A 144179-nucleotide genomic window follows, 5' to 3' on the forward strand; every position below is an offset into this window, starting at 1 on the left:
AGTATTCTAGATCATTTGTATATTGGACTCTAACCTGCTGTACTGGCTAGGATATATTCTATGAGTAAATGACAAAGCAGTAAGCCACTCTGGATAAGAGAGTCTGCTAAATACCAGAAATGCAAATGCAAATGACCCCTAAGGAAAGGGGGTTGAGGGTCAGAACACCAGGCCATTTTGATAGCTAGGCCATTTATGGCTTTGTGGTTCAACCTCAAAGCACCAGTGGGTCCTCTGCAATTACATCACTTTCAAAATTTTGGCCTTGGTCTGAGTGTGTACACTCAGGATCACCATACTTCATAAACAATACTTTTAAAAGAATCCTTGTCATTGTGTCTGCTTTTTGATCCAGGATAGAAAAAGCTTGTATAAACTTACTGAAAACATTAGTAATTACAGGGACATTCTCTCTACCATCAGTTCGCACGTTCAAGTAGAGTGAAATTTATAGCAACCCCCTCAGAGGTCTGGCAGCTAAAAAAATTCTGCATGGGTTGATGAAGCATTTTAGTCAGGACACAACAATGGCATTTCTTTATCCACTGTTCAACCTTCCTGTACATCCCTACCCAAAAACACCTATGTCTGAGTAATTGCAATGTTCTCTCTATTCCTTGATGAGCCATAGACACATATATACTCTCAATGACCTGCATTTTCAAACAGTCCTATACCATGAACTGAAGCCACTCTCCATGTCTCACATCATATACTACTTGGTACACTAATCCATCATGCTCTTTATTGTTTCCCCAGTGCTTTAACAGCAACAGTACAGGTTTAGACAACCCTTGGCTCTGTCTGCCGTGTGGTTTCTTCCCTTTATCCCAAAAGAATCTGAACATGCTTAACACTGCATCTTGCTGCTGGAAAGCAACTAACTCATCCTTGGAATATCTTGGCAAGGTGTGTGTATTTACCTGAACTAAACTGACAGTAGAAAGGTTTCAGTCACCTGAATTTTTCTAATCATAACCCTAACGCACACTTCTCTAATCCTACAATAACCCACTCTGTTCTAAGGGTTGTGCAAATTATAAATAGCTATACAGTTGTCATATTTACCATCCTCAGGGACAACCTCGGGCTCCCCTGCTAAAGGGTACATAGAAAAGGAATGTGATGCATTATTACACTGTCCTGGATAGTACCAGACTTCAAAGTCGAATGCTGCTAGTTGCACAACCCACTGCTGTTCGATTACTCCTAACTTGGCAGTGTTAAGGCATAATAGGTTGTTGTTTGTAATCACTGAGGGGTTAGCACAAACAGGTAACTCCTACATTTTCTGTTATTGTCCATTTGAAGGCAAGAAGATCCAATTTCATACTAATATAATACTTAGCATTCTTCTCAGCATTCCTTAATCTCTGGCTTGTATAGGCTTTGACTCTCCTCATGACTGCTCGTATCAGTCTCAACTATAGTGAAATCAGCAAAACCGAGAACAGGCGCACTGATCAACTTGTCAAAAGAGTCTGACACTGAGTACTCCACAAGTTCACCAGCATTTCATTCACTCTTGCTGGGGGCCAGCCTTTAAACAAAGATTTACCAAGTCAGGTAGTGGGCCTGCTCTCTTTGAAAACTCTTTAACAAATCTTCGATAATAGCTACAGAAAACCCAAAATGATTGTAGTGCCTTCAGCAGAGTTGGCACAGGCCATTGATTAATAGCAAGCACTTCAGGGTCAGTGGCTATACCATCTGTTGAAATATGATGTCCTAAGAAGATAACTTTTTCTTGGAGAAAATGACATTTCTCACTTTTTGACTTTGAGAAGCCTCGTTATCATAACCATAGCCGCTGAGGCTGCCAGGACATGTACAAAACCTTTACCAGCTATTCTAGCCATCACTGTCTTTTCACGTTACATCTGTGCATTTGTTGAAATGCACTCCTCCAGTCTGACTCTATTTTTGCATCCAATGTGATCTCAATCTCAGCCTGGACTAACATGACAACAACTGATGTTGTTCATGTCTATGATGCTGGCACCGATATCTGAAAATTCTGGGGGTTCTTCACTACCAAAAACCCACAGTTCTGGATTTTAATATCCATTGTCTTAACCTCAAACTAGATATCACAGGCAGGGGATTTCTAGACCATTTGTCATTAATTTGAACCAACCAGAAACTGAATGCGTTTTCCACTCTTCTCCACCTAAGTTCCTGTACAAAAACTCTTCTGTAATTGTGCTTACTTGACTGCCTGTATCCATTAAATAAGAGGCTGGACTTCCACTATTGGGCAAGCCCCAACAGCTCGCTCCAGTATCTGATGATGACCAGGACTGACTTTATGAGTCTTCTCTATCCTGATGAATATGCTGGCGTATTGTTTCCCTGAGCACCTGAGATAGCCTTGCCATTTCTAGCTAAATGTCCCTATTTCTGACATTTAAGACATATAGGTTTGCCATCATCACTGAATTGAAGCTAACCCCAAGATTTGGTGCTAGTTTTTTTTGCCTGTGGCTGGTTTCTAGGTAGCCAACAATTCGAGTTAGCTCATTGAGATGCCTGCTTAGATTCTACCAACATAACATTGTCCAAGGTCAAAGTCTTGTGTTTCTTATCACTGACAGCTGCACAGTGTCAATTCCCCCTGCTCAGCCCCTTTGCCTCTAGATTTAGAGATCTTTCTACTTACAGAGGACCCATCCATAATTCACAAGTAAACTTCCTTACTTACATCTACCAGTGAGGAGGAATGTTTATCCTTAACATACCCATGGAGCTCTCTTCTCAAGTCAAGGTTACAGATCCCTTCAAAAAAACTGGTCTATAGTCAATAGTTGCCATTGTTAAAACATGCTTCTTATCTAGTTCCCTCATTTTGCTTGAAGGTCTATTTCATTATCCTCTGTTACATTCCTACCAGACTCTATGTCACCATCTGGATGTTCAGACATTCTGGAAAAGTGTGATCAATGCTTCGCAAAGGATAACATTATTTTTTAAGGCAGTCCGCTGTGAGGACCCTCACATATGATTTCCAAAATTGTGTTCCTTTAGCCATAAAGTCTCTGTGAATCTGCAGTTCAACATCTGGTCCTTCTCACATCCTATGCATAAGTTCTGGGTCCTGGCTCACTGTTGCCTTGGCACAGCAGCTCTTCAGCACCATCTCGCTATTGCATTGTATTCCATGTATATAAAAAAATCCAAAGTATCAGAGTCCCCCACTCGTAGTACCAATTGTTGTCGCCAGGGAAGGAGAACACATCTACAACAAATGATCTCATGTGGGGATTTTAAATGGGATGTAGGAATCTACAAAGGAAAAGAAAAAATAAAACAAACCAAGCAAAGAAAAAATACACACACACACACACACAATATATATATATATATATATATATATATATATATATATATATATATATATATATATATATATATACCTATGTAATTAAACAGTAGCCTTTACTGTGAAAAATCAGAGAAGAAAGGAAAATGAAAAAAAAAAAAAAGGAACACGATGTGCATCACAAACAGCCAGAGACATAACAATAAACAAAGACAGTCAAAGAGGCACACACCAACAGTGGTTTAAATACATACAGACATTACAACAATAAAACATGTGCAGGTGTGTGCAAACAACATGGATGTGGTTACAAACGAGACAGTCTCTGAACTCCCACTGGACGCAGCAGGCCATACCATGTGAACAGTGGGAAGGGGAGCATTCTGTGACAGTACCTGGCACATCCTTCCCTGGGACAGCAAACCCCAGGCCACTGTGTACACATATACACAAACACATACAAGGCACGGCATGGCACGGCATAACCCAACACAAGGCGGGCTAGTAGTTACCAAAACGTGAGGTCTCTCAGTACATGAGGGGGAATGGTAAAGTCCATGCCTCTCCCAGGGCAGTCCGATGATACTCCATGGTGGGTCAACCAGCTCTGAAGGCGCAGCTGCGGCAGTCAGCGGCTGGTCTAGAGGTGCGGCTACGACTCGGCGGGCCATACCACATGAACGGTGGGAAGGGGAACGTTCCGTGACAGCTTAGAATGGTGCAAATACACGCAATAACAAAAACAGGAGGGGTGACTTTTCTTGTACCACGCAAGATATCCTGGCTACTTTACAAATCACTCTATACCCTGCAAATCCTGTTTGCCTTTCCTTATGCACCATTTTCACAGTATTTCACATGTCGCATGAAGAGCGGTGATAAATGACTACAAAGCTAATTTTAGAGGCATGCTTGATTTGTGAACAAAACCACAAAAAGGAAAAAAGGCAAAGCATGATGCAATCGTCCCCGCAGCCAGAAGCACCTTTGTAGTCATTACAGATTAAAAGTTGATCAATAGCAATAAAGGCAAGACATTCACATCAAGTGTAACACAACAACTGTGTAGATACCTCACTACTGAATGGAAGTTCCACATGCCATACCATCAACAGTCCTCTGGCATTGTTGAACAAACAAACAGAACTATAAAAGATAGGATGACTAAAGCTATGCAACAGGTTGAAAGCAAGAAATGGGAGTGCATCCCGGAGTTCTGCTTTTGAAGTCTTAATGGGGCGACTGTTTCCAACACCATGGGGTAAGGGAAAACCAGGTCAAATGATTAGTGGTGACATGGACACAATCATGACAAACTACAGAGAAGCTCTGATTGACAAGTTGACAAGCATAGAAGCTAAAGTTGCTGCATCTCTCCCTCATCCCACAGGACAGCCAACACACTCTTTCAAACCTGCAGACAGAGTATTAATCAAACAATTGCTTCCTGGGAAAATAGGTGAAGTGCTGTATGGAAAATCATTCTCTGTGATTGCTGTCACCAAAACAGCTGTTTGAACTGATGCACAAGCACAGGTGATTAGCAGAATAAAGGGAAGCCCTGATTAGTCTAGAATGTAAATATTTTGTAAGTCTGTATGTGCCTCCATTTCTCCTTTTTCTCTCACCTTCGCTCTCTCTCTGTACTTCCCACAGGCCATTCAGGTCCTGAATCAGGGAAACTGATTAGCTGTGGGGACCACCACCACCATGTCACACTAAATCTGTACATTTGTAAGATGGAACTGTACATTGTGTACATACACATATCCGTATATACATTGTACATTGTGTATATATACATATTATACATATATTGTACATACATTGTTTATATATATATATATATATATATATATGTATATATATATATATATATATATATATATATATATATATATATATATATATATATATATGTTTTTTTCCTAAGTTTGGACAGAGCAATCTCAAACCATTTCACTGTGAGTCATACCGTGTATGACTATGTATGTGACAAATAAACCAAACTTGAAACTTGAAACTTGAACTACTTCTCTGCATTGCTAAATATCTAGTTCCTTTCAGCAAGCATGAGCTGTCAAACACTTCCTGTTGCTGCGCAGAGTGTCAACTAACAAGACAACCTTTGGGGAGCTGTTCACAAACAATGACCTAGACAACCAGTCCCATTTGTCACTCATTAGAACTTTCTTCTTGCCTCTGATGACTCGTCGTACCCAGTCATGAGTTAATTCCACCTGGGAAAGAATACACTGCCAAAAAAACGTTGGTAGACTGGGGTTTTTCCTCTTTAATTGGTCTGTGTTAGAAGTTTTTCACCCAGCCTTGGTGGAGACTTCTCCTTGTATGTGTTATTCTTGGAGAATAAAAGCAGGGAATTGTTAGAATTTCCTACAAGGAGAATTATTTTCTGTATAAACCTGTCCTTTAAGCACATCCTAAGGCATAAGATGCTCTGCGCGCAAACCAGTTGAAACTGATTTACTAGTTTTGCTGCTTTTGTTTCTCTGTTACTGAAAAATTATATGAACCCATGTCTGTATAAAAGTTACTTTTATTGTTATGCTGTTTTTGTTTTGCTAATGGACAAATGTTCTTCCTGGAAAATGAACAGTATTGAGTAAATTGACAGATGCTAATCTCTAGTTTTGCTTTTTAACCTATATATTCTGATATGTGAAGAAATAAACGGCATGCTTCTCAGCATCTCTGACCCCATGTAATTTATTTTGAGATGCATGCCCCTGGGCCCTGAGGAGAAACAACCAGATCAATAGAGGCTGACAGTGGGACCAAGGGGAGGTTGAGGAAAACTAGAACTTTTTCCTTACAAATATAGTGCTTTTCAAGCAATATAATAAGAAGAAACATGAGGAATAACAATAATAGTAACACTAGGTTAAATAATAATAATAATAATAACTTTGAAGATTTTGTTCTTACAACCACCATTATCCATTTCCCATATGTTCATTATACGTTCCTCCTTACATTAGGCACAAATTCTTCCATTATGTTAGCATAATCATATTACTCTCCCAGTTGACCTTGACCCAACATCTTTCACAATTCTCAGTTCTCCTTTAGTTACTCATTAACTTTTACTTCCTTGTTTCTTACTCTTTAACCTTACATTTATTTTAATAGAACATGAGAGGGAATGTGTTAACACAAATAATAGTGTTCTAATGATATTATGCAACAGTTCTACAAAATAAAGAAACAAAGAAGCCCAAAATGTGCATTATATGTTTTAATATTGGCAATTCCTTCTGCCAAAAAGTAGTTCCACAACAAATAACTTGTTGCTGTGCAATGGTAACAACTTCCTGCCTAATACAGTACAAAATGCATATGGTTTATATAGCACTACCAAGTAACATTAGATTGAGATGAAAAGGATGAAAAAAACATCAAAATAAAGAAGAAAAACTAATTGTTGTATAAATCCCATTATTTAATGTACAAAACAATATTAAATATAACCATTGGGTAGAGTCCATGTGATTGGGTAGAGTCCATGTGATTGGGTACAGTCCATGTGATTTTTTTCCCTTGTTGCCAAGCAGATGTTCTATCTTTGTTTGAACACACACACACACACACACACACACACACACACACACACACACTCTTGCTCTTCCTGTGTTTGTCTTCCTGTTTTTGTCAAGCACATGTCAGATATATGGCAGCTATGCTGCAAATATACGAGAGCACAGCTGAATGCATACAAATTCTGTGTCTTTTGCACTGCTCAGAACCTCTCTCCAGGTGCCTGAGGGTCACAACTTGGACGCATACAGAATCAACACCTACATCCACAAACAAATTAACGTTACACTTAAGAAATATTAGTTTTCCTTTTTTATCTTGGATTTTATTTTACTTTTACTGCTTTAATTTCAAACTACAGTTACTTGGCAATGGTCTATAAATTGTATGTACTATGTTAGGCAGGCACTTGTTACTATTGCATAGCAACAAGGTATCTGTTGTCATGGGGAAATTCTTTCTCTTTTCCAGTTTAGGTTAAGGACAAGTGAAGAACACAGTATTTTTTTTTTTTTTTACATCAAGAATAAACTTTATTGCAAAGAAACCTTTCTCTTCAGAGGAAGAGCTAACATTTATTTATTTGTGCTAGTCTTAAATACCCAAGGTTTTTCAGAGTGGGAACCTTCTTACTACGTCTGATTGGCTTGCTACCTGTTCTCCCCATTGGCCGCCAGCTAGTCAGCTGGCTGATTTAGGTACGACAGATAGTACTCATTAGCTCCGTGAAATGAGCAACAGATCCTGGAAAGTCATATGACTTTTTCATCAAAATTATAGCCAGGATTGGAAACCTGTAAATGGTTGTACATGAAAGAAAGAACTACTTTAGCTACTTTATTGATACTGTCCTAGTCAGGACACTTTTTGAAGTAAAATATATGCCTTTGAACAGCTCGGAACACATCTTGTACTAGGTGATGAGTCACAAACAGCATTTCCGTCATTTTGGGAGTATATTGTCAAACCAATGTGGCTGGAAATACAGTTTTGTGTTGGCACGTTTTTGACATTGTCATAGTCAGGACACTTGAAACTTTGTATTCAGCATGGGATTTCTGGCAAATATGCATGGAGATGGCTGAAAATTGTTAAGCAGGTACTTATATTAGTCCTAGGAAATTTGATGTTGATAGATATACAGTATTTTAAGAATATTTGATGCTATCAATTTATATGAGTATGCAAGATTTGGCCTGGCCATGAACCCAAGGGTAACACTGGCAAGGAAAAACAACCTGAAATCATGGGAGGAACGAGATGCACTGGGCAACCATCCTCCATACTTATGAAAACATAAGGATATAAAACTTAAAATCTGTAGGAATTAACAACCATGGCCAAATAATTTTCAATATATAGCACCCTATACTCAGTGTATTCATAAATTTTAAAACAAAAATGAGTTTTTTATAAACAATCCTATACAGATTTACAGATTTGCATCATTTTGCAAAATCTTCCTAAGTTAATGTATTTTACAATAGGATTTTACACTGAAATCAGCCTAATCTTACCTCTTTTGTTGTAGGCTTTGGATGCTAAGCATAGCAGAAACTCATCCTGTGCTCTGACAAAATAAGTACCTCAAATGTATTACCCTATTGAAACTTGGCAAAAAGACTTATTTTAATCCACATTTTTATTCACAAAATTAATCTATAGCTGTAAAAGTGCTCTTTAAATCTCTCTGATGTCATGGATCCTATGAACCTCACTCGTCACAGAACTGCCATGCCCACCTCTTTCCTTCCAATCTGGTTTGCCAGGGTACTAATTATAAATACCTGTTGTCTTTTTTCTCCCTTAACCACTCTACTATTTAAACTCTCCTCCATTGCACTCTCATTGCAAAGTATTGCCTTTCTCATGATGCATACCAAGCATTCTTTGTATGTATTGGTCTTCCTGGTTTCTGAACTCTGCCTGTTTTCCAAACTTCAACTCCAACCTGACCTCTGGACTCCACCCAGAGTTTGCTCGTTTTTGACCTTGAACCAGCCTTATCTTGCATACCTGCTAACTCTTACATATCTGACTTGCAAAGTTAATAACCCTGAAACCTGTCCCTTTGGTCCCCATGTACTCCAGAAACCAAATAAAACATCTTGCAATTGGATCCTGACTTTCTCATGTGTGTGCCTTCGTTACAGTATACTTTGCAATACCATGGATCCAGCAGAGGTACAAGCCAGACTTGCCCAACAAGAGGCCACCATCACTGAGCTGTGAGAAACTGTACAAAGATTGTTTCAGTTGGCTCTTACCTCAACCTATGGTATTTCCTTCACCTACCAACACTGCTCCTCCTTGTATTCCTGTAGCCATTCAGAGAGGTATGATGGCTCGCCAGACAATTGCCAGAACTTCCTCATGTAGTGTTCTAAGTATTTTTCTCTTGCACAGTTTCTATGCATTCATTTTGTACTGTCACTGTTGACTGGTGAGGCAGGTGCATGGTGAACTGCCCTCTGGGAAAGTCAAGACCAAGTATTACAATCAAAGACTGTATTCTACAATCTTCTCAAAGCGATTTCTGACCATCCTGCTGACGGCAAGGATCCAGGAACAGTTTTATGTGAAATGCACCAAGAGATGCACTGCCTCAAAATATGCCAGAGAATTCTGTACTGTTGCCATAGGCAGTGGCTGGAGAGATACAGCACTGGGATCTAATTCATCATGGACTTTCTTTGGAGCGCCAAATAGAACTCACTTGCTGTGAAGAATTGGCCACATTATCAGATCTCATTCAGCTCACCATTACTGTGGATAATCATAGATTGATCCTACTCCCACCTCACTTTTAAAGTGCTGTCTCCCTGACATTTCTTTTCCTATCTGTCCCATCATCAATCATCCCCCTGATCTGAAACTAGCAGCTGTCACCCCTATTATTAAGAAATCGGGTCTTGATAGCTCAGCCATGGAGATTTTCAGACCCATATCCAATTTGCTGCTTGTCTCCAAAGTCTTAGAAGGAGTCGTGGCATCCCAGCTGCTTGACTTTCTAAATTCCAACAATCTCTCTGAGACTTTTCAGTCAGGCTTTCGCCCTCATCATCTAACTCATAGGTGTCAATTTGTTTGTTGGTCAGGGTATCCCCCAAGAATCTGTTCTTGGCCCCTTGCTTTTTATCAACTACATCCTGCCCCTTGGTGATATCATTCATTGTCACAATTTTAAATTTCATTTCAATGCTGACAACACGCAAATTTATGTGAACACCCTGACCCATTCCCTACTCCTGCCCTATGCTATTGTATTCAAGAACTAAATTCCTGGCTTTGTTCAAACTTTTTACATCTTAATGCGCACAAGACTGAATTTCTGTCTATAGGCACTAAATGTGCCATTTCTTCATTTTCCAACTCTGTACTCATCATCTCTGACTCTCTGGTTAGCCCCTCCAACACTGCACAGAACTTTGGCATTCTTTTTGATCCATGACCGGAATTTGAACCGCAAATTAAATCACTGCTCCAATCATAAGTCTGCATACTTCCATCTCTTCCATATTGCCAGCTTGCGCTCGATGATGACGCTTAATGACTCCAAGATCCTGGTTTACACATTCATTACCTCTATGTTAGATCATTGCAATTCACTTCTCTATAGTGTGACGGTCGTGTTGAGGGAGTGGGATACTGAGACAAGTCTCCTTATCTAAACAGGTCTTTATTAACATAACAGACACAAACTGAAAATAATAACACGATGAACAGAGTAAGGCTCACGATACTGTAAGAATGCAATAACCATCTACATTAAGTGACACTTGTGTTAACATATGATGCATGATAAACACTGGGTTACACACAGAAACCAGACAGCAAAACGATAAGGATTTAAATACATGTGTTAACAAGGAACATAACTACAAACAGGTGTGACATGGATAACTAACACAGCAGGATCGTGACGACAGACAGACACACACACGGGAAGGAGTCTAGGAGAGGGGGCAGATCGTGAAATATGGTTTACCTTCTAAATCTCTCTGCCCCCTTCAGCATATACAAAATGCTTCCGCTAGAGTCTTCATCCCCACAAAGAAATCGGTGCATATTTCCCACATCCTTCAACAGTTATACTGGTTACCAATAGATAAACACATTCAATATAAAATTCTTCTTTTAACCTTCAAAGCAATCTGTGGTCTTGCACCCTCTTATACTAACTTACTCAACCTGTACATTCCACCCCGCTCATTAAGGTCCTCTCACTGTGAATCATCTAAGTGAGTCAGGTCTCCTCACTGTCCCCAGGTTTAGACCAAGGGCATATTATACACGTAACTCTCATATCACCCAATCTCTACTAGGCTGACACCCTTCCAATGCGTCTATGGTTAACAACCAACCTTTTTCCCATGGGATAACTCCCCCACAGACATACAAATGTTAGACCAGTGGTTTCAGAGATGGGAAGCAGCACATGTCCATCTTCAAAGGGCAGTGCACACATGGCAGGAGCTTGCCAATCGTCGTCGAGTCCCAACCCTAGTCAGAGGGTCTGTGTCTCCACTCACAATATGAGGCTCGGATTATCCTGCAGGAAACTCAGCCCCCACTACATATAGCCATTTAAAGTACTCCATCAGATCAACCCCTCCAACTTCAAATTCCCCCACAGTACTGGATGAACCACACTTTTCATGTTTCTCTGTTAAAACCTGTATTCTACAGCCCTGTGTACTCAGCTGCTACCTCTGTCAAACTACTGACCCCAGTGGACATCCATGGCAAATCTGTGACTCAGACGAATCAGACAAATACAGGAGACTCAGACAAATACAAAAGACCTTATACCTGTTTTCATCTATAAAATTTCTGAATTAAACCATTAACAAGAAGGCCAACAACAAATTGTCACTTTACAGTATAACGTATAATCCAATAATTGTATATTATAACCATTATAACCATTATAACCATTCATAGCACCATTATTATAACTATTATTATAACTATTAGTGTATAACCATTCATAGCCCCAGCCAGTCAGCATTTCAGTTTATTCTATCCACAGACAGAACCGAGCCAGGCAGTCGAGACTTGTGAAATCACAAGTACCTGGTTTACATGTGTAAACTGAATAATATGGAGCTAAACAGACTAAAGGAAAAGCTGTTTTGTTAGAAAGCTACTCGCTAAACGTGTTAGGTAGCTAACAGTTAGTGATGCTAGATAGCTCAATTCACCAGAACAACCACTTGGTTACATGAGCTATACAACAAGCTGTTGACTAGCTATCAACCTAAGTTAACGTTAGCTAACAATTAACTAACACTAGCACAATCCTGGTTTTCACAAACTTAGCTAGTTCATTTTTCCTATAAATTAAAAACAACATACACAATACACAACTTGACTAGCTAGCTAGCCATCCATCTCAGAAAGCTCTGAAGTTTCTCCACCAAAGTTCTCTGAAATGGATTTTGGAGATATTATTGAATTGGGAAGTGTCTGAAATGCATTGTCTTGATTCATCATTCATCATTGTCAATAACATCAGATGTCCCTGCTCCACCAAATTTTAATTTAAGTTGCTATGTGTGTATCTTGTGTTAGCAATTTGCTGCTGGTGGGGGAAAGATGGAATTAACCAAGAAATTAATTCCCCCAATAAATATTTAAATTACACATTATTGTTCATTTTAGCACATTCATACTTAAAATAAGTACTTATTGATTATTTAAAAAATGTTTATTTAAAAAAATGAAAATTAATTTATTCTTGGTGATGCTGCGCACTAGCGCCCTCTATTGGTCAGCCGCTACTGTTGTAACTTTAAATTTCAGTAGAAATACTACAAATACTACAGAAATACTGTTCATGTATTATATGTTACTATGTCATTCTTATGCACTGAGTCTTCTGTACTCACTGGTGGTATCAATAAAGTGCCAGGGCAAAACTATATTTGCCAGCCACACTGACTACAGGCTTTATAACCAAAATGACAGAAATACAGTTTTTGACTCTTCCCCTTGTACTAGATGTGGTTCCAGTTGTTAAAAGACCTATATAGTGCCTCAGAATGGCATTTCATTTAAAGAGACTTGTGTATTTCCCAGCCACACTAGTTTGACTATAGACATACACACAAAATGACATTTTTTTTGTCCTGTTTTTGACACATCATCTAGTACAAGATATGCTCCCAGTTGTCCAAACACATATATTTTGCCTCAAAATGGCATTTTTCTCAAAATATCAAGTGTCCTGAATATGACACAAAACTGTATTTCCCAGCCACACTAGTCTGAGATTTTAGTTTATATCATTCTTTCTTACTCTCTGTTCATGGATGGATTTTTGGTTTATGTGTAATTTTTAATTAATTAAGTCTTAATTAGAATTTTATTTCTTCATATTATTTCTGTTTTCTGTTAAATAAATAAATAACTTCCCGGGACCTTTATTTCCACTTTTTGGTTTTGATAGAATTCATAAACTGTAGTCTATGATAGAAATGTCTACGCTTTCCTCCCGTGTCAGCATTAACGCATATTGCTCTTAGATATGTACTTTGAGTTTAGTATGAGCTGGATCTATTAGTAAGTTTCACTGGCTCTTTTTTTGCCTCTGGGAATATGTTTACCCCATTTCTCCCTGATAGCAAAGGGACGGCTCAGCACACTCCCCGTACCCAAGGCTGCTTGTACTGACACATGCTTAGCTCGCTTCGGCGCGCCCTCTCAAGTTGCATTAAACATAGAAACATAGAAATCGATTTTTATAAGTATTGTGGAGTTTCCACCCTACTCCAGGTGTTCGTGTATGCGTGGAGAAGAAACACAATCCTCAAAATTACTCGGGTACACAATTAATTGCGCCTTTATTGCAGAGATCTCCGGAGAGCCACTACACCACGCAGGGTGCACCTAAATCAAGATGTAGCTCTTTGCCGACGAACAAACATAAATTTATAGGGGAGACCGCAACCCAATTGCCTCCTGTCACAATCATTGTTTGTATTTTTCACTCCATTTAAGGAGTTGTTTTATTTTTAACTTCGTGCTGAGACAGCAGCCTTTTTCGTCACCTCTGTTTTACAATACCCTTACACACATATACTTTTTCACCTCTCCCTCCATTCTTTGCTCTCTGTGCGGTCTCCTCCAATGCGAAGCCTCTTTGTAAAACTGCAGTATTATATGTGACAAGCCCATGTATGTTTTAATACCCCTCACCCTTTTAGATAATGCAATGTAACTACTGTCGTATTCGTTGATGCAGGAAAGAAGAGACCGGAAACAGTGCGTTACCTTGTAGCCTTTTATTAATGCAGAGCTCTGGAGATGTCACTTCACAGCACAGTGCGAGTGAGATCTAAAACATAAATTCGCAACACACATACTTATACCTCTGGCCCTGTGCCACTACTGCTTAGTACTTTTTCAGTTCAGCCCTCGCCTCTGTCTAACTGTCACATACACATGTCTTCTTGCACAATCGCACATATGCACATCCAAGGCGTTTCCTGTTATTCAGTAATTATGTCTGCACATACAGCAATTATTTTCTTAATTCAAGCATTAATCCTATACCATCTTGCGCATTATTCTCTATTTATGTAATCTTAGCATTAATTTAATTTATGCAATCCCACACTACTCACCCACATTCTATACTTCATGTCATTTTTAATGCCACGTGCCTTTCATTCCTGACCCCATCCCACAGTATGTAATATTAAAGTAGATTATTATTCCACTACTTTTTGGTGGAAAGAATTGTCAATGTTAAACATATTTAACATTACCTTTTGGGCTTCTTTTCTTTATTTTGTAGAGCTGTTATTTTAAAAGGCCAAAATGGCTGTATCCAGAGGCTGTACCATAAAGGGTTAACCTTCGCGGGCTTTTTTTCGTCCACCGAAGAGGGGGAGTGTTCTGCAAAACGCATCAGATCAGTCTCTGCTGTTCCTTCAGGGTCTAAAGGGCTCTCACTTTAGAGTCAATACAGTTTGCTAGAAAACAGTTTACAAAACGAAATTACTGAGGATATTCCTTTTGTTCGAAGAACGGGTTCTGTAAGGTATGCACGTCCCCCCCATCCATTTTATGTTAGTATAGATACGTGTGTTAAAACATTTGTCCCTTTTCTGAACTGCGTGTAGCCCATGAAATGTTATTTTGGTTGGGCTAGCTTGCTTTCGTTGAATTAATCAATTCGCGTGCTTGCCATGGGTTGCATTTATGTAGCCATAGTATGTGATACTTAGTTGTTGTTGTCTTGTCTCTGTGACCAGTTAAGATAAACAAAAGCAAAGCTATTTTGCATATTCAAAGTACTTCTGCAAGATGTGACAAAATTACTCAAATGTTTTGTTCCTGCACTCCAACTCGACGATATCATGTTTAGACATTATAAAAAATATAATCTAGGCCTATAACGCGGAACAGTTCATTCGGAGGCGAAATACTGCAAAACAATGGAGTCGTTACATTTGTGTTGGTTCTGTTGCGGGTGTTGGCTGTAAAATTACGGTGGGCGTCAGATGCAGAGAACGAAATTACTCCCAACGCATAAGACAATGAGAAACCCAATATAAATTCGAAGTACAACTATTAGAAACACAAAACCAAATTGCACCCCAGGAAGAATTCTGAGAACGAAAGAAATGTCCAAAACCCCACCAAACGCTGAGGCACGAAACTTAACGCAGACTTTGGAGGTTGGGCATTTTAGTTAACATGAAAGCTAGTGAGCTTTCTCAAGCAGAGATGGGTTTCAGCTGGTTTGATGAAAAGTTTCATCTTTAACAGTGCGCATGAGTTCCCCCTTGTGGTCAAAAAGATTTACTGCAATCAAACCCATTATTTGTGTAACTTTAAAGCTGCAATATGTATGATTTGTTTTGGTCAAATTGAAAGGTCACATTTATTGAGCCAAGAGGGCAAAAATATCTAAATGCTAAAATATGGGTGAAAGTTAGTGAATGGAAGGAGAGGGGGTATGTCTCTCGAGACACTGAAATTGTAAACCTGAAGCTTAACGTGTGGTCAAATAAAGAAACGTATAACTGAAGAGAGTCAAGCTAAAGCTAAAACTGAGAGGAACAGAGTTCAAGCAAAAACCAGAACAAACATTGGGTTGGTTTTTCAGAGTTACTGAAAGTTCTGTGACCTGAAGGGATTCAAGAGTGACCGATACTGAGTTGGCTTTTTTAAAATTGGTGAACAATGTTATGTTGGTGGTTTACTACCAAAAATCGCAAGACAAATTATAATTGTTGTGGAATTTGTCATCCTTGTAATATACCCATGTAACTGTGAAGTTGTTGGTTGTATAGATAATTGAGGGTAATTGTGCAAAACTCTACGGTTAGAAAGAGTATTGGGCTGGACTTTGGGCTATCAACCAACAGGTTGTGGGTTTGAGTCTTGGCTCTGCCATGCAGCCACTGCTGAGCCCTTGAGCAAGGTCCTTAACCCTCTCGGCTCCAGGTGTGCCATACAGTGACTGATCCTATGTTCCATCAATTAGATATGTAGAAAACAGCATGTCATTATACTATGCATGTGTATATGTGACAAATAATGGCTTTCCAGCTAGCCTAAATCTCTAAAACAAGAAACAATAGTCCAGGGTGAAGGGAGTAAACCCTCAAGAGCTGCAGCTTGTTGCTGAACTAACGATAGGTGCGTGCTCTGTTTCCTGAATGTTGATGCAATATCCAATATGTGAAGCAGGGAATTTTGTACACTAATATTAGCTGATTGCTTCACTAATGGCGTGTGGGGTTTTTTGCTTGTACTATGTTGATTTGACAAATGAGGATAGCCATTATTCAGTAGTGCTACAGTTTTGTGTAAACAATTCTAGGCATTGTCATCACAAAGTAGCTAGCTGCAGTTTCTTCTAATTGTCAACTTTGTCTTGAGCCTGAATTTAAAAAGTCTGGAGAGTACATGGGGTGGCATCAAATTACTTGACAAGTGTTTGCCAGATGCACCCAGAATGATTGGCAGCTGTTTTTGTAAGACTAAATTAATGTTTGTGCAGAGAATGCATACTATTTATTACAGTATTTTCCCCAGTATAACCTTTTAACCTTTTAGAAATGAGGCTATTAACATTGAAGCTAATATTGTCTTTTAGTAAATTGTCAAACATTGTTGTGATGTTTTAGCAAAAAAATCTCACTCTTGATGTATAGCGACTCGTGATGTTTTGTGCATTTGGAGAGTTTTTTGGGAACTTGAGAGATGTCATCTAGTGGAAAATACTGTGTAGCGCTTGAGTACTAGACAGGTTGCCTGATCTAATTCTAACTGCACTGTCTGCCCACAGCAAATCACTTCCTAACCCATAAAATCCATTTTGGCCTCACCAGCAACTAAGGCCGAACCCAGCCCCACACTGATTTTACCTACTATATCACCAAGCCTTCCCCAACACCACAGAGCCTCTCTGGCCTCCTTGGTGACTAAGACCATTCCTAGTCCCACTGGCACTATTAGTGCATGCTCAGTGCCACCTGTTCCTTCTGGATCTATGACATTACTCAATGACATGATACAATGACCTCCAATGCCTAGTCCTCCATGTAATTAAAACAAGCACCTCAGCCATTCCACCTGTTATAGTGCATTTCTCCAGCTAGCCTGTACTCTCCACAGCCACAGATTAGCCCTTTGAGTTATGTCCGATAACTCCCTTCGCCCATCATCCTTAATTTAAGGCCTCTAAAACCAAACTGCACAAACAAAGATGTGGCGGGCTTAGCAGAAAGTCCCCTAGCACCTGTCTCTAGTGGTCTTATTACCTGCCACCTGAATAATTATTGGAATAGATGGTGGTCATCTTCCATTGTCACTTCAGTCTGCAGTCGCTTTTGTGAGCTACACTCACACTGACTTCTCAGTTGATGACTTGGTACTAATTCCAACTCTATGACTGATGTACCTTTGCTAAAGGGCAAGTTAACTTTAATGTGAATGCGTGTGGCATACAAAATTAAGACGCATGCAGACTAAATAAACAAAATGGACAAATAAATAAAATGAAATTCTAAATACTCAAGTTCTTCTCACAAGAAGTTCTGAACTTATTTTCTACTTTTTCCTAACTCTCCTGGTTGAAATAGCTTCAGAAAGTGTCTTAGTTTTGTTTTGGAAATATTAATGGACAGGTTGGAGAAACAATATAATGATTGTAGCACTTGCTATGAAATAACTCGAAGGCAAGGTTAATGCATAGAGCAAAATTTATTCAAAGACTCAGCATGAGGGCATCTCAGTTACACACACACACACACACGCATCTGTACGGGAGAGGCGCTTTCCCCTTTCTGTTCCCCGCTCTTATACTGTTAACCCTAAGCAGTGAAAAAAGGAACAAGTCCATACTAGTTGTTTTGTCCCGCTGCACCTATCTTCCCAGCACTAGCATCAAGAAATTGGGTGGAAGGTCAGATAATGGGCAAGGTCGGGGTCAGAGACAGAAGAAGAACCGTCTGTAACCTGACTTGCTGCACAAACAGTTAAAACGGTTGATTAACTACATTTTTCCATTACACTTTGTCTGATTAGTCTATAGAGGGGCATTAATAAGCTAGTTGGTTTAATTCACTTGTGCATACCCAAATAATTAAATATTGATTTCCTTTCAGATTTCAAAAGTTTAAATTTCTATCAAGGTACATTTACATTCCCAGAGTTTACTCTAAATAAAAACATTTCCTCTAATAACTTGATACCTGAAGCATGGTAGATCTGGTTTCCATAGTACACCATAACATTATCATACTAATTCATTAAAGAAAATTAAAGAAGAAAAACAGGATAAGTTTATAAGAAGAGAATCCTAGTAACAATTTAATGGTTATACTAACCAGTTAGTCATCACTCAGGTTTGAGACCATGCTGTGTTGCTATACATATTGAGCTAAACTTCTCAATGAGGCTATCGCTATGTAGACACACACCAGCTTCAGCTGCTTCATGTGGCATGTCACATGACAGTCACTCTGTAGCCTTGTGGGTCCACAGGGGCAAACAGCCAAATCCAGATTAAAATATTAATTGATGAAATGCAGGTTAAAAGTTAGAATTCAAGATTATTCTGTGAACATATTTTTTTAACAGGCATTAGAAATTTACCAGGTTGTGGGAGGCAGGTTACGCACACATCCCCATCTTGTGACTTTACAACTCTTAGGGCCAGCAGAAGAAAAGAACCCATCAAATTTGGGTCATGTGTCCTTGCAGAAGTCCTGTTTAATACTTTAATCCTGTTAATGGTGGTACAACTCAGACTTACTTGCACATAACCTGGTTATCCCCTGTGTTGTATTGTAGGCTAACTGAAAGATTGCAAGAGTGAGACTGGAAAAGGGACTGTCCATACTCTGCTACATCCTTATTGGCTTTTTTCACAGGGACTTGTCCGCTTTTAATGAGGAATTTGAAAAATATTTTAGAGATGCATTACAAGATTTTCTATGCAGCACAGAAAACAATGGAATTTTACTAATTTCCAGATATAGACAAATACAGAAAAAAAGCAGCGTATGGAAAATATTTGAGCTTCCCGACTATTCTGTTTTCTAAAATATAAAATTCAGAGTTTCTAAAAATAAATTGATCATCCATGCAGAGTACTTTTCATCGTGTTTGGAGTTGGGAGCCTGTGTAGCCAAAATGCTTACCACTGTGTGGGAGCGCGCTGGCCAGAACAAGCTTGATGTCACTGAAAGCAGAGCAAGAAGCATAACATGCAACTGAACACACTTGCACAGAGCTACCCCTATTCCTGTACATCACAGCCTGCAACTAAACACACACTTGCTCTTATAACTATACCAAATCAGATGTCGGCAACCAAATTAGTTTAAAAGACAACGTGGCAATATCTTTATTTATATATATATATAAAACAGCATGGTAATTAATAGAAAGCTTTATTAATAATTAGTCTCACATTAGGCCCTAAGGGTCAAAGCAGGAGTGGCCTCCTTTTATTCATAAAATTCATTTTCCCCTATTTCATTAAACTTGCTTTAATCTCTTGCTCAAGTCTATGCAGCTTTAGTTGTTTAATCTTACAACGACCAATGAATAGCCGTACAATAATAGTTGCTTGCTTAAATTCAGTCATTTTTTTGTCTTTAATTCTAATTTTGTGCCCTTCTTTTCTAGCTGGTATCAACCCACATCCTGTTGGAATGCAGATCAGAATTATCAAAAGAATGCAACCCAGTTAATTGAGCCTAAAAAATTATGGCCAAGCTTGGTGAATTAGGAAATTACCCATCTGGTTATCCAGACTGCATTTCTGCTAACAGAAGAATACAACTAGAGACTATTCTGAGGGACCAGCAGAGAGTTTTATATGAAGGACAAATAACCATTGGAAGTTACTGGACAAAACCATCACAAAGTCTGCAAGCCATCAGTGACCAGATTTTGACACACCCTCAATATAGTGGTGAACCTCATTTAAGACAAGCACAGGGTTATTACAATAGGAACTCAGAATGGGTGTCACCTTTAGGACAAAATATCTCTCAAACTATTCTGCGGGAGAACTCTGTTGGGTCAATTCAAAGACCAGCTGAACAGACTTCAAACCATGGTTATACAACAATGTTCTCTGAAGATAATTACCCTTGCCACAAATTGACACCTTGCTTTCCATATAAAGGACCACCAGAAGCACCTTCTTCCATGAGTCAGGCTTCCCATCCACAATCCTTGACTAAGGTCCAGCAGAAAATGCTCACTGATCATAAACATTTCGGAGCTTTGTTTCCAGTAGGTAACCCACTATCCAGTCTTGCACATCAGGTTTGTTCAGAATACTTTAAAAATCAAAGCATCATGAACAGGAAATCGAAAGTTGACCATGTCAACAGGAATGGGGTGGTTCCCTACAAAAAAAGAAAACCTTTTTTTGTTACAGTGAGTGAGGATAACACTGGATTTGTTGCTGAAAATGTTATTTTGGCAGATCAAGTTGTCAGACAGCCTTATTATCCATATGCTTGTATATCAAAAGAGAGCCACCATGAGAGGCATGTTCCTCAGAAAGCTGTTGCTGTTGTTACACCATTAGCTCAGCAGGTAGTGCCTTGTGCTAAATTTTCAAAGAATTTGTGCAAATTAAATAAAGGTCCTGAATCAAAATCTGTAGCTAACAATCAGGACCACCAATCTTATGCACTACTTTCATTACGGACAAATGAGAGGGGCTCAAAGTTTCCATGTAATATGGGAGGAGCGCATGTTTCACAGAAAGTGCCATCAGAATCTGTTTTGGCCGGTGGGTTTTCTGAACTGGCAGACACAGCTAATTTTGCAACCAGTGAACTTAACAGCCAAAGTAATAGATCATGCTCAGTTCTTACTTGCATCAGTAGAGAGACAAAGGAGTTAGCACAATCATCTCACATGGAGGATCATAGCAGTACTGATTTTCTTCAAAAAAACAATGTTACTGTTGCAAACAAAGGTTATGAGAGAACTGAATCTCCAATGGACATGGAGCCAACTGAAAAATGGTCTTATATACCTATAACTGAGTGGTCTCTTCAGAGGTTACGCACCTTGGTAGCTGACTCAGAACAAATGCAAAAAGAAAATCTAAAAGATATCCCCTTTATAGATCTTAACAGTGAGATTGTAAAATTATATTGGGATGGAGATGATCAAAAGCTCTGTAATGCAATAAGTACAGGCCATTATATAAACATCATGAAACAAGTTAGACTTCACTCTGGAACAGAAAATTCTGTAATACTTAAGGAAATTTCAAAAGAGAAATTGTACCAAGCTGATGAGGACTCTCACATTTTAAAGCCTGACATTGCACCACCCAAGATGGTAAACAAGTCATCCTACTTTAATCATAATGACAGGGAAAACAACTCTCCATCATCTTCGATGACCTTTTGTAGAAAAATAAAAATAGTTAATGGTGCAACAGTGGAAGAACAGAAAATCATTGAGGAGACTGAAAACAAACAGGCAAATACAGGTAATGCAGTGAGTGGACCAGTGGTTTTCTCACAGGCATTGAGTACACATCTACCAACAAAGCAGGAGAGAAACTGCACAAGTGTTATGGGAACCAAATTTTTAATCAAGGAGCCAATATGCATGGACAATGAAAACAAAGGAACAAATAAAGATGCAGAAACAGTGTCTCCAGTAGAGTGCTTGAATAAGCAGTCATCAGTTATGACTGTTAATGTCAGCAAAAATTTTGTTATTGCAGCAACAGAAATAGAACGGACTGAAACGGAGAGTGAAAATAAATGGAAAAATTTTGCAAGAGAGACTGGAGAACAAGAACAGCTTTTGATGGACTGCGTAAATATGTCATCATCAACTATGACTGTTAATCACCGCAAAAATGTAGTGATGAGACACTCAGCAGCAGAACTAATTGCAGCAGAGGTTGAAAATGAAGAAATAAATTTGGAAAAGAGTCCAAGCAATGAAGGGTGTTTACCATTGTCCTTGCAGTCACCAGCCATGAGTGTTAAACCAGGGGGTCCCCCTGCAACAGTGCTGTCTCCTCCATCAGTCAGCTGTGACGATGCCAACTGCACAGATCCATTTGCTTTTGTTAAAATCAACATTCTTTCACCAGAGAAAGCTAAAAGATTTTTTTTTGGAGAGTCAAATGAAAAGGTGGAGAATAAAGAGAAAAAGATCCGTGCACAGCCTTATACAGACAACAGCGATCAAGTCATTGTTAAATTGCTGGATGGGGTATCTGAGCATAAAGAGCATGTGGACACTAAAATAAAGCCCACTGAAAGAAATATTAGAAGTCACACCACTGACCAAATAAGCTACTGTTGTGTTTCTAAATGGTTTCAGGTTTTAGGATATGAAAATGATGAGCTTTGTATGTGTGAGAAAAATGCTGAACTGAATCCTAGTACTGAGGCCTCAAGCGAAGTTGTAAAGGAGACAAATGGAACCATTAGCACAACTGCAAACTCTTGTGTGACTTCCTGTCTTCTATACCATGCCAGCATGGATGAGATTGAGACAGTGGATGTCCACTCAAGTGATGAGGGTTTACCTAAAATAGTAAATGTGATGGATAGTTCGCTTTCACAATGTGGGTCACATGACTCCACAAAGAAGAGAAAACAATGCACATTGATGCATACTGATCAGGAAAAAAACCTCCACCAAAATGGTTGTAGTCAGTTGGTTTTCAAGACTAATTTTAGTCCTGATATTAAAAGTGATGCTTCACAGATGGACTTGCATGAAATTAACACATTCTTACCTCTGATATCTACAGAGAATACTATTCTTAGATTTGGTGAAAAGAGGAGAGAGACCAAAAATCCAGAGCATAAAAGGAAGGGTAGATTAATACATCTTGCATTATATGGATCATCTGACATGCACCGAAACAAAATAACTAGTAGTTGTATGAGAAGAAAGATTTGTGGAATCAGGTCATCAGATAAGGTCCATCTTCCTGCAGAAACTATTAGTATAATGGTAGATTCTGACTGCAGTGATTATTCGAGCAAAAGAAGTCGAATTACTAATGAACAAATTTTGAACAACCAAGTGCCATCAGAGATGCCGACTGACAACAGAATGTCAGAGGACCTGAAAATTGCAGAACTTGAATCAAAAATTGCTGGTGGAGATAACTTTTCTACAGAAATAGGCACATTGTCAACAGCATTTGATATGACTGGAATCTGTAAAGAAGACATACAAACATGTGGATCTGAATCAACAAAAAATAGATTTTGCTCTACAGCTAACCCACAGCAAAATCCAAATAAACAATCAAAGAACAAACAGCATATGTCCAGTTGGGCTAAAATAAGGAAACAACAAAAAAAGGAAAGTAAATCAGTCAGATCATCTATTGAGATGACCCGTACTGAACAAAGATGCAGATCAGACAAGGGATTATTACTGGATTTTAAAGTTCTGCCAGAGTCTTTCAAATTGACACATGATCTTAATACCACGGCATCTGACCAATCTACACATGCAAAGATCGGTAAGTATTGCAACTTTTGATACTCTATATGCCTTTGGAGAAACCTTTTAATGCATGGTTTTATACTTGGATCCAACTTTCTTTTCAAATGGCAGGCCCAAAAGTTAAAACTCCATGTCAGAAGAAAAAGACTGATGGAAAACCAGGTATTTTATTTTTTTTATATATATGTGTGAGAGAAACTGTTGTTGTTGTTGTTGTTGATGATTTTGATTTTATTAAATCTTAGCTGCTTGGTGTATGAGCCCTTGGAAGAAGCGGCATTTCAAATCAACCCAAGCCTCAAATAGGTCTGGATCATGCAGCACATTTCAAGAATTCAAGAGGAGATATGAACAGATAAAGCAAAGACTGACTTGATAATTTACTTAAATAAATGAAAGCAAGATGTTGCTGGAATGATCTTCTATCTACTGTCTGAATGAACATGAGCTGCAGTGTAGTAAATGCAGTCTCAAATATTTTAGTTTGTACAATAAAAGGTAATCAGTGCTGCTTTAAAAAGTACAGTAGTTATTTTCATTATTTATTGATGGTTTAAACAGTGTAGTTGTTCAAATTAATTTAAAGAGTTCCCCAACTGCTTTTTAAATTATGTAATGTGATTTGTGTTGAATGTAGTTTTTTCTTAAGTGTTTTGCTTTTTTTCTAATACATAAAAATGACAGCTGGATTTATTGTTGTGTATGTAGTAGAAGTGTTGACTTGTGAAAGGATTCCCCATCAAAGGATGGTATATTCCACGAGAATCTCAGGATTTAAACATGGTTTTGCATCAAGGGCGGAGTACAGGGTTCACTGCATCAGGAGTACGGGACACCATAAAAAAGGAAAAAATGGATTTAAAAGTAAACAGCAGTTCAATAGGACTCTAATGCTCCTCAATCAATCAACTGTTATGACCCTGTAGGCTGGGTTTGAGTGCAACAGCAGTAATAATGAGTTATGGAATGCAAACCAAACAAATGGGTTGACAACAAAGGTCAAGTGCATTTACAAGTTTTGGTGTTAAGATACAGATATATACAAGAAACTGCTGCAATAGCTTCAGGAGTAGCCCAGACTAACACAACAAACAAAACCACACTAGAAACAAAAGGTCAACTGACTAAGCCTACAAAAAGAAACATTTACTGACCATATTGGTGTAAACAGAAATTCACACCCAAACAAAATGGCAGCCACTCCATACCACCAGTGTGTAACTACTATATACAGGACATTATATACATGAGACATATATTAACTAGCAACCAAACCAACAATGGGTGAAGGAAACCATAAATCAAGGGGAGAAGCAATACTCCTGCATGAGGAAAGCACCTATGCCACTAGCATCAACCTCCAACATAAAGGGACACAAGAAGTCAGTTGCAGCAAGAACAAGAGTATGGCATAATAACGCTTTGATATCATCAAAAGCATCCTGGCACATAGGGGACCACTCAAAGGGAACTTTCTCATTGAGTAGGTTTATTAGGGGTATCACAATTACAGAAATGTTCTACAAAAACATTTGTAAAAACTATCCATGCCTAGAAAACATCTGAGACTCCATTTGTTGTCTGAGACAGGAAAGGACAGAATGGCCTGTACTTTGGCATCCAGAGGATGAACCATCCCATGGCCAACCACTGTTATCTTGCCCTTACCAAAATCACATGCAGGTGCTGTTCCCACATATGACTAAAAACTACATTGTTCAGGTAGGCTTCACAATTTGGGATATCGCCTAGCACAATATTCATAAGTCGCTGAAAGGTTGAAGGTGCATTTTTGAGACCAAAAGGCACAACTGTGTACTGCAGGAATTTATCAGCGGTGGCAAAAGCTGAGGCATGAGGGGTAAGCGGCACCTCCCAAAAACCCTTTAGGAGGTTGAGCTTGCTCATAAAATTAGCAGGTCCTATCTTTTGATGCGGTCCTCCATGCGAGGCATAGGGAACAAATCCTGCACTGTAATATCATTCACTTTATGATAATCCTTGCAAAAGCTAAAGGTTCATTCAGGTTTTGGAACCAGGAGATAGGGCAACACCAAGGGCTGCTACTGTGGATGGCTAAACCATTATGAAGCAAGTATGTTGCTTCCTGTTTCAACAAAGCACATTTACAAGGATTTACTTGATATGGATGTTTTATTAGAGGGTGTGAGCCTGCATCTATATAATGCTAAACAACAGAAGTACACAAAGGAGTATCAGAAAAGAGTGATGATTATCTCTTAATCAGAGCAAGGAGGTCATTCTGAGCTGAGGGTGACAAGTCTGACAATTTTTCTGGGAGACATTGTAGGGCTTCTGAATTGGGTAGACGTGTACACCGTAGACAGTTGCAAGCCAGATGTAACCCATCTTGCTCTGGTGAATACTCAACAGCAACCATAACTGTAGCTAGGGTATGAGGGGTTGATGATGACAAGAAAACAGGACACTAACACATTCAGTCCCCATCCACATTGAAATGCACATCCACGTAGTTTTCTATGTGTACAATTATCGACATAATTTAGCAGAAAAATCACAAAGTGGAAGTGGTAGCTCAGTGGTTAAAGAGCTTGACTTGTAATTGGAAGGTTGACAGTACAAGCCCAACCACCACCAAGTTACCAGTATAGGGCCCCTGAGCAAGGCCCTTAACCCTCATTTGCTCAAAGTTGTATTCAGTCAAAACTGTAAGTTGCTTTGGAAAAAAGCATCAGCTAAATGCTCTACATGTAAAAGGGAACACTAGTCCTGGGACTGGATCACAACCACTGGCCATATAAAACTTTCAGTGGGCTGTGCACTGTGTATCTGAAAAGCAAAGCATTAGGGCTGAACCCCAAAGACATTTGAACAGTGTCATGGATAGCAAAAAAGAAGCAGAGGAACACGTTCATCCCAGTATTTATCATACTCAACACAGTAAGACCTCAGCATATTTTTAAAAGTCTGATGGAACCTTTTCAATGCACCTTGAGGGTGATTTGCACTGGAGAGGTGGTGTTGGATATTTAACTCACGTGTTACTTGGGTGAATAGGTTTGAGGTGAAATTAGTCCCTCTGTCAGATTGGATACATTTAGGTAGGCCAAAGGTAATACAGAATGTAATCAAAGCTTTATTACAGCTTTAGATTTAAGTTAAGACACAGGGATTGCTTCTGGGTATTTAGTGGTGGTACACATTAAAGTCAACAAGTAGCAAGGTCCTGCCTGCGTCTTTGGCAGAGGCCCTACAGAATCTAAGAGAACTCATTCAAACGGTTCACCAACCACAGGAATTGGAACCAAAGGTGCAGGGGGGATAACCTGGTATGGTTTCCCAAGCAGTTGGTATGTATGGCAAGATTGACAGATTGACAGTAGTTAACTATCTCTTTTCAAATTGACGGCCAAATTTTTTTTTCCAAAATTCATTGTGTGGTCTTTCACACATCCAGGTGACTTGACAATGGATGATCATGAGCTAAAAATAAAATATGGGCACAGCATTTATCTGGAGCCACTATTTTCATGATTGCATTCCACTCTTCACTAGGGTCAGTCAAAGACCACTTCCACATTAAAACTTAATTTTCAATGTAATACTTTCAATAGCATGTAGCTTCTTTTCCCTTTTTTTTAATCTGTGAGGTTGAAGCAATGTAAAAGGGTGCTGTTGGCTCTCTGAGTCACAGCCAACTCCTTTTGCAAAATGAGATCTGGCATGTTCGGATCAGGAACAACAGGCACGTTTTCTTCAGATACTGCAAACACAGGGGCTTCATCACCCACTTGCTTTACTTTTCTATGCTTGAGGTCTATTTATAAAACTTATATTTGCTCAAAAAACAATCCCAAATTACTGATGCAATCCCTCTAGGTCATTTTACTTTATTAGGATTTCATATTGGAATAAATATTTTTATTTACTGCTTATTAAAATGTTTTTATATTATTAATTTTTATATTGTTAATTGTTTTATATATATATATATATATATATATATATATATATATATATATATATAGAGAGAGAGAGAGAGAGAGAGAGAGAGAGAGAGAGAGAGAGTTTATAATGATCAAAGTAGTATAGTTGACTTTTACACCATGATCATAAAGCCCACAAACATGATACGAAGTTTCAATAGGAAGAGATATATATACACAGCCAAATGGACAGGATTGGGCTAGTTTCTAACTGCAAATAAATTTGAAATTGGGAATCAGGGAAATTGGAAAAATATAAGTGCTAGAGTGATTTTACATTATGACAGCAAAAAAAGGTGGGAGGTGTGAACCCTAAAAGCAGAATGACTTTTCAAAATAAGCTTTATGCAGTGTGGTGAAGAAATAGCAGACTAGAAGGTGCAAACCGTCTGTGTCCTGAAATAAATGCATTTCTAGGAGTAAACAAATTTTTTAATTTGTAAACAATTTTTATATGGACTGTGCTTTTTTAAATACAATTTTTAATTATTTTATGCAATTCTTTTAAAAAGCACACGTTGTAATGTTTCTAATACTGTAGATATCTAATTTGCAAATGAGATATTTCTGTAGGTTTCCTTCCAACCTTTATTTTGAAATCTATTGCCCACCACGAGCGGAAGTCGATCCTGATTTAACGTTGATGCGCATGTCTGTCACAGTTGTTTGTTTTCTATGGACGTAAATACACTGACACTATAACGTACTGTCTGATCTGATGAAAGATTCTGGTAATTTTCAAACCTTTCTGTTTACACTCAAACAGGTAAATAGCTTGGTGACGAAGCTTTTGATTACTTCCAGACTAATGTTATATGGTTTTATAGGTCTGTGAGACAAAAGCTTGCGGTGCAGCCTTCCATGCCTTACGAATGTGATCAAGGCACAAGAAAAGTGATGTCAACGGTAGATTCACTTTTAGATCTGTGAGTAACATTTTCTAGTTATAGCCAGTCTAACATTATTGTACATGAACGGGGTACAACAAACATTGACCTGACGTTATTAGGTTCTCTAGTAGTGGTTGATAAAACACCGACGAAAAAATCGTGAGTACCGAAACAGAATCTCTTCACAGGAGCGCTGTCAGGGTAGCTCAATATGTTGACGTCTACAGCGACTGTATCAGAACTTTGCCGTGTAACGTGAAGGACAAGCTGATTCGAATAATGACGTCTAAAGGCACGGTCACCGATTTAAATATAAGACAGGTAAATATATCGGTTGCTATCGTCCAGCTGTTCTGCTGGACGTATAATAATTTTCAGATTTACCACAGTTTATTCAGTGCTCGCTGGGTCTGTTATCTTTCTCTCACGTTCATTGGCCTGTTTACAGGTCCTGCATGAAGGAATTCGCACATTACAACTTGAGAACTGCAAGGTTTCAGACTCTACACTTAAACAAATCCATTGTCGGCAATTAAGGACTATAATACTTAGAAGATGTATACACATCACATCAGAAGGTAGGTTGTATTAATTAACAGCTACTGTGTAATACATTGCACAAATGAATGTACTTTTTTAAAGACAAAAACAAACCAATAATACTAAATTGGTAATATGTGCTCTAGGTCTCAAGGCCTTGGCATCCCACTGCCCATGTCTTCAAGTAGTTGATCTCACTGAGTGTCCAGCTGTAACTGATTTGGGAGTCCAGGCTCTGGCACGTAACTGCAAGTGGCTAGAGGTTATTTCTCTCGGGAGATGCACGGCAATCACTGATATAGCCTTGATTGAACTAGGAACCAACTGTAGGTTTCTGTACAGCATCTATTTTTGTGGGACAGAGGTAATTAAAATAATTTTGATTAACTGAACTAGTGATCCTACCTGGTCATTTGTGAAACTTTTGATAGCAAAAGTATTTTAAAATTTGTTGTAAAGTTAGTTTGTACAACTGTGCAATGCCACACTCAGCAAATCCTTAAAAGTTCACTGAATTGTCATAGATTTAGCACTGGAAACAGCTCTATAACAATCATACTGGAATTAAGAGTTGGCAATGGCAAGAAATAAGAAACAAATGTTCCTTGACTTTGTTTTTGTTGCCCATCTTATCACACACACACAAATTTTATATTAAATCAGGTTTTAAAAAGTCTCACCAAAGCACATTGGTACACAAAATGGGAGGAGTCCTAGAGCAAAAAGCATCATAGTGTGTAAGAAAAATGCCCCTATTTTCCTTCACCTGTCCCTCTGGTCCCACCATATGCGCTGCCTGGTCTGGTTGTCTTTCCTCAGGGCCCTGGGGCATGTTTCTCAGAGATGCTAAAAGGCAATCACACTTTTTTCAGAGAAACATGAGCATATATACAGTGGTGTGAAAATGTGTTTGGCCGCTTCCTGATGTCTTATTTTTTTTGCATGTTTGTCACACTTAAATGTTTCAGATCTTTGTCTAATATTTGTTTGATGATAACACAAGTAAACACAAAATGCAGTTTTTAAATGAAGCTTTTTATTATCAAGGAAAAAAATCCAAACCTACATGGCCCTATGTGGAAAAAGTGATTTACCCCCCCCCCAATTAACTGTGGTTTATCACATCTTTGCAAAGCTGAATTCAATTTCTCTAGCCATACCCAAGCCTGATTACTGCCACACCTGTTCTCAATCAAGAAATCACTTAAATAGGACCTGCCTGACAAAGTGACGTAGACCAAAAGATCCTCAAAAGCTAGATGGCATGCTGCAATCCAAAGAAATTCAGGAACAAATGAGATACAAAGTAATTGAGCTCTATCAGTCTTGAAAAGGTTATAAAGCCATTTCTAAAGCTTTGGGACTCCAGCAAACCACAGCAAGAGACATTATCTACAAATGGTGAAAACATGGAACAGTGGTGAACCTTCCCAGGGGTGGCTGGCTGGCTGACTAAAATTATCCCAAGAGCACAGTGATGACTCATCCAAGAGGTCACAAAAGACCCCACAACATCCAAAGAACTGCAGGCCTCACTTGCCTTAGTTAAGGTCAGTGTTCATGACTCCACCATAAGAAAGAGACTGGGCAAAAATGGCCTGCATGGCAGAGTTCCAAGATGAAAACCACTGGTGAGCACCAAGAACATAAAGGCTTGTCTCAGTTCTGCCAGAAGACATCTTGATGATCCCCAAGACTTTTGGGGGAAAATACTCTGTGGTCTAATGAGACAAAAGTTGCATCTTCTGCAAAGATGACTGGGCCAAAATTCCTCCACAGTGCTGTAAAAGCCTCATTGCCAGTTATTGCAAATGACTGATTGCAGTTGTTGCTGCTAAGGGTGGCCCAACCAGTTATTAGGTTTAGGGGGCAATCACTTTCACACAGGGCCATGTAGGTTTGGATCCCCCCCCCCCCCCCCCCCAATAATAAAAACCTTTTTTTATTTAAAACAAAACTGCATTTTGTGTTTACTTGCTTTGTCTAATATTAAAATTTGTTTGATCTGAAACATTTAAGTGACAAACAAGCAAAAGAAATAAGATATTAGGAAGGGGGCAAACATTTTCACACCACTGTATATGGCAAACCAGATGATTAAGTGGAAATATCCAAATGACAGCTGGTGCAACATGTTCAGATGTGATAGAATATGCAGTATCAAAAATGAGGCCACTGTCTGTCAGTAGCTTAAACCATATTTGACATATCTTATCCCTTATCTAAGAATAGGCATGCTAACATGACACAGGAGAGATCTTTAATACAGCTGTATAAGGAAAAAAAAACCACAGAAAAGGGAGTTGCATTGTAGGAAACTATATCAGTGTTAAGATTATCTTAAATGAAAGAGAGAGAGTGTTCATGTGAAACCTGCTCTACCATTTAAAGATGACTGTGTTCTTATACTTTTGGGAATCCCAGCCCAGATGAATAGCAGAGTGACGTTAAATATATGTGTCAGTAAAGGACAATTGCAACATTATTTATCTAGTTTAATTTTTATACTTGTATTCAAAATAATGACATAGAGACAATGTATTTAGTTTCTTGTATGAGCAATTTAAAATGATCTGTTTATAAGAGGGCCCTTGTTTGTTAATTTTCATAATGGGTTCATTACTCTCATCAACTGAAGAAAAGACATATTAATACCATTTATCCTCGAAATTGGATAAAAAAAAAGATAGTGTTGTCATAGCAGTTACTCTAGCTTTCTGCTGAGGTTTGGACCAAAGGCAGTAATATTAGTGTTTAACAGATCAGAGGAATTCAAGACAAAAATTTTAATCTAAAACTACATATCAATTTCACTTTTATTAAAACATTTCACATTAGTTCTTAAAATATTTCTAGACATGACACTTGACACTTGGTTTATGTTTAAAGCTGAAATGGCTATAAATGATTAATTTCTCTGCTTTTCCTTTAATTTATGCAGCATCAATTTAAATTATTTTAAATTTTCAAGTAGTACTTCAGATTGGAATTATTATTGCAGACATTTTGTTCAGATTTCCCCAAAACTGGTTTTGTCTGTGTGGATTAAGTTATAAATAGTATTTTTCTGTCTATAGTAACTGTCTTTCAAACTAACATATACTTGGGTTCTGATAGGTCACTGATGAAGGTGTTATTGGTCTTGCAACTGGAGTGTGCTGCCAAAGCCTAAAGGTAGTGTGTGTGTGTGTGTGTGTGTGTGTGTGTGTGTGTGTGTTCGTTCGTTCGTTCGTTCATTAGTGTTCATCTAATACAAAAGTATGGAATACCACTAAAAATGTTGACTGTTCCGACTGAAAAGTAGACAGAGAAATAAATTCTCTACTGTTTTGCTGCTAGAAGCACACCATAAACCAATATAAAGAATAAAATTTGTGCTTGGGATGGATGTACTCAGTGCCTTGCAGAGTATTAAGAAGTGTCAGGATGTTTTCAAGGAATTCATATTGCAGTCTTCACTATAGTATTTAATATGTTACTATAATTACATAAGCCAAGTGCAGAGAAACACTTATTTTATATATCCTCGTTCTCTTAAATTAAGATCTTGGTACATTTATTCCCAAACAGGAGTTACGAATGATACGATGTCGTAATTTGACAGACAATGCTGTGGCTGCTGTTCTTTCAAATTGTGTCAACATTAGGATATTCAACTTTCATGGATGTCCTCTTATTACAGGTATGTTGTAAGATCTACTATTATTTTAATCCATCTTGTTTCAGGTTTAATTACCTGTAACATATTCTTTTGAATGCATGTCTCTACTGGATCCAACAAAAATTTTTACATTTTCCTTTAGATAGATCCAGGGAAGCACTCCATAACTTTATTGGGCCAAATAAGATCGAGCAGGTCTCCTGGACTGTGTATGAGTAAGTGTGTGGTTCTGAAGGTTCTGAACCATCTGAAACATTGTACAGCAGTTTCCATTTACGCAAGTTTCCATTTAAAGTTAGTCATATTATTTCAGTACATACATGTAGAAAAGAGGTATCATTAGGTACTGGGGAACAAAACTTGTAAATTAAGTTTTGTTTGAAGAAATCAAAGAAGGCATAGTTTCTACTACATTTTTCTGAAGACTTCTGAAAAGCATAAGGCCTTATCTAAGGCCTCCTTAGATGTGTTCAGAGCTGCTGAACAGTGAATTTCTTTACTTAACTGTCTAAAAAATTTGAAAGCAAATAACAGATAAAATTGCCATCTTATGTCAGTGTAGATTTGATCTAATTTCAGTGATGTGGATATGTCATATTTGCTAATTTGAGAATTTTTGCACATTTATCTACTCTAATTCAAAATTGTATTTTGGTTTTGTATTGATATTGATGTATTAAAATAATTATTATTTATAATGTCTATATCTTAATGGATGTATTGGTAAAGAGAAAAAGGGCCATTAAAATAACACATTTATCAAATGGATCTTGAAATATGGCAGAAATCTAACATTCAGTCAAAGTAAAAGTGTTGAAACAAAATTAATAAATAATAAGGGAATAGTTTTATCATATTCTAATACATTACGGTCCCTTTATCTGAGTCTTGAAGATTTTAAACTCTTATACTATTGTGTGTGTATGGGAAAGTAATTTAAAACATAAATCAAGCAACCACTATATACAAATGGGGTCATCAATTATGAAAACAAATTGAAATATGAAGTTAGCAAAAAAGCCTAAGGAGTTCAAAGAATTGTTGAAAATGGTTTAAAGAACTTAACGTTTGACAAGATTCAGTTGGATATTTTGATTATTTATGTGATATTTATGCTTAAACTATCTCTTGTATATATTGAAACATGGATTTGTGACCGTTTGTACTCCTGATCTTAACCTCAGCTAAAACTGCGTCTGATTTCCTTTCTTTTGTGACCACAGAACCTATTTACACCTTGCATTAACATGTTGATTGGATCACATTTGGATTTCACTGCAGCATGAAATGAAAACCCAGACGTAAACACATCTAAGACGCATTGTGAGCCGATCACTCAAACCACATTCGGAGGTGGTCAAAGACGAATCTTGATTGCAATTAATACAAGTGTAAACGGAATAATAATTAATTCATACAAGTGCAAACGTAAATACAGCTGCCCAACAGTCTTCGACATCGCAGACGGGGCTGACAAAGAATTTTAACCAACAATTCGCCAAGTATAGCAAGCTAGCTAACTTGGATAATGGTAAACATTAATCGGAACATATTTTTAATTAGCGATAACATTATTAGCTAATTTAATTTAGATAACGATAAGCCCACTTATGTGGTTAGCATTACAAAAAGCCGTTCGTAAAATGGATTCACTGTCTTTTGGTAAAAAAACAAAATTAGTCATATTAACCAAAAATGTCAGTTGTTTAATTATTCTGTATATATACATGCTTTTCATCAACTTTTTTCGCTTGGCAAACACCTCCGCCCACCACGAAGCTTCTGGCCCGCTTTGCCCAACCAGGGGCTTGTCTGCAGGGCTGCAGCTGGATGGACGATTTCTGATCGTATTTACACTGGAAATAGCCCGCAAGGAACTTTCCAGGAAAAAAAAATGGAAACGGTGTGTAAATCCAGATATGAAACACGTTAATGCATGGTGTAAACAGTGTCAACAGGTTAGAAACCTAAAAGTAGACAACATCATCTGTCTGAGCTGTGTGCCCTGCTGCAAATGTAATGAATCCCTGTATCCTTTTGACCTTTGTATCTGTTGGCATAAATAAAACGTGCAGATTAAGAGCGGTTACGCTGTGCTTTATTTATTTATTTATATATATATATATATATATATATATATATATAAAATACATGAAAAAAAATACATTTTGTTCCTGAAACATGATTGCAGATCTAAAATCTAAATGTAAAGTATGAATAAATATATAAAGTATACCTCCAGATCCACAGAAAAGTGCTCATTCCTATCCCCTCACTGAAAGCCTATATGGGGTGACAGACTAGAATGACAAGGAATTAATTTCAGGGGCGACGATGAAAAGAACTAGCTAATGGCCATGTAAAAGTAAACTGACAAGTGCAACACAGCACTAGACAACTATTACAATAGAAGCAGTTGTAGTGTTCAGTTTGTCATTTCATTATTTATGGTATTATCTACCACTTGCCACATTAAAAACATTAACAGGAATAGGAGATAAAATACTATTATGGCTGTTTTGTTTTTGACTTGTTTAATGAAAATGAAAAGTTGACAATTGTTTTTAACATTTACATGACTGAACTACATTGCTAGTTCAGTTAGCTGGTGTTAATTTTACTGCTGGACAGTAAAATGTGAATAATCAAACTAAGGGACATGTTTATTTGACTGCTGGGACTTGAGTTCACAAATATGAAATAAAGAGTCTGAGGAATCTCAAGGAGATCTGGATATACATTTTTAAATTGATTAAATATGGCAAGTCCTAGTTTTGGTTCACTTGCCGTTCGGCAAAATGTAAGGGCAATTAAACACTAAAGACACATCACTATTTGCTGCACCTTAATATAGGCAAATGACGATGCTATGTATGGTTACTTGTCTCTTCCACCTCAGTTCATAGGTGTCTTATTTGTGTATAGCCTTAAAATAAAGTTTTGGTTTGGAGATTTATTACATTCTTCAAGTCTACATGAAAAGCAGTTTATCCTTGAACATGCAGATGATGCAAATGATCTTCATATGCCATGTATTCTCTCATTATGGGTTAACTGTGCTATCATTTTTTCAAAGAGAAAATGCACAAAGTAACACATTCAGGGATGCCAATAAGTGTTTTTTTTTTTTTTTTTAAAGGAACATAACTACATGTTATGAAGGTACAAATTATAAATACTTTGTCTTTTCCTAAATTCATTTGCCATAAACAATGTTCATAGCATTAATATTCAGGGTTTAATGTGTATATTAAATAAATAATAGTAAATATTGATGACACATCAACAGTGCTTTTGTGTGTAATAACCTTAGAAAGGTAAGTAATGCCAGACTGTGCTACTTGTCAGTCCATAATTTTCCTCTTTGACTGAGTTGGGTAACTCAAACTCTGCCTGTTTATGCAGCAGTGTTTTGATGTTATGGTTCTCAAACTGAGCTCGTCCTGGGTCTCCAATGAGGATCTGTGTTCCATGGATCTTAATACACGTCTGGAGCCAGTTATGTAGGCTGTCTGCAAGAGATTCATCATAGAACATGTCTCCCAACAGGATGAGGTCCCACTTCTCCGGTTCTGATCCAATCATGTTCTCTGTCACACAAGGCAAGGGATCTAATCCATTCAGTTCACAGTTTATCTGTGTGGCACTTGTAGCAACTGCAAAGAAAAAAACTGAAGTCATTCAGGCATCAGATGAACTTGAGTTATGCAGAATGTTTGCATTAAATAACTTAACATTTACATGGTAAAGTAGACTGAGATATCTTGTTTAAGAAAATCTTGAAAATAAATGTCTCACTTGGATCTATGTCATTGGCCACTACATGCATAGCCCCAGTGAGTTTGGCAGCAATAGCAGAGGCTCCACAGCCACATCCAAGATCTAATACTCTTCGGCCTCCTGATACTTCTGGGTTGTTTAGGAGATACCTGAAAATAGGAAACGGAGTGAAACACAATTAGAAGTAATATGCTTTTGGACAGGTAAACACTGAGTCTGTGTCAGAAGAGAATGCAGTCCACCTTCAAAAACAATTTAGAATGTGGCATTTAAATTCCATATATGGTGTTTGACATCAAAATCTCTGTGCTAAGAATAATGCTTTTCTCGAACTATGTTGAACTAAATCACATTTAAAATTTAAAACTGAGTCTAAAGCTTAACTCAGTGGTTAAAGTACTTGCTTTATAATCCAAAGGTTGCTGGTTCAAATCCCACCACTACCAAGTTACCACTGTTAGGCCCCTGAACAAGGCCCTTAACCCTCAATTGTTCAAGCTGTACTCACTCATAATTTTAAGTCGCTTTGGATAAAAGCGTCAGATAAATGTAAATTTTAAAGAAGAATCTTGTGGCTTCATGCTTATACTCCTGCTATACTATTACAACAAATCATAGCTGAAGCTGCTGTTCTTACCTGAAACATATATTCAGTATGAGTCCTAATAATGACTGTAAGGCTCCGTATGAATCCTACGGTACTCTGAACAGAAAATTCTAGTTCATTACTTCAGACTGGGGCCTAATTTTTGGTGGCAGCGAAAATGATACGTAGTTAGACATACACGTAGCAGGTAGTTACCTGGATAATGCTTGTCCCCCGGGCCAATATATAGCCCAAAACGGCTCAGGGAAAGGCCACAATTCTGGCTTCTCGGTCCAAAAACGGCATTTCGTTGTAAAAAGTCTTAATGAGATCTCTGGTGTTAAACTATTACCTTTGACTATTTCCGTATTTTCTTCAATAAAACGCCTTACATCCTGCTTTAATTTACAGTTGTGTAGCGTTATATATTGGCGAAAACTAAACACTTTTCTCAGAATTGGATTCTTGATGTGCAAGGCCATAAATAATATTCGTTTCATATCAGAAGCTATCTTAAGTCACGTCACCATAGAATAAGCAAAAGACACGAGACGTTCAACTCAACGCAACAGCCGTCGATCAACAAATATCAGTTTTATTATTTCGACCAGCTAAGAGCGTCAAGTGAAAATCTTTTCGCCACATGATATATGAGCATGCGCAAATGTGGTTTACGTGCGCGTGACCTCAACCACATCGGGTGCGTTCGGGTAAAACGTGCTGCGCAGATTCTGTCTCAAAATTGTCCTCAGTACTGCAAATCACCTTCTAGCGAAATTCAGTGTCGTCCTCTTTTTTTTAGTTGCTCCATTTGATTATCAAGTAATACCAAGGCTCCAACACGTAGTCTTTTTGGCTACATAAATCAGGGAAATCTTTGTCCACCAGAATGCGAGGTATTCCCATTTGGTTTTTATTCTTGTTCTGTTTAATTGCTCCAGTTATATTTATTAACTTTTCCGACACCAGGTGCACTTTCAATTTCAAAAATAAACATATGGGATCAATATTTTTATGTGAAGTATTGATTCACTAAGCAAATGTCAGGAACAGAAGTATTGATACCATAAGTATGGCTCTAACCATCTCTACCATGGTCCTTAGAGTTGCTGAGGTCCACACTAAACTGATATGTAAGACGTTCATAAGGAACTATGAGTATGACAACAAGAGTGACCTTTGAAATAATGTTTTCTTTCTTCATTGTTCATTTGATTTGTTGTCTGCTTCGTTTGTGACTGGTATCTATGAGCAGATATGTCATATCAAAGTGTATATAAGGCTTCATTTTTTCTGGTTAGATGTGATGGTTAAGCTCTGAAGGAAAATGTATAATTTGGGCAACTGCTGCTTTAGTTGAGTGCTCACATAATTAACTAGCAATATAACTAAGACCAAATGAAGAAATTAAACCTTGCAGACAGAAGTAGCATGATCACAGTGAATGTCATCACATACACTGAATGGGATATGACTTTTAAAGTTGCCTTATAGTCCTTGTTAAAGGCATGCCTTTTCATACCATTGCCATGTTTTTAACATTAAACATTCAACATAAACAGAAATCTATACTGGATACTATTATTGAACACTGAGCCAAGTAAAAGACAACAAACCAACAAGGTTTTGTTAGGGTAGAATTGTGTTACCTTGTATGCTGGGTGTGAGAACTCTCTAGGCTGTATGAAATATTACTGGTACGAGGCAGGAAAAATGCACTGGAAAAACAAGCAGCCGTTTCCACCTGCAATAATAATTTAAACAGCTGACTCCAAACATTCTACCCAGCACAGCAAGTCTTTTACACAGATCAGTTGTTAATATGGCCAAGTGGAGTGGGGAAGACAGAATCTTTTCCCCACTGGTAAGAATGGGTCACTGGGAATGGAACTGAGGTCTGTGTTCTCGAGGCCTCAGGAACTCTGTCAGATCTTCAGTCCCCATTTCTCTTTTTGCACTTGGCCCATTTAAATATCAGGTAAGTGCTGAATTGATACTTGGACCCATAGATAAAAACCTGGACATAGTTTGTTATATGTAAATGTATTCTATATTCTCAAAGTGTTTCTCAACTAAGTCCTAGAGACACACCAGATGGACTGCATTTTTGCTCACACCTAGCTCCCAAAACACCTGCAACAAGTCCTGAAACACTGAACACTGAATATCTTATATAGGTGTAACAAGAGTTAGGACAAAAATATGGATGGTATATTTGCCCTTGGGAACAATGTTTTTAAAAGTAAAATGAAATTTATGTTTTTATTACCTCTTTACACTCAATAAAAGTTTTGTATTGTGTTCATAGTTTGTCAGAGTTCTATTGTTCTGTAAATCTTCAGCATGAAATTGTATGGGTTTGTCTGGATTAGGTCATCACTCCAAAATCAGCACAAGGCCAGTAATTATGCGCAATGATTTCAAACAGAAAGCAATTGTATAATTTCCACCATAGCTTTATCTTTATGAACCATCAGAAAGGACTATCTGGCTTGTGCTGTTATTAGTTTGGCAATGCTGTCTACTTGAACCATTCAGTATGTGATTTTACAAACCTTTTTGCCTGTATTAGATCTCTCAGTGACTGGTATGGAATAAACCTAATGATTCAACTGGCATAAGATGATGGCAGTCTACCCCCCGCCTGGCACCTGATGGTGCGCCACAATCCCACTCATCCCAGGGGCTTGAGATGCAAATTGCCCTGGAAGAGAACAGCATGAGAAGGGCCAAGCTGGTTCAGAAACTCAGAGAGGCTTCTGGAAGTCTGGATACACAGACAGAGGTTCTGAAGGCCAAGGAAGCCCAGCTTCAACACAGCCAGTGCACTGCTCAGCTGTTGGAGCTTAAAAACAAGGTGAGAGCTAGTAAGACTGCAAGTCTCAGTGATTCTCTCGGAAGTCCACTGTTGCCCTTGATAGGTTTAACATCTTATTAATCTTATATACAGTATAATGGTAAGTTGCATTGTACTTTCCCCCCTTGATTCAATAACATTTATTGGTCAGATTTTACATTTTGGTGGGTGGACCTGATCATTTGTGCCCAGTGCAATATGTTGGTGCTTTTAACTATTTGATTTAAGATGCTTATTGGTGCATGGTTTCTCCCCCACAGCAGCACACCAAGGCATTGTGTGAGCTATCCTCCACCACAGTATGTTCATATGGTTCATATGTGATTGAGATGCACACACACATACATATATATGTATGTGTGTGTGTGTGTATGTGTGTGTGTGTGTGTGTGTGTGTGTGTGTGTGTATATATATATATATATATATATATATATATATATATATATATATGTGTGTGTGTGTGTGTGTGTGTGTGTGTGTGTGTGTGTGTGTGTGTGTATGTATGTATGTATGTATGTGTGCATGTAAATTAACCCACAGGAATAGTTTGCCCCACCCAAAGACAAGAAGTGATGTCACCTAATTTCCTGTTTTTCCACATATAAGCTTTTGAGGTTGGCTGATATGAGAATTTGTGATTGCTGGATTTTTGTAAATAATAAATTTTCCTTTTTGAATATTTTGGTTGGTCTTTGATTTGATATTGCTTTTACCATACCTGAGCAGATCTTGCAACCACTCCATAAAAAATACAGTTTTATATATATATATATATATATATATATATATATATATATATATATATATATACACTTTTTAAAATTAATTAATTAATTAATTTTCTTCTGAACAGCCTATCAGCAAATTTGAAACCAGATGTGTTATATCATGTGCAACTTCAGAGGTCTTATGGGATTAAAAATATTTAAATGTCTTTTGATATCATGTTACATCTATTTTTGAGAGAGAGTTCAAAGAGCTGTGAGTGGGCGGCCTGTGTAAGTATAAGCAGCGTTCACTGTGTTTCTTAATTTGAATTTGATCATCACAGGGTCAGGACCACGCTGGGAGGGAGATAAAGAAGCTAAAGGAAGTTCTCAGGGAGGCTGAGGAGAGAGCAGGGACCATAGAAACTGAAGAGTGCTTGACTTTGCAGCAACTCTGTTATCCTAAAAAGGTCGGTCCATTTCTGATATATAAAGAGTCCCATTCCAAGCACATTGTTTGAAGTATACTTTGTAATCAAACTAAATAAATGTATTCACAGAGTACTAAATGTTCTCCATAGTAAGAATTTGCAAATGGCTGTTTACTATCTTGTCTACATGCTGTGTTCCAGAAGAAGGCTTTGAGCCAGGTAGAGGAGCTGCAGCATAGCCTCCACACATGCATGCAGGCCCAGAGTGATCTGCAGAATTATCTTAGTGACAGCTGCAACCGTATGGGCCAGCTAGAACCAGTGAGTGGTTGGCACACATGCATTACATACACATCTTTCTCAATGGTGCTGTTTCACACACTTTTTTTTCTGCTGCTTGCCAAACCCTTCTCACAGTAAAAAGAGCTGCTCTCTGCTCAGTCCTCATGACTTAAAGACAGTCTAAAAGATACAAAGACAAGGCTGTCTGCAGCCTTAATGCTTAAAAAATGCAATATGCTTGGATTAATGTAAACATTAGTTACAATACAAATAACTTAATAACTGTCCTTTAGATGATCCATGTTGCGTCTACTAATCAAACAGTCAAAATAAAAGGTTATTTCACATGGCTATTGTTCATGCAGGAGAAGGCTGACCTGTATTGGAGAACTCAGGCCAAGAGCCATCCAGCAGACAACAACAGAAAACATTACTAATGAGGGAAGAGCTGCGTACAGTTGAGGAGGTCAGCCTTTTCATACATAATATGAAATCCTGCTCTTAAAGTGCCAGAGGCTGCTGTTCCTTTCAACGGTAATTCTCTTTATATGTAATAATTCAGTACATTTTGGCAGTAAACTAGTACATAATAAATTCTGGGAGTTCAGGGAGTTCAGAAAACAGTCCGTCAGTGTTTTCTAAAATATTAAAGGAAACAATTCATTCTCATCCTCAGTGTAGATGCAAAAACCAACAGTGAAATAAATCACACTTAAAAGTTCTATTTGTATATACAATGTTTGTATGCAATGCAATAGATTTTCTTTGAATCTTTAGTCCCGAGAGAGTCAGTAATGAGGTTATATATAAGTTTTAGCAGTCTCTCAGATTATGTTAATTACAGCCATGACCTCTTACACTCAGTAAGTTTCATTCCGGAAGATACATTCTACACCATGTAACTGTTTTATCTATCTTACTACACTTATTTATGTGTGTGTGTGTGTGTGCAAGAGAGTGGGAAATAATGTCAACAATGTCTTTTCTCTAAATATTTGTTCTCAGGTAAATAAGAACCTGTCATCAGACCTCACCACAATCACAGATAGGCTCCGGCATGTACTGAAGCAGCTACATGAGCTGGAAGCGGAGAGCCTGATCCAGAACAGTCAGATCACTTTGTTGGAAAATGAGCAGTTGCAGCTGATTGGAGAGAAGGAGAATCTGATGGATGTGTTTGATCATGGAAACCAGGCAGAGCTCAGAGAACTGAGGGAGACATGCTGTAAACTAAGGTGAGCTTAACCAAGACCTTAATAATTAACACTTCAGCTATACAAAATGGGCAAGATGCAGTTGACTTGCTGACACTAAGAAAGGAATGAATACATTTAGCTGATGCTTTTATCCAAAGCGACTTACAATTATGACTGAGTACAACTTGAGCAATTGAGGGTTAAGGGAGTAACGGTAACTCCCCCAGTTTGTATGAGGTTAAACACAGAAAGTTAGCTTTTATTTCTGACTGGACATTAATTTTAAATCAAACTATCACATTTAGAACCTTGGAAATTCAATATGCCCATAGAATTTAGCGCTACATCAGGTAGATACATCTGTCCACTTAAAAATTGAAGCACTGCCATTAAAAACAGTAAATGAACCATTTCCACTGCCAGCCTTAAATAATCAGGCTATCATCATTCACAGATGAGGTAACATGGGTTAGATCATGAATAGATCTCTACCCTTTTTTCCCCACTTTCCTCTTCCCATCAGTCTGGTTCAGACTAATCTTCATTTCATTGTTGCACCAGTTTTTTAAATGTACTTTTAGTCAAATGTAACCTGGCATTTCTGTTCTTGAGACCTACCAGTGGTTTGCATCTTGTGGTAAACTCTCTGAAGTCATGCTGGCATATTCATCTCCATATGGTAGTGTGGAGTCGATGTCATTTTAGAAAATTCCAGTCATCTCATAGACTGGATTAATTGCTCAACAGTTGATACATATGTGCCTACATCATTGTCTATGTTTTTAAGTGAAAAATGTTGAATTACAACAGGAGACTAAACTAAATAAATGCAAACACAAAAAAACAACTAAAAAAAGAGTCCATTAACCTTTAAATGTAAACTAATTTACAGTCTGCTGGGAGATGCACAGCTTCCTCAGAGTCCTAGCTGTGCCCCGCTCATCTCTCTCTCTCTGGCCAGTGACAGACAATAATAATATCTAATATTATGGAAATATATCTAACTGAATTTTGTGGGGGTTTTTCAGCCTCATAATGTCCTGTCTTACTGGTACTGACACTTCCTTGATCCTCATGTTCAGAAATAACAATTATTTCTCTGTCAGCATTAGACCTTTTTTTAACATTACACACAGACCATTTGCCTGGTCTGTGTGTAATGTTAGTAGACTCTGTGTACTCTTTGAGTGTTTTATTTTAAATCCAGTGTAGTCAAGTCTAACCTAAAATATGTTTGTGTCACTGTCCATTTTCTTATGTACTACACTGTACAACCATTTGCAAGTTCATCATGAGAAGTTCCTTCACTGAACAAATCCATGTCTCCTTCTCTACGCCTTGTCTGTGCCTCTTTCTGATGTAGCTGAAGAGTCTGTTTAAGTAGAGAAGGCAGCTGGGAGACAGGGTATCTCCAGTGATCCAGTGATCCAGAGAAGAACTGGCTCAATGCTGGACCAGAGCCCAAAGACTAAACATGTCATGGTCAGCATTTCTACAGTATTTATGTCAGTTAACTCAATCAACATTAACTCAGTTATGTTATTAAAATGAGATCACACCAGAGCAAATGTTATTAACTGAGGACACATAATTGTGACTGCATGTCAATATTGTATTATCTGTTTTGAAAGTGAGACAATGATCCACAATAATGGAATATAAATAGCATACTAATCATTGCACTAAAATCTTTTCAAATTATAATTCTATGGACCCACTGAGCAGTAACAGGATGCCACAGAGAGTGTACTGCAGCCAGGCCTGAGGTGGTGGGTTTCAGACATTTAATGCTGTACTGTCTTACATAAGTGACTATAGTGTGTGTTCGGGAGAGCCAGGGCTCCTGGTCAAACCCAAAACACAGCCGAATTCCTTCCACCATCCTGAGAGGAGCATCTGGGGCAGCCAAAAGGCAAATTTCACCACTTTGTAACCATATGTAGTTATTTAGTACATGTAAGGGAGACAACCTCAGGAAATTAAAAACAACATCTCTGCTATATCAGAGTTGGATGCCAAACTCTGAGATCTGACCATGTACAGTGGCATCCGGGAAGTATTCACAGTGCTTCACTTTTTCTACATTTTGTTATGTTACAGCCTTATTCCAAAATGGATTAAATTCATTTTTCCCCTCAAAATTCTACACACACAATACCCCATAATGACAGTTTTTCTCTTTTTTTTGGGGGGGGGGGGTTATTTTTAATACATTTGCAAAAATTCTAAAATCACATGTATAAGTATTCACAGCCTTTGCTCAATACTTCGTTGAAGCACCTTTGGCAGCAATTGCAGCCTCGTCTTTTTGAGCTACAAGCTTGGCACACCTATTTTTGGACAGTTTCTCACATTCTTCTTTGCAGAACCTCTCAAGCGCCATCAGGTTAGATGGGGAGTGTCAGGGCACAGCCATTTTCAGATCCATCCAGAGATATTCAATCTGGTTCAAGTCTGGGCTCTGGCTGGGCCACTCAGGAACATTCACAGATTTGTCCCGAAGCCACTCCTTTGTTATCTTAGCTGTGTGCTTAGGGTCGTTGTCCTGTTGGAAGATGAACCTTCGCCCCAGTCTGAGGTCCAGGGCGCTTTGGAGCAGGTTTTCAAGGATGTACATTGCTGAATTCATCTTTCCCTCAAACATGACTAGTCTCCCAGTTCCTGCTGCTGAAGAACATGATGCTGCCACCACCACCATGCTTCACTGTAGGGATGGTATTGGCCAGGTGATGAGCAGTGTCTGGTTTCCTCCAGACATAACACTTGGCATTCAGGCCAAAGAGTTCAATCTTTGTTTCATCAGACCAGTGAATTTAGTTTCTCATGGTCTGAGAGTCCTTCAGGTGCTTTTTGGCAAACTCCAAGCAGGCTGTCTTGTGCCTTTTACTGAGGAGTGGCTTCTGTCTGGCCACTCTACCATACAGGCCTGATTGGTGGAGTGCTGCAGAAATGGTTGTCCTTCTGGAAGGTTCTCCTCTCTCCACAGAGCAATGATGAAGCTCTGTCAGAGTGTCCCTTGGGTTCTTGGTCACATCCCTGACTAAGGTCCTTCTACCCCGATCACTCAGATTAGCCGGGCGGCCAGCTCTAGGAAGAGTCCTGGTGGTTCCAAACTTCTTCCATTTACAGATGATGGAGACCACTATGCTCATTGCGACCTTCAATGCTGCAGAAATTTTTCTGTACCCTTCCCCCAATCTGTGCCTCAATAAAATCCTGTCTCAGAGGTCTACAGACAATTCCTTGGACTTCATGGCTTGGTTGTGCTCTGACATGTACTGTCAACTATGGGACCTTATACAGACAGGTGTGTGCCGTTCCAAATCATGTCCAATCAACTGGATTTACTACAGGTGGACGCCAATCAATTTGTCGAAACAACTGAAGGATGATCAGTGGAAACAGGATGCACCTGAGCTCAATTTTGAGTGTCATGGCAAAGGCTGTGAATACTTATGTACATGTGATTTTTTGGGTTTTTTATTTTTAATAAAATTGCAAAAGTTCCAACCAAACTTTTTTCACTTTGTCATTATGGGGTATTGTGTGTAGAATTTTGAGGGAAAAATGAATTTAATCCATTTTGGAATAAGGCTGTAACATAAAATGTGGAAAAAGTGAAGCGCTGCGAATACTTTCTGGATGCACTGTAGCCCAGGGCTCAGGTTATAGTGCAGCCAGCACCAAGGGTCCAGGGTATAGAGGATGCAAGATAGCTTGAACCGCTGTACCACATTGTCAAGCTGAGCAGGGAGATTAAGAGGGTCTGCTATACTGGTGTGAACATCAAAGTAAAATTCAACAAGATAGCAGTCAAACACATTTAAAGGGTTCTATATATCCAACAAAAGCTGAAACAGATCAAATATTTAAAAACCTCTCTCTACTAAGCTGCAAGGTCTGTCCTTGTTTCTGTGAAACTTTGTACAAACCACCACTTAACAAATAACTAAAGACATAAATTGACATTGTAATCTTTTTTTTTTTTTTTTTTGTGAATGTAAAGTGTTTGTATACAAGTCTGATCTGGCCATGCTAGCATTTATTTTTTTCACTTTTTCACTGTGTGCCAAACCCCTGTTGATTAGACTCACTTATGGAAATCACAGTATAACAAAATTAACAAGACGGGCATGTTAAATCAATCACAGGGAAAAAGATAGATGACAAAGACAGATGACTCGCCTTCTGGTCTGAACCAGTTATCTTCCAAGGTTATCATCACACATTCCCCACCTCCTGAACAGCAGCTGTGCCTTCCATTAGCAGCTTCTAAGGTAATCAGTGTGTGGCCAAAATAGTTGATTGGTTTATATATAAAAGCTAGTGCATAATATTGGATAATATTTACACAGCAAGGACATTAAAAGAGGCAGAAAGGCTCAAGCAAAGTTAAAAACTATTTGGCATTGTTACTTTTGAAAAAGAACAAATGGAAAGTTACATTTAACAAGAGCAGCATACATAAAGGTTGTTGGTAGCTGAGCAATCAGTTGGCACTTGTGTATTTAAAAAAAAAATTGTAGTGGCATTTGGTGTTGAACAGGATGAACTGCTTTCTGTTCTTGTTTTATGAAATGATCTGGCCATGTCCTGTTTAATTTATGATACTTTAATTTGCGAGTGTGTATATTTGGTATGACTGAAGTAAGTATGCTTACACCAGTTTTTTCAAGCAACTACCATCCACAAATTCTACCTAAAAACTCAAAATCCATATCTGCCCAAAATCACACTGGAAAGTGAAGAGAGAAAAAAAAAAAAAAAAAAAAGACAGTCTACACATGACTTGTGTCAGACTTTAATTCCACTTAAAATTCCATGTGTAAATAAAGTGAGAACACCAGAGACATTAAAAACACAGTATAATGGTCTTTGGTTTTCAGCTGTGTATGTTTCTGATAAATACAGTACAAAGAGGAAATGAGAGATAAAGTATCTGCACATCAGGGTCAGGCAAGGTTTTTAAGCACAAAATGTCAAAGTAGGAATAGTGGAGGTGGTCACGTTCAGTGGTAACATAACCACCTCCTGATGCAGTACCATGGACTGCTCTGTGCTATATTAAGACAATCAGGTTTGAGAAGAATTCCAATTTGGTACATTACGTAATTACAATGAAGTTTAATTCAAAATTCATATTCACCAGTATTTACAGATTTATCAGGCCTTAAATTTACTTCCTGAACTGAAGCTGTTTGAAAGAAATAAAATATACCCTAATCCCATTGCTGCATGGTCTTTATAGAATAACTGACATTCTGAATAACTTAATATTCTGAGACATCTCCATCTGAAGTCATATACCTCTAATCATTTTCCTCATACTACTGTATTAAAGTTGTTTTTCCATTAATTATCTACAAATTTCTGAGGTATTGGAGGTTTTGTATATTCTACTAACCAGAGGACATTTCAGAATTCAGCAAGAGAACATTTCAGAAGGACTTCATAAAACTCTTTATTTGATTTAACTAGTGTCTGGAGCTGATTCTGAAATACACCCAACTCTCATAGTATACAAATGTAATTCTGAGGTAGCTAGTTCATTTATCCCATTGAGGTATATCTAGCTTTGTTCACTAGATGTAAGGGGTCTGGGTGGTGAGATAAAAACCACTGAGATCAACCTGAGCATTCCTGAGAAACTTGCTTTCCAATATGGAAAGGCATTTGAGGTTTGAATTTATATAAACGAAAGAAAGAAAGAAAAAAAAAAAAAAAATATATATATATATATATAGGTGGGGTGATAATGGAACAAAAAAAAAAACCCAAAAAAACAAACCCAAAACCCCATCTAAAAATATCTGAAAACACTGTTCCTATTTTTCTCTTAAACACTGATGTTTGTCAAGATTAGCATTAATTGAGATAACTCAGATTCTAAATGAACAAATACCCTGATCATTATAAGATTTTGATTTCAGCATTTTTCTGCATTTGATATCCTGGTTTGACTCATAAGTACTCATAAGATTTCTGAGCTTATGACTGATCGTCCAACGCTATCTAAATGATTGACATGCAGAAAAGCAAGTGTTCCCTCTACTGTAATGTCTATGTGTTATATAGATTCCACAGTAGATTCTTTAGACCAATCTATTGTCTGAATGTCTAAATAATAGCAAAACTCAATTACTCAAAAGTCTTTTCAAAATTACCTGAAACTTCCCAAATCAAAATAATATATATATCTGGATGTCTATAAACTAAAAATACTGGAAAAACAAATCCACAATCAAATCAAGTAAATACACTAAATAAAAAATACATTTGTTTGACCCCATTCCTAACCAAATCAAGTCTGCAAAAAACTCTTGATGAAACTGTTGTCCATTTGAAGTCCAGCAAAATCAACAAAAAAGGGGCAAAAAAACTGCCAATCCTCTAGTCATAGACCAGAGAACAATCCTGATATTTTGAGGGGACTCGGTCCTAATACTTTGGAACCTACTGTTGGTGTGCATATAACAAGTACAGTACATGTTATAAAAGAGCCCCTATTGGTGGTAAAATATGAAAAGTTTAAATTCCAACTGTTGGATTTGGCAGAGTATTTTGTGCCATGATTGTTTAGGTGGAGGGTGTTTGTAAGCAGACGATACCATGGATGTATATGCATAGCTGAAAGCATATTAGTCAAGGTATTTAACATATGTTGAGCACAGACATATGCTCATAACACAGTTTCCTTAAGTTATTTGAGGTATTTGTTGTGATTTTGGAACTGATCATTCTCATGATTGTCCAGGTCCTGAGAGGGTTTGTAGCAGACTTGTGGCAAAAGGGCAGAGGCCACCTGCAACAGGGCAGAGCAGTTAATAAACTCTTTGTAAATGGAGGCCCCTTTTTGCAAATGTGAGCCTGATGGATCTCAAAAAGGAGGTAGACTTGGCTTTGATAGACCACTGGATGGTCAACCACTTTCCATAGCTGAGCTGCTCTAGGAGAGGGAGACCATAATTAGGTGGGCTGAGCTAAGGAGAACCAGCAGTAGTGGGCTCAACAGAGCTACAGCCCTTGGAGGAGGAGGAGGAGGAGGAGGAAGAGGAGGAGGGCACGCTGGGGCTGAGGGTAGAGCGCTGGCTTACGGATGTAGCCATGACAGAGGTAGGCATGGCTGCCTGGGACTTCTGAGCATATAGAGATCCTGTACAAAAAAAACAAAGGTAAAAAGAGAAGGTGCTAAGTAAATTGCTAATCAGTAAATTACACAGGGAAGACAATAAGCAAGTAACTGAAAAACAGAGAAAACAATGACAGGGTATGAGTAACATTCTGTTAGTATCAATCCTGTCACAGACCTGAGTAAATAACCCCATTAACCTCCACTGATACAGTGATACTGGCTGATCCATTTGATGAGATGCTGAGTGACAGGTCCTGCTTTTCCTCTAGAGAAGGAAGAGAACATACATTTTTAGCAGTGTTGCCAGCTAAGATCATTTATTCATCCACAATTCCCATGTAACAGAGCCCCAGTGGGCTGAAGCCCATGCACGCACCGCGGGCACTGGTGCTGTTGACGCGCAGGCTGGCAGGGTTCACCTGCGATGCCATGGCCAGCAGGTTCTGCTGGAAGGCCTGCTGTAGCAGTCTCTGCTGCTCCTCTGCCAGCCGTGCCATCTTCCTCTCAGGCCCCTCCATGGCAGCAGCACCTGCAGCCAGGGCGACGGGACCAATGCTCGTCTCCAGCCTATCACGCAGCTGCTCCAGTGTAGCAGCCCGAGCCAACTGCTGCTGGTGGCCCAGGGCTAAGGCCAAAGGGAGTCTCCCGGGCAGCATGGGAGGACCCTCCTCAGGGACTAGCACTGCACATTGGAGAGGACTAGTGAGTGTAGAAATGATTTATACAAACCTTTTCGAAATCAAATCACAATTAAGCAGAGGTCATAGAATCAGAATTACTTGGTCATTACACAAATAAATTATTTCCAATTCATGCTCTTTTCATCATAACAGTCCCCAATAACCATGAGAAGCTTGATTAAAACAGATTTAAACCAGACAATAATGTTAGAGATCACTCTTTAATATGAGAACATTTCAAGACTTTTCTCACAGCAGGGTACACTGAACTGTACAGCCATATGTACAAGGGGTTAGGCTATGCCCCCAAAGTGACTGCCTATCTGCTGGCCTGCAGTAAGGCCTCTTAATGGCTTTCACACATTGGCCCTTCCCAATTAGCCCCTGCAGTCCAGGGAAACTGCTCCATTTCCTGTCTGCTACAAACCGACAACATCTAAAATTGCCAGACATTTCACTTACCCTCTGGCAATAAATCACATTTGGAAGTAACTGAAAAGTTATAAAATGTTAAATATAAAATTTTAATTTTAACATTAAATAATATTCTAAATCTTATATTTCTCCTGAAAATTACACTAAACAATGTTCACATCGTGTCACAAGGTGGCGCTTGGACCCTTAAACGCACACTGACCCCCCCTAAAGCTCAAAACAGTTCCACTTTCCCATAAAAATAAAACAACCTAATATGCATGCTAGCTGGTTTAGGTGTACAGCTTCTAGTGTTGAGAATTTCAATCAAAAAACAAAATGCCATGAGTGCAAAGGACTAAAGTGAATAAATCTACAGAACATTTTATTGACTCTGATATTATTTGAAAAACTGCTTTGTTACTTAGGAGTAACCTGCCAGCCATAGTGATCTCTGCAGTGATTTGAGCATCAAACAGCTCAGCATTGCTGGTGAATTTCGGTTAGAGTAATCCCAGCCTAAAAATCCAGGCGTAATTACCTGTCTCTTTCTTAAGACCTGGAGTAGGTGTGCTCTGTAGACCATTGTGTCCAGAGGAAGGCAGGTGCATTTTGGGAGGAGAGAGGAGGTGAGGGGCACCTCCACTTTGGGAGGGAGAGAAGCGGTACAGGCTGCTACTGTAGCCAGGGCGGCGACCCTCTCTGCGGTTGCTGTCAATGGCAGCCTGCAGTTCCCCAGGAGAACTGAGCCCCTTCTTCTCACATTCATATGGGTAGAGGTACTTCATATACCTACAACAACGGACACGGGAGCATGGATCGGGATACAGTTCAAACCAATATGCAACAGTGTATTAATACTGACCAGTGCTTGATGGCAAATAACAGGCATGACACCAAAAAATAAGGTTGACTGACAATTAATGACTGTTAACTGTGGATTACAGTGAGTTAATGTGGTGTTCATATATTAATTTATAAAAAGAGTTAATGATCATTGCATCCTCACTGTGTGCGGAGGGTGAAGGCTGCACTGGTGATGGATGTGGGCAGGTTCAGGCCTTTTGTGATCTCTCTCCAGATTTTCTTGTTGATCACCTCTACCAGGCCGCCCTTCTCTGTCACAAGCTTATAGAGCTTATAGAGGTCCAGCACCTGCTTGGCCATGATGGGGATACGGTTCACTGGCGTGCCTGGGAAGAAAATGAACATTGGAGATTAAATTAGAGGACCGGAACACTAAACAAAGTCATAAAACACAATGAAGACTGTGCAGTGATCGTGTGAAGGAAGGCCTAAGACTGCTGTTAGTGATGTATTACAAAATGCAGGTTTTTCTTTCTTGTATTTTTTGAGACTGAAGCCAATGAGTTTGTAGCCAATAACTCCAACTCTCAGAGCTCTAACATGAAGGATATGAGAAGAACGCTATGCTCTTCACTTTGATCACTCAAGGCAAGGAACACTACATAAAGAACAGGGAGAGAGCAATGTTTCCATCCTACCCTGCTACCAAGCAAGCACCCAGCTCAATCCCTGATTGCCAGGTTATGAGTCACCTAGGATATGAAGCTGAACATCATTTCTGCATTAACTTATGGAGGCTATTGCTGGCATTATTAATATTGATATTACTCAGTGTGGAACATTTGGCATATCAAATAAAAGGATTTCAGGTTTGCAAAGATGACTGCAAATCATCATTTAATTACTAAATTACAAATTACTTTTTGCTTTTCAGAGGTGGTGTATTATTTATTTATATATATATATATATATATATATATATATATATATATATATATATATATATATATATATATATATATATATATATATATATGCACTATTTTACATATTCTTGGTTACTATGACATGTTTCTATCCAAGAGTGGCACTAAAAAAATGTACTGAACGGACTCACTGCTTGTACGTGTCTACATACCCCTTCTGTTCATATAAGTGCCTGATTCCTCTCAGCACTCTTTAGAAGGGGCTATAAGTGTATTAGTATTATTTATAAAAGGGGCTACAAAACAAAACCTCAAAAAGGGTAATACTGAAAGAATCTGTTCTATGCATTAATTCGAAGGTTCAGTGCAAAAACTCAAAAGCTGATGCTCTGCATCTGCTCCATCTGAGAGGGAAATGAGGCAGGTTTTTAATCCGCAAGCAGTAGTGACAAAGTAATGTGGATAGGTCCTGGTAATGAAGCTCAATTGGAGGGATTGTGTCTGCTAAGTCTAAAAGTGCTCTAGCACACACCCACAAGCCCAGTTAGAGATAAGATGGGGGATATATGAATGAGAGAGAAACACGAACAAAAATGCTTAGTTCAATCCACACTGTGGGCCTGGTAAGAACAGCCCTGGTAACCTGAGGTTAAGATTATGCAGATATATGTGTGGAAGACAATATATTTGTGCAATGTACACATGGACAAGTGAAGCATATCTGCACAGTGTACACATGGACAAGTGAAGCATATCTGTACAGTGTACACATGGACAAGTAAGGCATATCTGCAGTGTTCACATGGGCAAGTGAAGCATATCTGCACAGTGTACACATGGGCAAGTGAAGCATATCTGCAGAGTAGACATATATGAATGTGTGGATTACTATTATATTTCTTACAACTCCTTCTTACAATTCCTTTAAGATTAATGTTTCTGGAGGTAACTGGAATGTGGGCTGTAAGGAGTCTTTCAAGAAATTTCAGATGATGGAAACACTACTAACAGCTGCTCACAACTACTTTAACAAATGTCCATTTCCTATCTTGTGGGTGACTAGCATAAAATGTGGCCTACAACTATCTTTGAAATAAATCAAATTTAGACAGCCAAAGTGATCTCTCAAGCTCAAACCCTGATATTTAACCTCATTCTTTCATCGCACAGATGAATATGAGCTCTTTCTATAAAGATCTAACAGAAGCACATGCTTCACTTTCTCTCTGAAGCCCCTCTCAGGAGAATGCCAATAGGCATGAAGTGATCATTTACCCAGCGAGCAGATCGTGATTTAGAACCACAGGCCTACGAGACAGGGTCCAGCACTCTCCTGGGGAGACAGGAGCATGGTCTTGCTTTGAAAACTAGTTATTTAACGCTGGGGATGACATTACTCGTTCATCAAACGATCAGTGAACAAGGCCCGAGCTCAAGGTTACCCCCAGGTCAGCATGGCGGGGATTCAGGACCAGGTCAAAAGCAAGAGATGTGAAGTAGCACTGCCTCAGGGGAGGGACTATGGCATGTACCATAACTGTAAAACCAATCTGGCTCAAACACAGTGGAAAAGCCAGTCACCCTTTTCTCCACTGAGGAAGCTCTGATGGTGGCTAAAGTAACCTTCTCTATGCCCTAATGCAGTTACATTGCTTCTCCTTTGCCCTGTAAGGTATAGGGCATTAGGATAAAACAGGAAAGCATGAATGAGTGAGCTGTGACATTAAGCAGCGCAGCGCTGCAAATAGAGCCACCACTTCAGCCTGAAGACTGACTGCCTCGCTCTGTGAGTGCATGCAGGCCCTGACGTTCCTGAGCCTTGAACAAATCAGTCACAACTAACAAGCCAGAGGGACACCAATTAAACAAGACCAGGGTTTGGACACATTACAGAGGAGAAAGAATGAATGATGACATCCTAGACAAAAAGACATCTCAATTATTATACAGTACTCAACAGTAAATAATCCTTAATTACTGGGAGATTTCAGGGTTCATTAAATTATATTTTAAAATCTTTAAAATAAAAATGTATCATTTTAAACAATGTTTTCTTGAAACCCATTACACCTCTTTGCTCTTCCCTGTTCAATCTAGCCTGGTAGTAAAAACAGGTCAGAGAATCTGACCCCTGCCCTATATATAGGGGAAACAGCTGCCCACATGAAGAGGCCTTTACTCCGTAATGAACCAACAGCAGGCCCTGCACTGGCAGCTGGCTGAAGGAAATACCACTCTCAGGCCTAAACAATGATTGCCTTTCTTACTGGAGCACCACTGCAAAAAGGGAAGTAGGAAAGCGGTGCAGGAAATCCATGAGCCGACACCAGATCAGGCATTATGGATGATGAGGGTGGCTGAAGGCACTGCAGAAGACTTGAACGGCTAAGGACAAGTCATGACAAGAGTACTTGTACTGCTCCATCAGGATCACAATCTGAAAAGTTTAAGTACTGAACGCAACTCTTGCACTATGGTTGTAAACCACAGGTGATAATTCTGAGTTATTTGAACTTCATCAGGGAAGCATATTGATGAAATTGTTCAAACCATATTTTAAAAAGTGAATTTGCTGTTTGTTACATACAAAATATCAACTATCTAAACCAGATCAGTCATTTCTGTCCAAGGCATTTTTTCAAAGAACTTGCTAAGCAAAATAGGACCTAAAATGACAATGTAAATATATTATGTAGGACAATCTAGATTAACTTTCTCCTTCTGAAAGGTGCAGACAGTATCAACATCCAAGAGGTTTTTGAAGTAAAAAAGCCTAACTGTACGCTTCATTACACTTTCCTTTAAATAAATAAGTAAATAAGTAAATAAATAAATAAATAAATAAAATATTATGGTCACTTTATGTATGTGCAAAACAGCAGCTCAGTAACATCAGACACTTTAAACAGTTCACCAAATGTAATGTGAAATGCTGCTAAAACAACTGCGTTCACTGTGTGAGGGCAGGCTGACTTTGTCTATTCTCCTTGTCCATTCATAGGGGTGCTACCCAATTATACACCTCCTTCAGTCAGCTGTAAAGAATTAAGCACTTCATGCTGTCTTCCAAGCACATTCAGCTGTTACGTGAACAGCAGCTTAATAAAAATGGATTCATAGGTAGCTAAGAAAGAATGTGCTAGCTGTTACTCTTCCAGACTTGTAGCACTGGGATTGTGCTACATTTGTCGTTTTTCTAAACATGTCTGCATCCATGACTGTGCTGATTCTGTATAGAAGTTACAAAGAATCTTTATTTCAATCAGAATCCAAAAATTCATAAATAGCAGCAGTTCCTTCATGGACAGAAGTGCAGGTGGGAGTGTGGATTACTGCTGAAAGAGCCCTGTCAGATCAGACCAGAGTGGGCTGTACAGTCAGTGACTGGGGCCAGCACACAAAAAACACACTCCTGCTTCAACAATCTATCAATCAATTTGACACACACATACATTTTACATGCACACTGGGTAAAAGGGTTGTTCTGCTCTAATCTAGACTGGAGAAAGATAAACTTAACCAAACAGAATCATGTAATTTGCCCCAAATGCGGGTGGGTGTTGGGAAATAGTTGCAACATTTTATATAAGAGATGTGGCAGTGAAGCAGAATGTGGGGTCTATTCCTTGCTTTACAAAGCACGTCTCACTGAAACAATATACTTGCCATTGACCTTCTTCAGCCATCCTCTGTATAAATGCAATCTGCATACACAGCAGTTCTCGTGCCAGATGTGCAAATATCAAGATAGGATTACTAATGCAAAGATTTACATTAAGATTAACCTGTTAGCTCATGGACACAGATGAGGAAGTCCTCACATTATTAATTAAACTGTAATATGGTTTTGATAGGAAACTCTACTTCACTTCTGCTAACAGTACACAACAGCCACCAACAACATTTTTGCCATGCCTTTCAAAGGCAAATCATTTTCTGACAAACTGTTAAGAAGAAAAGAAAAAAAAAATCACCAATAGCAAAAACTAGCTAATGTTTAAACAACAGGCCCAAACAGCAGCTTATTCAGTATCCTGAATAAGTGTTAAATGTTTTATCCAGATGTAAACCACATATTGAATATGAATAGTATGGGCATAAAGTGTTAATGTACAGACATGTGCATGTGACTGTGTGAGTATAATGTGTGTTTGATTAAGAACTCTTCATCTGATTGGCTGGAAGTGCCTTACCTCATCAGCTACACAAACATAACTACAGAAACAGGAGTGCAAAGTGCATGGCTATTGAGTCTGTCTCAGTCTTTGGAAATTACACGATACGCAGGGAAAGGGATCACGGCAGAGAAGAAGTAAGTGCTAGAGGGGGTCTTCTGTCTTTTTTTATACAAATCTCTAGTCAGTCACCATAAAAGCACAGAAAGCTTGGGCAGGGGAGTAGCAGGAGACATAAAAGCCCAGAGGAAGTGTGTGGAGCAGGATGTCATAAATGCACATAAGGAGAATAACAAGCCTCAGAAGAGTCTAAGACAAAACAGCCACAGACAGGACATGCCCCTCTCACCATTAACGCTGCACAATACATGTAACTAAGAAACCCATTGTTTTCTGCACATCAGTAGAATCACTGAAATAACACCATTTTGAACATTCCACAAAACCACATACCTTATACAAAGACCTTATAAGTGCACTCTGGCAGAAAGTGTGCAGTTTCAAATTCTTATTATTTTTGTTAGTTTTTGTGTAAATGCTAAATGATATTGCTGAATACATATAAAGTATTTTCAATTATGCCTCATCACACCATTAGGCAAAATTTATTTCTTGTAAGTATACATTTAGAGGTGACTTTGATCATCGGGTGTCCATTATCTATTCCTTCTCAGGCTTGTGAGGTCAACATCAACTGTTCTTTAGAATATTACTACATTTGGCTCACTGGCTGAGAGCACTTTTCTTAAACTTCATGTTTCTTGTTCTTTATTTCCTCTCCCTTCCATCCTCTTTTTCCAACGCCCTGCTGATGTTCTCCAGCCTCTCCATTGTCTCTTCTTTTCCACTGTCTGTCATTCTCCTCATATCAAAAGGTGGGGCCCAGTGTTTTAGGGCCTCATTAATCTTCTGCAGAAGGACAGGGGGCCCCTTAATCCACCTCTCCCGAAGCCCCGAGCAAGTGGCCACCCCACCTGCCCCCCTCTGTGCGCGCGCGCACACACACACACACACACACACACACACACACACACACACACACACACACACACACACACACACACAGACAGATACCTCTTCTGAGTTGCTTCTGTGCTCCTTCAGGCTTATCAGGTTTCAGAGACATAGACAAGGAGTACAATGCATGGAGGTGCATAAATATTGAAATGTTTGTACGTGTGTTTTGATAAGAGGAAGTTTGACTGATTTGAGTGTGACCTCAAATACAAATCAGTTACAAATAAACACTGCAGACAGGCTGTGCTTCAAACTACCAATGCAAGCTTATTGCAAACTACCAATGACAATGCAAAGACAATGTCCACTATTAGCTGTCTGCAGTTGATAGCTTAGCATACCGAAAACTTCAAAAGGACAGTAATACTATAGCACCGTCACTGGGAAATATGGGTAACCTATGATGAGTAATAAGAGATCATTATTTTGCCTACGTGACCTGTATTCTGTTACAAAGAAGACAGTGGTGTTTACCTCACATTCTATAATTGCTGCCATCATGCTGACCTCTAGTTTGTGTGGCAGAAAAATAATATCAAGCAACAGATATGATAAAGCTACCCACGCTGTTAAGTGGGCCACAATTTAACTGACCTAGTTTTTAGGAACAGAAAACTTGTGAATAGAAGTTTGTGATTCATGTTTTTTACTGGTTCAACAGGCATGTCTTTCACACTAAAGCAGTCAAACAAACATCATTAATCATTGGCAGCAGACCCTACTGACAGACATTTGACATGATCACACCATTGCCATCCACCCTCCATTATCAAGTCTCAGTTCTTGACACCCGCACTTACTGGGGGGAGGGGGGGGGGGGTGAGCAGGCCAGCACAAACAGCTCCCCATCTGGTTGAGTTTAAATCCTATGGTAGGGGTTAATAGCCCCGTCAAGCTGTGTCACTGAAAGCTTAGCCTGTCTGGTGACGCTGGCAAGCTCATCTCACTGTCACAATATGGCAATCATGAGGCCATATGATTCCACTTAACTAAATTAAAGGACAGACTCATAAGACAAATTCATATTATGCCCTGTTGGTGTCACTTAGAATATTGTGTGTCAAAGAAAACTGAACTTTAATTGTTTTTACAGGCATTTGTCTAAAAACATAACCACTAACTGTTACTTGCTGGGTAATGTGTAGTATCAGTAACATGTTTCCATGTACACATTTTAACTATGCGCAATGGTGTAGATGGAGACAGGAGATTATGAGAACGCCGATGCAAAGGCCTGAGCAAACAGGAGCGGGGCCAGTTAATGTTTCCTGAAGCTTGACAAAATCAGGGGTAGTGTCTAGTGAGGGAATGTGTAAACGAGACAGACATCAAGTTCAATGAGTAATCACATTTAACAAACAGGAATGAGTGAATAGGACATTAAACAAAATGTGGCTTATAGATTTTGAAATGAAATGTCAAGTGTCCTGTTTTCAGACCTGTTTCTAATACCATGGGTATTTTTTCTAACCAAGGGGTTTTGACAAAAAATATAAAAGCAAAATGTGCGCTCACCTCTTTTCTGCATGAAAGTGAAAAGGTCATCTAGAAACTCCTTCCGGTTAGAGTCACTGTCCAGTTCATAAAGCTGCACAAAAAACAGGACAATATTCAATATAAACTATTTACAGCAAAATTTAATTATTTACAGCAGAGCTGACACAAACAACCCAAAACACCATCTAGAAGTTACGACCAACTTACTCAATATAAATGTAGCGCTAGTGTTTGCATGCTTGCTTAGTTTCTATACTTATCAGCTTTAGTTCCAGAATAAAATGACTATTTGCTCAGTTAAATTAAATGATCTGACAGTTTGTTTGTCCCTTCTCAGGGTATGAACTGTCCAGCTACATTCCCACTGCACTGGCATATTACTTTCTGAACAGCAGGAGCCCTCTGGGCAACATTGTAAAAACTGTGTCAGTGTGTCACTGATAAGAGCATAACTACTTAATAGCCCTGACTTTTGGATTTTTATGTTTACCTTTGCAAAGTCTCTGGAGGCCTCCCCTCTTCCTCTCCCTCCATCACTTTCCTCATTCCAACTCACACCGCCATTCTGTAGAGGGAGAGACACACTTAACTCTGAAAGCCTGGGTGGCACAGTTAGACAACAAGTCTCCAAGGAGGTCAGAGAGAAAGCTAAGAATACAATAGAAAAAAGAGCTAGGGTCAGGAACTGGGAAGAACAAACAGACATGGGGAAAAACATCACAACACAAAATTAGTGCTGACCTCTAAACCCTAAAGAATGGGAACAGGACACACTTAGAGTTATAGTTACAGGTTATAGCTATAGTTACATGACCTAAGTCTCATGAGGTATAAAAGTTAATATAACATGAATATCTGGGTACTTTTAGTGGCTTTTAGGCACTTTATTTGCTGGCATTCCTGTGATCTGTAGCTTATTTCATTGTGTGATCTGCATTACTGGTGTTGTCAGCTGGGCCCACAAAGCGCTTATAAACTGCAAGCGCCCATGGTGCACATGCTCTTTGCTTGATTACGGGCTATCCAGCCCTGGAGCTCGTGTGAACAGAGTTAGAAAGGACAAGGCAGAAAGGCAATAAAGCAGTTTTACAGGAGCTTTCCCCCATCCCCCTCTTTAATATGCTAAGTGAATCACAGCTGGGGAGAGTGCAGGATCTTCAGAGTTTATGGCAAACATACACCAGCTGGGACCAGAGGAGAAGACACTCAGTGGGGGAGCAACTGTGGAGGGCAGACATACTGTGTGGTATTGTGATGTTTCTGTGTGTGTGCACATATATACTATATAAACTTCAAAGGTTCTTAAGTGTTCTTATCACAAAATTCTGAAAAGCAGCTCTGTTGGTCAAGCATCAGTGCATTTTTTCACTGACACTTGGTTGCAGGCAATCACATACATACACAGATCATATAAAATTATCTATTTATAAAACATGCAAGCTGCTATCAGGCATACTGGTCATGTTGGGCCTTACTAATTATATTACAGAAGACTGATTGGTGAGTGGGCAAATTAGTTAAGAGCAGGAAGACCATCTGGGTGAGAAAGAGGAAATGAAGTCCCCTCCCCCATATCAATTCAGTAGAATAGCCCATGTCAAATAATTACTCTGGCAGATAGGACAAACATCTTTTGTTACAAAGTGTGACTTCACTCTCTGTGTGTGTGTGTGTGTGTGTGTGTGTGTGTGTCAGCATACATTGTAAAACCCTGAAATGGGAAGGATATAACTTTAATTGATTTTGATGTGACAAGAAAAAAAAAAAAAAAAAGTCTGATGAGAAATATGACATTCCAGGAAGAAAAAAAAATACATCCAAAAATTTGGGCTGATTCTCAGTGTTTCTCCACCAACACAAAAGAAACTGCAACTCTGAAAACTAAACACATTCATTTGCCTTTTAGGTGAAAGTCAACAGGGGGCTTCAAAGGTTTTGAATGAAACAGAACTTACAGTGGGGGGCTGCTAGTGTGTTGGAAAGGCCCATATAGCATGCAGAGTTTCCAGCAACATTACAATCGTTCACAAACACTTTCATGGGAGGAGCTAAAAAGAATATATTTCAGCTTTGAGTTTAATATTTTGAGTGTGGGGGTCCAAATCCCTTTGTAACAGTGTTTAGAAAGAGCTTTAAAAAACTTACACAGACCTAAATTGTATATGTGCATAAACATGTATATTTTTTATATTCACTTTTTTATTTTTCAAGTGTTCGGTTTGTTCAGCAGTTTGGGCTATTTGTTGGCCTTTTAATATACCGCAATGCCCATGAAAATCAATAGAGGAACCTTGAGGACAATAAAGGAATCTTGGAGGACAGCAATGAGATGTTTTTGCTTGTTTGTTTTTAATAGAGGGACAAGTGCTCCATAGGCTCTACCACTGACCTGAACTGCAGGATATGCTCTGAATTTTCAATCTAGGTCAAATCTAGGTTATAGGCCTTGTAGTTCTCTAATGAAAGTTACCCAATTAATCATTCATCTCTTTGCAATGCTGGGTATGCCAGAGGCTGAGGTTGGGGAGGGCACCTTTAGCCCAAGATTTCATATCTTTACAGTAGGCTCTTGTCAACAGAAGCAAAGCCAGTAGTGTATTTGAGAAATGAAACTGCACACACACACATGCCCGAATACACATAATGTGTAAAATCTCCGTTCATCCAACATTACTCTGCCTACACAGAAAAGCAGAACAGCCCAGAGACAAAGGGCTATGCAGGAGCCTGTAGCTACTTGTCCAAAGCAACATGAAGTATAAGTAAGGCCTGAGGGAAGGCTCATCACTGGCTGAGTACAGACTGGGTGCTATATTACACAATAGCCTGGCTTTTAAGGAAACGGACACGCTGTGGAGTGCCGTTATTAGGATGTGCGCTTTGCTCAAGCTTAGATGATGAAAGATTTAGAACATTTAACATCTAATATTAAAACTTTTTTCCATCTAAAATACATAATCGGCAATACACAGTCAACCTAATTTTTTCCCGGAGAGATTATGGCACATAACTCACACATTTAGATGTCAAAAATCCAGGGACTGAACATAATACTAACAATTAGTGAAGCTACAATTTTTTAAGGCCTGCAGTGTTTTTGTTTGTATTGCAATACAATACAGATGTATAGGCATGTTATTCCTACTTTAGAGGTATATTTACCCTAATCATGACCCCTGTTTATGACATTAAAAACCCTAAATATTCCAACTATATTCATTTTAAGCAGAATTTCAGAAATGTTTTGCGTTATTACGTTTCTGAAGATGTGAGTGAATCTTAAACCTTTTTTGGAGAAAATAATCTCAGGCAGGTCAGGACAGGCACCAAGTAGGGGGTTGGAAGGGGGACAGACATTCTAGACTTTCTGTGAGGTATAGGAAACCGACAGAGAATTGAAAAACGCAGATCGCCTTTCTTTCCCCTATACAACTTTCTATTTGACTACCACCCCCCCTGTAGTACTACTTCTGTTACATCCAGTGAAATTGACTTGAAAAGGTCACAAATCACAGGATGGTTGCAGCACAGCCACTCCCTCTATTCATTGCTCACACAGGTCCATGGTGGGAATTCTCACCATATCAAGAGAAGGGACCCTTAATTCCACTTGGAATGTTTCCTTTGGGTGGGGCTGGACAATCTAGACTGACACACCAAACCCCTCCCGCACCTCACATACTTACTCGAAGCCTTTAAAGATTTTTTACTATCAAATGCCTCAGATTTTGGCTTCAGAGCACTTTCCCAACCAAAGTTCACGCTACCCTACTGAAAAGGTCCAGGACAAAGGCTCATTGAATCCAACCCACAGTGCTGCATTGTTCCCAATGGAGACATTTAGACCAACCATCTACTGTCCATTGCTCAGTTCACACAAATTCTCTTCCTGGCCAAAACGTGCAATGTTAGACAGTAGAACGGCCAGTCTTCATGACAGGTGCTGCACAGACTATGTAAACTGAATATGCTCTGATCCGTCTCACAGATGGCTGCACTTTCCATTGATGACAAGATCACATCATCACAGGACCCAAGAGAGTTGTCCAGCAATAATGCTTAAATGATAACCTGAAAAATACAATTACTTAATATGTAATACCTTCATTCTTGTGCAAAAATTGTAGCTAAACTATATTACATATAACTGCAGTTAGCGTGAGGGCTATGTGCAATGAGTTTCAATATAATACTAATATGATGTAATCTTCCTGGCTGACATTTACACCAATGGCCAAGTGCCAGGCCTTAAGCCAACTGATAATTTATATGGCAAATCATTCCTCTGCAACATTAAACCTTGACATAATAAGAACTGATTGCCACCAGCTGGCTTGTACTACAAGCGCAGGCTTGATGTGTTGCTATGGCGATGGTTAAATAATGCAAGAGTAGCTAACAAATAGGATCATTCTCTGACCCAAAGAAGGACCACTGGAACTGGCCTTCCAGTTTTCAAGGCTTCAACAATGTCAAAACAGTTTAACAGTTGACCACCCTTCAAGACTGGCATGGTACCACAGCAACGTCTCATCAACGCCTTGGGTTGAAAAGACCTTTTGTCTATGAGTACACAGTTAGCCTTTTTACAATAACAGCCTCTATTAAACACAGAAAACACCAGACCCTACACAGTAAACGTATTTTAGTGAAATGACAGTTTATGTGAAATTACCCAAATAAACACAACTTCCTGTTATTACATATAACTAATGTAAAAAGGTCAAGACAAAATGCATTAACTGTCACAATTACAAAGGAAAATTTCACAAATTCCATTCTCATCCCCCTCATGCCTTTGACACTAGTCTAGTTAACTCTGGTTGGCTACATCTCAGCGCATGGTTACGGTTAACTCTGGTTGGCTACATCTCAGCGCATGGTTACGGTTAACTCTGGTTGGCTACATCTCAGCGCATGGTTACGGTTAACTCTGGTTGGCTACATCTCAGCGCATGGTTACGGTTAACTCTGGTTGGCTACATCTCAGCGCATGGTTATAGTTAACTCTGGTTGGCTACATCTCAGTGCATGGTTATAGTTAACTCTGGTTTCCTATAACTCAGTAGCCATGTGGTCCAATGTACACAGAGTGTGATTAAATCACCATTAACCATGCTAATTTAGCATGCCAGGAGACCACAATAGTCTCATTGTGTCAGTCAAATAAACAGACAACTTCACTTTTGTGTGACAAGAAAAAACCCCATTGTATCTTCCAGTAGTCTCTGCAAACATCAGTCAGCATTACTGTCGAGAAAAATGGATATGTGCTTTCCTGAGATTCCTTATTTAATAATTTCTTATATTTCAGAGAACACTGCTTGAAGTGCTCTGTGTATGAGAAAGTTCTAAGTTGATCCAAAAAAAAAATAAAAATATCATGTCACCATTTATATACTAATTGCTGCCTAATGAAATGTCCAATCTCCTATCTACTGAAGGTTTCTTGCTTGAGCAGAAGGCACAACTCATGACTTGAGTATCCAGTGAATTATTCCCCAATGTGATTATGAATAAAACAGTATTAAAGTGGTTTTAATGTACATATAGTAATAAATTATGTAAATTGTTAAGATTATATATAAACATTACTATGATCTTTGTGCATGACTTTGATTTAAATCAGGTGCTTACTGGTTGTCCGTGGCTCATCCAGTGTGAAATACTTATAAAAAAAAACAACAAAAAACCAACCAGCCCCCGCTCTCATTTGAAAATGCCATTTGGGGGCATCTGTTCTCTTTTGTGTAGATGGTGCTATCAAACGAGTCCCTTCCCTCTTCTACCCCTGAAATCTGATACTGTTACCACAGCAGAGAATCATTAAATACTAAAGAGCAGACATAAAGAGAGGCAAGATAAAAAAGAAAACAAAACAAAAAGAGACACAAGCAAATTCTTAGGCAACAGTAAACCCCCCCATCCATGTCAAAAGTAAAGCACTTCTATAAAGCATGTATTAACAAAGGGGACTCTCCACCCTCTCTCTAATAACTCGCAGGGCCACAGAGTCCTGCTGTGTGAGGCCAAACATAATTCCCTAACCAATCCACACTAAATAATTTTTTAATGCTGGGAAGCATGAAAATAATATTAGAAACACTCCCATCATTGGTTGAAACCAATGGTTTGACCAGTTGGTTGATTTAATTATTTTCATGAAACTAAACTGAATCTAACAAACTGTTTACACCGCAAGCACTAATAATAAACTGATTCCTTTGTAGTGTTTCTAGTGTTGGCTTTGCAGCAATTACATGTTAAAAAGTGTTCATCCAAACATAGCCATGGAAGCTTGTTCAGTGACAAAGAAGCTAAAATAACAAAGCCCACATCAAGCTGGTATATTTTAAGAGCGCATGTGCAGTTTTATTACTCACACCCACATACACACCATTAGCTCCTAAATCCATGCCGACATGGGTGTGAAGAAAACACCAGCGTTGCCAATCAACACGGGGCCTCACTTCCCGCCATAGTAGCTTTATAGCTATGTGCTCAAGAACGGTGCATCTAAAAAAAAGTAGCTCGTTACAGAGTGCCTATTATTAAAGATTTATAAGCAATAAGAGACATTTAAGTTTAATAGAAAGATTTCTTTTTAAAAAAAAAGGATGAAATTGAAGGAAAGCCATAATAGGAGAACAGTTTTCAATGAACTACGAAATCTCACTTCAAGTGTATATACATCTCACTAAACTTTACTCAGACTGGAAACAGAGCCAACTCATACAAAAAAAAATATATAAGTAAAAAAAATAATAATCAGGTAAAAAAATATTTTTATCCCAACAAAACCCAAATGTACATTTGAACAATCCTTTCCTAACCAAACAGCCATTCAAGTGGTTAACTGTGCTGAAGCAACTTCATGTACATTTTCATTCTACAAACATGGTAATGCAGCCTCTCACCATTATCATTTTAAAACCTCTGTGATTTTATGTCACAGTATTAGTGCAAGTGAGGTTCTCCAGGCCCATCATTGCATGCAAGACCAAGTGGCTGCCCTGCTGTGGCAGAGGCCACGTGCCTACAACACTTCTGACTTCTGTCTGGCAGCCCTGATGGCGTGCCTCTCTGGACACAAGCCAAGAAAACATTACCCTGCCAAGTGTCTGTTCCGAGAAAACACCACCGGCAAGGAGCAACAGAGGAAAGTGAGAATGCAGGAAGAAGAGAGAAAATGAATGGAAGAGAGAACAAAACTTCCAGCCCGCCAGGCAGGCTGCCAGAATACTACTCCGAGGATGTTTAAAGACAAAATAGGTCAACATATGACGCTGAATAGGATCCTAATTACCAATGTGAAATATCAGGATACCATATGGCTTTGATCTCAAGAGGACAAATTCAACATAGAAAAGTCAGACAGGATAATTTATGTTAAGTAAGTTATACTGTGGAGGTGGGGGACATTAGACTATTACGAATATAATTATGAGCAAACGTGTGCTGGGATAGACTAGATATTATATTTAGTACCACTATGCTACATTATTCCAACAACAAAAAATCATAAATACAAAGCCATCTTCTGAAAACAGAAGAATAATTAACAGACACTGTGATTAAAAAAAAAATTACAACTTAATCACAACTTCCCCAGATCAACACAAGTATCATGCATATGCAGTTCTGCCACTTCAATGAACTGAGAGACTGAAAAATGTATTTACAATGCATCTAAAAAACAATCTTGTCCCTTTAGACTTTTATGCATGACCTGGTGGGACATTGCTCTTGTGACACATTATCATTAACTTCATTAATGTCCTCAAAACAAGACAAGCTGGTATGAACACAAACCTGTTTGAGGGACTCTTCAAAGTTCCAGTCGGCCAGGCCGTTAGGCGTATTGAACGAGTGCTGGTCTGCAGGAGATGGGCTGCCTTCTGGGTCATCCTTCACTTTAGGTGGAGGTGAGCGGGTCCTTTTCTTCACAGCTGGGGGGGAGGCTGCATAAACAGGGAAAGGGTATGGAGGCACTCCCATGCCTGCCTGCTGAAGAGCAAGACTCTGCTTCCTCAGAAACTCCAAACCCTCGCCTTCATCATCTTCGCTACCTTCTTCACCATCCATCATCTCGTCGTCTTCATCTTCTTCTCCTGCAGAAGCCCTTCTTTTGTCCATCCCCCCATCTCCCTCTTCCCTCTCTGAATCCATGCTGCTTTGTGCAGAGACAGTGCTGCTCTGAGGCCCTTGGCTGCCCTTTGGGGCCCATTCTCGAGTGCTCATGTTGAAATAGTCAGGGGTTAGTGGTGCACTCCGGCCCCTTGCTGAAGCCATGATGGCTTGCTGAGCGGCTAGCTGCTGTGCGTAAAGAAGGTGGGCCTCGCTGAGGTGCCTCTCTTTTCGCTCCATCTCCAGTTTGGCCTGCTGCTGCCTTTGAAGCTGCTCCATAACAGCTTCAAGTTTGACACCAGCTGCACCACCAAGTGCTGTCTGAGAGAAGGCTCCCGCCAGGCTTCCATCCTGGTATAACAAGGGCAAACAAGTAAAAAATAAATCAACATTACTACATTACTTTAGTTTTCTGTACATTTTGTTACAGTGACACAGTTAATGTTTGACCTCTTACGTACAGTAGTTACAACTCTCAAACGTATAAAATTGGTTCAGACTTATTAGGACACTCAAAACTATAGGACTACGTAATTTATAATAATACAATAGGGCAGGAAATAGAAGAAAACCTAAAATTATATCTACTGAAAACTAAACTGCCTGCATGCCATTGCTAGCTAACTAAATGTTCTTTGACCCCGAAGAGGGGCTACTTGGCAAGGATAACCGGATTTCCGGCCGAACTGTGTCGCTTTACGTTGAGCTAAATAATTAATTTATGGTTAAATCTATTGCATTCATGGCATTTTTAACTATTAAACCTATATAGATTTAAAAACAATTGTATTTACGTTTGTCTGCTCTTAATATAATAACATTATTCTCGATCTGTGGGTGCACATAGTACGGCGAGCTTCCAAATCAACACTTAAATCTAACTCCACAAACAGGACGACAGATAACCAAGTGGTAGCCGAAGAGGGGTATGTTTCAAAAGAAACAAATTAACTAAGTGTTTTAGAACTTCGCAAAAGCAATTTACAACGAAACGCTAACAACACTTCGTAGCAACAACAGCAAATCTGCCAGAAGTGTACAAAATTGGGAGGGGGACAAAACTCTTGCAATCATGACGTGTACAATGTGGATTTAAGAACCATAAAAACTAGATCCACACATGGTGATCAGAACGAATTGTGGAATAAATAAAAGCACGTTCACGCACAAAAGCTACTGGTTATACTTATAAAACGTTCATGACCTTTTGACTCTGGAAGACTGCTAATCATATTTTACAGTAGTTATCAATCAGGCTACGGTCACCATGGATTTTTGCCAGCACTCACCATTTGCGCTTTACTGCTACTGGAATTGTCTACCATCCCTCCTCCTAGATGAACCTTTCTATCACAAAGCTGTTGGAGCTTGAATAACGTAGCAAGAAGACGTGCATCCACCCAAGTGTTTGATATCTCCCGATAACACTTCAATAGCCCTTCGGTTTTCGCAGGAAAAAAATCGATGTCGGGACTTAAAAAAAGAGGAGGGGGCAGCCAAAGGGAAATGTCTGCCTGACCTCACCTCCCGATCCGCTGCGCACAGGGACTCCCACTCCACCCAGAGCCAAACCCCCCACATCAACGTATAAATACTGCCCGCCCAATTGGCTAAAGTAACAAGTAGGTCTACATTTCTGGTTCGCCACGGTCGAGTAAAATATTTATAGAACCGATATGCCTCCTGATACGTTGTTCTATTTTCAGCTGACTTCTGTTGCGGACGTATACAACAGTTTCTTTAGAACATTGATAGTAGTAAAAGTATCTCCCATTTAGTTTATTTACTTAATAAACATTTAAACGGAAATTTCAATTACGCGGTTTATTGTACTAGCTGTGATGTTAAACACTCGTTTAATGCCCCCTGGTGGTGGAAGAGTTTACTGAACGCTAACGTTTAATTTTTATGACAGGGAAAACCGCTGGTGTTGCACTAACGTCATTCAAGTCACGCAATCCGTGAGGCCACAGTGAATTCATGGACATCAGTAATTCGGAAACAAGACCTTTTGAATAACAAACAAACAAAATTCAGTAAAGATATTTTGCTCTTTATTAGGTCCATCAATATTTTACAAGCAAAAGAACATAATAAAGGCAGATTAAATACAACAACACAAAGCAAAGACTTCAAGTACAGAGGTCCACTCAGTCCCGATAACAGCAACAGTTCCTTGGAAGACTGTCAGATAAAGAAATAAGACAAAAACTGACCTGTTACAGTGAAATATGAATAATTGAAGACAATTTTGTACACATGTGGTGTACATAGTGGAGTATGTGCTAGTTCTCACAATAATGGCAGAAGTCTATGCTTTGTCAATGCCCAACTCCTCAGGTGTGGAGATGCCCAGTTCATCAAGCGTGGGTCGAAGTTCTTGGATAACATAGGGGTATATCTCTTTGTGGGGTCCAGCTTTGTCCTGTGCCAAATTCAGAAAGAAGTGACACATGCTACATTAGTGTCTTAATACACAAAATAGAAGAAGGTTAAAGTATCAAAAAAAAAAAAAAAAAAAACCCACAAGGAATGTTTAACAGAGATCAAGAATTCATTGTTTTAGTATTTCAACCTAAACAAAAGAAGAGGATTAATAGATAGACAGGTAATACCTACAACGGAACCAAATGTTTGAGTGTGTTCCACTAACCTTGACGGCCTCAAGAATGCGGACGGCACTGGCCAAGTCATTTAGTCTCCGGCAGGCTCTCAGGGCTGCTTCCAGGATCTTAGGCTCAGGTACCAAGTCATAGCCAATCAGTGTGTTCATACCTGAGAGAAAACAGAAACAAACATGTTATTTAGTGTATTTTTTAAACTTTTTTTTTTAAAACAATTTACCATGTTAATACTTGAGTTACCATGTTTAGGAAATCACTAATACACAATTAGATCACATTTTAAATGATAGAGATCTTTGTGGATTTATCCAACTAATGGATTCACAGATGGATTTCATTTTAAAATTGGATGGTCTGGATGATGGGTTTGATACACAAAAAACGGTCTTAAAATCCAGGAAGTACAAGTTCAAAAAATTAAAAGAAATCATCCCAGGTAACATTGCACAATTTATGAAAGGGCTCAATTTAGAAACAATACCACACCCACTACTGCAAGTTAACTCTACTGCTTGTTTAAATAAATGACAATTTTCAGATTATATATTTTGACCATAGGTGTTACAATCCCACAGAAACAGTTTATAATGTTCACAGCCTACCTTTTCTCAGTTCCCAAGCATCAATATCTGGTTTGTTGAAGTAGGTAATCCAACGAGCATCAAACTCCTCGTCTGTCTCCTGGCTGCCATGGGAGTAGCAGCGGGAACCTAAAGGAGCTGAGGGGAAACAATACAAGAGTTAAAAAAAAAAAGCCTTAGTAAAATAGCTCAAATGAACACACCACAAATATCCTGTGTGATGATAATATATGAAAAGCATACAGATGTACATATAAGATACGAGAGAAGTGGCTTATATTTAAGATAAATTACCTATAGTTTGCTTTTCTTATGCGTGTTCTAGCAGTGGCTCACTTATCTTTACTAATGACTGCGCACCCACCCCCCCACAGACAGCACTGTACATATTGCAATATCTCGGCATAACCTTAACCTGGATTGTTTATTACCCATCTAATAACTTAATTAACTAAATTTTACTCTTGCTAGCATTTAGTTACACAGTTGTAAAACAGATGAACAAACATTATTTATCAATGTTGTTCTCATTTCTCTACTGGTGCAGTCTGTTTTGTGTGAGAGCTGCACCCTAAAACTAGGACTGAGGTTTGTGCAACACACTGGGAAGGAAATAGACTGGGTTTCAAATAGAAATCAACTTGCACTACCTATATGCATCACAGCATGCAATAAAATAACGTTTCCACTTGGAAAACCCTAGCAAGTATGTTAAACAACATAATTTAGCTATGTCAAAACAGTTACACAACTTCAGAATCGATCTGAAATACAGAACAAGGTCACTTGCCAGCAGCGTCGTGAGGCTTGTGAAATTAACATTACATCTGATAATCTCATTATGTGGAAAAGACGGGCGTATTCGTGACAGCAACATCAATGCTTACACTACCAAATGGAATGTGTCTGCAAGGCCATATAATCACAAATTATGTCTCGCGAAACTTCGTAACCTTGTAATGGAGAGAGGCAAGCGTTAGCTCTCACTCTCTCGGATTAGTAATGGTATTGTACAGTTGAGAATATACATGTATGCATTTCCTTGTATGGCGAAACCCCGGTGTTCACTTTAGTAACAGTAGCTACCATTAGCCACAGCAAAACTGTCAGGTACTTTGCCTCAGACCAACACGCGCCTGCATCTTTGTAGTGGTTAGCTTACAACAAGCAAGCTAGCTAGTAGGCAAAAAACAAGCTATATCAGGGTGACATTTAATTACAGGGAAATACTTAACCATCTGTCTGACCTTATATAAATCAAAATTATATTCCACGTATACAAAATCTAGGACACAAGTGTTTGTACTGGTCGACGTTAGACATCTATTATAACACGTGTGAATTAAAACGACGTTTTAAAAACTAGCTAGTTAGCTAAGTTACCTTAGCTAGCTAGCCATGTTAGCTTGTTCGTTCACACTGCAGTGCACCAGGGCCTCGTTGGGTCATTGCAAGGACATAGTCCAACTACAGCGTAGAATTAGTTAGCGCTGGCCAAGACAGTGGTTTCCGAAATGGGGATATTTGAAAAATGCAAATAGTTGAATTAAACATTGAATAATGCTGCCAGTCGTAATGGGCTATAACTACTAAGAACCAAGATATGCCACTTTGCTAGGTAGCCAACATCAACTTTACAGCTACACCGTTACTCGCTAGCTAGCTGGCGCTGTGCTAGCTAAGAATCTTGCGCCCCAATAAACGCGTTGATCTTAATGTAGCTTAGTCACGACAAATGAACTGATATGTTTTAATTACCTGTACATTGAGGTCGTGATCGTGTTAAACTCCGAACACCGGAGACCGAAAGGCGAAGCGCAGCTCTGAACATAATGTAGGACACCTGGCTGACTGCTGCTGTACTCCAAAAGACTAGCTAGCTAGCTTAGCTAGCTGCCTCACACAGCTTGAACCGGGAGGCCGATGTTGGTTGCTAGTTGGCGTGCAACGCAGCGATTGAGTATCCGAGCATGCGCATCAGTTACGTTAATTTTGATAGTAAACCCTAGCTAGGTACCCGAAAATGGTTGATAACCTAGGACACCAGAGGAAATAATGTAATTTTAACGCAACTTTAAACGGAGGACTACTCAAGATTTTCACATTTAAGATTTTTATTTTATTTGAGAATGGATTTTATTGTTTTTGATTGTAGTAGTGCACGAAAACACAAACCACTAAGCGACACTTGTTCTTGCGAGTACTTGTTCTTCTGGCAGGTACTCACTGCTCCCCAGCTAAGACAAAGGCAATAGCCTGCATGGTTAGGACTGCTATGCCCACTCAACTCCTACACTAATGGCTTCAGTACCTCACCAAGTGCCTTTGATGAGCAGCTGAGCATGTGCTCCAGGGTTCCTCATTTGTAACACACTGGGCATGCTAGTGACCACTTTACCCCACGTGTGCAGGTTTGATGGGCTTGGAAGCATATCATGCACTGTCTGGATGAGAAATTGTATGCAACACGGCTTGCTTTTTTAAAACTCAGCCCAGTTCACATTCCTCTAAACCAAAATTTCCCATTTCTGTTTCAAGCTCCCTGATGCTTCAATCCCATTTCATAGCAGGTTCTCCACAGTTGCTCTCACATTCTCCTGGATAAGGGAATGCCTTTCCTTCCCTCTGATGGGTGTCCACTTGGGGAATTTGATATCTCATTAGCACATTGTTAGTGATGATTTTGGAACTTGTCAGAAGACACTGAGGTGCTTGCATGAAGTTGTCCCTGGTTGATCTGAATGTTGTTGAACTCAACGGCATTCAAGGGCAAGATCGTGCCAGCACCCATGCTAAAGTTCTAAATGAAGATAGGTAGGTGAGTACCTGTGGAATTTATATTCAATACAGTTTTCTCACTGTTTTTATGAGTATTGTCCAGTACAATTGTCATGCTTAGCATACTACTCATGTCATTATTTTTAAATATTGTATGCTTCTCTTTGTTTAATGAAAATCTTATAATGCTCATACTACACCTCACAGTATTGTTGAATGGTTAGTTTTTATTGTACATTGAGATAAATGTGCCCCAAAATAAGGGTATCACAGTGGGAAAGGCAGGAGAGATATATGTTTGGGGCACTGAGTGTCGAAATGGACATTGCCTCTGAGATGTTGCAGTCATAATGCCCAAAATGCTAATGCCTGATTGGTGCTGTTTGCTCATCACATTACACACATTTAGCCCTTTATACTCTACATACAGCACAGGCAGACACAACATGTACTGATACAGTGACTCTGAACAGGAGCTGTGTACTTGGATTGGTGATTTGATTCAAGCGTTCTGAGTTCTTTCCCTCCATCACACTACAACAATGGAGTCAACTCCACTACAGCACATAAACAATAACAATATAAATACATTCTACACACTGGCATAGTGCAAAATTAAGGGGCCTTACCACAAGAGGCAAGTTGGAAGCCCCTGTATTATTTAAATCTATAAACAGCAGTGTGTGGCCTGCATGCCCCTGCCCTCTTCTGCCAGTGATCGTACATGTGATTGTACACGTGAACTTAGTGTGGTTCTGAGTCAGGGAAATATGTAGGGAAATATGAAAATATGCACCATTTTCCTCCTCTGAAGTTAGGACCACTTCTTTCAGCCTTGAAATTGATTTTGGTGGTATTTTTTTTAGTTTAATAGCAATGTAACAGGTTGCAAAACCTTTTCCATACAAAGTTAGCTTGTTCACTCATTCTCTTTTTGGATTCTATCGTAAAATTATGCAGTAAATGTATAATAAAATGTAATTCCTGAGAGATTAGTAGACTGCCTGGTAGGCAGTTAGGGGAATCCCTTGCAGACTATACCAATGCACAGACTGATGGGGTCTCACCAGTTTAAGTGGCTGTACAGATCCTATGTGAGCATTCATCTTTTAGAGATGTGCTGGTACATCAACCTTCCTTCTCATGTGCTCTGTCACACAAACTCATGCTCATATAAGGCAATAAAATGTTTGTTGCCATAAATATGTAAGTCTAGTCTAGTAATATGCAAGTCTAGTAACTAGTATTAATAGTATGAGTCCTTGCTACAACCGAGCAAATACAATAAGCAATAACAATTCTGAAAGTAAAATGAATGGCCTAAACATTCTAAAGATACAAGGATCTTTTTCTGCAGTCTCTAGAAAAATGCTACAGTACAGTCAACAAACTTTAACATTGATTGTGTAGTTGTTGATCTAAGCCCTGTGTTACCAAGAATATAAAGTAAAATCAAGTAGACAATGTCTTACAACATGAACTACTCTGAAGACATTACTTGTAGCCTAATTTGAGGACAGAAGAATATATTCAGTGACCCATAGTCAAGCAAGATTCCATATTTATGAGTTAATATGAATGTTGGCCACAAATGGAAGGAAACAATACAATACTCACAATATCTAATTCAAGACATGCTACTAAACTGATTTCTGAGAGCATCAAAATAGACAGCACTAGTCTCATTGTTCACAAGAGCTTCACATATCTACCCATGTTGCTACTTATTTCTGGAAATATTACTTTATCAATTAACGCTGACTAAAAGTCACATGATCTCATACAAACCTCAATTTTCCTATCTGCTAGAAGTACACAATAGAAGTACATTTTCACTTGTGATGAGTGTGTTTGTCATGTTCAATGGGATATTGCTGATATTACATTAGAGCAATATGAGGTAGAGTGCACTTCTCAGGACTGATTAGACGAGCATGCAACTGGGAATGCACATGCTTAGATGTAGAGTTGAGAGCACCTCCAAAGCTAGCCTCCAAAGTATTCCTAATTGATTGCATGTGTGTTTGGTGTACATCCATCTACTATTATGTTGTAAACTTGTGTCTCTTAAGTTTCAGCACGTTAACAAAACTATGCGTACAGCACTTTACAATTATCAGTGCATTATGACCTACTTCATTGCTGAATAGTAATAGTCCAGAAAATTATTTCTACACCTTCATTTCCAAATCTGCTAAAATGCATGTCCATTTGTTTGGTAACACCTGTGATACCATCCTCCATTTTAATGTAGTCTAAGCACAGTTTTTCAAATCAAACAGGTCAAATCAGTTTTATTGTCATGTCACACTTACACAGGGGTAAGGTGGGTGAAAAAGTATTTACTCCTCACAGTTTGGCAGTATTTTACAAATATATATATGAATATACTATTTACAAATTCAAGGGGGAGAAAAGAAGGAAGATATATAAACATTCACTAAAGAACAAAGGGGTAGGAGGGCACAGACATTTACATGCGCATTGTTCATACACAAGTCTTGCACACATCATGCCTTCATCCTACAGTCATACATCATACAATATGTTATTGTCCAAACTATTTAACATTTCTATATAGTGCAGAATAATTGGGGTCATATCGGGGGGTCATGTTTGGAGAAGGTGGGATTGTCCATGTGAGTGTGGATATGTGAGACTACAGGCCATGCTAGGGTAATACTGTTCAGCAGTTTGATCGCCTGTGTGAGATTTTTCCTCAGCAGGGACTGGTTCTCTTTCAGAGGGTTCTGCATGATCTGCTTCAAAATATGTGTAAAAAGTGTTTAGCTCACCTGGGAGTGAGGTAGTGATGTCAGCCATGCAGCATGTTAATCCCCTGCCGCATACTCCTTGTATTGGTGTCGAACTTACATTTAAGGCATTTAGCAGACGCTCTTATCCAGAGCGACTTACAAAAGTGCTTTGTCATTTACTCATAGAATACATCCTAGTACAGTACAGCAGGTTAGAGTCCAACATACCAATGAAATAGAATACTGTAGAACTACAGGGATCAATACTGATACCTAGAAGTACAAAATACATAAGGTCTATCTTAAACAATGATAAATGCACTAAACAATAAGTGCTAGAGTTTTTAAACAACATCAGTTTAATAAACAATACCCTACAATAAGTACTAATTTAGTCAGTCAATATGGGAGCAGGGTCAGTTGACATTTAAATATTCCGCAAATCGATGGGTCTTCAGTCTGCGTTTGCAAGGGACTCTGCTATCTGGACAGAAAGTGAAAGTTCATTCCACAATCTTGGAGCCAGGACAGAAAATAGTCTCGATGCTTGTCGTCCATGAGACCTGAAGCAAGGTATTTCAAGCTGAGCCGTACTTGAGGTTCGAAGTACTCGAGCTACGGATTGGGCTTTGACCATTGACCTCACATTGACATGTGTGAACGTTGGAAGATTGAAGACCAGTCGTGCTGTTGCATTCTGGACAAGTTGTAGAGGTTTGATGGCTCTTAGAGGAAGACCAGCACGTTGCAGTAGTCTAGCTTTGAGATCAGAAGAAACTGCACAAGCACCTGGGTAGCTTCCTGTAAAAGAAAGGGCCAAATCCTTCGTATGTTACAAAGGAGAAATCTACAAGATCAGGTTAGATTTGAAACATGAGTTGAGAACGACAACTGGTTGTCCAAAGTTATGCCCAGGCTATGGGCGGCTTCAGATGGTGATACCAGGAAGTTCTCGAAGTAAACTGTGAGGTCATGATAAGGGTTGGGAGTACATGGGATGTACAGAAGCTCAATTTTAAGCTCAATTCTAAGGTCTGAATCTAGGTGAGATTTCCTCCACCGCCTCTCTGCAGTCCTTAGTTCTCTCCTGTGGCAGCGAAGTGTTTCTGTTAGCCAGGGGACAGGTGGGGAGGACTTTGCAGTTCTAGAGGAGAGAGGGCAGAGAAGATTCATTGATGCGGAGAGTGTAGAAATGAAAGAATTTGTAACTGTATCCAAAGAGAGAGAAGACAGAGAGTCAGGGAGAGGAAGGGTGGACAAAATAGAAGTAAGGGAAGAGGGAGTTATGGAGTGCAGATTGCGACGGAAAGAAGAGGAACACATTGTGGAGGACTGGATAGAAAGAGAAGGAAGGGAGAGAGAGAAGGATAGAAAGTGATGGTCCGAGAGGTGGAGGGGGGTATCTGCGATGTTGTGGTCCGATGTTGATGTTGTGATGTCCGATGTTCTGGTGCTTTCACATTAGCCTTGTATACACATTTAGCTGAATTTATACTTTTTTAAACATGAGCAATCTATTAAAAATAAATGTAATGATGTTGTTTGAACAAATGCTTTGTTTAAAGGCATGATAATAGTAGACAGAAGAACAACATTCTGACAAGCTGCCCGTCTGGTACCAAGTTTTCACCCCTGGCATCCAACGAAGACTCAAACCAACACTGCCAAGCTCCCCAATCTGTTCTAGTTAGTAGCCATCACCAAAAAACCTTAAGAGACCTCCATGAAACAAAACTCTTGCAGTAACCGTTTTTGTGCTTTTGAGAAAATTCTTTCATTTCTTGCTGCTTCCACTCATTTCAGCCCAGGCACATTAGCACGTAAACCTCTCTCCCAGCTTCTCAGGGTTTTCCAGAGCCAAAAGTGCCCGTATGCACTCTGAAGCGGGTAATGTTTCTCAAAAGAAAGGACAGTCTGACTGTCAAGTGACTGTGGTGACTTGAAGAGACTGAAAGTTAGCTTTTCGCGTTATTTTTGTTGCTATGGAGACGAATCAAACGAGAATTGCGCGGGGAAAAGCTAACGCTAGGTACCTAGTAATGTAGTGTAAACTAGCTAGCTAGCGGTTAGCTATGTATTTTTGACCTGCACATATTCTCCTGTTCATTTCTGATGTAGGTTTAAGTTTAATCGAATCTGGTATTTAATCAAAGCTGCTGGATATGACAAAAATTAGAATTACAAATATCACTGGAAATTGGAAGGTTTTTGAGGCGCCAGCATTTTTGATAAACTAACGTTAGCATGGCGTTGCCTATTGAGGCTTGTCAAAAGACGGTCGATTATTTATTTATTTATTTTTATCTCAGTGAGAAAGAACAAAGTCCTTATATTGTGTAGAATGTCTTTGGAGAGAAAGAAAGTCTTCTCAGTACCTAACACTATCACGCTATTAACCTAGCTAACTTATCTCAGCCTGGCAAGTTATACTATACTAGGTAATTAACTAATTAACTGTTATTCAATCAATACCGCAAAATGTAACATGTATCTTCTAAAGGCGGTGAAATGCGTAATTATTTGGAAAAACGTATTTCTTTTCTATACAAAATAATATAGCTATTTATATCTGTGTGCAAGAAAACGTCTATGAGCAAATTAGCTAGCGTTAGCTAACCTACGTTAGTCTAATTGGAGGCTTAATGCGCATATCCGACCTTTTTTAAGCCCTGCGTTGTTTTTGTAGCATTTTCTCCAGCTTCATTCTCCCAAGTTTCCTGGATAATATATTTTTTTTTTTTTCTCAGACAAATTTAATTTGTAAAATTTCGAACAAGGCCACTGGTAATGGTAACTATAAATAGTTACTAGGCTTAGTGCATTATTTAACCTTACCTTCGAGCAGCTGTCGTATTAAGAGAACTCATTTTTATGATTTTGTTTCAAGCTAAACGTCTAAGGTGCAGTAAAAATAATGAATGAATGAGAATGAATCTTTGGTAGGTATGATAGGCTGTATGTGTGTATGTATATGTAGTTATATATAGGCTATACACAGTTCTATTGTATGCATAACCACGATAAACTACAGTCTATTTCAGAGATGGCCTCTATGTTAAATGTATACTCATATTTTTAATTGTTATAGGCTGATGTTTTATTTAACAAAATGTGTGCAGCATAAGTGTAAAGACATTTGACATTAAGTATTAAGAGCGTCGCCGCATTTAATTAAAACTACCGGGAGATCCGTTTGATCAAATCCAAGCAATGAAACGCATGTATAAAATGATTAGATTATTCGTTGTACATTATTATTATTATTATTATTATTATTATTATTATTATTATTATTATTATACAATGGGTTTAGTGATGGCTTGACCCATCCCAATAAGCATAACCTGAGATGCTGGAAACGCATGCCCTTGCAAAGGGGTAAACATGACATAGCAAAGCCCAAAAGGTTTTCTGTTGTACTCCCCTCTTGAACATGCATCTCTAGAAACACAGATGCTAATGCTGGAATTGGACATGGGCATGATTTTCCATATTTTCCAGACTTGCAGATTCTCCTTTGTCCTGGCTTAGTAGAACAGGCACTAGGATTTACAATCATGTTTGCAGCAGAGTTACTGCTTTCAAAAATAGACATACATGTGGAAATCTGCTCACTGACATATGTCAACTGGCTACTTGACAGTAACATACAAGGCAACATCTGAGCTCCTTATCGTCTCTTAGGTTAGGAAAATAATTTCCCCCAAACATTTTATGAACAAGTAATTCTCTTTTCACTGACCCTGATCTTTGAAAAGGTCCATTCTCATATAGCCTAAAAGCTAGAATTTTGTAGATAATATTATAGGAAGGACAAGACAATATTTCATCCTTCTGTGTTCAAGAGCTGTAAGAGATCTTAGTGAACAATGGTCATTCTTTTGAAACTAACATACAAAAAAGGCTTGACAAATTGATCAAATATTTGCAATCTATCATTTTGAAATGTTTCAGTTTCAATTATAACAAAACAGAAGAAAGAAACTGAGCATAATGACCACAGACAGATCTACTGGCAAATATTTGAATTATGTTATCTTTTAATTAACAAAGTAGTGTTGCATTTCAAATACAGTTTCATACAATACATTATTTTAGCATTTTTCTCAACCTAATAACACTTGTTTAATCATTTAAATTGTTGGCTTTATAACATAAAAAGTTTAAGCGCTTGTCTCATCAAAATGTACCTGTTTTGCATATGGATGTCACATGGCAATCATGTTCGATGGTTAAATCTTAAATGTTGCTAAGCAGATTGGGTCCTAGTCTTCAGTAACTGTTCATGTTTAGTGTGCTCTCACATAAGCACAGTGCATGCGGAACAAACATAATATGCAAGAATCTGAATGGCTGTGTAGTGACGTTTTGGCAGGAGGGTAGGAGGAGACACTGGACCGCCTTAAACATATAGGTACCACATTCCTACAACTAAGCTCTTTCTTCTTAAAATTAGGATTCCATTCTGGTGGAAGCTTTATTAATTCTATTTTCAGTGGGCTGTGCTGGTGAGTTACTGTCAATCTTTATGTCTGTAAATGTTTAATGTGTAACTGATAAAACATTTACACAAATATGCAGCTAAATATGAAGGTACCGCACAGCCACTGAAATTTACAGCCAAATGACATATTGTGCTACTTTTTCTTGCATTAAATACATTTTTGCCATTTAATTATTTCTGACTGTTATTTTGTCCATATTATCATCTTTACCTGTTGGAGCCGTATGATCGTGTAGCAGTCTTTGAAGCAGTCATTTTAATCAGACAGTAGAAATCACATTTCTGCGTTTTTTTCCAATCCTGCATCCTAGGGAAAGAAGGCAACAGCAACTTGCATGTAGACACTGAAAGTTAGCCATTTGGGATGAGGAAGAAACATTTCAATGCAGAACAGCCTGAATTTCAATGTATCAAGACAGGTACCTAGTAGTTATAAGGAAGAATGGCAAAGGTATCATATACACATATGTTCCCGATAACATTAATTCCCTTGTTTTACAATGCTCATTATCTTAGTATTTTAAGAAATATAAGCATTGTAGAATTTTCTTAACAAAGCTGGTGCACACTCATGCACATAACTTAGCTTTAACATAACTTAGAGTGTCACTTCAAAACCATTGTTTTTTTTCACCTAAAATGCCACAGCAGCTTATTAAAAGCAATCTATTTTGACAACTACTGTTCCAGTTTCTTTATCAAGTTCTACAGACAGTGCACACAGTCAGCTGTTATCTGGCAGACGACCAAAGCTCTCCCACAGGTCCTCTTGACTGGGTTTCTCTATAAGTCTTATTAATTTGATTAAAAGGAAATTAAGCCTCAAAGGGAAGCATGGTGGATTCCAGTACCCCATGGAAATAAAGTCAAAATTGAATTAGCATAATGTTATTAATATTCTAAGTATAACTTTAAACTTGTTTTTATTAAAGAGACATTTTCAGTAAAACTAAACAGTCTTAGTATAATATAAATTAACATGTGAAATAACATCAGAATTCACATATGTGAAAAACGCACACAAAAAACAAACATGCAAGGCCACATCCAGCTATCCCCACAATATTAATTAAACCTTTCATCTATGATTTGTGATGTTTATTCAGGTATGATTTGTAGAGGTGATGCAGAACCAGAGTGCTTTCACAGTAAACTAGAATCACATGAGACACACAACTGCAAAAAATGCTGTTAAATTACTGTTTTAATAATCCAGTATATATTTATGCATAATAAAGTTTAACTGTGCTAGTTAGGTCATCTACCGACATCTCTTTGGAAAAATCAACATTCCCATCTGACATTTGATTAAAGGGCATAAAAAATTCAGTTTATTTTCAGATTAGTTACATTTATGGAATCATAATTTGATTTTGCCCCATTTCTTCACTGTCAGTGTGTTTGCAGAAAAGAAAATGTGTGTGACATGGAAACTGGCAATGTTATCCCTGATTTGTAAACATGACAGAAAAAATGTGTAGGGAATTGCTCAGAAAATACTAATAAACAACAAACACATAGAAGTTATGGACATAATAAGAGCCTTATTGACAATAAACAGAGTGAAAGAAAAAAGTGGCAACAGTTTAACATTGCAAAAATCCTAGTGCGTGGGAAGAGCACAGAGATGAGAGTTGGGGATTCATGAAGGGGGGGTCGGGGCAGAGCCAAGTCTCGTGGGGAAATGCTTGATTATAGATTACATTTTTGAATCTCAAGGAAGCTAAATGGAGTTCAAACCATGCCAGTCATGCTGAGGAGACGCAAAGCCCCCTACAACGTGCTAACAAAATGCTAATAAAAAGTTCTTAATGTGTGCATTGCTTGAACTTAGCAGCAGAGCCCCCCAGTGGCTGTAAGATGTAATGAAGAAAAATGCAATTGCATTATTTGTATTTTAATAGTAAAGATATTAAAAATGTGAAGTATTCTGTTGAAGTGGTAAATATATGTAAAGGTATGTGTAGAACATAAGGCTAAGTTAAATTATGCAGAATAAAATACATTTTAAAATTGTTCCCTCTGACACAATCATGTAGTAATTTAGGAACATTGAACAGATGACAGTGTCGTGTATCACTTCGACAGTGTCCCTATCACCTGCAAGATTTCCCTCTGAATTCTGACTCTAGTGTGCAATGTTGGCATCTCCCACCTGACCATCTTTGTACCTGTATAGCACAGACACAATGTTCAGTAAAACTATGGTGTGGAGCCTTTGGTTAATTTGTCTAGAGAGAACATTATCTTACCCGTACCCTCACAAAGAGCAACACAGTTTAGATTCCGACTCTGAGGAAACCTTGATTGCACTAGGTGAAAATTAATATACGTGTATATCCTTTACATCGGTCATTTGTCTACAGTAGATGTACAGGTTAGTCTCTTGACTGTTCTCACACACATAATGCAGTTGAACCGGCAGGTGTGTTCTTTTGTTTACGTTAGGATAACGATGCACCATACTGTGGAGCTTCAGAACTGACTCTGCACCACCGAGCAGAGCACACCTGTATTATGGTGCTGACTCTGTGGTAATGCTGCACCATCTCCTCTTTCGTGGGGATATGGTTCTGCCCTTTACCCATCCCTAGACAAGAGCAAACAAACCCCAATGACCTGTTATGGCTTTTCATCTCAAACACAAATCCATACAAAAATGCTAACAGCAAATGAATTCAGGTAAAAGTGGCCAGTCAGCATGACTCAGCACAGTTACTGAAACATCCACCTTCCAGTGATTGTTATTCACAATAGCATTTTTGTCAAACTCATCGGTTGAATGAAGTGCACTGCACAGATGCCACCCACCCCTTAACACATGACATGCAGTCACTGACACAGGACACTCACTGAAAGGTGAATGTGCTGCCATACAGTTTCCTAGCATTGCAGAATCAAGCTTTTTTTGGCTGGAGGATTTCAGAGCAGCAGGAACTGATGGGTGATATGCATAAACTTCAACTGCTGGAAGAAAAAAACATAAAAAGAGCAAGTACAGAACAGGACAAAAATATGAAGAAAAACCAAAAGAAGCTCATTAATTTGCTTTGTTTATGTAATTGCTGAAAAGAACCAGAGGTGCCGATTGGGCTGACATTTTGTCCTTATCCTGCTTAGGGTCAGCATGCCTATTTGAAATCTATTTGAGAACAACAAACATGAAATGGGCCAATAATAATTATTTAAAAAGCAATTCATAGTCCCTAGAGCTAACCTTAACAGTCTGCCTGTTTATACATCTAGTTTATATAAACAAACCCGTTTTTATAATAAAACAAGCCTTTTAAAAATAAAGACCTAAAAAAAATCAGGTTTAGCACAAAAGATAAATAGATAAACAGAGAAAGTAAGCCTACTATAAAATCACTGATGTCAGTATGAGTTCCTGGATGAAGAATGACCGTTGCAAAATCTGCACTGCACAAACAAATCAGTGATGCTGCCACTTCCATCTATTTAGTTAGACAGCAATGAGAAACTTGAAGTATGTCATGCCTGGAGCATCTTGATTAGCTGAGAGAAATATTACTGAGACAGAGGCTTTAAAAGCAACAGTATGCTGACAGAAGCCACTATGCAAGGTGTTTCACTCACCACTGTAACAGAGGATGTGAAAGTGGATCCAATTTGTCCATTTGTTTCTATAGCTCTATATATGATCCCTGTGACAGTTCAGGAGGTCAGTCATAGTTTCATAGAAGGCTATGGTAAATAAACACTGAGTTGCCAGTTAGGCACACCAACTGTATAGTGGTATACAGGTATACATAAGATATCAAGCCTTTTTTGGTCAGTCCTATGTTAACTATTCATTGACCAAGCTATCTGGATACTCCATATATGTATAAATGCAAAATATCAGTTTACGATGTACTTTTTAAGATGTTTGGATAGTGTTCACAAATACAGTTACAGTATAAATGCATATAAATAAGTATACAGCTAACAGCTGCCTTTTGGCTACTAAAAACTTTACACAATGTAATGGAAAATTTATAGTTAATAAGCCACTTGAACTTGTTTGTGCAACCATACAAGTAAGTCAGGATGTTATAGACATTTCCTCTTGTCTCTCTGACACTGACCTTGGCCACTATCTGACCCTCCACCCAGTTTCTTGACGCAGGTGCTGGAAAGATGGGTGCAGTGGGTCAAAACAACTCCTAGTAGGGAGTAGTTCCTTTCTCTCACTGCTTAGGATGAACACTATAAAGGTGTGCTGAGAAAGGGGGGAAGTTGCCTCTCCCTTACAGATGCTTGTGTGTGTGTGTGTGTGTGTGTGTGTGTGTGTGTGTGTGTGTGTAACTGAGACACCCTCAGGCTGAGTCTTTGAATAAAATTTGCTCTTTGCTTTAACCTTGCCTCTGAGTCATTTTATAGTACAGCAATTGCTGCAGTCATTATATTGTTTCTCTAACTTGTCCAGGAATATTTCCACCCCAGTACACAGGTGCAGGACTCCAGAACAGTCAGTCAACTGCCAGAATACAACAAAAGTGGTGGTCCATTACAATCTATAACTGACTGCAGCATGGGGGAGGGCAGGCTGGGGCCAGTGGCTAGGTTAGAGGGGCTGTGTGTTCACAAGGGTAAGGAAACTCACTCCTCATTTAGGGGGGCCTCAGGGGGGGCCAAACTGGTTGTCACAGGGTCTGGCACACCTGTCCCCCAAGAACCCACGGTTTTTCAGCATGGGTGTGTATTACCTCTGCTCCCGTTGCCAGTTCAACGGCTCCTGACATAACTCCCAGTGTGCAGAAAGAGAACACACACAGCTCTCTTGTACACACTGCTGTTCATTAAAACACATCACATAATTTCTAACAGACACAAATAAGACTATATACAGTGCATAACTGCACATAATGTATAACAGTGTACAGCATATGAAAGCACAATGTTACACAATGTTAGTTTATTTTGAAGGTGGACACCTTAAGCATGGAGCAATCGTGACAATCCGTGACACCTGCCAGAAAACCTGATGCTCCAAGCAGTTCTATGAGTACCTCCATGACACCTGCCAGAAAATCTGATGCTCCAAACAGTTCTATGAATATCTCAGTGACACCTGATGTTCCAAACAGAGAACTCTGTACATGCATATGTGGGCTGTAGTGTATAGGTTCCATATAGGTCTCGCATATTCGCTGGTGTACATAGAACAGAGAGACTATGTCCACTAGAGGGAGATAATATTTTTGTATAATGTACAATTTAAAAAAAAAAGCAAATATAAATATAAAAAGCAAACATAGCAAATATAATTACATCTCTGGCAGCATAACTGACAAAAAGGGAAATCAAGAAAAAATATAGGCAACAAGTAATTTTGTTTAAAAAAATTACTCATACTGAACCCTAAAACTCTGCCTCTGAAATCAGCAAATCTGCCTGAAATCAGCAAAGCATCTTTAATTGTGAAAAGTGGAAAGTTTCAAACAGACATAGAAAGCTATAAAGGACAACAAACAAATTAAAGTCCAGAGTTAGTTCATGAACTGGCTATATGCAGGTGGTGAACATCCCAGTAGTAGGCTATAGCTCTTATGTGTGACCTCAGACTAATGTGTTATCATAAAAGTTCATTGGTGGGAGTGACTGTATGTAGTGTATAGTAGGTAGTGTCTAGTATGTAAAACTGAATTTATAGTATACTTGCCAAGAACATGAGAATAATTCTTACTGCAGCCACTTGATAACAAAAAAGAAAACATCCCATATAAATAAGGACTGCATGCATAAATGAATGAAAAATGGAATTGGAGTGAGTTCCCTTGAAAGTGCTAATGATCATCTCTTACATAGCTGAATGGCACACAGAAAGTGCTCTGTCATTACTCATCCTACTATAACATCTCCATTAAATCCACAGAAGGTCTAAAATGCATAATACATATATAACACTTCTATTAGGTTTTATTTTAGGACCTCAGTGTGCGTTTACAAATGACCTGATGTCAGAGGATGGTGTTCTATGTGGCTTGCTGGGATGTGTGGTAAACATACAGTAGCATCATTTCTAACAGACACAGATAGATTTAAATGGGTTTTCTGTATCTAACAGAAAGTGCAAATAGTGTTAACACACACATGGCTATCATAAATACCCACTTTTAACAGTATGAGTAAATGTCTAACCTGCTGTCAGAGGTTGAGGTTGTCTCTGTGGAGTGCCAGTGGATAGACTGTGCTTCCTTTACTGTCATTTTATATTAGAGTGAACACAGACACACATACATACAGAGACGCACATACTTATGTACACACAAACACACACACGACATACATTTAAATTAAACATATTTAGCTCTGAAGCCAGGTGACAGCAGAGGAACAGTACTGTGTCTGACTGTCCTTCTATGTGTTATACAGGTTGGGCTGGAGGATTTGGGATACCTCAAATATATAGATTTTTCATATCACACAGGTTTTGCCTTCATTACTTTGCATTTGACATGTAATGGATGTAGAGAATTAGCAGTCAAAAGTAATTAGGTGTAGAAAAGAGGCATTCACTGGATCCTTAGACTTGAACAGTTTTTTACAGCCCTGTTATCTTTCTTGTATTCACCGTTACCTTTCATTCTCTTGTGCAGTGAACTGTAATATCTGTACATGTAACAGCTACCTTGTGTAACAAGATTTATCACATAAGGAAAAAAGTAAAAGAATGTATGTCATCCTAGAGTTAAATAACAATATTAGCAGGTTAATATGTTTCATGTTGTATTCAAAGCATAGTGAAATAATATTCAAATGGAATGGGATTCCAGCATCATTGCTCAAAATGACACTGAAATACCACCATCAGATAAAGCACTTTGCACAAACACAATATCCAGTCATTTAATGATTTCCCTATTTCCAATCAAATTGCACAGGCTACAGTTGTACTAACATTCACATGGCCATTCACTTGTAATACATTAAACACATTGCTGGCCATTCACCAGAACCACTCTTACAATAACAATTAAACAATGAGACTGCAGAGCATCTCATTCTTTTTAAAAAATTTATTTTTATTGTATTGTGTTCTGTAACTGGTCGCTTTACTCTTTAAGCGTACATCATTCCAAATAATACATAAAACATTACCTAATTCTCAGTGCTTTGCAATACTATGAGGACGCGTTACAAACATTTTTTTTAAATTGTCGGGACAAATATCTGTAGCAGCCAAGGAGCGCCCATGTAATTTTTAGCCGCCTCGGAAGGATACGACGTGGTGCCTCTTAAAAGTAGTACCGGTTATTTCAGGGATAACTTTTGGATGGTATCCGTGGAAAGGGCGCAAAGGCCTTTGGAACCGTTCAGCGAGTGTGGTAGGTGAGACCCGAGTTAGAACGACAGGATATACTTAATTATTTAAATAAATATATCGCATTGAACCTTTATATAATAGATGTAATCCGAGCATACTTCTGAATGCGATTCAGTGTTATAGCAAGGGACAGAATTGTTAGTTGTGGTATAACCTAGCGAATCTTATTTTGTTAATACGGTGTGCTTGTTTCTGCTTTGGCTTTATCTAGGCTGTTCACGTCCAATGGTATTAAAATAAATAGTAAATAATAAAAATTTTTACCTTAATTATCTACTTTAAACATTTATCCTATATATACCTACATATATATACTCCTATCTTGCATATGTGTTATTATTATTGCTCTTGTTGTTTTTATTATTTATTAATTTATTTATTTATTAGCCAGGCTTGGTGCTGGTGCTTTGGTAATTTTCTATGTGTTATCTAAATACTATTGGAAATTGGCAGATTAGAAGCCGCTGTTGTCCTTTAAGATGCCATTTTGACCTTATGAATGATATGCACTGATATGTAGGCTATGTGTTATGCAGCATATCACAACCCAACAAGTGACATTTCCATTTATCATGCTCCAGACACTGCCCAAATAACTCCAATATTAGTCTAACCTTATCGCTGTTTTTTTTCCATTTTTTATTTGCCTTTTTATTATTATGTGGTTTTGTCTGTGTGACAAAGTGAATGTATGTGCAGTCATGCATTTAAACAGCTTTAAATACAGCAATTTAATCAAACTGCATTTCCAGCACTGATTATAATGTGAGTACATGACTGGCTGTTAACTTCCCAGCAAGGTATTTTGATAGAGCATAGCAAAATTACATTGCTCTATTTTCTCTTATTTGTTATTGCTCCTTAATGACTCTTGAACTTAGAAGTTTTAACCCCTGCGGTTTTAATAACAGCTAAACTTTTCACGTGTTTGAGCATCTTTTAAATCTGTTACTGTAGAATCAGTGTTTCTTTTATAAATTTGTTACTGTAGAAGCAGTGTTTCCTTTATAAATCAGTTACTATAGAATAAGTGTTTCCTTTATGCAAGTTTGACAAGATCTGAGCCAAGTGGTATTTTAATAAGTTACTCTAGAAACAAGAGCAGGAGTTATAAGACAAATTTTTGTTAGTGACTTTAATGACTTTTCCAGTGTAATTCTACACGTTTTATTCATTTATTATGGCCATTAATTATTACACTTATCCTGCTCTCCTATTGTCCAGGAGTTTTCCAGCAGACACAGCTCCAGTCATGTCTAAGGATAAGGGCTCTTCCATCATCCAATCCCAGCAGCTCCATGCTGCCATGGCAGACACTTTCCTGGAACACATGTGTTTGCTGGACATTGACTCTGAGCCCACCCTGTCTCGCAACACTGGCATTGTCTGCACAATCGGTCAGTGAACACCTTCCCCTTGCTGGTCCCCACCATAGACTCCCCTCTCATTGATAACTGTTTCATCTGTGAATAGGATTTTACATGCACATTTTTGGCATTTAGCTGATGCTTTTATCCAAAGCAACTTACATTTAGGACTGAGTACAACTTGAGCAATTGTGGGTTAAGGGTCTTGCTCAGGGGCCCAACAGTGGCAAATTGGCAGTGATGGCCCTATTACAAGTCAAGTACCTTAACCACTGAGCTACCACTACTCTACAGAATCTTTTCTCACTATGTACTCTGTGCATCCAGTATTTGCTTAACATTGCAAACTTTAGCTACTGAAAGGCTGAAAGCAAGATTGAAGTGTTTGACTTGTGTCCTGCTTTAGGGCCGGCCTCTAACTCTGTGGAGAAGCTGAAGGAGATGATCAAGGCTGGCATGAATGTTGCACGTTTGAACTTCTCTCATGGAACTCACGAGGTTGCTGCTCTCAGCAAATTCCAACTAATTTCCCTGTACCTGAATGCAAAAAGAATTGTGATTACAAAAGTGTTCCTAAAAGAGGCAGCCACAACACTGGTTATTTAAGCAATGAAGAATTATCTTTCTAAGTGAAACTAGTTAGCAAGAATGCTAGCAAGTTTGTTTACATGGCTACTTTAGTCAGTCTTTGAAGCATCTACCTGTTTTGTTGACTTTTCTCTGCACAGTACAACCTTCTACAAAGTGATATTTCCTTTTCACCTTAGGAAATTTAAATGTCTGTAAGCTGATCTGGTTTGTCACACACTTCTTAGTGGCTTTACATTGCAGTGTCACAGAGATGACTTTGAGCTTGTTGACCTCTTGCTTTTAAAAGCCATGGCTTTTGTGTACCATCTGATAACTTCATCAAGTTTGACATCATATCTTTATTATATCTTGGATATTTAACTTTTAGGTCCTATATTTAAATAGATGGCATTATCTTGCCCTGTTGTCTAAGTGTGACCATAGTCTACCACTTCTTATTAAGATGTATTAAGATGTGTGTACTGTTGGCTTTGGTCGAGGGCTAAAGTAAATTATTAAAATATATTCCAATACAAAGAAACATATTAATTTACCACAGGTCTTTAGGATGATATATAACTCTGATAAAAAGTGAAATCATCAATATAACTTTTGCTGACAGATTTTCACTGATGAATCATGAAGCACAATATATTATTCCAAGAGATTTTCTCAGTGTTTTGGAAAGCACTGCTTCCTAGGGTGATTAGGGTGATTCCTGAATGGTTAAACAAGCAGAGGCATTTAGAGTGGCTTTGTATTTGAAAAACAATCAGTGGTATTTTAGAAATATTTGTAGTGTGTGAGTCAGCTGGCCAAGCTAATTATAGCAGAGGAGCTTTGCCCTACATCTTTGTCTTAACCTGAGCTCTCATTCGAGTGAGGGGTGCAGCTAGTCAAGTCATAGACATTACAGCTGCCCAGATCACATTACACACCATGGTATTCATAGTGACATTCAAATGTGCCTTTTTAAATTAGGGCCTTTAGAATGGTCACTGATGTTTATTTATAGATTAAGTAATAAAAGAGAGGCAAAGAGGTTCAGTCAAATGTGTATTAAGTGTATAGAATATGTAACAACTAAAGATGTTTATGTTTTTATGTTAAGTCTGAGACCATAAGATGCCAACAAATGTGTAACTTTCCATATGGCCATCAGGGCATTGTATTCTATATTAAAGTATAATTTAAAGAATTTTGTATTCAAACAAAACTTGGTTTTGAGAATATAATGTGCTATTTTGTAGATTTTAAGTGTTGAATTCACTTCAGTAAGATGTACCTTCTTCTGTGTCCCTTAGTACCATGCTACAACCATCAAGAATGTGCGTGAAGCCACCGAGAGCTTTGGACCTGGGAGCCTTGACTACAGACCTGTGGCGGTTGCCCTGGACACCAAAGGCCCTGAGATAAGGACCGGACTCATCAAGGGCGTAAGCATTTAGCTCCCAGCAGCCAGCACACACTTCCCACAGTTATCTGTGAAAAACTGCTGCCTAACACATTGTCATTCCATTTGCTTTAAGATTTCCACTTGAGAGACATCTTTAATTGGAGCTGATTCAAAAGATGCATGTGTGTCCCAACTGGCTATGAGAAAATTGTATGAGAACATTGTAGCTTGACTGTGTCACCTGGGGACTTTCACCCTAGGAATCAGGTTAAAGCTAAATTAATTAGCTCACCACTTATTAATTTACTTCAAGTGGTGAGTGTATTACACTTGAAGAAAATGTGGTTTAAATTAAGCAAAGCATAAGCCTGTCTAGAAAGAGTTTGTCTGAAAACTATACATTTATTCAAAGTTGAAAATAAAAAGTAAAGACTAAGTCACACAGATGCATCTTGGAAGCTCTTAATACAGCTACCAACATCATAGTGCACAAGTGCTATTGAATAAAATGTGAGAATCAACCACACACCAATAGAGGGAAGGGGGACCTTGGACAATCAGCCATTACAGCGTGGCTATCCTGTATATATTCAGGAAAAGACATAATGTCACAGTTGGTTAGTCATAAATAAACAATTAATTGACAGGTATTGTCAAGTAAAAAAGCTAATTAAATTATAAAAGATCAACCAGAGAAAACACAGAAGGCTAAGAGATTGGACACACTACAGCCATCTACCAGTCAAGATACCAAATCGGTCCACATTTCATCCAGACCTCTCAGAAAAAGGAGAAAACTACTAATGAAATAAAAAAGAATTTAACCAATCTTTAATTAAAACAAAGCTAACTATTTGCCATTGCAATCTCAAAGTAAAATGTGGACCTACCATGTAGACCAAAAGACAAGCTCAACATGCCCCATATAGATTATCTGTTGTTATGGTGTCTCATATCTGTACTTATTATGTTGGATGTCCTATCACCAGAGTGGCACTGAAGAGGTGAAGTTGAACAAAGGTGACAAAATCAAGATAACACTTGATGACCAATTCAAGGATAACTGTGATGAGAAAACTTTGTGGCTTGATTACAAGAACATCATTAAAGCAGTCCAGGAGGGCAGCAGGGTCTATGTTGATGATGGCCTCATTTCCCTCAAGGTCCTGGAAATTGGTACGTTTCCGCAACCATTTTAGTTTAAAATAGATCGGACCCCAATTAAACCACCTAAGGAAGGTAATTTGTAAATTTTCATAATTTTATCCCCCAGCAAATACCTGAAATAGTGTCTGGACATCTGCATTTTTGACTTGGTTTATAGTTTTGTAAAATTAGTTTTCTGTGTTTTTAATGTTTTGGGCAAAATCTAATGCATTTCATTTTGGATTTGGACCAGGTGGCGACTATTTGAACTGTGAGATTGAGAATGGTGGTATGTTGGGCAGTAAGAAGGGTGTGAACCTGCCTGGTGCTAACGTGGACCTGCCTGCTGTGTCTGAGAAGGACATCCAGGACCTGCAGTTTGGGGTAGAACAGGGCGTGGACATGGTGTTTGCTTCCTTCATCCGTAAGGCTTCTGATGTGCATGCTGTTAGGAAGGTGCTGGGAGAGAAAGGCAAAGACATCTTGATCATTAGCAAGCTGGAGAACCACGAAGGGGTGCGCAAGTGAGTGTACAAAAGAGTAAAGTCCTCGCTGTTGTTCCATTAAGATCATCACCTTATAGATACAGTGAAAACAAAGAGCTTTGCTTTTGATTTTGTTGATTTGGGTTGAATGCTTTTGTCTCTCTTTGACCAGATTTGATGAGATTCTGGAGGCTAGTGATGGTATCATGGTTGCTCGTGGAGACATGGGTATTGAGATCCCAACAGAGAAGGTGTTCCTGGCTCAGAAGATGATGATTGGCCGCTGCAACAGGATTGGTAAACCCATCATTTGCGCCACTCAGGTGAAGAAATCCAAACTGTTAGACTTAATTACTGAAAGATTACAGAATGACTATTTGAAATAATTACATTTATTTGGCATTTTACATCCTCTGGTGTGCTCTTTTTCCTCTCTGAATGGCAGATGCTGGAGAGCATGATTAAGAAACCCCGCCCCACCCGTGCTGAGAGCAGTGATGTGGCCAATGCTGTGTTGGATGGGGCTGACTGCATCATGCTGAGTGGAGAGACAGCCAAAGGGGATTATCCAGTGGAGGCAGTGCTGACACAGCACAAGGTGAGAATGGTGTTGCCCCCTTTGGCCCTAACATTTTACATATGTTAATTTATGCTTGTACAACTAAAAACAACTGAAGTAGCATAAGTAGTATAATTCATTATTGAAAAAGGTCAAAAACATACTATTAACTCATACACAGGATTTACTAATTTTTCATGTCCTTAACCCTTTGTTTTGTGTGTGTCTATTTTGACTCTTCTTATATGCGTCTGTGTCTGGTCCTCTTATCAGTGTGCCTTGCTCTGTTGTGTGGAACATGCACTCAGACTGCCTGTTAGGCCATGCTGGACATGCATTCACACTGCCTGTTAGGCCAGGTTGGATATGCACTCAGACTGCTTGTTAGACCGTTCTGGCACCGATATTGCATTCTACTGGGGAGCCTCACTTACAGCATTGCCTGCTACACTGCCAAAGGTTTTTCATAATTTGATACAACTTTAGTAGATCATGAACATGATACAAAAACTGATGACAGGCTTTCATTTATTTGCTATTTATAAGCAAGGTATACATCCATAAGTCTTGCAAGGAAATATTAGCTATAATTACAGATAAAACTGTGATTTTTTTGGTTGATACAATACTGGTTGCAATACTGGCAATGTTCTAATAAGGCAATATATGGTAGTATGTTAACTTGCCTGCATAATTAAGGTCTAATATCCTTACCTCTGGTGTGTGTGTGTGTGTGTGTGTGTCTATGTATGTGTGTGTGTGTGTGTGTGTGTGTGTGTGTGTGTGTGTGTGTGTGTGTGTGTGAGCATGTGTGTGTTTGCGTGCGTTTGTGTGTGTCCAGATTGCGCGTGAGGCTGAGGCAGCCATGTTCCACAGGCAGGTATTTGAGGAGCTGCGTCGTACCTCCCACCTGACGCGTGACCCCTGTGAGGCTGTAGCCATTGGAGCCGTGGAGGCCTCCTTCAAGTGCTGTGCCAGTGCAATTATCGTCCTCACTAAATCTGGCAGGTACAGATGGGGACACACTCATAAGCACACACACATACACACACACACACACACACACACACACTCCCCACAATACACTTATTTATGATATACAATGAAATTTATATACCATTTAAAAAGTTTGAATATTCTCATATACTGACGCTAATATATATATATATATATATATATATATATATATATATATATATATATATATATATATATATATATATATATATATATATATATATACACACATACACACACACACACACACAGAGACATGTTGTAGGTTATGTTTCAGGCAGGGTGAAATGTGGTCCTGCATGCTAAGCCTGACCTTTCCTGGTCTGAACCCTGACATTTTACAGGCTAATTTAAACTCCTCATTCAGCTGTTGCAGTACAGAAAAGTCACATCTACTTGATAAAGGGCATTCAGATGCACATGTAACTATTGTAATGAATCACTTATCAGTGAAACAGTCAACAGAACAGTTTTATATAAACTTTATGAATTAAATGTTTTTATTTAAACAGCAGCTCTTAAGACCTCTTAAGACCTGTATTTGACTCGCTCTCTCTTTCTCTTTAGGTCTGCTCACCTGCTGTCTAGGTACAGGCCCCGTGCCCCGATCATAGCTGTGACCCGTAATGGGCAGACGGCACGTCAGTGCCATCTGTACCGTGGCATAGTTCCCATTCTCTATAATAAACCTGCCAATGATGTGTGGGCTGAGGACGTGGACCTGCGTGTCTGTTTCGCCATGGAGATAGGTGGGGAAACATGGCCTCTGTGGGCACATGCTACTGTCAAATGTGGTCAGGCTAAGGTTGTAGAAGCAGGATCCTTTGTCTCTAAACTTGATCCAAACCATTCCACAAGACAGTTAGGGAGGCTAGAGTAATTTGAGTCACAGATGTAATCATAGCCAAAGAATAATTGCCTTGACTGTACTTGCACAAGTGTTTTTGCATACTTGGCTATACTCGTGATTTCTCTCTTTTGGCGACTTTGTGTGCTGCACTTACAGATTCTGGTGTTTGAAATGACAAACATTTGATTGACTGATTTTTCAGGTAAAGCACGGAAGTTCTTCAAGACTGGTGATGTAGCGATGGTGGTCACCGGCTGGCGCCCCGGCTCAGGCTACACCAACACCATGCGTGTTGTTCTGGTGCCTTGAGCCTTACTGTACTGAACTGTACTGCTCCTCCAGGCCCATCCCCCATCCCCCATCCCCCTTTATCATGTAGATATAGATAAATATAAATATATTCAAGTTACAAACAAAGGCTTTTTCCAGAGGACATTAAGACCTGTTAACACTCTGATTGTATTTCTCCATGTGCTTCAATTCTTTTCATCCTTGTGTGTCATTCCCGCACATCCTGGTGTGTCATACCCACACATCCTGGCCTCTCAGAGAACTATGCTTATTATCTAGCAGAGTGATTTGCATTCATCAACCCTCCAGTGCTTTCTGGTGGATCTTACGTGATATACTATTTTGGTAATGTCTGTTTAGTCTGCTGTGCCTGATAGGGAAGCCCAGTGTTAAATTGATCAAAATGAATCTTAAAAGCAGCTTGTGTTGGATCTCAGAGCTCTTTTGTTGGGGGTGGCTTTATACAGAATAAAAATACTCACTCCAGGGTGTGCTGGGGGATTTGGGGACATCAAAAAGCACAAGACACATCCACACCTCTTTTGCACTCAGACTCTTCATGCTGTACACTGACCACTCACTACTGACCACTGACTCAGGCTGATTAGATGTGGCTCTGGTTTGTGCAAATCCTTTGATGCTGCATCCAATAAATCTTCATCCAATAAACTGATGATCACCCGATGTGTGAATTTGTTTTCTTGGCGGCACTGAAGTAACACCAGAGTTTTTTTCATAAGATGACAGCATCTTCCAACAGGAGGCTGAATTTCTCTGCAGTCAGCCATTGAGGCAGCTATTACGATTGGTCTTTGTGAATGTAGGACAAAGATTTCATTTCACACCACTCACTATTACCATCTAGTGGAGAATTTTAAAAACACTGTTGACATTCATACAAGCTCAATGTCACTCCTTAAATCTTACACAGATCAGCCCCTATGCTTGACATATCTAATTCCTCTTTGTCTAGCTATGTCAGTATAATCCAAGATTAAATTAAGCATAGACATAGTAACACACTGCCATTTTTGTAATATGTTGCCTGACAGTAAGATAATCCTGCTTTCAGGAGCAATTTTATTTTTACTTTGGCTTTGTTACACTATGCTTTCACCTTAAGCACAGCATTACACTCACCATGCCAGAGTTTAAAATTTACAGAAGATTCTTAGCAAAGGTCACTTATTACCAGACAGTCAGTTAATTTTAATAAGTATGAAGAAGAAAATGAACACTAGATGGCAGTGCATAATTAGAGACCAAACACCATGCAGCACTTCAGTATTAAGCAATAAACAAATTTTTATCTATTCATATATCAAGGTTGAAAATCATAATTTTGCATTATTAAGTGAAAATATAAGTAAGAGGTCAAGTGTACTTTCTTTTCTTAACTCATCCTTGTGTGCATTCAAGCAGCCAGTATAGATGCAGAATGAGTCAGCACTCTGATTTCCCATTAATATTCACACCACTTTAAATAGTACTGGGAACATTTATGCAACTTTTCAAACTTCCATATATTCTAATAAATTAATGGCAAATTAATTCTCCAGCAATTCATAGTCATCATACTACCCATGCAGATTTGAAATGGATGAGAGTCCAAATGTAGTCCAAATACTCTGTTTTGAGAATCTTGGTCATAGGAGAGATATGTTTGATCATACCATAATTAGCAGAAAAAGCAGTCTGCTTGTTCACAGACTGCATTTTCAGGATCACAGGGATCAACGGGTCAATTTGTATGCAAATAGGTTAACTTGGCTTGCACTATATTGCCATGCTCCCAGCAAGGCACCTATTTTCAAACAGGATTTTCATCCAAAATAAGAGCATAATGCAGCGACGCTTATAGACATACTATATTGTTTAGAAATAGTGTGTTTTAACAAACATACCATCAAAAACCATATATCTATAGAATTAAGAGTCTGTATTTAGTTTCTTGCCGCTGTTCAATAATACTTCTGTATGCTTTCCTTTACAAGACAGCTCCTGTTAGGACCTCATTCACGATGAGTGATATTGTGCTGGCAGTGCTGTGATGTGAAGTGTAGACTAAATGTTCAAGTATGTCTGTCAGTCAGCTTAGTACCTGGGTATGCAATGGGAGATAGAGAGAGATTGATCCAGCTCCGCATCCACTGTGTCTGGGAAATGGCCGATGCTATCTCTATCCCCTACTGGACCAACATCAGAAGGAGTCAGATACTCCAGAACATGCCCCAAAGCCTCAATAAAGACCTAATAACTGAAAGAGAACACTGAATTGGATTCTCAAGGACATGACCTTCTGCTCTCTCCTTACATATGTGTGAGAGCTTAAAGAAACCAATAATAAAAGCAGACATGCGAAAATGTGAATGAGAGCAAGATAAAGATAGAGATAGAGAGAGAAAGAAAGAGGCAAGGAGAGACAGAAAAAGACAGTGATAGATAGATAGATAGATAGATAGATAGATAGATAGATAGATAGATAGATAGATAGATAGATAGATAGATAGATACATACATACATACATACATAGATACAATGGAATAAATAGTTTTGGGAACAAAAATTTATTCTTTTTCAATTTTTAAACTATCAATACAGTTGAAATAAATTCAAATAACTCAAAGCTTGACTTTATCCCAGGAATAGTATTGTCATGTACAATTCTGTTATTAAATTTTTAATCTTGATAAACTGTCAAGTTAAAAACTTTCGATGTACTTTTATTATTATATTAGTCTATTACATTGTATATTCATTATTATGTTACTTGTAAACTGCAATTGGCCATTAAAAGCCAAACAGACACAACAATGTAGAAATGAATTCTAATATAAATCTCTTCTTCCACTTGACTTTGTTTAAATCGGTCTGGAATAATAATTTTATGGTAAATGACAGGGAAAAAAAAACAACAGCATCAAAACAAAATAGTAAAAGCCATTAATGCTGCTATTCTTTTACAAAAAAGAATGTATGCAAATAGTCGTGTAATCCCATGACAAAACATACATACCCACCCACACACACACACACACACACACACACACATACACGCACGCACACACACACAAACACACTCACACCGAGAGTGAGAGAGAGAGAACAGTGTACAAACAGTAACAATGCAGTTATACTCCCTTGTACTGATAAACAGGCTCATAGGTGATAGATGCTTGAATAGTTAAATCATAAATATTCAGGATTATGTATCTGTCCTACATTTGCATTTCCCTTGTAATGATCTGGATTGAAATTTGGGGACTTGAGGTAGTGTAAAAGGTAATCATAGCATGACTACAGTAATATACTTATCAAATACAAAATTATGAAGAATTTTAAGTTTATAAAGCAAAAGTGAATCGAGATCTCTCAGTAAAACAACTTATCACAACACAGTGAAAAAAATCACAATAAATAATAAATACATACACTATATGCAGATAAATATATAAGTAGTAATTTTGCAATGAACTGTTAGGGATTGAGCTTTGTAAGCCTTGTGGGCTTAACCACTTACACTCCTACGACCTGTTGGTGAGTCCAGATTCGTATTCATCACTCTAGTAAACATACCTTTCAAATTACATTAAATATAATTACTGATTAATTCACAGTATTACTGAATAATATGCTTTAAAATTATTAACAATAAGTCTGGAGGTAAGGAGATTAAAGTAATTTGCACTGCAATGGAGCAAGTTTAGATGCTTTACAATGTTTTTGAAAAACTCAGCCATACATGGGATTTCTCACTGTTAACTTGTATAAGCAATGCTCAGAAGGAAGAATATTTCTCCCCTTCTCTTAATAATCTATAATTTGTGACTTGTCATGTCACTGAAGATCTAAGCAAACAGGTATATCTATAAGTATAAATACTTTATTATCTACCAAATTCCAGTTTTTTGGTCTCTTCATATACCTCTAAGATACTGATTTGGGAATGTATATTGTTCTTTACAAATAAATATGAAATATAATGTTAATTTACTAAACCAAAGCAAACCAAAATATACTGTTTACTTACCTAAACCAAAGTATACCTGACAGCATATCATGTCATACAAAATAGGAAATATTTTGCATGCCACAAAGAAAGGAAAAGCTTTGGCATACCAAATGGGCCAACAACACTATCATATTGTAAGTGATAATCCTTATGGACCTACATCTTTTGTCTGCTAGGAAGAATGCTGTGATGCTACAAACCTCCGTGCATGTACAAAACCAAACATACAGTTTTATTGCTTAAGTACTGCACGAGTACACATTCAGAGCACATACAAAATGATTGCAATACATTCTTTATCTTCTCTCTTTAGTCATGGAAGTGAGGGGATCATTCCCTGGTCTTTCAGGCTCTAAGGCAGTTTTGTTAAAAAAGGAAAGGCCATAGGTTCTGAGCAGTGTGCCTTGATCAACAAGGAGGTATGGATGGGGGTCTAGTGGAAAGATCAATCATTGTCTCATAATTATGATGATGAAATCTAGATGCGAACATGAGTGTGTGTGTGTGTGTGTGTGTGTGTGTGTGTGTGTGTGTGCGTGCGTGTGTATGTGTGTGTATGTGTATATGATCTTTACTACATGTCCTTTTACCACACTTGATGATATAATGAAGAGCAAGCTGTGTGTTTGCATCTTTTCCCAAGCATAGTCCCTTCCTTAAAAAGGAGCACATTTTATATTAGTACAATAACACCTATAATCCTGTTATTACTGTATTGATTCAATATTTGGAAACTGCTATTTGTTGCATATCCCTACTCAGTCTTACCATCAGACATTAGTATTGCAAAAATTGCTAAAAGAACTTGGAAGACAAGGTCAAACAGTATGTTTATACACAACCCAGTCACAAACCCACATTTCATACAGTTTCATTCATTCATCAGCCAACTATCTGTTCCTTCATTTGGCATTATTTTAGTTGAAAAGTAGTCATTGCACTTTTATAAATGCAGGTAGGCAAACATCCTCCTATCAGCATTAAAAGTTATTTTCTTTGATATATATTACTAGATGATACAAAACATTGTCTGTACAATAGATGAGGGTACCATCCAGTCTCACAAGTTTGATGGGAGTTTGGGTTGTATGTTAGGTTTCCCTGTAGATCTGTCTCGAGAGCCAGGGACTGGTGAGCTATTCGAGGATCCAGTCTGAGCTATAGATACTTTAGAAGTATGTCTTGACAAGGCCACGTGGCCTGGTATTGAACTATAGGGTTTGGTAACAGGGGTGGGAGAGGGGGTATGGGTATGGGATGCTGTTACTAAATGAGACTGATCTGGGACTTGGCTTGAGCCCTGTGTTAGTAGTTTGTGTCTCTCAAGAGGTCGAGTGGAAGGTAGTGATATGGAGATGGTGCTAAGTTCCTGAGAGGGGAGATCAACCAGGGATCCCCCTGTCTCTCGTAACTGGAAAGCTGGTGGGCAGAGGGTCTGAGGGGACAGGAGAGAGCTTTGGGATCCAGAGGTGCTGGAGGGGTTGCTGTGCACGGGTATCTTCCTCTTCACCATGGGACTCTGGGATGTGGGGCTCCACGCTGGTGAGGTGCTACATGGGGAGGCATTTTCAGAGCCATACTGGGCGAGTGATGCGAGGGCAGATGGCTCATGGGAGAGTTGTGGGAGGGGATCAGATTGAAGGGAACTTCGAGGGTCCTGAGTGTAGGGCTTCGAGGCTGACTGCTCTAAAAGGTTTTTGGAGCAAAGTGGAGAGCCAGCAGAAGGTGAAGAACTGGCAGTCTTGACTGGCTTGCTTAAGTCCTGACTGGGCTTGGCTTGAAATAGACTGGACTGAGTGGACTGCAGTTGGGTTAGTATAGGGCTAATAGAGTGGGCTATCAGAGGGGTGATGGTAGATGCAGAGGGAATGGCAGAGTGAGCCACCTCTCCTCCTACTGCCACCTGCGGGAAGAAGCCAGGCAATGGTCCAGCAATGTTGGAGAAGGAAGCCTGCGGAAGCTGAGGCTGGGCATGGAGCTGAGCTATGCTGGAGTTTTTAGAGCTGCAGGCAGTGAGGGGCCCATGGGGTAAGGTTGATGCCTCTGTGATGCTGGACGTGATCGTGGTGACAGTGGTTGTAGTGGAAGATGGAAGGGAACTGGAGGCAAAAGGCAAGTGAGGGGAGGAGGCTGTTGCAGAACTCCTGGCTCTGAGAGAATCCAGAATAGGGGTCTCTACACCAGAGCCGAGTTGAGAGCTGGCCCCAGAAGATGAGCCACCTAGTGCAGTGGCATCTGAAAATGCTGTCCCCATGGGGTACCTCTTGAGATGGCCTGGTGGATCTTTCAAGGAGCCCAGCAAGGGCACCGGAGGCCGGAAGAGTGTGTGGGGCAGATGCGGGTGGCGGGTAAGGGCAATAGCTACAGAGGTGGTTGCAGCAGCAGCTTGGAGAGGAGCCTGGATGAGGGGAGCCCAGATGACTGGGGTGTGAGAAGGAGCCGGGGCTGCATGTGGAGCTGGAGGAGATGCCTGCAATAGGTGGGCACAGTGAGCCATGTCCCTGTCGTGCTGCACAATCTGCTGGATGATCTCGTTCTCCTGGTAGTTCAGCACACCTGAGTTGAGATCTCGCTGCACTTTGTGCTGGAGAACAGAGTTTCTCTTTCCTGTGATGACAATACAGTGAGCATATGAAGATACTGGGAATATACAATATAACTGAATGCTAACAAAACACCCTGATTAAAAACGTTAGGGTGGATCAAGAGAGGTATTTCGAAGTGCATTACTGAAGTGCATACATTACTGTGCATACATTACTGTGCATACATTACTGAAGTGCATACATTACTGTGCATACATTACTGTTAAAAATATCACAGCTGTTCCTTGGCCTTGACATTTGTCAAATTTCAACATTGTGATGTGGCAATCAGTCTAGGAGCATTTTTCACATTATGGTGCCTTCTGACATTTCTGGCAGTTTCATGACTACAATTACTAAGGAATTTTGTCTTGCTAGCCAATTAAAAATATATACAGCTTTTTTTTTTCTTTCTTTTTTTAATCTGTGAAGTACAGTGATCAATAAAACAATGTAGGTTTGATTTGATGTTTGCCAGATGAACCAAAATCTTTCTCACTGAACTGAAAAAAATGCATTAGACAGTGGGGGCACTGCTCAGCAATCACAGCACTTCGAGGGGAAATCCCAATGATTCCCACTCTACATCTAAAGCCTTGGTGCAGAAGTTCACTTCATATCACTGATCACAGTTTCTTGCAGAGTGCTGCTGGTGACATCTCTTCTTAATAAAATTAAGGCATGGCCACGACTTAATAGGTTCTGGGAACAAGATCCTAATGCGTAGAAATGAGTTAGTAAGGCATGGGAACGAGATGATTAAGGCGTGGGAACGAGATGATTAAGGCTAGAAAACGATGTAGTGAATCGTGGAAACAAAATCATCAAGGCTTTTGAACAAGATCCTTATTCCAAAATTGAGGTTTAATTGGGTTTTTTAATGTGTTAAAATGCGCTGATTTTACAGAGACCTGATTATGTACTACAGACTGGATTTACTAAGAAAAATGCTAATTTTATTTAAAAATAAAAGATTGCCGTGATGGCAGCAAGGAGGGAGTGCAGTTGCAGTTGCAGATAGTCTTTATTATCCATAATGTAAACAACAATAAGCACAGTGGTGAGCTAACCCAATAATAAAAAGAAACTGAAAGTTTTTTTAATTAGTTATAATGTAATTGGACTACACTGGAGTACAACTATACCCAAATATCCATTTCCATCTGCAGTGCTGAAGTAAGGCTGGGTCAGTAGTTTGAGTTCCTCTGTGCCAGTGCTCTTGGATGAGTTGACACTTAGCCTCATGTGCTTTTCCATTTAATGGATGATGAAATCTGTCCCTTCTGCCAATTCTGCAAACTGTCTGCGTCTGAGGCCATGCGCTTAAAATTATGCCATCTCTCTCTCTCTCTCTCTTTGAGACATATATAAAATCGGCATAACTCATAACAAGAATAAATAGAAAAATAGAAAGAAATCACTCTCCATTTTCCATCTGTTGCCCTTGCTGCGTAAGGCCTTTATGATCTAATTCAAATGCTTTGTTTCCATGATTCACCAAGTTGTTCCATCACCTTAATAATCTTGTTCCCACAAGTTAGGATCTTGCTCCCACACCTTAAGTCATGCCCATGCCCTAATTTTGTAAAGAAGGGATTGTCACCAGCAGGGCTCTGCGGTTTCTGACTGATTCTTGTACATTTATCTACATGGTGTGCCTCTCAGCTCTCACCAATGCGGTCCAGGCGGTCGAGGGCTACGGTCTCGAAGGCACGGCGCATCATTGGGTACTCTTCCAACACCTCGTTAAAGTTATCCACTGACAGGGAGTATAAACGGCAGTATGTGTCTGCTCTAACACTGGCTGTTCTCCTGCCCCGAGTCAGCAAACAGATTTCTGTGCAGGAACAGCACGTTACATATATGAACATAAAATGCATCACATGACACATAAACATGAGATTTAATGTCTAGTATCCTAAACATGATTTGGTGTTTGATTCACAGAATATTATACAGTGATTCAAAGAAAAAATGTCAATTGAAAAGGCAAAAAGCAAACCTGTGCCCTTTTTTTTTATTTATATATAAAACAGCATTTTAAAATCTTAGTAAAGTTAGTAAAGTTAGTAAAGCAACATCTGTTAAGATTCATTTTGAGATTTCTAAACAATGGTGTCAGAGGCAAAGTGAATAGAAGCCTCAGCTACACAGCCTCATAACTGTGACCAGGGCCCTTAGTAGTTTTTGCCCCAAATGGTGCAACAGGAGACTTCTTCACTTTTTGTAGTGCTCGGCCAAAAAATGAAAAAACCTGATCATCACTTTTATGCACTTTTAATGAATGCTTCAGTGAATGGATTTGAGTTACACAATTAAGCCTCTGTTGCAAATGAAAACCTTGAAAATTAATCTTATCCACATATCCCCAGTTCTTCTTGCTTCAGGGCCCTAAATGCCCACAGGTTTATGATTGATGTTGGTGGTTGGTACAAGGTGTATGTTTATGAATAAAAAAATACCACTGCTGTTTATGAATAAAAATACAATAACACCATAAATAAGGTTCCTGTTGGCCTTTAGGTCCCTGGAGCAAGATGGAATGGGGTTGTTTGGATAAGATAGAGCAGCAGACATGGCCTAAGGGATTACTCTCTCCCCCCATCCGTCATGGCCAGAGTTATAAAGAACAAGCAGCCAAGATACCCACTATTGAAGCACACACGCGCACACACACACACACACACACACACACACACACACACACACACACATCTGCACACACACACACACACACACACACTATATTACAAGTATAAGGGTGGCGTGAGAGGGGCAAGAGAGTGAAAGTGAAGGGAAAGAGATTGACATATAAGAGAAATAGACAGAAACAAACAGCAAGAGAGACAAAGCGACAGAGAAAAAGCTGAGAGAGAGTAATGAAGTGCGAGTGCTCTAAACCAGACCAGGATCAACCTATTTGTCTGTCTCTTTGCCCCTTGCTCTCACACACAGGGTTTGGGGCAGAGAGATTACAAGTGGGTTGTTGAGCAGCTCGAATGATCACAGGCAGAAAGGACAGGCTTGGCAAAATTAGTTTCTTTCTTGAATAAATCTCCAGTTTGCTGATAATGTGGTCTACTTTGCTGTGATCCTAAAACCACAGAGACAGTAACTGAGATTCATATGGCACAGAATGCTGAAAATTAGGCTACATTATATTTTCAGACTAGGTGGGCCAGAATTTGCCAGGAAATATTTGTATGAATGTCATTTAACAGAAACAGAATAAGCTGCTGTATCTGATGTTAGCTTCCCTGATTAGTGAGGCTTTAACATAGTCATTTTTCCCGCCAAACAGTGTTACTTTAAAATCCACACGTGTGATATTAAAAATTACTGATACTTGTCCAAATGTGCACTAAAGCATTTCAGACATTTTAAAGCAATAAAAATAGAACTGATTTGAGTATCTGACCCCAATTGTTTACATTCATTTATCCTAGAGGTTTTCATACTTTTGATTTTCATTGCTTGAACTATTTTTAATAAAGACATAAAATGTAACATATTTACATTTTTGCTAAATAAGCCTTTGTTTATTATTTTAACTTGGATAATATCATATTTTAGGAGCAATTTGTGTAAAAACCCCAAATATTCCAAGGGTTTCCAAACATTTTTCTCACAACTGAGGCCCCTACACCAGCCCCCCATTATTTGTTCGCCTATTATTTGAGTCATTGCAAAATCCCACTGAGTAACAGTGGAGGGAAATTAATTTCATGAATGGCTAACTGATGTTGGGTGGGAAGTTTCTTTAGGCTGCTGAAATGTGCCTGTTCCCCTTGAGAACTAGTTGATAACATTGCTAGAACACCACAGTACCAGCCTGAACAGTTAATCTCGTTACAAATACTTCAGCTAAAATCAATTGGCTCACTCATGTATGCATAATACACGAGGCTACATTATATTTTCTGAATATTTAATACTGCAATGTTTGACTGTAATGCCTCATTAAGTGAGTTTGTAGTTCAGACTTTCCTTGAACCATGTCCAATTCAACTGGAACACAATAAAAAAACTGAAAATTGCTTAATCTATTAAAAATGTATTGATGTGTATTTACACTGCAATACACAGTGCCTACAACTCAGGGTAGTGGTAGCTCAGTGTTTAAGATGGTTGATTGTAATTGGAAGGTTGCCATTTCAAGCCCCATTACTGCCAAGTTGCCACTGTTGGGTCCCTGAGCAAGACCCTTAAACCTGAATTGCTCAAGGTGTACTCACTCATAATTGTAAATCACTCTGGATAAAAATGTCAGCTAAATAATGGAAATGTAACTTATCACTCACTGCGATTCATTATTATTGTGAGAATAATATATATTTTAACATTATAAATAGTTAGATATAAATCTATATTATGTAGTTTTTGGTTTATACTTGTCATGTGTCCATGACCTCTTACTTTACAACTAAAACACAACTAAAATGTTTTCATAACATTTGTATATCTGAAGAAATGTTTATTTGAAATCTGAGTTGAGATCTTATTTTCTTTTGAGATGCATCATTAAAGCTGCAGTTGTTTAAAAGTTCAGGTATTATAGTTCATTAAACCAAAATATTTGTTCTTGCATCACTCTTTTCATTGTGGCTTCATGAAATCTTCATCTTTTTGTCCACTCCATTGGCATTTTCCAAGAGAACATTCAATTTATACAGTGGTTCAAATATTTTCAAAGCAAAGGGATTATAGACATTCAAGTAAAACAGTGGAAGACTATGTTTTCACAAAACAAAGTACCTAATCTTAAATGGGATTAAAGGTCAAGGGATTCCCCATCACTGTAATAAGGATCTTTCCCCTTAAATGGGATTAAAGGTTGAGGGATTCCCAATCACTCTACTCAGCATCTCTCCACTTAAGTGAGATTAAAGATTGAGGGATTCCCAATCACTATACACAGGATCTCTCCACTTAAGTAGGCTTGAAGATTGAGGGATTCCCAATCACTGTACTCAGGCTGTCTCCATTTAAGTGGGATTAGAGTTGAGGGATTTCCAATCACTGTACTCAGGATCTCTTCACTTAAATGGGATTAAAGTTGAAAGATTCCCAATCACTGTACTCAGGATCTCTCCACCTTCCACTGCAGATGTTTGGCATCTGACTGCTTACCTCCAAAGTAAGAGCCATCTGAAATCTTTGTGTCTTTGCTTCCCTTGGTGAGAACTGTTAACACTCCATGTTGGATGAAATACATCTTCTTGCCTACAGTGCCTTCTCGAATTATGTAGTCTCCTGGCTGGAAGACCTCAAAGCGTAACTTAGTTAGCATTGAGGTCACAAAGTTGGGATCTGCATTGGCAAACAAGGGCATGGTAGCCACCAGCTTCCGACAGTTAAAACTGATGATCTCCTTTAAGTGGAAAGATGTAGACAGAAGAAGGGAAAGTGGAGAGAAAAGCTTTTTGAGCAGACTTTTCATAGTCATACAGTTCTTCAATTTCATACAAAATGCATATTCAGGAAGAAGGCTGTATTTTAGACCTAACCTCTCGGAGTGGTTCACTAAGCTCTCCTAGGATGCTCTCCTCATCAAACATCTTGCCCTGGTATCGGTGCTCGTAGTAGTCATGGATCCTTTGCCGCATGTCTGCAGGAAGCTTGTGGAAAGACATGTACTGCTCCACCTGTTTGTACTGCAGGGGTTGCAGGCCAGTGAAAATAGATAAGTAACATGGCATGTGGATGGGAAATACAAAAATCATATATTGCACAGAAGGTGTGAGTTACATAGCTACAGTATTTATTTATACATCAGGTGTGGACTAATAATTTGATAGCAAACAACAGGTTGTGGAATGTAGGAGGCGAGATACATGTTTATGTTTCCCACATCAGCTCCACTAGTGAAACGCAACAGCGTATCAGAAGCCATCTCTGTGCTCCGTTTCTCTGTGTCTCTTGATCTCCGCCTGCCTGTTTGACTTCTAGGAAGGACACTGAGTATTGATAGGGCTCATTTCATCCACTCTCTCTCTAGCCGTGTCTTTGTTATTTTGTTCATATCTTGGAGAAAGACATGGCGTTCGCAGCCCTGAAACATTCAGACCTCCTCCGTGCATCCTCCTCCTCCTCATACTGCCCTTCTCTCTGAGCGGTCCTCTCTCACTCACTCCATAGCTTACACACACCCCCCACAGAACAAACACCTTTCCTGTCCCCTGTCATGCTTTCATAAGCTTCCACCTCAGGACACCTTCACTCTCTTCCCAGCCGCCCTTTGTCGTTCCACCCACCTGCCTACCCACCCTGTTGACTAAAGCCTGGTTCCACTGTGCCCCGCACCACATTATAGTGCTGCCATGTTGGTTGTAACTCGTTTGTCCAGTCACTGTCTGTACCACTGAGTCTCTAAGTGGGACTGCTATTATCATCTTTGAGGACAGGAGACGGAGACAGCAGGGACGACTTCGGACAACAGGAAATAATGTCAAACAGTACAGCTGGGGTTGACTCTTGAGAGCAGGATGGAAACAAAGTCATACAAAACTGTCAGGGTAAAGTAGGCTGAGCATGAGTCATGTTGTTAAGAAAAAAACACGTCATTGGAATTTGTCCTTTTCAGGAAATGAATAATGCTGTTGTCAGCAGGTTGGTGGTAATCGCATTGTCATTAAGGATGGATATCCAGTCACAGGGTGAAAAGCCTGCCTACAAAAGGCAATCAAATAAACAGCTAGACACCACAGCTTTGTTGATCCCACAGTAAACCTGCAGCTATTTGACTTTCCCTTTCAGTGCTGTGAAGAATGAACTCTGCATTCTGAAACCAGAACCAAAGGCATCAGTGTGAAAGCGTTCCCTTTGCTTCTGTGTCTGAACACAAGCATCTTTTCCCTTCTGTGTGAAATAAATAATTTTTAAAAAGTCGTGAGTCACACAATTTGATGCGATGATCCATTATAGAACATGTTTAAAGAACAGTACAAACTAACTGAAGAGTCCATGGGGAAACTACAGTTACATCAATATAACCATCCAGTATCAACAATGCGAGTTTCCATAGCAACTGCAGCAGTACTGAATTGACTTGAGTCTTTAGACACAGCAGAGGTCAAAGCTCTTGTGTCTCCTCCTCATTAAAAATGGCAACAGTTCAATTAACACTCAAAATGCACTTGGCATGAAAGACAAAACAGTGTGCACTGAGGGCAGTCATGAACCACTCTGATAAAACAATATGAACCTCAGTTACTCCTCACTTGATCTGTTTGCTACACGTATTTTTACATGTAATTGTAAAAACAATAAGCAGAGGATCAGTAAACAATGCTTGTCATATTTTGTCTTTCTTTAATTGAATTTCTTTTGATATTGTTACTTCTAACTTCAGAAGAAAACTATCAGCTCAGTCTTCCATTCTCAGGTCATCTCTTTCACTAACCTTCTCCTGGTATTGCCTTCGAGAGGAGTCCAGTGACTGAATGAGGGCAGTGGCATGTCCCACAAACATGGCATAGCAAGTGGCACCCACGATCATGCTGAGGATGGTCAGCCAAACATCGGTCATGCCCACAGGTGGGTGCATGCCATAACCAATACACAGCATGTGGCTCATAGCCTTAAACAGGGCGTAGGAGTACTGCTGACCCCAGGTGTCATTCTGCAGTGGAAGAAGAGGGTGAGAAGTGGGAGTGAGAAGAGAGAAAAGCAAAATGGGGGGGTGGAGGGTTGGGAGTGGTTGAGAGGAGGGGGAGAGAAAAATGCACAGATGAGAGAAGAGAGACAAAGAATAACATTTAATGCACGAACACCATTTTGAAAGTGAACGTCAGCAATTGGAGGGGTTTGGAGGCAAAGACAGGGGATAGTGGCAGGGAGCAGAGAAGAAAATGGTGATGAAACATGAGAGTTAAAGAAAGAAAGAAAGAAAGAAAGAAAGAAAGAAAGAAAGAAAGAAAGAAAGAAAGAAAGAAAGAAAGAAAGAAAGAAAGAAAGAAAGTGTCAGAGTTTACCCCTTACAGAATTTGAGAACAGAAAAAGGACAGGAAGGGAGGAGAATATCATGGCTTCACTGACAACACAGGGAGTCATTTCAAGTGCATCAAGTGGTTTTGGAACCTTATTTTAATAAGGATGATATCCAGAGAGCAAGGCTGTTCAAATACACTAAGGCTGTACTACACTAGACTAAAGTATAACTAACATTTTACATTTCGTAAGTGAGTATAATTTGGAAATGTGAGTTTTAAATTAATTTGACAGATTTAAGTATTAGTGTACATTCTTCAATAAGAAGAAATGCTAATATTAAACATAAACATAAATATTTGGGTCAGTGTTTCTCAGCCATTCGTTCATACATCTGATTTGATACATCACGGAATTATCTGGCACTTTAAGAGACAGGAAATGGGATTATGGAAAAAACATTTTCAACATGTAAGTGGAACATGGTGATTTATAAAATGTTTGTTGATTCTCTATGGTTCCTACGTACCACCATTTTGTTTTTGGAAACCCAGCAGTCAGACGGGAAGTCCTGTAACATGGGCACAAGGAACTGCAGGCAGCCGTCCCAATGACACAGCAAGAGCATCATGCCGATCAGGTTCACTATACGCACCATAGCACTGGCCAGGTCATAGGTCATGTGGAAAATCTAGGGAGGTGACCACAAGAACGGTATAGAGATTGCGACTGTGACAAAAGAGAGAATGTTGTATGAGTTACATTTAAAGGTTAATCTAAAGTCAGTTCTCATTGCTCTTAAATTAGATTAAGATGTAACATGTTACAAAATTTACTAATGTTACAAATGGCTCATGAGGGATTAATGACATAGGAAAAGAGATCAGATAGATACACCGCATTTTATACAGATAGTGCTGTATCACCTTCTTGCCTGCATAGATCTCCTTTATTTTAAGAGATTTTGGGGTGATAGGGTTGATTGATCTTGACAATTTAGCTATTGTCAGACACAAGGATAGGCCAGGGGAATGCAAAGTCAGGCTCCTAAAGGTTTCTTCGTGAGCATTAAGACTACATTTTTTAAAGCCTGACTGTACTTCTAAGGCTGACTGATTGTCTACTGAGAAAGCTTAAAATTGAAATGCACACAATGTCTCAAAAACATTTCAGATTTTTTGTGCAGTCATTATTAGTGGAAGAATAAAGGGTGGAGTTTGGTCTGGATTGTACTACAAATGAGAGCACCAAAATGATGCATGCATGTGAAGTGACAGGGCCTACCTCCTCCCACTGATGGATGTACCGGATGAGACGGGACAGCCGTAGCAGCCGTAGCAGACTGAGAATCTTGGTGAAGCGGACGATCCTCAGGGCCCTGGCCGTCTTGTAGAAGTCCGAGTCGATTCGTGTCTCGACGATAAGGAAGATATAATCCACTGGGATAGAGGAGATGAAATCCACCACGAACCAGCTGCGCAGGTATTTCACCTTTATCTGCTGCGGGTCCAGGATGATCTCAGTGCTGTCCTCCTTCACAATCCCAGTCCGGAAATTCAGGACTAAGTCCACCAGAAAGAAGGTGTCAGAGAGCACGTTGAAGACAATCCAGGCCGGGGTGTGCTCATCCTTGAAGAACGTGATTCCCACAGGTATGATGATCAGGTTTCCCACCATTAAGAGCAGCATAATCAGGTCCCAATAGAACCTGGTCAGAACAAAGAGTGCTCGTAAGAAATGAGTGAAAATACATCATAATAAAGATATGTTTTAAGTTATGTTTTAAGATATGTTTTAAGTTAGCATTAGATGTTAAACCATCCCCACTGTCCAAAAAATAGCCCACATTGTCAGACTGAAAACTGTAATCAGTGATTTCTTTCATACATCATTATTTCAAATCTTAAAAGGAAAGTCATCTTCATTCTTATTCAACACAAAGTCAAGTAAGTAGCACAGTAAGAGCAAAAGTAGGTGAGAAAATAATTATTGCGATACAATCATGTTTAAAAATACTAAGCATAACTTGCCTGCAAAAATGTCCCAGGAGACCAGACTTTGTCTGAAGCTGAACCAAGTAACTTGCCATGGTCATTACTCCTTTATCATTTGTAGATACATTCTCCCTTCAGCAAATGGATGTATAGCACATATGTAAAGAAAGATCTTTATGTTGACCAGGAGATCTCTGGCAAGACTGCAGTTTCTGCTGCAGGGTGTAGCATTTACAAGAAAGTCAGTATAATTGCTGTACCCAGCATTAATTATCTTTCTGGCCTTGACATGCCTCCAAGATTTTAACCTTTTTGGTTACCGGTGTATGAGTCACAAACTGATAAACATCATAATACTAGAGTTCACGTCTGTATTTCCCTCAGTGCTGTTCAATGCTCTCTAATGTGCAAGCCGATAAAAAGTAAGCATATTATATCTTGCTTTCACATTTTCATTCTCTTAGGCATATACAGGGTGTTGATGTCCTTAATTCCCTTTGCTCAGTTCTATCTTGGGAGTGCTGGTTTGGTTTTTGGTGCATATTTTTGTATCACATATTCTAGCCCAGTGCTGTGTCATAATTAAGATGATGTCAATCACACAGAGGGTCGATTTACCCTACAGAATAATGTATATTACAGTAACAAAAAAAAACAGTATTCAGCATTTTGAAACAATCTGTTGGGGATTTTTTTTGATCCATCCCAGCACAACATATAAAACTCCTATGATAGATTTACCACAGATAAGTCGTTTATAAAAAATGGGGCATGTTCACACAATTACTCGTTTTTGCAAGATTTGCAAAAGAGGATAGTGAGCATGCAAAAGCCTCTAATCAAAAACTTACCCCACTAACAATGCAGTTAACAAGAACTGTAATTATACTGATACTATCAGTCTATATGGTAAACTGTAATTATACCGATACTATCAGTCTATATGGTAAACTGTAATTATACCAATACTGTTGGTCTATATGGTAAACTGTAATTATACCAATACTATCAGTCCATATGGTAAACTGTAATTATGCCAATACTATCAGTCCATATGGTAAACTGTAATTATGCCAATACTATCAGTCCATGTGGTAAACTGTAATTATACCAATACTGTTGGTCTATATGGTAAACTGTAATTATACTGATACTATCAGTCCACAGGAAACCAGTAAAACTCAGACCCATCAAGACATGCACCTGCTATTTTATGTGTACTGTTACACTGTTCCAAGATTTCTATTAAACAGTTGCACTTTTCATCTTTTTCTAAACATTGGTTCTTCAGATGTGCTTAAAATGACCTTTTGTGGAGATTACCCAAGAGCATACCCTCTAGAAACAGATTTTTCTCATATTTCAGATTATAAAGGATTTTCCATTGACATCTGGCTTCTGACAGATGCTCCAGCCACTGTCAGCAGAATGCCTCAGAACATTTACACATTAAACAGTATGTGTGTAGAAATATTTTTCAGGAAAGATCTTACATTTATGTGACATTTATCAACCATAAAAAAAAATCATTTAGAGCAAATGTGTGCAGAGAATGCACATAATGTGATAATCTCACATTCATGTTAGTAAAACTTTCAAGTTAGCTCTATGTATAATACTTTTAACCACTACAGTCTGTAACCTGTCATTCTGTCTAAATACAGGGACATCTATATGTCTATATCACTAAAGAAAACACCACAGCAGTACAGGTCTGTGCAGCAAAAATCAAAGTGAATCATCCTTTCTGCTTTTATAATGTTGAGTCTAATCACAGCCAGCCACATCACAGTGATGTGTGAATTTTGCTTTCAATAGTCATCAGCATGCTGCAATGATTTTTGCTAACTTTAAAATGTAAGTAGTATCACTGAATGTGTCAGTATGCTGGCTATGCAGATTTCTGACCATGTCTGTCTCCTGGATAATGGCAACGGAATGAACTTCAGCGCTTGCCTATTTCACACAAAATCTTAATTATTTGAAGAGTCTGGTTTTAGAAATGTAAAACAAGTATCATTTCATCTTGCCTTTGATTATCTTGAGTACTCATTTTGCAGATTCGGTAATATATTGAGAAATTTAGCACAACTGTCAATTAGGTTGTTAACATGTACAAGCTGTGACTGAGAGCAACGCTCATTTTAGTATTTCATATCTACAAATAACTGCTCACCATAGCTGCATCACATTCCAGATATGCTGGCTCACCATTCAGTCAGATACTTGTGGAACTGCCAACATCATGGAATATAATCTTCTTTTAGCAGTTGTTTCATATTTGCATGCGTATGAAAGCTTTTTCCATGCACTGCTTAATAACTTTGACAAAAACACTGATTTTAAATGCCACCGTGATTGCTGTTTGGTATACACTAGTCACTTCACTAGAAACACCTACAGGGTAGTCCATCTTTTGGAATGCACAATTAGTCAACCATCCTCCTCCCCATTCATCACTGGCCAGTGTCTGACCACAGCATCACTGCTCAGTAGATATTATTAGGGTGATGGACCATCCTCAACCCAGCATTAACACTCACATAGTAGTGGTGGCAGACATTGAGCAAGTACACATTTACAATAATGCTGCTGGGGTTTTTACATGTGTCAATGCCACTTTATTAGACCCACTTTACTGCTGGGCTAAGAGACATCTGGCACCCAAAAACACAGAGCCAGTAGTGCTCATTGGAAACTGACTCTTTATCAAGAGCAAGAGTATCAGGCATGGCAACAGACTTCAACAAGGTATTTCTAATAAAGTGTTGTTGGTTTTTTTTCCCTAATAAAGCAACTGGTGCGTGCATAGTCACACTATATTGTTTTAAAAAGTCATTTTTCAAAATCATGACTGTGACTTTAATTCATATAGCATTAAATGTGTAGCCCTAAAATGTAGCCCACTGGTACGGTACAGTTCTTTGCTATTGCAGTACAAATTTCAGATCCCATTAGCAAAATAATTGAGCCTAACGAGAGCATTCTTCTGATCTAACAAAACATAATGGAATCTCTTAGAAATGGATGATCTTACAACTGAGTATGGTGCTTAAGAGATATTTAGGTCTGCTGAACATGCCAGTGTAAAGAAAGAAGGTGCTATAAACTCTAGGTCATGACCATGGCTCAGGCAAACTAAAGCCTTGGTGATAATCAGCTTTCAATTGCTCATCTGCCAGAAATGCTCTTGTATTTCATCTATATCTGCTGAGCATTCTTATCAGCCCTGATTGTCTTCACCAACCCCAGTTCCAGCACTTTTGATGAGCTCTCTCTGGAAACTGTGTCATCTCTTGTTACCAGCACCAGTCATCATCTCTGTCACCCAGATGTTTAGTATGCAGCTGGACTCAAGCGGCCTGTTCACGTGGTCTAAATTTAAACGCCACGGACTCCAGCCTCTTTTCCCTGTCGGCGTTCTGCACTCCCTGCAGGTCACTATCTGTGCAAACTATTTGCACAGAAAGGACCTCTCTGCAGAAGCACACTTGCCCCACTCAGTGGGGTGAAAATGCAAAGGTCGGACAGAACTGCAGGGAGAGGTAGAGAGAGAGTGAGAGAATAGGATTTGTAAATTTGAGATGCAAGATGACTTTATAAAATACTAAAAAGATCTGAGATCTCAGCTTTCAGGTTCATAGTACTTGTCTGTAATGACTGTATGCATGGTAAATTCTGATTTACTCATCATGTCCTAAACACAACAGATTGGGTGAAGTCTCTAACCTGAAAGACTCTACCACATGTAGAAGTGTGGGCAGCACACAGCAGAAAATGGCTATGAGGATCTTTCTGATATTGGCACTTTGGCTATACATAGCAGAATTCAGTTTGAATCAAATCTATTTGATATTAGCTCCACTGCTACCAGCTGCAAGTAAGTGATATCCAAACAATATTAAAGCCATACCCATAAACGGTGTGTTAATAACTGCAGCGTCACAAGTTGTGTGGCTTTGTTTTGGCTTTCCATCATAACCATGCACCCATCCGAGACCATGCCGCCCATTTCATTCCCACTGTTACTATTTTCTCTTCTATTCCTGTCTCTTCATCTACAATGAGGAAAATCCATCAAATAAACTGTTTTAATGATCTCCTCTAATGTTTGATCCTGAACATTTCTGGTGGTTATATTAATCTCCAATATCATGGTACCCATTGTTAATGTGTTTGAAGAAATAATATAATAAAGAGTATAGAGAATAGTTGCAGTCAACATGAGAGTGAATGAAATATTGGTGGTCTCCTTTAATGCTTTTTGTAGTCTTTTAAGCTTTAAAGCTGATAGCTTTTAATGCTGAACTTCATACCAAATTACTTTACTGAGCCAGGCCATTGTAATTATATTACTTAGCAAGTTTTCATATCCCCTTCAAAAATATAAACAAATCTTATATTAAGAAGTTGGATAAAACTGATAGTCTGACTTCAGTGCCAGTTTTTTAAATCGGTATCAGCTTCTCCATTATTCGCCTGTTGGAAAAAAACAAAACAAAAACACCTCCAAACTACTGTGGTCTCCAAGACAGTCACTTGTATAGGGAATAATTACAGATCACACTGTGGTTTGTCTTGTAGAGTAATTATAATGGGTTCAATTACCAGTTCAGATGCTATTAGGTTACTGAAGGGCACAAAAAGATAAATGTAATCCTAAAAATCTACACCACAATCAATGACAAAGCCAACAGTTAAATAAGGAAAAACATGTGCAACAAGCCCACAGAAGTCAAACGCCCAATGTTGTTTGCCTATCTATTGATTACAGGGAAAAGTTATTCAGGTATCACATAGTAAAAAGAAAGGTGTCAATGAGCAATTGATTATCAAATAGGCATTTATATGAAAATTACCTGAAATCACTGTATGGGTGAATGATCCAAAATCCAGCGGATTTGACTCTTTCCTGCTCCTGCTCCACCGCCTTTTCACTACCGAACATTCGAAGAGAGAACTTGTTGACCCCTGGCTGAAGCATTGCCCCGAACTGCCGGTGCATGAATCCCGTTTGATAAAGCCTCTCTTCGTCAGACGTGATCTGATCGATACCCTCCAACTTTATAAAACTCGACTGCTCATCAGAAGGCTCTTGCTGTGCTCCACCGCAGGGGCCACCTTGTGCGCCCTGGCTGTCTCCGCCGCCGTGTTCCTCTAAGGGACTGTCATCCTCAGGGCTGGCATCTTCTTCGGTAATGAGTCGCTTCTGCTCGGCCGAAACTGTGTCTGAGGCATGACGACTGGTGATGGAAGACAGACTACCCCTAAACCGCCGACAGTCACCGTTCACGTTTGTTCTGAAGGGTCTCCCTACATCTGTCTCCGCGTCTCCGCTCTTGGCCTCGCCGACACCTTTACAGCTCCCCATGGAAGAGGGTGAAGAGATATATTTCATTTTGACACTCTTTCTTTGAGTGTCCTTGTCGCTGTCTTCTCCGTCTCCAGTCATAGCAGTTTTATGTCCAATATGATGGGGTAAACTGTAGAGTCGTTTGCGCATGGAAGATTGCAATCTATCCATTTCGATGTCCTAATGAAGGGACGACACGCGCAATATAGCGAATCTCAGCGTAAAATAAATAGGAGTGAGGGTGTGCATAGCACTTAGTTTTTCAAACAACAAACACCTCATCTGCGACGCAGACGAGTCGTCACAAATATTAATACACAAGCGCGCTCGGTCGACTGGTTATAGTCCATCCCGCTGCAGTGGCACTCTCGTGTAATACCAGGTGCCAGTTCCGCGAGCGCAGAATGAAAGCACTCCTGGAGCAATGTCGGGATGCTGGAACACTGACGTGTCCGCATGAGGAAACAATTTCACGAGCGTTTCAATGACAAAGCATCATAGCTCACAAAGTATCCCGAAACAGGCGGATTTGAAGCTCAAATTTCTATGTTCTTTGCGAAGCACCACCGGGCATCACCAATTCCATGTTCAAAAGCTTTATAGTTGCGTAAATATACATGAGGACAATTTATCACGTTACCACAGCAAATAAGCTCGAACCACCTAAACCGACTTGGGTAGGGGGTGGGGAGTTGGGGGGTGTTACGAAAACGACTCGGGCTCGTCTGGGCAATTGATTTGCTGATGTTTGCAAAGGATTTACAGCCAAGTGGTATTAGAGTATATTGTACATGCGTTACATATTCCATCATGGAAAAATGGAATGACATAGGCTGTGTACATTCATCAGGTGATAACCGTGGGTTTGAAAAAGCGAGTTAGCCTATAGCACTGCACTAGCAAACAACTGTGTCCTTGAATAAGATTCATATTAATATGTAGGGGAGTGTCATGTTTCCAAAATATTGACAAAATGGTATACTAATTGAAAAATGTAGAGCAGAGGTTATAGTAGAATGTTATAGTAGGACAAAATGATAATGAGTTAGAAACAGTTTTTGTTATCTGAATAACACCTGAAAAGGTGTCCATGACCTATATTCTAAAAAAGTGATACAAGATGATAAAAGCCATACAGGATCAAAGATGTATCATATGCATCTGTAGCATATGTTATATATAGACCATTCAGTCAAATATAAAGTTATAGGTTTCTTTTCCTGTCGAATTTTCACTCTACAAGATTTGCCATGATTATGTGTGTTCTCACTTTAATATTGACAGAAGAACTAGACATAATTAAACACATGAAAATTCTGACATGTTTAAAGAGCAAAGTGCTTCTTGATACACATTCATCATTATTATAATACCTAATACTGTTGCGATGCAACCTCTGATAATAGAAAACAGCTGAATTCAGGTGTGGTTACGGTATTAAGTAGGGATACCACAAGTAGGTTGCTGGGAATTGGATGACAGGAAATTAAAGCAATATGGCAGCATAATGTGCACTGGAGCAGCTAAAGCCTGTGGCCTATGGAGCACAACATGCATGTGAATCATAATTACAGCTTTCTGAGTAATACTCATTTACTGCCCAGAATGTGAGAAGAATGTCTTCAGGTGTGTGCACTGAGTCTTTTCTGAATTTACAGGCATATGTGTTCAGATACAAGTGGGGCTGCTAGTGAGTGTGAGCAATAATTTTGTGTATTGCGACCTTGTTTATATTAGTAAGGAGAAAACAGAAGAAAGATGAACTTGTGATCATCTAGCCAGTCCCTCAAATGTTGGCATTTTTCAAAAGTCATTATAGAATTACAATACTTGCTGCATACTTATTAGACAATTCAATACATAGAAAAGGCAACAAGGTTAAGTTAGAGCACACAACTTTTTGCCATGGTATTTACTGTACAAGCACTCTCAGATATTCATTAAAAATCTTCAGATACACATAATGCAGTCTCTGCAGTTCGTTCTGGTGCAGTACTAGAGGAAAATAGAATTGGCCAGTCTTTTGAGTAGTTCATTGTTGGCCAGCAATGCCCCCCTGTGGTAAGATGTTGTAACTACTGTTGAACAACCTGATGCGTATTACCTGATCACTATTAATATAACAATATTTTTGTTCTGATAATGGTGGGAAAAGTCTTTTAAAAAGTCAGAAGGTTCGGTTATGTTGTGAAGTGCTTATAACATGACATGATTACTGGGCGTGAGACACTAGCCATGCTGATGGAGTTGCAGGCATTCTACTGACCTGCATTACTGTAGCAAACCATTAAACACATCCAGCAACAATTTAGGCTGTTATGTAACTTAATTAAATCTAGAGCCTATATTTGGAGTTTGTTGCTTCAGTCTGTAGGGGGTTTTACAACTTCTTATAAACATAAAATAATCTACTAATTCCTATCTCTACATTCCAAATATATTTTTACAATAAAAATATACCGTTCGAATGAGCACGACCTGTTGTATGGTTGTTATAAAATATTAGAAAATAATTATTTTTAAAAAGAACAAAAAGGAAAAAACACAGTTCACTTTGGAATTTTTAATTGTTAAAAATGACATGGATGTGTCTTATGATCACCCACATTGCATTTATTTTGCTTGTTTTTGTCTTGTTTTCTCTTCTGCACTGCTGGGCCTCCACTCTGGGAGGAAGCTCATGCATCTGAAATGGTACAGCCAGTGGCTGGATATTTTCAGGTGTCACTTATGGTCTGAACAGTGCACTTTGCTATTCATGGCAAACCTATAATATTAAAGCTTAAATATGCAACCAAAAGCCAATCGCAACCAAAGAAAAAAAAAAGTTTATTCTGCTATATATGAACAAATATTGCATAGGAGAGAAGCCATGCTGTATAGTATGCATACAGAAAAAGCTGAAACATAGATCAGGTTTAGAATTTGAAAATGACATTACTCATTCGCAATTACATCTGAACACTAAGTGTGTCAGAATGAATAACATTCAGATACCTTGATATTTTCAGTGACTTGATACATAAATAGATGTATATGTACAAATTAAACATTGTAAAGGCCTTATCTGTTATTGAAGTTTTAACTTAAATAATCTGTTATATGTCACCTTACCAAATGGTATGGAGTAAAATGATAAACTCTACAAAAAATATTATATCAGAAACATGGTTGTAGATTTGCTTACACTGCAAAGTTGATGGTTTGCTTGAAATATAAATATTATCTATATGAAGTCACTCTGAAATACATAACTAAAATTCCATATCTGTATCAAACAGCTGGCTAATATCTTGCATGCACTATATGTCTCTATTTGTTGACATGAAAAAGAAGTCAATATGAATAAAAGATAAATAGAAAGCAACACAATCATGCAATAAAATGTTCATATTATTCACACCATTACAAATAACTTTTCATTCTTGTCAGATGTCCTCTTCACATCATAAGGCATGCCTTGAGTGGTTGTATGTGTTTTGTCTCACCAATACCTCATTCTTAATCCCAATATGCTTTTTCTTTGTTATGTTCATGTGGTCATGGTATGAATGTCTTTATCTAAAAAACAAACAAACACATTTAGAAGAACAAAGAGAAAACAACAGGATATTCACTGTTCTGGCAAAAATGTCCTAAACAAAACAAGTACATAATTGAGGTACTATATGATGATTATGATTATAAAACATAATTCAATAAAAGTAGGTAAGTCTACTTACCTTACTTCTCCTCAGCTCAGTTTGTGTTTCTCTGACGTAGGTTTTTGTCTTTGTGGTTGTTAGTTGAATTAGTTTTCCTGGTAATTACATCATAGTATCACTCAGCAGGCCAAACAAGCTTGCATAGCTATTTGTAGATGTCTTGAGAAATGTTCATTGACAGGATTGTGAAAATGATTGTTTTATAATGTTGTTCTATACATTAATGCAGTGTGATCAATCAGCAATATCTCAAACTGAGACTGAAACACTAAGATAATTTTAATCTGATTTGAAATTGATTTAGAGAGAACAATATTTGCTTCATATTCATATTCATTTCATATTTAAAATGAGAAAAACTGGACAGCATAATTTAAGAAGTCCCCCCCCCCCCCTATATTTAATACCATTTAGTTCCCTTCTGTATGTCTCTGTAGCACATAATGCTTGTCTTTGTAAACTGGCTGGCACATTTTTTTTTTAAACACCTTAGCAGCAGACAAATTAGACACAACGCATCCAGTTAATCTCAATCTTCAGAAGCTGTTTGTTGGATCAAGTGTGTTAGGATTTGGGTTGCATTTTTGGTGCAAGTTATATGTCCAGCAGGTGGTGTTCTAACCACTGCCTTAGTTGTATGGAGGCAGAGAAAAACTGGCTGATACTTACATTGGCCCCGCTGGTTCATCATCTTGAACATGTTAGGAAAAAACATTTTACATATTAGTTAAGGACCGCTTGAAATCTCAAATAATCTCACAAACGAGGGAGATTTTAAAAAAAAGTTATATAACATGTCAGACAAATGTGGTACATTCTATCATGCATAATGTTAACCACTCCATCTATGTTATGGTTCCATAGTGGGCTATGTTAGTAAATGCAAAATGCCATGTTCCCATTAAAGGACAAAAAACAAATACTGTTTTTTGTGGTCATTCAAAAGATGCTATTGAAGAATGATCGTAATGAAAGGACTGAAGCAATGTGTTGATTCATTCATTTTCTTTGACTCTGCTGCATTAAATGTACTTCATGGTAATTAAATCAAATGATAGTCTAATTACAAGCAGTTAGAAATTTCATGCTCATATCTAAATAAACAAAAGATTTGAAATGTAAGTCAGCAAAAAGATAAAAAGTCTAAAGATATCATCTTAAACAGAAAATGTTAGGAGAAAGTCAAACATTTAAATTTTAATGAAAGTAAAACAACACAAATCACAAGGTTCAAGCCAGAGAGAGAGAGAGAGCATCCAATGCAGATCATAACATGGGAGGAAAATGTCTGGATGAACATCACATTCAGACTCCAGGGTCATGCAGGTTCTCTCACTTACCACCCAGTGTATAAGGTTATGCAATTCAAGGAGAGAGGGGTGTGTTATAGTATCAAAAACTATTCAACATTTGAGATCAAGGCCTAGCCTTATCAAATTACTGCTTTAAATGTTATAAGTATTAAACATTTTAGACACCAGATGGCAGTATTCAACAGCTCAGCTCATGAGTCATTCGCAGTCATTGTGCTAAAAACCCGGCAAGAGCAAAATTTAGTGCTGTCTAAAATAGCACAGCACAAAACACGCACGTTGATCCACCAAATACGACACAAAACATTGCCTTTTCTTGCATACTTGTTTCACAAGAGCTTAAGATGGTACATAGCCTACTGATTTCTTCAGTAAGCCATGCTGCAAGTAGACCTGACCTTCCATTCCAATATAGCACAGATGAAAACAAAGGGCCTTGGGATTAGACCTCCACAGACATAAATAATTTAATATGCACAAGCTACACATACAATACAGAGTCACATTTCTCCTGTATATTGGATTGGGACCAGTGTACTGACATCACATGGTCTACTAGAGTGTGTGCGTGTATGTTTGGGCTGGATCTTGTGAGACTGAATTATTAAGTGTGGGAGCAGATCACTATCAGATAATAGTGTGCATTGTTCCAAAGAGTTTGCGCTGGGATGCTGCAGAGTTAATAGAACAGTTTAGAATGACTCGATTAATTAAATGTCGACTATAAGGCCTTGAAACTCATATATAACCAATCAACAAGATGACATGAACACTTATGCATTTCATATTAAGTAACACTGAAGTCTGAACTAAACTTAGCCCTCATCGTTTCCCTAACCTACAATATTTATCCACCTGACAAAGATTTGAAAACAAAATTCACAAAGAGCAGCAACAAGTGCCCATGGACTGCTGGATGGCCTTCACAGGTGAACTCACCGTCAGGCACGTCATCGGGCTTCTTGCGCTTCTCATAGATGACGATGATGAGGACCAAGATGAGGACTTCAGCTAGGACCCCAAGAAAGGGCCAGAGGGGGGCCAGACGGCTCCGGACGCGGAGAACTGAGGTCATAGAAGTGGAGCCAATAATATTGGTTGCATTGCATTCGTACTCCCCAGGATCAGAGGCGATGTCCAGCTTAATAATGGACAGCTCTGTGTAGTTGTCCTTGCTTTTGATGAAGAAGCGTTCGGTGGAGTTGTCAATATCCTGCAAGATCATTTAAAAGAAAGGAGGGAGATTAATGGATAATGGAAGCAGTGGGTGAAAAAGCAAGGCGATGGTACAAAGAAGAGGATACAAATGCTAAAGTAGACTTTTGATTTCGGGGGGGGGGGGGACGACTGTAAAAGACTGGTTTCTCAAGGGAGAGCCAATATGATGGAAAGGAAGAGAAGCTTACAGTGAGTGACCCTTTCTCCAATTTGCGCCAGAGCCAGATAGGATAAGGGTAGCCCACAGACTTGCAGTAGAGGACAGCCACTTCGTCCTCATTCTTATTCTCACTGCGTTTGTGTCCAATGATTTCTGGAGCAGCTGAAGGAGAGAAGCAAAGGGACATGAAGATAAGGGCAACAACAAAAGGACTCTTACTGCAGAAAATTTCTCACGTAGCCTTCTCTCTTACAGTGGATGGCATTTGCTTTTTTCAAAGTTAAATTATTTTTATAGTATCATTCACATGGGCTTTAACTTAAGCAAATTCTACAGAATATGAATCCCTGAAAGAAAGCATGAATTGTGTATTTTCTTCAGTATTTTCAGGTGTTGGAAACTAAAAGCTGAAGATCTTGCTTATAACCCTCTCAAAGGAAAACACAAATCCAAGACACATAAAATCCTATAAAAAAAGTGTATGTAAACAGATATAAGAAAGCTATGAAGCCCCCAAAACTGTTTCACTAAGACAGGAAACATTGTATTTCTCACAAAATAGAATAGTTCAGAAGGCATATAATCAGAAATATAATCACAACCTAAATGTATATTGGTCCTGCAGCTTAGGGAAGTAAGACAAACAAAATAACTCATCAAACGGAGCACGAGAGGGACCTTAACATGGGAAAAGGCATGTACAGATAGCATTCCTTTGTTTATAGGGCATGTACACCAATATGTAAATCAACTGTTTAGTAAACCCATTCAGTATCTGTGTTACTTTGCTTTAGATGGTCTGTTCACAGTCATCTGTGACATGATTGCACTCATTATTGATTCTTTTTACCTAAATGTTTGATCATTTATTGGTACTGAGGAGAAGGAAAAGAGCAGATCATTTAAATGAAGCATTAAAATATCAAATAATACTATTATTTAACGCCACACTGAAACCCCTAGTGCCTCAGAGAGAGAGAGAGAGAGAGAGAGAGAAAATAAAACAGAGGGTGGGGCCAAATACAAAGTTTAATCCCAAACCCCTCAGACAGGCCACCATCTGCTACTGCAGAATACAGTACAGTCAATGAGAAGAGAGACAGGTGTGCAGATATGCCGAAACTCCATGAACCTTTACATTCATTTCCAGGGACTGCTTACATCTTTAATTGCAACATAAGGGACTGGTGTGCTGTGTGTGTAAAAGAGCAGAATTTTGCATTTTATACAAAACAATCATAGCAGCATAGTTCACTAATGTATCAAACTGTTAAGGCTTCTCCGTAAAAGGATTCAGATTTACTGTGGGTATGGCAAGGATTCCAGAATAAAAGACTTTCCAGCCAAACTGAGAATGTCATCACATTGATACTGTGTCATGCCATCATGGCCTTTCTCAGATTCCAAGTTTTGTGTTTTTGACTCAGCATGTGCTGTACAGCAAAATGTAGCATGCCATGTCAATGATAGCTACACATACTGGCACTAATCTGGCGCAACATACAAGCTTACAAATTTTTCTGGCCTCTATCTTGCTCTAGCTTGGTTTCATGAATTTGTCTTTTAACCCTACCTTGTGCTAGAGTAGTAAAATAAAATTTGAGAAACTCAAACAGCTTTGAGTTTTCTAAATGGTTTTCACTGGCACCAAGTTGCATAAGTGATGAAAATAAATTGCTCAAAAAAATTATGGCAGCACTTAAATAACATCAGATCTTTATCAACAAAAGATTCAAGATGAAAATTTTTATTGATACAAATTGTTTTCTTCATTTAGAATAAAATGACATGATCAATGGAAACATAAATCATCAACTCACAGAGGGACAGATTCAAAAATCACACCGAAAATCAATGTAGTAAAAATAAATAAATAAATAACAATTAAAAATTTATTTAATTTCACAGAAATCACACATGGCGAGCTGTATAGCAGCAAAAGCTGTTTTGTCTGTCTTTTCTGTCATACAAAGGTCTGCTTTGAGGGATGATATTGTGAGTGAATACTGCTCGGTGCCTTTATAAACAGTGACATTATATCATTTATATAAAATAATGTTATATTATTTAGCAGTTGCAGTTTGTGATGTTGATATTCATAGTCACTGTAACATTATGGCCTGTACACTTTCATCCATCTTCGCCTGACACTTACTTTAGTCACGTAGTTTTGGACACACACACACACACACACACACACACACACACACACACACACACACACACACACACACACACACACACACACACGCAAAATAATAGCAGTATGTTTAAAACAACTGAGAAAAAGCTCAATCCTCATAATAGCATTTATTTCCATACACACAAAGGCACTGGGAGCACTGCACATTCAATTCCAAATGAAAACATGAACGAAATATCAATTTTTAAACTGAAAATGAAGAAAAAAGAATAATGGGCTGTTCAAAAAGATAACGGTGTCTTCATTTTCATTTACAAACTCAAATATTTATGGTATAAATTGAAAGTTGTTTACAGATTTAGCTTTTCTGTTGATCACTGAACTAATATTTAGTTGTATAACCTCTATTTCTGATAATTGCTTTACATCTGTGTCGTATAGAGTCAACTAACATCTGACACAGATATTCCAGCACAAGATGACTGGACTACATTCCACAGTTTTTCTGCATTCTTGGGTTTTGCATCAAAAACAGCATTTTTGATGTCACTCCACAAATTCTCAAATCAGATTGAGGTCTGGGGATTGGGCTGGCCACTTCATAACATCAATCTTGTTGGTCTGGAACCAGGATGTTGCCCGCTTGCTGGTGTGTTTGGGGTCGTTGTCCTGCTGAAACACCCATTTCAAGGGCATTTCTTCTTCAGCATAAGGCAACATGACCTCTTCCAGTTTTTTGATATATTCAAACTGGTCCATGGTGCCTGGTATGCGTTAAATGGGTCCGACTCCAAAGTATGAGAAACATCCCCAAACCATTATGCTTCCACCTCCATGTTTTAGAGTCTTCACAGTGTACTGTGGCTTGAATTCAGTGTTTATGGGTCGTCTCACAAACTGTCTGTGGGCTTTAAACCCAATAAGAACAATCTGGCTCTCATCTGTCCATAGAATGTTGTGCCACTTCTCTTTAGGCCAGTCAGTGTGTTCTTTGGCAAACTGTAACCTTTTTAACATGTCTTTTTTTCAGCAATAGTACTTTACGAGGGTTTCTTGCAAATAGTTGGGCTTCACGTAGGCATCTTGTGATTGTTGCAGTACTCAAAGGTAACTGAAGATCTTGTTTGATTTCCCTGGAGCTGATCATTAAATGCTTCTTTGCCATTCTTGTCATTCTATGATCTACGTGGATGGTAGTATTTCTTTTCCTACCACGTGTTTTGGGTTTTGTTTGCCATTTTAAAGCATTTGAGATCAATTAACAGCGTGCATGTCATGACTGTTGATTCTGTTGGTTGCCCATTACTCGGCTACCCCTAGTCATGAATTTTTTCCCCATGTTGTATCATCTTTTCTGCCAAAATCAGTAATTAAATATATTAGTGACGTTAGACTGCTATTATTTTGCACACACACACATACATACATACACATGAGTAACTGCAGTGTAGGAGATGTAGAGACTTTGCTTAGATTTGTGTCATATACATTTCACACTGGACACTGTACACTTCATCTACAATTGTAAACACAGTGAGATGTAGTGTACTAAATGATGTTCAAAAAAATGAAGTGTGGAATGCTGTACACCTTTTGCAATCAAGAGCAGCTCTTAAATAAATTAGCTAAGGACAGTACTATGTTTTCATTTGCTGATCTTTGATATCAGGAATTTAATCTATAAAGTATAGATCTTTTTTGTTCCGTTTTGGGTTTTTTGTTTTTTTTTACTTGGGGCAGGGCACCAGACTTTGCAAAACATATTTTAGTCATCAATTATGCTAATTCACACTTCACATGAATGTGCTTGTACAAATAGGTGATAATCTTTCTGTTTCTTTAGATCTGTTACATAAGATCTCTGAAGTTATGAGTGCCTACTGAATCAGTCATGGCTGACAAACCCACCTTAGTGAAGAAGTCTAATAAACCAAAAATATGAACTGTGGTAAACGTTTTAGAATGAGGCCCAATGACTCAGAATATCTCATATATAAAAATAAAACTCTCGAAAATGAGTGAAAGGCACAGGGCACAGTATAATTTTCAAAGAGGCCACTGGCTGTCCTCTAAAGTGTTGGAGAACATTTCTGGATACCAGGAATTAGTTTATAATTTCTCAGCTTTAAGGGATATAGAAAATGAAATCAATACGTTATAGTATAGTATAATAGTAATCAATAAGAATCAATAAGCACTGATAATTCTGAGAATGACTGGACAGGGTGCTTATAGATGAAAGAGAGAGTAATAAACCGGGTGCTTATAGATACCTTTCACTTCAATGGTGGCATTGGCTGGCGGGGCTGAGTCAAATGTGTACACACACATGTACTCGCCTGCATCCTCTCCCCTTGGTTTCTGGATCCTGTGTTTTAAGAAAAAAAAAAAAAAAAAAAAGGGTAATTGATTAAGGATGCCACCACTTGTCCTCACCTCTCATTTGAAGATAGAGGGTATGTGATGTTTCTTAGCAACCAGCTGTTACATAATCCTTTATGCAGCTAATGTATATTGCACACACACACACACACACTATATATATATATATATATATATATATATATATATATATATATATACACATACACATACATACATGTACGTTTTAACCTTTTTAAAATATTAATTAAATGTTGAGTCATGCTTAGTTTTCTGTGCAGCCAGACCAAGTGCACCCACTGCCTTCTTGTTGTTGTCATTTTGAGCAAGGTGCACCGTTCTTAGTCATCATATACATTTATAACGGCCTGACTACTGGGCAATGTGTTGTTTCAACAATTATTTTCTATGAATAATTCTGAAATGTTAAGAAACAGATTTTTCTATTAGCTAGGTGAATTTTAAGAGACGTTTAGGAATTTAGCTTGTCTCTCATTATTTTCGCTTTCTCTCAATTGTCAGACAATTTCTGCAAATTATGCTGCCTGTATTCTACCTCTGTTGCAATGAACTGCTTGAATAAGTGAAAACCAAGTAGCAGTATGCCCTCTCTACAGAAATGTTGTTTGATCACAAGCCAGTACACATGACAAAGTATACACTGCTTTTCTTCTTTTCAGTGGTTAACAAAATGAATATTGTATAAATATCACGTTTGATATTCATTTAATTTCTTCTGTGATCATGTATGTTTTCACAATTCTCACAATGTATGGTTGTGTTTGGTGAGGTGGTTGCTCTGTGAGTTTAATTAGCCTGGCCTATGGAAATGTGCTTGCAGTCCTATCATCGCACTTTCTGAGGCAGGGGTCACGGGGAAAGGTTAAACACTAGTAGAGGGAGAAGCCTCTGTGCACTGCACCAGGCTAATTTGGAGTCAACCACTCAGAACGAGACATTTCTTGTGCTCATACTGACTAAAATCTATGATATAGATCCAAAGTCTGAAGATTCCAGTTGAGAAACTGCAGTGTACAGAAGTAAGAGAAGTTTAAATATTCAAAATTGTAGTAAAGTACACAACGTTTTGAGAGAAACAGGATGTTTTGGACAGAGGTCCTTCATCAGCTGTGCAAGCAAAGTGCTTGTGAATTTATTTCTATATAAACTTGTTCCTCCTCCTACTAATTCAGAAACACTTTGCTTGCACAGCAGATGAAGGACCCCTGTCCAAAAGGTCCTATTTCTCTGGAAACTTTGTGTGCCTCACTACAACTTTGAATATACACAAACCCACACATACACCATCTGCTGCACAGCAAATATCCTAGAAAGACATGCAAGCAATTAACCAGACTACAGTACTACTCAAACCCAAATCCTAGATATGACTACTCTGCCTTTGCACCCTCCTGTTTTCTTAAGCAAAAAATGAACAATTCTCCCTTGGTAAACAAACAAACAAACAAAAACAAACAAACAAACAAATAAATACTTCTCAGGTATGTAAACATGAACACATAGCCCTTACTTGTACTCTGTGTACTTCGACAGTTCCTGTGTCCCTGGGATCTCCTCTCCGTTCTTCATCCAGAAGCTCTCGAGGTAGGTATACTTGCTAGTGGTCAGGTTACACTGCAGTGTGATTGGAGGGCTTTGGAACCCCGTGGGCAGGATAAAGGAATCCGAGGCATTGATCACTGCATCTGAAAACACAGACTCTTGATCAGTACAAAGCAGGAGAACACACTGCATGGCATGTTGAGCAGGGGTTGTGGAGGGATTGTGGAACTTTGTGGAGAATTTTGCTAAATTAATTGTAAAAGTACTAACAATAAATGCTACACATAGGAATGCAATTCCACTAATTAATGACATTTAGCCCTTTCAAAGCAATTTCTATGTTAAAACTGCAAAACATGTATTTTTCAAGACCTTCAAATACAACATGGTTTTAATTTCACCAGGCTTTCACCAAGGTAGCAACTATTGAAAAGTGATCTTCAGAGGACCCCGTCTTCACAATCAATAAAACTAGAACTTGCCATGCTATAAATGTAATTACTTCAATGCAGAGCCACATCCAGTCATTTGCAACAGCCTGATTAAATGACCATCTCCATTCAATGTCTGCTATTAACATTCAAAGGAATAGTGAACCGAGTGTCCAACTTGCAATACTGGAAAAAGCACTGAATGGTAGCTAGGAGATAACTATACATGATAATGGGTGCCACATAAATCTGTGGCTCTTGCTTGCTGTAATGTTGAGCTAAATTTAGTGAATTACCAGTAAAAGTCTTGCCTCATCACCATTTCAGTTGAGACTTTTATCCAAAAAGTATCCAGTTTGAAAAACATCTTACAACCAAAGTACATGTTCTACAGCTATTAGTTAAACATACATTAAAGTAAAAATATATGAATGGATGTCATTGGACTAGGAACTATCACCTGCATTTCTTTCTCTCTTTTATATTTGTAGTTTCAATCTAAAAAAGTGCAAAAAAACACTTTGGAATCAGTCTATGTACACCACAAAAAGGTTTAGGATTCTATAACACATTCTTGAGAGGAAAGACCTTAAAGGTTACAGATGCTATTAATGGTTTTGTATGTTTCAGTCACAAGTGTAGTGGGACACTAAAGCTCAGCTATTCAGTGTGAAGCAGACGAGGGAAAGATGCATTTCTTGACTTGGTCACTGACACTAAATGAACACACCACCACGCAGGGATTACTGAGCCAAGGGCATGCAGCTTGTGCTACCACTTTGGAATCACTACAGCTAATGGACTCACTCTGCAACATGGAAACTGTTGCCTGGGCTCATTTCCAGGTGCTTCATAGATTGTGCAGAATTCATAGCAGATTCGGGTCTATACTGATTCTGCACTCATAAATGCCAAAATCCTGCATAACGTAAAAGACGCTAATGCCACTGACTCCATATGCTGTGCTGAAGTAGTCAGATATATGCACCGTTGCACAACTTGGAAGAAGCCCATCAGCCCTATCTGCTTCCGCATATCACCAGTGGGGCTCAGGGGCAGGGCTTCCTGCATCACCACGGCAGAGCGCAAACGAGTCACCAGTCAGTTTAGTCCCTGACAAAGGAGATGTATGGGAAGCCTGCTGTGAAGGGACAGGGTGAGATGGCAGCAAAATGGCACGGAGATACTGGGACAGAATGCAGACGTTGATGAGGGAGGGGAACAAACATATGAAGGAAAAGGGGAGTGGTTTTGAAAAAAAAGATAAAATGATTAAACCCCAGTAAATCAAAAGAAGTGTTCAATAAATTAACAATATGAGGTCATTTAAGACAGTGGGAGATCATTAAAGCAGAATGCAAACATTTAAAAGAAGAAACAGTTCTGAAGTAGAAAACAGGGTCCTTAAAATTCCAAGACCATAAATGGAGCATGATGACCTTGAACAGTGGTTCTGAATATAAAATTCTTTGATGCTGCACATTTCATTGAGACATCTTACTATTCTTGTGTGGGTGTGCTCTGAAAGACAAACTCTCCGTTACCATAGAAGCATGCTACAGCAACCAAGTAGGTACCTTCCTATATCATCAGAGGGAGGGACGAGAACCATAGAGCCCACACACATCAGCTACCCACATGTAAACTATACTGACTGTACCATACTGAGATACAGGACTGATGCTGCTGCAAACAAATGTGCTATCAATTACTTTGGTATCAAAGAATAAGTATGGGTCTTCTGAACTCACATTTGGGCAGCACAACAAACAGGAAACAAGTGGTAATCTATATGAGACATAAGGAAGTATCCCTTTTGTGTGCTCCAAGGGACTGTTGTTGATGTTCCTTATTCTCAGAGGAAAGACTGTAACTTTGAAGATATTAAAAGGCAATAGCTTAAACTAGTAGGAAACTAAAACTTAGAAATCATGCAAAAACAAAACTGCACTGGAAGTTAAAAAAACAATGAACTGAACACAGAATAGATGTAGAATCAAAATCTAATAAAATTAAAGCAAACAATATTTTACAATTTCTACTTCATCACTTAATTTTTGGCTTTGCATAGAGATTAACTACGCATAGCTACTGTAAATTATTATAATTAAAAAAAAAAGTTAAATAAATACGTTTGACTCTAGCTATGCTTAGGCTGGTTCTTTTGAACCAAGCTGATCATCTGAAATGGAACATTTAGGTGTTAATGCGGTTTTAAATGCCATGACAGACAGGTGTGAAACATCTTCGCTGCCTTCTTAAAGTGCAGTGCATAAACATCTCTTTCAAAAAAACCTTTAATGTAGCTCAGAAAAACATATTAAAAAATTACAGCGTTTTATATGCATTCCTACATTATCTAGCATACAAATGAAACCATCATTGACTATTAATTAAAATCTGTTTAAAAATCATGAACATAATGTAGGTCTGCAGATGTGAAATCATGATGGGCAACTAGCAGGCCAAGTTGAGGGCTGGATTGTTATGCTATAGTGGGCTAATGCATGCACATAAACAGAGCCTATCTGTGATGGACAGAAGGCAAAAATGTTTCCTCCAAGGCTGGAAACAGCTCATATACTAAAATAGGTCAATGCACATGTTGCATCCTGACCACAGAAAATTCTATATATTTTTTCCAAATGTGTTCAACAACAACAAAAAAAAAATCTATGAACACTATCCCTAACTATTCAGAGTATGAAAATAGTCAAATCAATGATTAAATACTTGTTTCTGAATACATATAATCATCTTTTGTGTGTTCTGCACAATGGTCAGAACTTGCAAAAATGTGCAAAACTTATCACAGTATGGGTGCAGTGAGAAGAGAATGGTTAAAATACTATACTGCCCAGTTGATCTCTTAGTAATGGTGGCTGTAGATGTTTGCATTGTCTGGCCATGTTCTTGGGCTGCTGGAGGAACTTAGTTTACCCTGAGTCTTTTATAATGTTTAAGAGCTGGAAATAGGATAGGTGAAGTTGGTCCTTGATCTGCGGTCCTAGAACTTGAGAACATTTCTCAGGTTCACTGGATGCCTCCAATAGATGCAGAGAAGAGTGCTGATTAATTTGCACCATGAAATTGCATTTTATTTCTAATTAAAATGATGAATTAATGATGCCATGATCCATCACTAATAAAATAAAGTCCACTATTACGACTTTAACACTACCAGGAGGACATCACCGCCATGCATCCCACTGCTGCATCGGAGTCTATAAATAGAAACATGCAGCAGAATGAACTGGTACTATTTCAGGTGCTGCAGAGGACCGGGGCACAAGCGGTTATCTCGGTCTGCCAATCATTTTCTCATTTAGTGGGTTAATGCAGTAATATAAGGTAAAAAATGTCGATACGATAAAGGTTTAATCTAAAGTCCGAATGTCAGGTCTCAGCTGAGACGCAAGACTGTCAAATAGGCCTATTCTTGGAAATATTGCCTAATCCATTTGTTACACATTGCAATAAGATGTAGATGTATCCTAAATGATTCATTTAAGATTAATATGTTTACGATTTAACATGTGAGCATTTCGTTATTAGGTTTGACTAACCGCGAGCATATGCATTCGCCCATTCAACCCTCAGCGACACAGGCTGCATAAAATTTGTCAGCTGCTACACCTCCGTGCGCTACATTAGGCTACTTTGAGTGGGTAATACGTATTTGGAACATTAATGTTGGGAGAAAACATTTGAGTTTTAACCTGCGCCTAAATTAGGCAAATCCTCGTCTGTAAAAACAAATAAACCGGCGTCGCAAGGAGCTCGCTACCCGCAAGAAAACAAACTAGTATCATTGAATGTTCCTCAGGATGAAAAGATCCCGCACAAACCTTACCGTTCTCAGCAGACACTATATGCAGCATCAAGACTCCGAATATGAGCATCACTGGATTTCCAGGGCAAGACATTTTCTTGAATCTAAAGCAGATATCGAGCGGGATGTCTGGTGAGGTCAGGCTGAAGAAAGAATTATTATAACGACACTGCGACCCTAGCTGGAGTCTGAACCAGGTTACGGACACGTTCGTCTCTTAGCAATAGCGCGTGGTAAATAGAGATCACCTGAGTTGCTGCTGGTTCGTACACCCGGTTTGAAATAGGATAGTGGAGGCAATGGAAGTGAGCTTCGTAAAATCCCGCGATAGTTTCTTCCATTGTGTGGGCCGAAAACAACCGATACCGTTGAAACGAAGGTATGCGGATTTAAATAAACAATGAAATAACTTGAACCTGTTTCTTTTTACCACAATATATAAGAGAAATATCTCATTTTAGTTGGGTAAAATTACTCAAATATTAATAAATCTAATTAACGTATACACACTTTTCTTCAAGCTAAATAGTTTAGCCCCCATAGTCCCTCTTGGCAGGGTACTTTGTGCACCATCCCTTTATTATGTACCAACAGCTTTTTATAGGCAATAGGATGCTGGGTGAGGTGAGAGAACACACACAGAAATATAAGACCATTCCTCTATACAAAATAACCATCCCCAGATTATTTAATTGTTGTTTTGGAGAACTATGGTCCTTGGATAAAGTTTTGCCTTTTGAACTATTGTCCACATTGTGGGGGAAAGTGTGCTTCATCCTCTTCCATGCGCATTAATCACAACTTCAGTTATTACTCCATGAAAGCAGAGGCAGGTATTTTGAAGCATTGCAAGATTTATGAAGGCCAGCAACTTTTTGTCACACTTCATTTGTGTATTCTCTGATCTTCTCAATGTTCATAACTGTGTGTTTGACCTGCGGTCACCCCAGTGAAATAACCAATAATACATGTGCATTTCCTAAAGATTCAATCGTTTCCTTTTCAGTTTTACCTCACTGAAATACGACATACAATTTCCACGTACTTTTTTGCATGAATGAAAGGTTTATGCAAATGAATACAAGTAATCATGCTCACATATAACTGTTATCTGACTATTTAGTCTATTGTTTTTTGTTTTAGAAAAAAGAGATCGTAAAGCCTCCTTTCGTAAAACGTTATACTGCCACCTCCTGAACAATGAACATATCACATCACCAGATGGCAAGATACAAGATATAGAATTAATAGGGTCATAAATGTTAATTGATTAATCATTCAAAAGGTAATTGATGAGTAATTACAATAAGACAAATGGCTCGTTGCCCATAATATTCTGTTTATTTTTGTACACTGTTCATGCGTGTGCCGCTCACCGCTGAGGAAGTCACAATTCATGAATGTTTAAGCGTTGGGATTGTTTCTTAACGGTGTTCATCCTCATCATACCTGTAGCTATTGACGGTTTGTTCTAATAATAGTGACATAATTCACACTTCATGAAATTTGTTAACGTAGGGTTAAAACTGGAATATCTTTAATTAATCAGGAATATTCGAGATTAATTAAAGCACTCACAGAGACCAATCTTTACTAGTGTAACGGGAATATGATAATCATAACTAAAAATTAAAACCAACAAATACTTGGTGCACAGATTGAATGTGCAAGGTCATATGGCACGTGTCCATTTATCAAGTGCGTCAAAGATTGCACAAACAGATTAACAACCGGAATTAACCTTTTTATAATTAGAAATAAAATTACATTAACAACAACCATGTTAAATAAAATGTGACATAACGCTCCAATAAATAACAACTCATTTTATCTTGGACGACGACATCTGAACTATTAATAACGTAGAACTGGCTGGCTACTTCAATTTGCTTGTAATATACCTGTGGATAGCCTTCCTTTTTCTTTAGGTTAATTTTCAGTTGCTGTTTTAAATTATAAAATATATCTACTTCAGTGCACATTACACTATTTATCATAACAACAATCCCCTATAACAAACTGTTTTGGGGTTGTTTTTTTGTCTGACTGGTGTGATGTTAGCTGCAGAATGATTTGCTTTGCCCAACCAACTGAACATTTTATTTCGTCCCTTGATCATCAATAACTGGGTCATCAATAACTGGTTACTCTTCAAAGAAATGACAATAACTCTGGTTTCACATAGAAGACGCACGACTTGAACTACATTAGTTTAGTGATGAGCATTCCGACTCTTTCTAGTGAATCATATCTATCGACTCAGTTCAACAAAACGTATCGACACCTTTGGAATCAAAAGGCATATTTATGATGCTGTTTGTCTCTAAAGATTAGTAAAGCAATATAATAAGCTATTATTATATTGTATTGTGTTTGACATTGATGTTCCGATTAAAAACTCAATTTGATATCTCTCTTTATGACAAATAATTACGTTATTAGATTATCTGGTATTCGATTTAGAGATATATGATAGTTATTTATTGCTTTTGGTTGTCTGTACTCTAGATTTATATCTATGCTGTTTACGTCACAGCTAACGTAAATGTGAGTGTAGTATCTTATGTCCAAAAATATAAATGACGGAACAGATGCAGACAGATGAATCTTCAATCTTTTACTGAATTGTCTTAAACCACCTAAAGAGCTTTTTCAGACAGATAACCATACTCGTAACCATTCTCTTAACAGGGAACTAATCCTTCCGCTACAGTTATTTTACACACAACCAAATCCCCCCCAAAAAACCCAAAAAAACAGTTTACCTCGTTCCTTAACCTAAACAGTTTAACAGTGTCCTCCAAACTGCCTTAACTGTGGTTCCTCTTTACTGGGAACAGGAACACCTTCTGTGGTTGTGTGGGCATGGTTCTATGTCAGGGTGACTGGCTTGATTGGCTGTTAAGATAATCTACATGCTGTCAAACTGTTCGCCCACCATCCAGAAGTACCACACAAGATACTGGTCCTATAATAGCCTCAAACAGTCTAGGTATCCATTTCGGTCCATGCCCAAAGTTTTTGATATATACATAGTCTTGAGTGTTGAACTCTAAAGCTTTGGCATGTTTGTCATGGTACTCTTCCTGGGTGGCCTGTTTGTCTTGCATATTAGCCTTGAGGTTAGGATGTATCAGATCTAGTGTGCAATGCATTTGCCATCCCATTGATAGCTCTGCAGGCGAGCGTCCAGTGGATGATTGTGGGTTTATTGAACAATGCACCATGCAGCTTTGTCTCTACGGTTTCTCAGGAGTTCAATCGTCTATAACCTAACAAAACTTTTTACTGCTAGTGGACTTGTTCGCTAATTATACATCTAGGCCTATTGTGTGGATCATTCTCTGGTTCATAGTGACTGTTGAGTAGAAGTTATCCTAGACTGTCTTAACATCATTAAATTACATTAAAATGTTTTCCTGATGCTTGAGCCTACATCCATTAATTGTAAAGATGTAACTGCGAAAAATTTGTTGCAAGTATGATTATCAAATGAGATACATGTGATTAATGTTAAAGTTATGTCTTTGGCTACTTGTCTTTTTTTTCATGGTTTCCTTGGCTTTTGCAAAGGGTTGTCCCATTCACACTGCCAGTATTTGGTATATGTATTTGGCATATGTCAGAGTACGTCTTTTCATCTTCTCTCAGTTTTTCCAGTGCTTTGAAAATAAGTATTTATATTATACTGCAAACAACGACATGATTCTTAATTAATCTGGATATTTATTATCAGTCTAAAATCACACTTTAATCTCTTTGGTAATATTGACTTTGTGGTCAAAATGAATCAGTGCTTTCTAGATGATGCCATTTAAATCTACTAGCAGATGGCAATAGCTGACATTTTGCCTACAGTAAATGGCTTCAGAGGCTTCAAAGTGTTTGGTTAGCTTTGCTCATAACACTGTAGGTAAATCTTCCTATGTGTGATGCTAACTGTTAGTGTTTACTTTCAACAATTTTAACAAACCTCCAAAACTAATCTTTAAAAACAACTGAAATAAATAAAAACATTTGAATACAGTTTGATACAATCTTTCAATATCCTGCCAGATGGGCCATTTGTATTTTACAAATTCCTTTCATGCACAGCAGCTAAAATTATCCATTAGTCACATTGATGTTAGCCTATAAGAAAAATGCATTTTCTCACACAAGATAGCACAAGATGATCAGTGTAAAAATGCTTTATTCCTCTCTCTTTTCCATATCTATATATGACAATTTACATTTGCATGGAACAGAATGAAGTTCAAATCCAAGAATTTCAAGGAAACGGTTGACCATCCACTAGTTACTACATTACTAAATTGGAAGAAAAGATAAGTAGAAATAATATTTTAAAAAAAATGTCTAATTTTGCTATTGGCACTGGCATTACGCTGCTATTTCAGGTTTTGTATAGGACACTTCTGATCAGAGAGAGTCACCAGCCAAGAGGATTTGTAGAGAGCAAAAAATACACGATGCAGCTGTTATCTGTCACCAATAGCTGTCCTTGTTTTTAAAATATCATTTAAAAGGCAAAGAACCATTCCTGTAAAAGGCCATCTATTGATGTTATGTACTCGGCACATAATCTATTCTTATCCACTAGAGGGAGATCTTGCCTACTATAAGCAGTGATCTACTATGGCTTAGGTTTTTATGAGTCAACCTGACACAGTTAAATAGTATAATTTAAAGTATACTTATAAAATATGCTTTGTTGTACCATGATAGATATCATTACATGTAATCATGTTATGGTGTGATAAGGAGAAACAAAGTTAGATTGAATTTATGAAGAAGTCAGGCTTTATTTGTTAAGCAAAGCTACTAGCTCTTTAAAATGCCTTACCCCCCTAAGTCATTCTGTCCCAGTACAGAGGGAACACAACAGCTATACATAACTTAAAGAGGCTCATACAAAAGTAGGAAACTTAATCCAAGGCACTGCTTCCTGCTGGGACAGAGAGGATTTCACAAGTGCTATAAGGAGTCATTTTAACAATAGATGTACTCCCTACTTTTAAGAAAAGAAGAAAAAAAACACCTTGTAATCAAGACGGGGGATTTCTACATGTAACATGAGAATCTGAGAATGAAGTGACCTAATAAGATAACAATGGGTCAATGGGTGAAGAATGGGTCAATTCTAGCATTTAGAGCAAATATGAATATTTATTAAATGCACTAATTTTTTCCCTCAAGATTCATTATCTTTGTTACACTGAAGTCATGAATTAATCACAGAATTAATCATTAAGTATATTCCTACATTTAAACATCATCTGTTTCTAATTTTCTATATAGTCATAATTCATGGCAAACTATGTCTGTGACTAATTATGTTCTGCAAAGCAGGTGAAGTCGAGTGATGCATGTACTGATTTCTATAACTGGAGAGCCTATATCAAGCACCTTGTGTGTAATAATCTATTTATAAATGAAGAATGGCTAAAAACAATATATTCATGTTTTGTCATTTTGCTGAAATTACATACTATGTAAAAAACATAAGGAGAAATAACAGAATGCCCAAATCTTAAAAGAGTGTGATCTCTTATTCCTTGGAATATATAAGCACGTTTATCTTAACAAACCTTTGTGACTAGACAGCACAATAAAGTAATAAATGACTGCACTATATTCTGTTCATAGAATGGTCATTTCTACTATAAACAAATGTCTGTATTTTCTTAATTAAGGCCTTAGCAAATCATGACCCACACCACAACATGTATATTTGCAGACTTTTGTCCATGATTCACTGATACTTTCATCATTTTAAGGAAAAAGAAGGATGTATGATTGTATGTGCATTTTCATTAGATTATTATAAGATATGGGGTACAATAATATTACAAGTTGCATAATACTGAGCCTTAAAATTATTTCACAGATTGTTTCAGACTCTGTAGACAGCTGCTATACATTGTGCATTACAATATACATTCAAAAATAAAAGATCCCATCTAAAAAAGGTAAGCATACATGAAATTATTCAAGTTTCACTTTCTTTTGAAACAAGATATAATAAAGATATTTAATCACCAAAAAAGCTAGCCAACAAGTAAACAACATGGCCCCCAGTAGTGTGAGTATAACATCCACAGAGTGGTAGGAAATCCAGGACATTCTGAAAGACTGTGTACGCAGGTGAGGAGCCCCTCTGTTCCTCATAACAAATTCAATCCAGAAGACAGCACGATCAAGAGGTTTCATGGGCTGGTCTCGATGCAGCATAGACAACCTTTGCATGTTGTTCCTGTATGATGGATTATACAGCACCTCCTGCAATGCCTCCAAAAACACTGTTTTGTCCAAAGTTGCAATGTCCACAAGTTTTGCAGTTCCCTTTGCCTTCATCCTAGAGAGGTTATCAGGCTGATCAAACAGTAAAGGTAGACCTAAAATAGGCACACCATGGTAAATAGCCTCCTGAACACCATTGGTTCCTCCATGGGCTACAAATGCCTTTGTTTTGGGATGACCAAGAAGGTCATTCTGAGGCATCCAGTCCACAAGCAATGTGTTATTACCAAGGCTAGCAGGCTGAGGTCCGATATATCGCCAAATGACTTTTTGAGGCAGCTCGGAAAAAGCTGCTGCTATCTCTTCACTAATGTCACCTGGAAGCTCCCCAAAAAGGGTACCTAAAGACATAATCACAACACCATTCTCCCCTGAGCTTTGGACAAACTCTTCTAGATGAATAGGAAGTGGCTTAGAGGGTTTGCATTGAAAGCCACCCATGTAGACTACATTTGGCATTGTGGGTCGTGGAAACTCAAAAGTGAAGTCATTTCTCATAAGCCAGATGTCTGCATTCTGAAAGAGGGAAAAGTAATCAACATCGGGTCCAAAGTATTTCTGACAGAAAGATATGTAATGTTGGCCAAAGTGCTTAGATTGTTTATAGAGAGTTATGAAATAAAGCAGAAAATTAATGACTCTCTGGAAAAAAGTCATCTTGTCTGTCAGCTCTGCTCCAGGAACAGGTACATAAGAGAGAGGGGATGGAGCAATCGCAAAGTGCCCCTCCCCAAGAACAGTCCAACGGACATTAAATACAAGAGGAAGACCAAATCTGTGTGCCAGTAACACCCCACCTCCAAAAGCAGGGTCAGTTAAAACCACATCATATTTAGCATCCTGGATAAAATTCATCAGGGTCTCATTTTCAAACATTATTGCAGTCATATTGCAAATCTCTTCATGGAACTTAGAGAATGTCTCAAAAATATCTTCTCCTATAATAAATTGGTTCCAGAAAAACCTTCCATGTCTTCTCATTTGCAACAAATCAGATGCAAATGTGGTTAAGAATTCAAAGTCATATTTTCCTATCTCAACTGTGATGGAATTGTAGTAGGGGGACTCCTCCTTGATATGCCAACTATTTGAGCCTCGGATCACAGTGATACTGTGGCCTTTTGAGTGTAATTCCACAATGAGAACCTTCATGTTAACCCAATGGCTTCCATCAACTGGATATACCAAAATTTTACCACAGTAGGACCCACACAGGAGACATATCAGGGACACTCCAGTGAGAAGGGCTGAGTGATGCATCTTCGTTTGCAGCCTTTTGTAAGAGAAAAGTAAAAAACTGTTATCAAATACGCAGCTTTGTTTTATCTTTGCTGTTTTAATAGATAATTTGAACAAAGAAAATCAGTATATTGGCTCAAAATGAGACAAAATTCCTAAACTCATCTTACTGTGTAATCTTTAATAATAAGAAATAATATATTTATGTATTCCCATTTGTAGATTTGTAGACAACTGGACATAAACAGATAAATACATTCAAATCTGTATTAATATTATACAAGAGTTTCAATGGTAGTCAGCATTAATCATTACCAACAAATATTCCATAACTGCTGAACAGAAAACAATCCCACAATAATCTCATGATTCTATACTTGTAAGAATTTGCACTCTCATGAAAAGTTTTAAAATATTTAACAGGCTGTGGTTAAACCTAAACTGAGGTTTAGTATGCAACTTTTAATATTACTTAATTCATAAGGAATCCAAAAATATTTCTTTCACTTCTTGTAATTCATAAGAAAGGTCTGGTGAAATCGCACTCCTGTTATATTTACACACACATGAAACATGACTTAGTAACTCCAAATTGAAATACACAGTAAGTGTTTGATTAACCATGATTTATAAGTGGAATCTAATGTTACTAATGAATATGGTATCATTCAGAGACTCTTCCAGCTCTGACTCAAAGTCAGTTAACACAACCTGAATAAAGAACAGAAAATTTAATTCTGGCCAGTAGGTGTTGTAGGTTTTGAGTATTTTTCAGTATTTGTTGTTTTGTTCAGTTTTGTTTTTGGCTGCTATGTATACAGTGGTGGAAAAAGTGTTCGCCCCCTTCCTGATATCTTATTTTTTTGCATGCTTGTCACACTTAAATATTTCAGATCATCAAACAAATTTAAATATTAGACAAATATAGCACAAGTAAACAAAATGCAGTTTTTTAAATAAAGGTTATTATTAAGGGGAAAAAAATCCAAACCTACTTGGCCCTATGTGAAAAAGTGATTGCCCCCTAAACCTAATAACTCGTGGGCCACCCTTAGCAGCAACAACTGCAATCAAGCATGTGCGATAACTGGCAATGAGTCTTTCACTCATTTTAGGAATTTTGGCCCACTCATCTTTGCAGAATTGTTGTAATTCAGCCACATTGGAGGGTTTTCGAGCATGAACCGCCTTTTTAAGGTCATGCCACAGCATCTCAATCGGATTCAGATCAGGACTTTGACTAGGCCACTCCAAAGTCTTCATTTTGTTTTTCTTAAGCCATTCAGAGGTGGTCTTGGTGTGTTTTGGATCATTGTATTGCTGCAGAACCCAAGTGTACTTCAGTTTGAAGTCACGAACAGATGGCCGGACATTCTCCTTCAGGATTTTTTGGTAGACAGCAGAATTCATGGTTCCATTTACCACAGCAAGTCTTCCAGGTCCTGAAGCAGCAAAACAGCCCCAGACCATCACACTACCACCACCATATTTTACTGTTGGTATGATGTTCCTTGTCTGAAATGCTGTGTTACGTTTACACCAGATGTAATGGTACATACACCTTCCAAAAAAGTTCAGCTTTTGTCTCCTCAGTCCACAGAGTATTTTCCCAAAAGTCTTGGGGATCAAGATGTTTTCTGGCACAACTGAAATGAGCCTTTATGTTCTTCTTTGCTCACCAGTGGTTTTCATCTTGGAACTCTGCCATGCAGGCCATTTTTGCCCAGTGTCTTTCTTATGGTGGAGTCATGGACACTGACCTTAACTGAGGCAAGTGAGGCCTGCAGTTCTTTGGATGTTGTTGTGGAGTCTTTTGTGACCTCTTGGATGAGTCGTCGCTGCACTCTTGGGGTAATTTTGGTCAGCCAGTCACTCCTGGGAAGGTTCACCACTGTTCCATGTTTTCACCATTTGTGGATAATGGTTCTTACTGTGGTTTGCTGGAGTCCCAAAGCTTTAGAAATGGCTTTATAACCTTTTTCACACTGATAGATCTCAATTATTTTGTATCTTATTTGTTCCTGAATTTCTTAAGTGATTTCTTGATTGAGAACAGGTGTGGCAGTAATCAGGCCTGGGTGTGGCTAGAGAAATTGACCTCAGCTTTCCAAAGATGCTATAAACCACAGTTAATTTATGTTTTAACAGGGGGAATCACTTTTTCACACAGTGCCGTGTAGGTTTGGATTTTTTCCCCCTTAATAATAAAAACCTTCATTTACAAACTGC

The 144179-nt window shown here is 38.5% G+C and overlaps 10 protein-coding genes across 14 annotated transcripts; 4 read left to right on the forward strand and 6 right to left on the reverse strand.

The window, feature by feature from the left end:
* The first annotated feature begins 14829 nt into the window (after nucleotides 1-14829).
* si:ch211-106e7.2 lies at nucleotides 14830-24386 on the forward strand. Its single transcript, XM_027018364.2, has 4 exons — nucleotides 14830-14921; nucleotides 20030-23879; nucleotides 23975-24025; nucleotides 24109-24386. Exons 2-4 carry the CDS (start codon nucleotides 20111-20113, stop codon nucleotides 24237-24239), a joined length of 3951 nt encoding a protein of 1316 aa, XP_026874165.2. The 5' UTR covers nucleotides 14830-14921; nucleotides 20030-20110; the 3' UTR covers nucleotides 24240-24386.
* A 4071-nt stretch (nucleotides 24387-28457) lies between these two features.
* amn1 (antagonist of mitotic exit network 1 homolog (S. cerevisiae)) lies at nucleotides 28458-35007 on the forward strand. 2 transcript variants are annotated; one of them, XM_027018402.2, is made up of 8 exons: nucleotides 28458-28562; nucleotides 28659-28757; nucleotides 28910-29042; nucleotides 29170-29299; nucleotides 29408-29625; nucleotides 32379-32435; nucleotides 32832-32943; nucleotides 33065-35007. In XM_027018402.2, the coding sequence occupies exons 2-8, from the start codon at nucleotides 28693-28695 to the stop codon at nucleotides 33139-33141; spliced, it is 792 nt and encodes a 263-aa protein (XP_026874203.1). In that variant the 5' UTR covers nucleotides 28458-28562; nucleotides 28659-28692; the 3' UTR covers nucleotides 33142-35007. The 2 variants fall into 2 exon arrangements, with proteins under 2 accessions (XP_026874203.1, XP_026874204.1); XM_027018403.2 differs by having other exon boundaries at nucleotides 29408-29523.
* Nucleotides 35008-35118: 111 nt separating this feature from the next.
* etfbkmt (electron transfer flavoprotein subunit beta lysine methyltransferase) lies at nucleotides 35119-37937 on the reverse strand. The gene is made up of 3 exons (XM_035523484.1): nucleotides 37505-37937; nucleotides 36721-36851; nucleotides 35119-36578 (listed from the first exon to the last, which is right to left on the reverse strand). Exons 1-3 carry the CDS (start codon nucleotides 37786-37788, stop codon nucleotides 36232-36234), a joined length of 762 nt encoding a protein of 253 aa, XP_035379377.1. The 5' UTR covers nucleotides 37789-37937; the 3' UTR covers nucleotides 35119-36231.
* Nucleotides 37938-41211: 3274 nt separating this feature from the next.
* On the forward strand, nucleotides 41212-44401 carry LOC113582553. 2 transcript variants are annotated; one of them, XR_003411169.2, is made up of 5 exons: nucleotides 41212-41323; nucleotides 41486-41605; nucleotides 41932-42100; nucleotides 42572-42801; nucleotides 44126-44401. XR_003411169.2 is itself a non-coding variant. In XM_035523757.1 (5 exons), exons 3-5 carry the CDS (start codon nucleotides 42003-42005, stop codon nucleotides 44127-44129), a joined length of 264 nt encoding a protein of 87 aa, XP_035379650.1. In that variant the 5' UTR covers nucleotides 41212-41323; nucleotides 41486-41605; nucleotides 41932-42002; the 3' UTR covers nucleotides 44130-44401. The 2 variants fall into 2 exon arrangements, 1 of the variants encoding a protein (XP_035379650.1); XM_035523757.1 differs by having other exon boundaries at nucleotides 41932-42032.
* Nucleotides 44402-47563: 3162 nt separating this feature from the next.
* On the reverse strand, nucleotides 47564-69076 carry arid3b (AT rich interactive domain 3B (BRIGHT-like)). Its single transcript, XM_027018367.2, has 9 exons — nucleotides 68827-69076; nucleotides 67223-67888; nucleotides 59901-59975; nucleotides 59429-59501; nucleotides 51998-52181; nucleotides 51530-51780; nucleotides 50271-50576; nucleotides 50070-50159; nucleotides 47564-49915 (listed from the first exon to the last, which is right to left on the reverse strand). The coding sequence occupies exons 1-9, from the start codon at nucleotides 68860-68862 to the stop codon at nucleotides 49743-49745; spliced, it is 1854 nt and encodes a 617-aa protein (XP_026874168.2). The 5' UTR covers nucleotides 68863-69076; the 3' UTR covers nucleotides 47564-49742.
* Nucleotides 69077-69569: 493 nt separating this feature from the next.
* LOC113582551 (cytochrome c oxidase subunit 5A, mitochondrial) lies at nucleotides 69570-72694 on the reverse strand. Its single transcript, XM_027018368.2, has 5 exons — nucleotides 72501-72694; nucleotides 70764-70880; nucleotides 70191-70312; nucleotides 69834-69962; nucleotides 69570-69721 (listed from the first exon to the last, which is right to left on the reverse strand). Exons 1-4 carry the CDS (start codon nucleotides 72571-72573, stop codon nucleotides 69849-69851), a joined length of 426 nt encoding a protein of 141 aa, XP_026874169.1. The 5' UTR covers nucleotides 72574-72694; the 3' UTR covers nucleotides 69570-69721; nucleotides 69834-69848.
* A 15329-nt stretch (nucleotides 72695-88023) lies between these two features.
* Nucleotides 88024-96475, forward strand: pkmb (pyruvate kinase M1/2b). Of its 2 annotated transcripts, none has more exons than XM_027018399.2 (11): nucleotides 88024-88111; nucleotides 89335-89507; nucleotides 89884-89975; nucleotides 91352-91483; nucleotides 92433-92619; nucleotides 92843-93113; nucleotides 93247-93397; nucleotides 93520-93672; nucleotides 94475-94641; nucleotides 95218-95399; nucleotides 95703-96475. In XM_027018399.2, exons 2-11 carry the CDS (start codon nucleotides 89363-89365, stop codon nucleotides 95807-95809), a joined length of 1587 nt encoding a protein of 528 aa, XP_026874200.1. In that variant the 5' UTR covers nucleotides 88024-88111; nucleotides 89335-89362; the 3' UTR covers nucleotides 95810-96475. The 2 variants fall into 2 exon arrangements, with proteins under 2 accessions (XP_026874200.1, XP_026874198.1); XM_027018397.2 differs by having other exon boundaries at nucleotides 88027-88115.
* A 3959-nt stretch (nucleotides 96476-100434) lies between these two features.
* hcn4l (hyperpolarization activated cyclic nucleotide-gated potassium channel 4l) lies at nucleotides 100435-117836 on the reverse strand. The gene is made up of 8 exons (XM_027018396.2): nucleotides 117172-117836; nucleotides 111603-112026; nucleotides 110848-111009; nucleotides 109792-110010; nucleotides 107897-108043; nucleotides 107520-107760; nucleotides 104062-104226; nucleotides 100435-102411 (listed from the first exon to the last, which is right to left on the reverse strand). The coding sequence occupies exons 1-8, from the start codon at nucleotides 117834-117836 to the stop codon at nucleotides 100865-100867; spliced, it is 3570 nt and encodes a 1189-aa protein (XP_026874197.2). The 3' UTR covers nucleotides 100435-100864.
* A 2377-nt stretch (nucleotides 117837-120213) lies between these two features.
* Nucleotides 120214-134709, reverse strand: nptna (neuroplastin a). Of its 2 annotated transcripts, none has more exons than XM_027018365.2 (8): nucleotides 134433-134709; nucleotides 130117-130291; nucleotides 128477-128571; nucleotides 124089-124222; nucleotides 123622-123895; nucleotides 122039-122060; nucleotides 121388-121464; nucleotides 120214-121226 (listed from the first exon to the last, which is right to left on the reverse strand). In XM_027018365.2, exons 1-7 carry the CDS (start codon nucleotides 134503-134505, stop codon nucleotides 121404-121406), a joined length of 834 nt encoding a protein of 277 aa, XP_026874166.2. In that variant the 5' UTR covers nucleotides 134506-134709; the 3' UTR covers nucleotides 120214-121226; nucleotides 121388-121403. The 2 variants fall into 2 exon arrangements, with proteins under 2 accessions (XP_026874166.2, XP_026874167.2); XM_027018366.2 differs by having other exon boundaries at nucleotides 122039-122048; nucleotides 134433-134707.
* A 3411-nt stretch (nucleotides 134710-138120) lies between these two features.
* LOC113582569 (UDP-glucuronosyltransferase 2A1-like) lies at nucleotides 138121-141971 on the reverse strand. Its single transcript, XM_027018394.2, has 2 exons — nucleotides 140476-141971; nucleotides 138121-138148 (listed from the first exon to the last, which is right to left on the reverse strand). Exons 1-2 carry the CDS (start codon nucleotides 141969-141971, stop codon nucleotides 138121-138123), a joined length of 1524 nt encoding a protein of 507 aa, XP_026874195.2.
* Between the last annotated feature and the right edge of the window lie 2208 nt (nucleotides 141972-144179).

This window comes from Electrophorus electricus, chromosome 2 (assembly GCF_013358815.1).
Source record: "Electrophorus electricus isolate fEleEle1 chromosome 2, fEleEle1.pri, whole genome shotgun sequence".
NCBI lineage: Eukaryota > Metazoa > Chordata > Actinopteri > Gymnotiformes > Gymnotidae > Electrophorus > Electrophorus electricus.

What these genes read in the sequence shown, in the direction of transcription:
- si:ch211-106e7.2 (XM_027018364.2), top strand. Translation starts at nt 20,111, where the DNA reads ATGGCCAAGCTTGGTGAATTAGGAAATTACCCATCTGGTTATCCAGAC. An exon ending in ATCTACACATGCAAAGATCG is followed by an intron (nt 23,880 to 23,974) that starts GTAAGTATTGCA and finishes TTCAAATGGCAG; the next exon opens with GCCCAAAAGTTAAAACTCCA. An exon ending in AAAGACTGATGGAAAACCAG is followed by an intron (nt 24,026 to 24,108) that starts GTATTTTATTTT and finishes ATTAAATCTTAG; the next exon opens with CTGCTTGGTGTATGAGCCCT.
- amn1 (XM_027018402.2), top strand. Translation starts at nt 28,693, where the DNA reads ATGCCTTACGAATGTGATCAAGGCACAAGAAAAGTGATGTCAACGGTA. An exon ending in GTAGATTCACTTTTAGATCT is followed by an intron (nt 28,758 to 28,909) that starts GTGAGTAACATT and finishes ATCTCTTCACAG; the next exon opens with GAGCGCTGTCAGGGTAGCTC. An exon ending in CCGATTTAAATATAAGACAG is followed by an intron (nt 29,043 to 29,169) that starts GTAAATATATCG and finishes GCCTGTTTACAG; the next exon opens with GTCCTGCATGAAGGAATTCG.
- etfbkmt (XM_035523484.1), bottom strand. Translation starts at nt 37,788, where the DNA reads ATGAAACGAATATTATTTATGGCCTTGCACATCAAGAATCCAATTCTG. An exon ending in GGGGGACAAGCATTATCCAG is followed by an intron (nt 36,852 to 37,504) that starts GTAACTACCTGC and finishes TCCTATTTTCAG; the next exon opens with GTATCTCCTAAACAACCCAG. An exon ending in GGCCAATGACATAGATCCAA is followed by an intron (nt 36,579 to 36,720) that starts GTGAGACATTTA and finishes TTTTCTTTGCAG; the next exon opens with TTGCTACAAGTGCCACACAG.
- LOC113582553 (XM_035523757.1), top strand. Translation starts at nt 42,003, where the DNA reads ATGAGGGAAGAGCTGCGTACAGTTGAGGAG. An exon ending in AGCTGCGTACAGTTGAGGAG is followed by an intron (nt 42,033 to 42,571) that starts GTCAGCCTTTTC and finishes ATTTGTTCTCAG; the next exon opens with GTAAATAAGAACCTGTCATC.
- arid3b (XM_027018367.2), bottom strand. Translation starts at nt 68,862, where the DNA reads ATGGTAGACAATTCCAGTAGCAGTAAAGCGCAAATG. An exon ending in GTAGCAGTAAAGCGCAAATG is followed by an intron (nt 67,889 to 68,826) that starts GTGAGTGCTGGC and finishes TTGTTATACCAG; the next exon opens with GATGGAAGCCTGGCGGGAGC. An exon ending in CAACAGCACCAGTGCCCGCG is followed by an intron (nt 50,160 to 50,270) that starts GTGCGTGCATGG and finishes TTCCTTCTCTAG; the next exon opens with AGGAAAAGCAGGACCTGTCA.
- LOC113582551 (XM_027018368.2), bottom strand. Translation starts at nt 72,573, where the DNA reads ATGTTCAGAGCTGCGCTTCGCCTTTCGGTCTCCGGTGTTCGGAGTTTA. An exon ending in TGCTTGGGAACTGAGAAAAG is followed by an intron (nt 70,313 to 70,763) that starts GTAGGCTGTGAA and finishes GTTTTCTCTCAG; the next exon opens with GTATGAACACACTGATTGGC. An exon ending in GCATTCTTGAGGCCGTCAAG is followed by an intron (nt 69,963 to 70,190) that starts GTTAGTGGAACA and finishes AATTTGGCACAG; the next exon opens with GACAAAGCTGGACCCCACAA.
- pkmb (XM_027018397.2), top strand. Translation starts at nt 88,060, where the DNA reads ATGGTATCCGTGGAAAGGGCGCAAAGGCCTTTGGAACCGTTCAGCGAG. An exon ending in CAGTGCTGACACAGCACAAG is followed by an intron (nt 93,673 to 94,474) that starts GTGAGAATGGTG and finishes GTGTGTGTCCAG; the next exon opens with ATTGCGCGTGAGGCTGAGGC. An exon ending in GTCCTCACTAAATCTGGCAG is followed by an intron (nt 94,642 to 95,217) that starts GTACAGATGGGG and finishes CTTTCTCTTTAG; the next exon opens with GTCTGCTCACCTGCTGTCTA.
- hcn4l (XM_027018396.2), bottom strand. Translation starts at nt 117,836, where the DNA reads ATGGATAGATTGCAATCTTCCATGCGCAAACGACTCTACAGTTTACCC. An exon ending in AGATGGCTCTTACTTTGGAG is followed by an intron (nt 104,227 to 107,519) that starts GTAAGCAGTCAG and finishes GTTCCTGCACAG; the next exon opens with AAATCTGTTTGCTGACTCGG. An exon ending in CGACCGCCTGGACCGCATTG is followed by an intron (nt 102,412 to 104,061) that starts GTGAGAGCTGAG and finishes TTGTCATCACAG; the next exon opens with GAAAGAGAAACTCTGTTCTC.
- nptna (XM_027018365.2), bottom strand. Translation starts at nt 134,505, where the DNA reads ATGTCTTGCCCTGGAAATCCAGTGATGCTCATATTCGGAGTCTTGATG. An exon ending in TATAGTGTCTGCTGAGAACG is followed by an intron (nt 130,292 to 134,432) that starts GTAAGGTTTGTG and finishes CTGTGTTTTCAG; the next exon opens with ATGCAGTGATCAATGCCTCG. An exon ending in TGGAGAAAGGGTCACTCACT is followed by an intron (nt 123,896 to 124,088) that starts GTAAGCTTCTCT and finishes ATGATCTTGCAG; the next exon opens with GATATTGACAACTCCACCGA.
- LOC113582569 (XM_027018394.2), bottom strand. Translation starts at nt 141,971, where the DNA reads ATGCATCACTCAGCCCTTCTCACTGGAGTGTCCCTGATATGTCTCCTG. An exon ending in ACACTACTGGGGGCCATGTT is followed by an intron (nt 138,149 to 140,475) that starts GTTTACTTGTTG and finishes GTGTGATTTTAG; the next exon opens with ACTGATAATAAATATCCAGA.